At 37.0% G+C, this 144,179-nt stretch overlaps 1 long non-coding RNA gene and 1 pseudogene across 1 annotated transcript; one reads left to right on the top strand and one right to left on the bottom strand.

Moving 5' to 3' along the window:
- Positions 1–53,480: 53,480 nt before the first annotated feature.
- On the bottom strand, positions 53,481–127,190 carry LOC140524154 (uncharacterized). Its single transcript, XR_011973583.1, has 4 exons — positions 127,107–127,190; positions 125,353–125,470; positions 59,218–59,413; positions 53,481–53,903 (listed from the first exon to the last, which is right to left on the bottom strand). It is a non-coding gene; the product is annotated as an uncharacterized lncRNA (long non-coding RNA).
- LOC140521994 (circadian-associated transcriptional repressor-like) lies at positions 96,531–104,956 on the top strand (annotated as a pseudogene).
- Positions 127,191–144,179: the final 16,989 nt, after the last annotated feature.

The following is a 144,179-nucleotide window of genomic DNA, read 5'->3' as shown; positions in this document are numbered from 1 at the left end:
AACCAACAGTGTTAAAGGCTGACAAGAGGTCAAGTGAGTTGCCTGGGGTCACATAGCCAATGTGTCTAACTTGACTTCTCTCTTCCTTGACTCTACTGTCAATTCTCCATCCATAATACCATGGGACCTCGTGAGACATAGGGAGAGGGACTAGACATACAATTTCATTCACTCCTACTGAAACTCCCACGACCAATGCAAAATGGCATTACCTCTTCAACTTGTAGTCTTACAGAATTTCCTAAAGCACTGAGATGTTAACTGAGGGTCATGGCCAGAGTATATCAGCATGTTTCTATAAGCACTCAGTATTTAAATCTATGAATATACAAAAACAAGATGGACTTCTGGCAATAGCACATATACTGCCTTGCAATTTACACAGTGTAGATAAACTAACCAAGTTTGTAATATTAAACACATTACACATTCTGCTTTGGCTGTACTTGTAGTATTCAAATATTTGCCAATGGGGCAATCCCATCAAGACATGTTTTCCCCATTACTAACTTGGGTTTTTACTATGAGTTTAATGATCTCAATAGCCAGTGTTGCCTTAATAAAGATATTCTACAAAAATGGAATGAATAACCTCCATAAATGGGTATAGCACAATGTTTGAAAGGACAAACTAGGCATTGTAACAGCCTGCAGGAAATCTATGAAAACCAAGCTCCACAAAATACTTTTAAAGCTGTTCAATCAAGGTCTCTATCTTATATGATGATTGCCCTTGAGAGTCAATCTTATTTAAGACTCTTAGCGAAGGCTAGAATGTGAGGGCATCTATCGAATAATAACACAGGATGGTATCTTTTCAGTGACATATGAAAAATCAATGACTTTTTACCTCCATATTGATAGGTTTTTTCTTTTAAATTTGTTTGTTTAGATATATCTTTACTAGTACCAATTCATGGTTCTACCAACAAATGCTTATCTTTTGAAAGCTTAGGGTCCCTTTTGTGGGAATGGCTGTAGGCCCAATTTACAAAAGAGATGAAACAGTTTTCACCAGCCCCAATCATATTGAGCCATAGTGTCAAAAATCATTGATAATATTTGCTTTTAGAAGGGAAAAGCCACAACAGGTTAGATTTCTGAAAGAGACAATAACAGACCATCAAGGAAGATGAATAGTAGCCAAAGACTATGCTAGAGTACTGTTGCTTTATCTGCTGGAGTTCAGCTCTCCTTCCTACCTGGCTTGAGGTGGATGAATTCCTTTCAACTCCCAACATACCCCTAGTAACTAGCACCTGGGTCATGCAAATGACTTTGACACTTCCATAGGCAGTTAAGTGGTGCAGTATGGACAGAGTTCTAAACCTGGAGTCAGGCAGACCTGAGTTCAAACACAGCTTCAGATACTTACTAGTCCTCTGACCCTGAGAAAGTCACTTAACTTCCATGCCTTAATTTACTCAACTACGAAACTGGGATAATAATCGTACCTATCTCATAGGGTTGTTTTGAAGATAAGATAATATTCTTAAAGTGCATAGCACGGTGCACATAGTAGGCACTTACTGGGTCTTCTGTCCTTATCATTCTACCAAAACTATTCTGTCCCAAGTCTCCAACAATCTCTTATTACCAAGTCCAAAGGTCTTTTATCAATATTCATCTGCACCCTTTGACATTGTTGATAACACTTTCTTCCTTAATACTGTCTTCTCTTTAGTTTTCAGGGCAAGACTCTTCTGGTTCTCCTATTTATCAGACCTCTCCTCAGATCCTGTGCTGGATCCTCACCCAGATCACGCTTTATAACTGTAGATATCACTCAAGGAACTATCCTGGTCCTTCTTCTCTTCTCCTCCAATATTACTTCACTTGGTGAACTCATCAGTTCTCATAGATTTAATTACCATCTCTATGCTGAAAATTCTCAAATCCGCCCATCTGGCCCCAACCTCTCTGCTGATCTCTAATCTCACATTTCTAACTGCCTTTCAGATATCTCAAATTGGATGTCTGGCAAATATTTTAAATTCAACACATCCAAGACCAAACTTATTATTTCCCCCCAAACCCTCTTCCATTAACTTCCCTATTATTGATGAGGGCAACACCATTTTCCTGGTCTCTCAGATTTGAAATGTAGGGGTCATTCTAAACTCCTCATTAAGTCTCACCTCCCATATCCAATCTGGTGCCAAAGCCTGTCCATTATACCTTTGCAACATCTCTCTATTATACCCTCTTCTCTTTTCTGATACTGCTACCACCCTGGTTCAGGCCCTCATCCCCTCACACCCAGGCTATTTTAATAGCCTGCTGATGGGTCTGCATGTGTGAATTCTCTCTCCACTCCAAACTATCTTCCATTTAGTTGCCAAAATAATTTTCCTAAAGCATAGGTCTGAAAATGTCACTTCCTTACTCAATAAACTCCATTAACTCTCTGTCACCTCCATGATGAAATACAAGATCTTCTGTTTAGCATTCAAAGACTTTTCTAACCTAGCCCCCTCCTTTTCCAGTCTTCTCACATTCTCCTCCTTACCACATTCTATTTCATCTAGTGTCAGGGGCCTTCTTGCTATTTCACAAAGAAAACACTTCTTCTGTGGCTCCAGGGATTTTTCCCTGAATGTCCTCCATGCCTGGAAAGTTCTCTCCCACTCACTATTGCTTCCTGGATTCTCTGGTTTTCTTCATGCCCCAAATAAAATTCTATAGGAAGAATTTCCTAACCATTCTATTTTAGTGCCTTCCTTCTTTTAATTATTTTCTATTTATCCTGTATCAGCTTGCTTTGTATATATTGTTTATATGTTATCTCCCCTAATAGATTGTAAGCTTCTTGAGGATTGAGACTGTCTTTTGCCTCTTTTTGTGTCTTATGCACTTAGTCCATTGCCTCACATGTAGTAGGTACTTAACTGATTTTGAGTAGCTACATGACTTGTTAAAGTATATTAATTTCATTGTAAAAGAACTTTCTCATAACAAAGCAAGACTATCAAATTATTTTTAGAATAGCAGAACTGTTAAGAATCTGTGTTATTTGATTGACTTTATTTTCTCCCCAACCTTCCCTTCTGGTAGGAGGAAAAGAGGGAAGGAGTTGAAAGTTTTGGAACTTCCTGAGATTAACTCATTAAGAAATTTGGCAAAATGTGGCGGGAGGGGTTTGGGGATCATGACTACTTTGGCCTTTTGCTTTGATTTCCCCACTCATGGCTGGTGATTTCAAAATTGCTTTTAATCCACTTTTGCCCCCATGGATCCCAAAATATTTATAGCAGTACTTTTTGTAATAGCTAAGAATTCAAAATAAAGTAGATGCTCAATGTTTGGGAATTGGCTAAAAAAATTGTGGTACAAGAATGCAATGAAATATCATTGTCCTGTAAAAAGTGCTGTTTGTGATAAATAGAGAAGCATGGAAAAAGCTATATGAACTAATGCAGAGTGAAGTAAGCAGAACCCAGGGAAACAATATACATAGTAACTTCAACAATGCAAACAGAAAGAATCACACATCAAAAAATGAAAAGTCAATGTAACAAAATTTTAAAGATCACACAGAACTCAGAAGGAAAAGAAATAAGACATCTCCGCTTTCATAGAGGTGGGAGGTCTACAGGCATATTGCACATGCTTTTGGACTTTTTCCGATGTATCAATCATTTATCCTGACTTTTTTTCCTTCTCTTAAAAAATGTTATTTGAAATATGGTATGGCTATCTGGGAGGTAAGAACAAGAAGTATCAATAAATATTTTTTTAATCCATTTTAGCCTAGCGCTAGGCTAGTGTCCATTAGAATGTCTGACCCCATTCTTCTGGTTTCATACTTTCCCAGGTCTCTGACTTTGTATCCCTGCTGTGGGATCTACCCCAGTTTGAGCTTTGTTGCAGGATCCACAGCTATAAGCATTTAACAGCTGCTGCCTCCTCCTTAGCAGGCACTCCCAATCGCATAATAATCTTCTCTCTTAGATATATGGAAGGAATGTTATGAAGCTGCAGACAGGGATATGTAATAAGGGCATGCAATCCTAGGCTTGGAATCTTTCCAAGGGAAAAGAGAAAAGGAAACTCTAGGTTGTTGACAAATGTATACCCACTTAAATTTCCCACCTTCCCCTCTGTCCTGTGGAACTATTTCTTCCAGTCAACTTCTGTAAGGTATTAGCAACACCTGTTACTTTTCTAGACTCACTACAGCATTAATGCTTTTTCCAATTCTTTATGGTTTTATAATTGAGAATAATCTTCAAGAGGCATATGGGGGAATTTTGAAATAGAAATTTAATACTTGAAAGCTCCTTTGGTAATGAACCAGATACTCTGCAATCTAGCCTTAGAGACCACAAGGGTATAGTCTGTAACACCAGTTTATACAAAGATAGCTTATTCAGTTGGCCACATAAAAATGCCACACACAACCTAAATCACCCCCTTTCACCTCTATGCCAACAGTTCATGGTAGTTCTAAAACTAGAGTCAGGAAACAGTTAACCCTAATTATGTCTTGTTCGATTGCACCATTTAAACCATTAACTAGTTTTTAGAATTTCTATTTTTAGATATTCCATGCTTTTTGAGTGAATGGTAATCCTACCTCTTGTTTGCTTGTTAAATGTGGAAAATAGTTTAGAATATTTGCAATTTATTTTTAATATTCAAGAAAATTAAAGTTTATAAAGCATTATATGATTATCATTTTTGGAAATGAAAACATGAACCTTCTTGCCTCTCTCTGTGTGTATTAAATATGTGTCATATATTTAATATAAGTATACACATTTGTCTAGATAATTTTAAATAATTAAATTCTAGAAAATGACTTTTTTTCCATAACAAAGTTATATACTACCTCAGGAATGAACTGAGGATTACCAATTTTCATTTCAGGTACCCAATAAATGAGCAAAAGAACCCTGAGTCAGTCATCAGTTTCAATTATGAATTCTGGAGAATCTGTGGGAGGCAGGACTTCAAGTTATTCCAGGATTTGAAAAAAATGACAATAGGATCAGCAGCCATCAAATGTAAACTATCCCTGAATTGGATCTCTTCTACAACATATTTGAAAAATGATTATACTTAGAGATATCTACCAGTGAGGAGGGCCATCTCCCAGAGCTACCCATTTCACTTTTGGATTGATCTAATTTTGAAGTTTCTTTGCATCAGGTTAAAAATCACCACTCACTTTCACCCATCAGTTCTAGCTCTTACTTCTGGGACCAAGCAGAGCAAACCTAATCACTTTTCCACTTGAAAGCTCTTCAGATGTTTGAATAGAGTCCATTCTAAGTCTTCTCCAGGTTGAAAATTCCTAGTTATTTCAAATGACTCTCATTTGGCATGAGTTGGAGGCCTTTGTTTCCATTTTGACTGCCTTACTCTGGATACTCTTCAGCTTATCATGGTCCTTCCTAAGCAAGCCATGAGGCATGCAGAATTCATTGAATCTTTTAATATGTTCTTTTGCAACACAGAGTTTAGTGACATTATTGCTTCCTGAGTTCTGGATGTTATGTCTCTCCTAATAAAACTTAGGATTGAATTAGCTTTCTTGGCTACAATAATACACCATCAGCTCATACTAGTTTATAACCCACTAAAACTCCCTGATCTTTTTTTTAGATGAACCACTGCCTAGTCATACTTTCTGCATCTTGTACTACTGAAATTTGTTTTAAAAAAAGAACCCTAAGTAGAGTACTTTCCATTTATCCTCATTAAATTTCATCTTATTTGATTTGGCACAGTCTTCTAGATTGTCAACATCTTCTTGGACACTAATTCTGTCATCCAATGTGTTTACTTTTCCTCCCAGTTTTGTGATTCATTCTTAATGTGATAAGTGTGTCATCTCTGCCTTTATTAAAGTCAATATGGCCTATATCGGGGCACAAATCTTCCTAGTGCAGTCCAAACATTTTTAATTGAGAAATATCTGACCAAAAATATGCAATAGAACATAGATGATGTTAATATGTGGTTTTCTAAGTCAATGTGACTTGCAAGGGTCATTATGTATGCTTTAGTGGATAATTTCTATTTGAATTTGAAACCACCAATCCAAGTCAGTGACAAAAATGTCACAAAACTCGAGATCAAGCATAATTCCCCAGAACTTGCTTCCAGTTACTTTTCCCCAAACTGTCAATGAACCAAATATCATTACTCTTTGTGTCTATCAGTTCAACTAGTTCCCAGGTCACCCATCTGTGTGATTGTCAAGCCAACACATCTCCATCTTTTCCCCAAGAACAGGAATTTCTACAATGTTTTCCAAAAATCTAGGAGTCTTCCACCTAAAGTGTTGATTCTACATGATTATTTGACAAAATAGCCAAATGCCTTTCCCTTCCTTAAACTGAATATACTTGAGGGTACTATCAGAAATGAAAAATGCCATTTGAACTGAGCTTTAGTTTCTTGTAGAACTTCCACATTCTTCTTTCTTGACTTTTTATCTGCTCTCTTCATCCCAAGAAGTGGAAGTCTATAGACAAGCCCCATGGAGGCTTGAGATCATTTAAAAATACCCAAGGGAAGAATTTCTTGATGGTTGAAGAACTAATGAGTGCTGTATGCTCAAACAAGGATTAGACTGATCAAAATGAAGACCTCCAGGACTCTGCTCATCTCCTCATTTCTCCAACTCGGATACTGTATTATGCCAGAAGTCTGATCAGTTCTATGTCTGTTTCTGTTCTGAACAGGTCAGAAATCTGGTCTCAGCACCCACCCCCCCCACCACCACCATTAGTTTCCTGCCCTACATCATTGGGAGTTCCAGGTCAATGTCATTTCTTGGGACATTGACACAATGGCCAATTTCATGGAGGCAATAGGGGATACCACAGTTGGGTTTTCTTGCTCAGGGGCAGATATTGAGACTGTGTTTGGCAGCTTAATCATCAGCTATGCTGAGATCCATCTCTTAGGCATCATCTCTTCTTACATGCCACCTTAGGCTTTGCCCTGTCAAAAGTCATAGAATTCTTTACCATTTGATTAGTCATCTTCATCATAATCACCATGTAAGGATGTGGAGGAATATCTGCCTCTGTTTCACTGCTTTGACTTTATAAGTCCCTTAGTAAAGCATGGAGAGAGAGAGAGAGAGACAGAGAGAGACAGAGAGAGACAGAGAGAGACAGAGAGAGACAGAGAAAGCAAATGCTAAGAGTTAGTGAAGTCCTATGGAGAGTCCTTAGATTAAAAATAAAAGGAATGGGATTGCTATTACATTGCTAGTTGTAACTTTGGATCCTGCCACTTTTCTGGGTATCTCTTAGCTATAGACATATGCACATACACATATGCATTTACACATATATGTATACACATACATATACACACACATACATGTACATAGTGGTAACTTTCAAAAGATTTTTGTGGAAGATTTGATAGATTAATGAACAAGAGATTTCTTATTTAGTCACTTAAGTCCTGTATGGCCTATCTATTCTGTGAGATGTGAAACCTCATTTCTGAATCTTGAGACATTCCCATGAGTTTTGAGGGTCATTTACCTTTTGTCAGTACAGCAGATGGAATGATGCATGCTTGGCTCAAGGCCCCTGGCACAGTACCCTGGACTATGAGGCCAGTTGCTTTATTCAGAGGGCAGCCTCAAATGCAGGCCTATTCCATCTTCCCAGGGCTTTCATCTACTTTAGAAATACAACATGGGGTTACTGTGATCAAAATGCAGAGGACAAGATTTTGAATCCAAATGGAATCCAAGTGATAATCTGAATATAAGAAATAATTGCTTTCACCACAAGTAAATTTAGAAACCTTCCTTTGCAGTGAAATGTGATAGGCCTTGAAAGCCAAGAAGTTCATTTTGTTTAGAAGTTTAGAGTTTCATCTTTTGTATTAACATCACTAGAACACTGGGAGTCAGGTGTGAAGAGTTTATGTTTCTTGGATAAGCCAATAGAGCATAGTGGATGATCTTGTAATCAATTCCCCTTACCAGAAAACAAGATATGTTATAACTTTCACTAGTGTCTTGCTACATCACCTTTAGATAGCACCTCACAGTTTTATAATACAGCTTCATTACATTATGTCATTTTATCCACAACGCTACCATGTAAGCTAAGATAGGTATTATTTTTATTGTTTTTATAAACCGAGCAACAGGCTCAGAGAGAGGGAATGTCACTGATTTATCAAAGCCTACATGGCTAAACTAAAGACTTTAACCTTGTCACTCAGTGCTCTTCACATTATACTACCCTACTTACCTAAATCCAAAGAGACAACTCTAGATTCTTAGGGACAAAGAATCATTCATTTTGCTTTGTATCATCTACTTTTTGTCTATTTTCAAACCTAGCTCCTAGGTTTAACAACTGGATAGTTATAAATTTGATGGTTTGACTTTGATACCTCTCCCAGTTTTTCTTTGCCTTCACCACACCCTCCTCTGTCAATGAACTCTACTCTGAATATTTACCTACTTGCCCATATTATGTTGTGCACTCTCATGGATTCTAAAATCATAGATTTAGAGTTGGAGGGGACCTGGGATTGCCTGCCTCTATCTCATTGCATTGCTTCGACTTCAACTATGAGCCCCTTGGTGGAGCATACCAAGTGTTAATATTAAATAAGATGTTGTGAGAGACAGAGATAGAGAGAAAGAGAGGGAAGGAAGGAGCAAGGGGGGGAGAGGGAGAGAGAAGGGAGGAAGGAGGGAAGGAAGGAAGGAAGGAGAAATGCTTAGAGGTCATCTGGTCTAACCCCCTCCTTTTATAGGTGAGTAAAATGGGACCCATAGAGGTTAAATAACTGACCAAAGTTCTCTCTGATGGTACATAGAAGAGCTGGGGTTTGAACCTGGGTCTTCTGCCTTCAAAAGCACCATCTCTAGAAGGTTCAGAATCCTGCTACACTCATTTCTGTATCTCTACAATATGTAACTTAGTATTCTGACCTCAGTAGGTGCTCTGTGAGTGGTTGTTGAAGGAATAAATGAATAACTAAATCTGGGTTCCTCAGAAAATCAGTGACATCTACATAATGCCAAAATACAGTATTTCTAAAAACCCGTTATATTGCATATTCTCTGAATTCTCTTTTTTATGGACTCCTTCACTACTAGAAAGACCTACAATTTCATTGCTGTTGTTATACTACCTCCCATTGGGTAGTGTAAGAAATGTTATGGCCAGTCTTAGGGCAACCTGGTAATAGGTCTCTCTTGATCTTAACTAGGCAGATCTCGCTTATCAGATTTCCACTCAGCACCAGGCCTCTTTCATGTTCTTCCAGTTTGGTGGTTTTCTCCTAAGGTGATGCTTAATCAGCGTAACCTTCAAGGGTCACCTCCTACACAATGAGCCAAATAAGGCACCTGGGCAGGATTTCAATGCATAATCAGGCAAGTTGACACTCGGTTACACTCAATTCTCAACTTTTATGGGAGTAACTTTCCTAGAAAATGCCACAAAAGTAAAAAACATTAATGTTGATACATTAAACCTCTGGGAAATAGGGGGTTAGGTTCCTGTGACGATCAAAAACTATACATTTTCATTAGAGGTGACAGAAAATACACTTTTCTGCATACACTTATTTATAATAAAACATCAATTTTGATGATATGCATGTTTTCTAACACAGTAACCATGAAACAATATATGAAACAGTGCTCAAAATAAAATTAGTAACACGCAAAACATTTTTTCTCACTAGTAATTCATCAGAATTCTGTGATTATTTGTGCTAACATCTAGATTTAAAAAAGCGATTTCATGAAACTTTCACTTTTCACAATACATGAAATCTATAGTACCTTAGGTGTATAGCAAATAAAATTCTTAAAATTAAAACTTTAAAACTGAAATCTTATATTCCACAGTGTCAGACGATGCTGGTGGGGTGTTCAAGGAGGACTAGAATGTCTGGTGTAAAAGTTTGCTGAGCTTTTTTCAGGGCTGCTCCTCAACTTTTGGTCTTTGCCTCCTAGTCATGACTTCAAGAAGCCATAGCATGCTCAGTGGCCACACTTTGGTAAAACCATATTGGCAAATAGGCTAAACCAAGTTGAGAGTAATTGACAGACCTCAAACTTGTCAGTGACTTAGAAGAATGTCTACACCAAGCAACTGAAGCAGGTGCTGTAGAACCTTTAGAACTTGGTTATTGGAAATGCCAATGTCATCTACAGTGTCCCTGGCCATTGCCAATCATTCCGACCTTCGCATTGCCACTGGACTTTGATGACTAGAAGAGAAAGTGAGGCTGATGACTTTGTGCAACTCTGCCTCACTTACATCCAGTTCATCCAGTTGAAGCACAAGTCAAGACATTATCTTGTGATGTCATTGGTGCCTCTGAGATATGAAGGATGAACAACAATATTGCTATAAATTTGGTTGCCCTCTGGAAACCAAAGGAGAGGTTGTTGGGACTTTAGAAGGTTTCAGCATCACCTTGGAGCCCAAAAATGTTGCACTGTGCTTTAAGGGCATAATTGAAACACAAAACTTTAGTCTTAAAGGTGTGTGTTCCTCCTCCATTGCTGAAGAAGACCATACCATCAGAGAAATAAAGACATGACTTGCACTTGACTTTGTTTTGAGTAAAGGAGGGCTGTGCAGGTCACCAGCTTCACTTCTCCTCCAGAGCCATCTGAATCCAGTGACCAGATATTCATCAGGATGACTGGAGATGACCCAGGATGAGGCAATTGGGGTTAAGTGACTTGACCAAGGTCCCACAGCTAGTGAGTGTCAAGTGTCTGAGGTGAGATTTGAACTCAGGTCCTCTTGACTCCTGCACTGGTGCTCTATCCACTGCACCACCTAGCTGCCCCCAAGTCTTAAAGGTAAACAATGAAAATATACCACAAATACACTGGGAGTTCTTTAACACAGTAGGATGAACAAGACCAGTGAAGCACCTAGTAGGACACCATCCACTCCACCAATCTGTGCACTTCTCAACTTTTTTCTCTACTGTGCATAGCCACAAATGTGTGCAGTTGCCAATGTGAATGTGAGAGTCTATTAATACAATCATGTGAATGCTTAAAGTCAAAAAAGTTAAATGAGTTAATGTTGAGGATTGACTGCATATGTTATATTAATTTTTGACTGCATTGTAGGACCATCAGTGGACTGAGGTAGAGATTGTCTTGTGCTTTTTTTTTGTAGGGGGTCTTTTATAGCATCTAGCACGAGGATAGACTAGGAAACAGGTGCTAAATAACTATTCGCTAAGTATTTAGATGAAAGAATCTCAAGTCACTCATATACTACTGCTGAAGTTAAATAATCATGCGATGTCTCTGGGATGGCTACACATACACACATTATGTGTGTGTATGCATATATATCTACACACACACACACACACACACACACACACACACACACACACACACCCTTCCCTAATTTTGGTGGAATTATGCAAGTGAAAGAATTTTCTCTTTATTAAAAGAGATGAGCTTTTAGACAAAGTCTGCTTTCTAGGATAGCTAAAACCAAATCAATTATCCCTACATATAATTTGGCTTGACCTCACTAACTGTGAGACCTACAGAGTCAGATTATTGGTTCAAACTCCTCATAGTTCAGTTAACTAAAGCTCAGAAAAGCTAACTTGTCCAATGCCACAAAAAGTCACCAGCATCATCCACATAGTGAACCCAGGTTTCCTGACTCCAAATCCAGTCTGATTTTGACTATACCCTACTTCTTATTAATGAGTAAATGTTATATCCCTTTTTAGGGGATTGCCTCCTACATAGGAAAAAAACTAACTCCTGCCAAGTTTAGGTCTCATTTCCATTTATGTTTTCTAAGATTAAAAGAGCAGACAAAGATAAATTCCTCCCACCTACCATCTCTAATACTGGCACACTAAAGTGAAACTAGAGTCTACTGATGTCTTAGATGTTTCTGTGATCTTTTTGGTTGGCCACAAAAGCAAATATGACTTGATTTAGATGAAGGTCAGTAAACCAGATTAACTGTCACCTATCACTTTTATTTTTCTTCCCTGATGCAACTTTGAAATAATTAGAGCACCTGCTTTAAAGCTACTCTGGTGAGTTATTGAAAAATGCACTTGAAGAATACAGCCATGGCTGATGCTCAAAACCTTTGTTTTCCAAAAAAAATACATTGAGTCAAAAGCTTTTAGATCTACTGTTAGAAGCTTTACTTTCCTCTAATCAAACTTTAAATGGGGCTGAGTGTTTCCACATCCAATGTAAATTTTTTCCACTTTTTTATAAGATAGTAGTCATTTTAAAAAAGATAGCATTTTTGGAAAATCCTAGCACCACTTACTTTAAAGTTTGTACAGAATTTGTCTACTTCTGAGCCTTCCAGACAAATGTATATTCATTGCAGTTAAATCAAATCTTTATTCATCTTTTTCTTCAACTTAGTTTATGCAGATATACACACATAGAGGGTGAGGAAGGAGAAGAGGGGGAGAGAGACAGAGAGAGGCAGAGAGGGGGAGAGAGAGGGAGAGAGAGAGAGAGGAAGAGAGAGAGAGAGGGAGAGAGAGACAGAGACAGAGACAGAGAGACAGAGAGACAGAGAGAGACAGAGAGAGAGAGTGAGTGAGTGAGTGAGTGAGTGTCAGGTAGTAAACCAAATATACTGACCAGGATAAAAAATAATTGTAGATGCAGAGATACTCAAAAATTCTGACCTAGAGGATAAAGTGACTAGTGGAGACTTAAAAAAAGGTTTTCCATACAAATAGCTAGAAATAAAATAAAGTAAGAGCTAAAATAAAATGAAATAAAACCTATGGAGGAAAGAAATGGGAGAATAAACAAGAAAAGGCTGTACATATTACTTAAGTAACAGACTCTCTGAAAACTAAAACAGACCAAACAGAAATCAATGACTAAGAACCAACCAAAAAAAAAAAAAAAACTACAAAAAACTACAAAAGTCAAAAGATTGAAAAAATAGAAGAAATTATAAAATATTTTCTATTGAAAACAAATGACCTGAATAACAAGACAAGGAGAGATATTAACTCCCTTTGCCAGTGTAGATGAGCACCTGCATTCAAGTTGAAGAGTTGCCTCCTACATAGGAAAATGGCTAACTTTTGCCTTGTTTAGGTATTTTTCAATTTCTGTGTTCTAACGTTAAATTACACCTAGTACATAATAGCTGCTTTAAAATGCTTATTGAATTCCCTTAAACAGATTTAAATGATCTTCTCCATCTGTAGGTAGTCTGGTCTATAGATTAACAGAAAAAATTCTGCTGCTAGTCCTAATAAAAATGCAGATTACCACTCAAAATGAAAAAGAAAGAAAAGAAAAGAAAAGAATTGTTGCCGGAGGCATTTCTTCTAGCTGATATTTCTAGAAACCAGAAACATTCCATATATCAAGAACAATTCCTGATTGGATAATTACAAAGTAAGCTGTATACAGTTTTATATATTGAAAATAAACAAGGGGTTTTCAATGTTTTGTTTTTTTAGGCAAGAAGTTCCATTAGAATTGAATTTCTAACAACAGTGTGATTGAAAATATGACTTTCTACCTATTTGAAACAACCAAAGTTCATGTTGTTTAAATGAGATTAAGAATTCAGAGATCTGGTAAAGAACAATTTTCATTGACACCTACATTTTGGGCAGAGGGAAAATAAAAATGCAGATTACCACTCAAAAGGAAAAAGAAAGAATTGTTGCCTGAATTGCTATCTTTTCATCCAGTTCATATTCTGAGCTATATTTCATGTGAACACAGGTCAGAATTAAGAGTAGTTATATTTAAATTAGCTGTGTAAGTTTTAATAAACAATGTTTTATAAGATCATGGCAGCACCTATGCTACTATAACAACCATGATTTGGAAACGAGTTGAACAGGCTTTTCCCAGTGACAGATTTATATGTTCAGTCCTGTAGTGGCCTACAAAGGATGGTAGGCATTGAGGTGCAAGGGAAAAATCACTGGAGTCGGAGGACTTGGGTTCAGATCTCACCGGGGATGCTACTCATGTTTCTATGGGCAAGTTACATCAGCTCTCTATGCCTCAGTTTTCTCATTTGTAAGTGTAGGAGTTGGACTACATGACATCTGAGGTTGTAGCTCTAAGATGCTATGAAATGTATGCACACTTTTAAACTTTATGAGTTTATATTCAGCTAAGCATGATGGTGCATGTTGTTAATCCTTGCTACTGGGAAGGCTGGTGGATTGCTTGAACTTGGGAGTTCTGAGTTGCAGTAGGGCTAGAAGCAAATGACTGTCCATACTAAGTTGAGCACCAATATGGCAAGTCAGTGGAGGGTGGAATGGGATACCCTTAAAGAGAGAACTTTCCCTAAGTCAGAAATGAAGCACATTCCAAGCAAGCATTAGTAGAGTGACCACTGTACTTCCAGGTTGGGAGAGATAGTAAGAATTAGTCTCAGAAAAAAAAATTAAGGCCTTATTTCTCTGAAGGGAGCCAGATTACTACTACTACTACTAGTACTACTAGTACTACTGCTACCACTACTACTACTACTACTACCACTACCACTACTGTTACTATCATACATGAAACAAATGATAATATATAACTAAATATTAACTCTTTGTGCTACTGAATGTAATCCAATGAGAAATAGAACTAACAGATATCTATATATTGCTTTAGAGTTTGCAAAATCATGTATATCCTTTATATCTGTTGGTCCTTATAACCAATCTATTTGAGAAATGAGGAAACTGAGTCAAAAGCAAAACTGCTTTCCCAGGGCCATACTGGTAAATATTTGAGGTGGAATTTTAACACATCATATTTGTTGTTCATTGAATACATACACATACATATATAAACACATATATACATATACATATATGCACACACATATGTGTATATATGTACACATATATAATATATTTGATTCTATAGAAGCAAATGCTGCTTTAAAAGCTCTTCTCCAAGAGTATCCCACGAACATATTAAAATCATGTAAGATGTAATGAGATTTTTTTAAAATAACATTAAGCACCAATAAAGCAACCAACCAAGCAGCAAGCATTTCCTAAGTATGAAGTATATTCCAGGAATTTTACTTGGTGCTGGTGCTACAAGGACAGAAAAATGAAACAGAACCTACGCTCTGGCAGTTATGCTCCATTGGGGGTGGAGGAGGAGGAGTCAGATAACTTACATATATGTAAGTGTATGTAAATATAAATAACGTAACTATAGGGTAACTCAAAGTAAGGAAAGGCACGAACAGCTGGTGGTCAGAAAAGGCTTTGTATAGGAAGTGGTCCTTGAACTTAACTTTGAAAGGATCTAGAAAATCTAAGACGTAGAGGTGAGGAAGGAATGCTTTCCAGTTACGGGGGTGGGGACTAGACTGTGAAAAGGCATTGAGGTGGGAGACAGGACAACACAGGATCTGTGATGTGGAGAAGGAAGAGACAGAGGACATCTATTCTATGCCCTTTTTCTTATAGATAAGGAAGTGGAGGCTCAGAAAAGTTGGATGACTGCGTGTCAGAGGTGGCATTTGATCCTTCTTGGCCTTTGATTCTAGAGCCAGTGGTTTTCCTCTGGTGCCATATATTGTACATGAGAGACAAGAAGTAGGCTAGTTTGGCTGGACTATAGAGGATGTATGTAATAGTAGGTAGATTAGAGGCAGATTTTAGAGGGCTTTAAATGTCAAAGAGAGGACTCTGTATTTTATACTAGGAGCAATAGCAACTAACTGGAGTTTCTTGAGCCTGATCAAAAGGAGACTTATGGTCACAGAAATCATTTACTATGGACATAGAGTCGAGCACAAGGTCCAAGTTATAAAACGATTCAACATAGGTGGCAAGGCTTTGTAGAGGCTAATGTTTGTGGAGATGTTGAACTGATTGCACTGAGACTCAGAATATTAATGAAATCCACCATTACTCAAGAATTTAGCCTAATTTCACCCATGAAAAAACATGTATAAAAAATGTCCACTATTCAAGACACTTGAGTAGACAACCCATAGATTTCCATCTCTCAATAATATATTGGGGACAGACATTGTTAATGGTCAATGAGCTGAGCACACACCTGAACAAGACTGAGAGAACAAGCATGAGAGAAATCTGAATTGCTTTAGGGTATTTGTATATAGTTCTCCTAACGATCCAAGATTCTCTGTGAAACAAAGATTCTGCTTTTGAACATTGGTATTCTTCCAGTGATCTTGAATGACTGACAAGACACAAGACTCAAACTACATTGTTTTTGATTACTGAAGAGTCATTGACTGTTTGCATAGTTTTTGATGAGCTGAAGTTGAAGATCCCCCAAGTGTCTTTATCAAATTGTTTTCTTCAGTTAACTTTTGCATCTCCTTTTCCATCTGTCCAATTTTTCCCTTTAAGGAGTTATTTTCTCCAGGTAATTTTTGTACTTCCTTTTCCATTTGTTCAATTTTCCTTTTCAAAGAGATGTTCTTATCAGTGAATTCTTTTTTTATAATTTTAAAATCATTGGCCAGTTTTTCTTCTATTTCCTTCTTCAGCTGTTCCAGGAGAGCTGCTTGTGCTTGCGAGCAGTTCATAGTCCCTTCTGAAGTTTCAGATGGAAGTACAGTCTCAACACTGACCTCTTTGGTATTTGTGTTTTGGTCCTTATCTCCATAGAAAGATTCTATGGTTTTTTCACCCTTATTTTGCTTTTTTTTTTTATTCATGATGTTGATTGTGTGTTGTGGCTTCTGGTTCTTTCAGTTAGAAGCTACAGAACTTTGTGTTGAGCTGACGTGTGAAAAAGCTAAGAGCAGGTTTTTGTTTTGTGTTTCACCCATCAGCCCTGGGGTTAGCTTGTTAAGTGTGGGGGAGGAGTGGTCTGGTCATGGGAGATCTCCTCAGCTGAACTGAGGCAAAGGCAAGCTCAGGGGATGGTGATCCCAGGTGCTCTATTGTCTTCCCATTTCCCCTGGAGTGCTGAGGCAGGCCTAGACGCTAGTCTGAGCTCCTACCCCTCCTGGGGCTCCTCTCCTGGCCCTGAGGCTTGCCTGAGTCCTAGTTCGAGTTTTCTCTGCCCTGGGTCCTCGGTACTTCCAGGTTGCCTCCGCCACAGTAGGAGGAATCCCCCTTAGCTATTTTCCTAGCCTCAGGTGTTATGAGACTATTGGCCTCCTCTGCTGTTTCTGCTGATCCAAGATTTTTCTGGGGAAATATTTTATGGTTCTTTCATGGTCATCAAGGGGGGAGGAGAGAGCATTTACTGATCACTCCACCATCCTGGCTCCTGGAAGTTCAAGTAGGTGACTTACTGATGTTTAATCTTCAGGCTGAAAGTCTCAGGAGCTACTGCGCTGATATCTGGTGCTCAGTGGCTCTCACTGGCTCGGCTGGTCTCCTGCCCTCGGCAGCTGCTCTGCTGGTTCCCCCTGCTGCTCTCAGGTTTCCCAAGACCCTTCTGCTCTGCTGTGCTGGACATGCTGTGCTGTGCACTGTGGGCTCACCCCCGCAGAACAGATCCTTCCCATGGACTTTCCAGTCTGTCCTGGGCTCCGAATCCACCACAGTCTGTCTCCCACTGGATTCCAAACCTTCAAAATTGGGTCAGATTTCCTTTCAGAGGTATCCGAAGGAGTTTGTCCAAGAGCTTAGGTGAGTAGTTGCTCTCACTCCACCATCCTGGCTCCTCCCCCACCAAGTGTCAATGGTAAGGTGTGTAGTGGGTGTGAGCAGGCTGCAATATGAGGAAATTAGGAAAGTTAAAATGTGTCAAGAATTTCAGCATGGCCAGAAAAAGAAAACCATCGTCCTATATCAAGAGTTAGAGATATCAGATGATGTGTCAGTCACATGCTCCACTGGTATCCAATAGACTGAAAGGACCCAATACTTCAAGTGGATACCATGTAATGAATTTAAGAAAGGACACAGATGAGAGTTACACAGCATGGGAAGTCATGGACGGGTTGTAGTCTGTAACAAAAAAAAATAGATATCAATAATTAAGTTAAATAATTTAATAATAATAGCTAAGATGATAATAATAATAAAAATGATAGAAAGGAATATTCACATCAATGAAATTACTTATATATTGGGAATGGGAGTTGGTATGATTCTGGAAAAACTTAGGAATGTTCTATCCCAAACATTGCAAAGACAAGTTTAAGCCACCTGTTTCACTCTCCTTCTACCCTAACAGAGTGACAGAACCCTAACTTGAACTCCAGTAGGAAAGGGGAAAAAAAAGTATTCTTTGGGGAAAGGGGCTTAGTCATATACTATAAGATAGAGAAGGAGGCAAAAGGAAAAGGTTTCTCTCCCAAACCAAGTCAGAAATTAAGAAGAGAAAGGCATTTCTTTTTCTTTCCAATAAGTCTTGAGCTTTTTACTCAATGTCTATCCACACTAATTAAAAAAGATTAGAGTAACCACCGGAAAAGATATGTTTTTCAATCGCATTTAAATGACTCTCAACTCTTCTCTTCTTATCCTTTTTCAACTCCTCCCTTTCATTCCTGCTCTATTTTGTGTTCAAGGCAACGTAAAATAACTGCTCTTATATCTCAGCCCATAGAACAATTTCAAGCTGAGTTCAGTACAGCAAACGTAATCATGGGTTCTGTCCACTGATTCAGTGGCTGTCTGTCCATTCAGTAACAGGCCCACTTATAAATGAGCAGATAGGACTTGTCCAAGTGCAGAGAAAAGCTTGATGTTGGAATTTGAATATAAGATAATTAAAATACTTTTGCTAGGTTAAAAATCAAAATTTTATTATTAAAATACCTTTAATAATTAGATATAAATTTTTAAAAAGTATAAATCAGTAACAATTGTCAATTATCCAAAACAGTGACTTCATATCATTACTTTCCAATTAAGAATGTTTTTTAAAGATAAGCTTTATTTTTTATCTTATTTTTTTAATATTTATTTTTCGTTTTCAACATTCACTTCCATGACCTTTTTGAGTTTTAAATTTTCTCTACCTCCCTTTCCTTCCCCCTCTCCAAGACAGTGTGCAATCTGATATAGGTTCTACATATACATTCATATGAAAGATATTTTTACAATAGACATGTTGTAAAGGAGAATTAGAACCAATGGGAGGAAGCACTAGAAAGAAGAAACACAAAAAGAAAGCAAATAGTCTGCTTCGATCTGTATTCAGACTCCACGGTCCTTTCTCTGGATATGAATGGCATTTTCCATGATGAACCTTTTGGAGTTCTCTTAGATACCTGCATTGCTGAGAAGACCTAAGTCTATCAAAGTTAGTCATCACTGTGTACAAAGTTCTCCTAGTTTGGCTCACTTCACTCAGCATCAGTTCATATAAATCTTCCCAGGTTTTTCTGAAGTGCACCTGCTCATCATTTCTTATAACACAATAGTATTCCATTACATCCATATGCTACAACTTGTTTAGCCATTGCCCAATGGATAGGCATCCCCTCAATTTCCAATTCTTCACCACCACAAAAAAAGTTGTTATAAAGATTTTTGCACATGTGGGTTCTTTTCACTTTTTTATGATCTCTTTGGGATACTAGAAGTGTTGTTGCTGGTTCAAAGGGTATGTACAGTTTTATAGCCTTTTGACATAGTTCTGAATTGCTCTCCAGAATGGTTGTATCACTCCACAATTCTACCAACAATGCATTAGTGTTCCCATTTTCCCACATCTTCTCCAACACTTATCATTTTCTTGTTTTGTCATATTGGCCAATCTGATAGGTGTGATGTGGTACCTCAAAGTTATTTTGATTTGTGTTTCTCTCATCAATAGTGATTTAGAGTATTTTTTCATACGACTATAGATAACTTTAATTTCTTCCCCTGAAAATTGCCTGTTTATATCTTTTGACCATTTATCAATTGAGGAATGACTTGTGTTCCTATCAATTTAACTCAGTTCTCTATATATTTTAAAAATGAGGCTTTTAACAGAGATACTGGTTGTAAAAATTGTTTCCCACCTTGCTTCTTCCCCTTTAATCTTGATTGCATTGGCTTTGTTTGTTAAGCATTGCTTTAAAAAAAAAAAGCTTTGAATCAAAATTTTCTTTGAACTTGGTCATATTCTGAGTATCATTTTGCAAATGAGCTTTTCTTTGTAGATGACCTTCAAGCAGATGCATTGGCAAGTGCACTATGTACATATACACTGGGCTAAGCACTAGGATCATAAAGGGAAAAGTCAAACTATTCCTATTCTCAATGTGCTCACGTTCTAAAAGAGAGCTATAAAGGGCAAGCTCAACTGAATGGCACCTGGAAACACCTAGTGGAGCTCAGGGTGCAGTGGAAAGGGAGATGGTAATGCATCTTCTTCAGCGTCACTTCCATTGCTTTATGTAATACTACTGTTGAAGGGCTTGGCAGTGGCCAGGAGTTTGGTGGTAAGAACTTTCTTTTCTGGGTTTTCAAGAGCTATGGATGCTGAGAAAGCAGGGACTGTAGCACTAGCAGAATGAGTGAATGGACCACATCTCTATATGGGTTGATTTCCTGGAAGATGACTTTGATGGCTGGGTTAGAAGGAAGGCCAGCAACCTGGAGAGAAAGGAACCTGGGCTTTGACCATCCAGAAAGCAGATGCAGGTTGTTTGCTTTCCGAACTCTTCCTTGGAATACTGTCACTTCATCTATAAAATAAGGAGATTTATCCATATGACTTTCTAAAGGTGCTTCCATCTCCCAGGTCATCTACCTTACAATTTTTTCCTCACATTTCCATTTGTTTCCCTCCTTCAGACTCCTTATTTTTTGACACACAAATATTTAATTTTAACCTAGGAACAGATAATTCACCTTCCTTGCTATAGCAATAGCCAATATTCTTAGAAGAAAAACTCCTGAATACACACACACACACACACACACACACACACACACATATTTGCATATGTGTATATATATTTATGCATACCTGTGTATATTCACCTCCCCTTCTGGCCAATATGGCCCTCATTTGAACATGAAGCCCCACTCCTGCAAAGAGAGTTACTTACAGCATTTTGTATTTTTTTAAGAGAGGCCATGGGCTTCTGTCTGAGTCTATTAACTTCCTTGAGTTTAAGTAAATGTAAAAGATTTGCTTTCCTAGGGTTTCGTAACACTTAATTCAAGCTTGAAGAGCGCTTGGGATATTATAAGTGAACTTTCAAATTAAATAGTAAATATGAATCCTTGAAAGTAATCTATTTTTTTCAAAGAGGAAAATCCTAATGTGTCCTATATGCAAAGGCTGACAATTCATGCTGAGAGCAGCATCCGTTCTGCACTTGTGGTTAAATTTCATGTACACCACATGTTAGAGCTGATTTCCCATAGTGTGGGCCAAGAGCCTTCCAGTGAGGTGGAAAAACAAAAGGCCAGGAAAGAACTTTGACTGTTTCCAAATACCTGCTACAACCACTGAGCATCATGTGCTCTCTCAACATGCAGAATAATACAGAATTACGTTACCTTCTTCTTACCAAAAAAAGTGTTTCCTACTTTCCAGTCTTCTGAAATGCCCTGTTTTATAGATTATGTGTATTGTTTTCTGGGATTTTCCTCTTGAGGTTTCAGGGCCCATTTTTTTCCTGCAAGAAACATCTTTCAAATCAAACTGAAGCAGAGTTAAAGCACATAGAAAGGGGAGAGAGGGACACACACACACAGACACAGATATACAGAGAGAGAAAAAGAGGAAGGGAGAGACAGGGAAGGAGGAAGGTTAAGGGTTAAAGAGAGAGAGATAGAGACAAACACAAAGAGATAGACAGAAAGAGAGAGGAAAGGCAGTGAAGAGGAGGAGGAAAAGGGAAAGAGATAGAAAAAAAAGAGAGAACTTGCCAATCATTACTTGTTATTTTTAGATAAAATTTTAGAAAAATCCTCTCACAAAGACTCCAAAGGGATGAAGGGCAAGGATGAAGACTCCACAGCAGGAAAGCTCCTTTTTCTGCCTGAATTTCCTTCTGAACTAATACCAGAGCAATGAGGTTCTTATTTAGGTCAAATTTACCCATAAGTATTTTGAGATTAAGTGTGTATGTGTGTGTGTGTGTGTGTGTGTGTGTGCGTGTGCTGCTACAGCCCTTTGGTTTTGATGACTGAAAGTTATTTAATTATTTCTGTTTGACTACTTTTGTAAGTCCATGTGTATCCTGACCTTGACTTATATGTTGTAATATAAATATTATTATGGGTGGAGGGAACAAGCATTTTAAAAGCACTAACTATGTGCCAGGCACTGTACAAAGCACTTTTTACAATTATTATCTAATTTGATCCTTACAACAACCCTAGAGGTAGGTGCTTAATAATAGCATAGAATAATAATAATAATAATAGAATAATAATTTCCCATTCTACAGTTGAGGAAACTGAAGGAACTAAGTTAAGAAACTTGCCCAGGGTCACATAGCTAGTAAGTGTCTGAGGCTGGATTTGAACTCAGTTCTTTTGAACTCCAGGCCCAGCTTTCTATCCACTGTGCCACCAACTGTCTCCTACAAGCATGTAACATTCCCTTTGACCCAATAATATTGCCACTAAGTCTATACCCCAAGGAGATCAAAGAAAAAGGTAAAGGACTCTTGCATACAAAAATATTTATAGTAGCTCTATTATTTTTGCGTGTGATAGCGAGGAATTAGAAATCCACAGAGGATGGCCATTGGAGAACGACTGAACAAAAGTTGTGCTAGTGATAGGATATTATTGTGCTGCAAGATATGAGGAGAGTGACTTCAGAAAAACCTGGGAAGACTTATATGAATTTATATAGAGTAAAGTGAGCAGAACCAAGAGATCATTGTACATAGTAACAGCAACATTATGGGATGATCACCTATGATTGACTTAGCTACTCCTATCAAGACAATAATCCAAAGGAATTCCAAAGGACTTATGATGAAAAATGCTCTCCTCTTCTTCCAGAGGGAGAACTGATGAACTCTGAGTATCCACTGAAGTATAACCTTTTATCTTTATTTTTCTTGCTTTAAAAAAACAACAACAACAACAACACAAGTAATGTGGAAATATGTTCTGAAAGATTTGGAGCTGAATTTTTTTTTAAAGGATGCTAAAAAGCAAATAAATGAAGTTTGAAAAACATCGCAGTGACTCCCTCCTACTTTTAGAATATAATATAAATATTTCTTTTATGGTATTTAATGCCCATCAGAATTCTGAAGGGCATTAAATGCCATAAAATCACCGCCCCTAACCAACCATAAAATCACCACCCCTAACACAATCCAACCAACCTGACCTATTTACTACTCCTGGTATATGGCATTTAATCTTCTACCTCTCTCCATTATGCCTGAATTTTCAACTTTACAACCATATCTTTAGGCTCAGCTCAAGTAACACCACCTTTATTAGACATTTCCTAATCCTCTCCACCTGTTATCTCATTTTGAAATTACATTTCATTTACTGTGTGTGTGTGTGTGTATGTGTGTATGTTAGTGTTTGTGCATATTTAACATGTTATTTCCTCTTTTAGTACAATATAAATTTCTGGATGGTGGGACTCATTCTCATTTTTGTCCGTGTGTCTCCACCACTCTTGCACGTTGCCAAACACATAGTAGGTATTTAAACAATGTTTACTGAAATGTTAAATTGAACAGATGAGAAATGTAAGGTAGGATGGTAGGAAGACATGGGAGGTGTGGTCCCAAAGTTACCAAAAATAGCAGAGGAGACCCTCAGAATTTTATTTCTACAAAGGATGGATATTCTTAGTTCTCTGCTCTAAATCAGTAAAATCAGCTAAGCCCAACAACGTTTAATGTAAGATGAATGAATGTCAGTTTCTTCATTTGTAAAGTAAGGAAAAAAATAGTATCTGCTCTGACTACCTCCTAAGGCAATTGCGAGAATAAAAAACTCAAAGTTACTTTGAAAACTAGTAAGTGAGATGTTAGTTGATAGAATCAGGGACTGGTATTGGGATTTCATTTGCTGTAGGGAGCTCTCAGGTGCAGAAAACTCATCTACCAATGTAGGTTGGAATGTTCCAGTCTTGGAGAGGTGCCTAAAGCACTGGGAGGTTACGGGCTGTGGGCAGGGACACAAAGCTGCTATGTGCCAAGACTTGAAATCTTATTTTCCTGGCTCTAAGGCCACTATCCTATACTACATCTTCATTCACAGCACTATTCTAAAGTGGCAACATGATGTGATGTAAATACCACTCAACTAGTGTCAGAAGAACTCCATCCAAGTTCTATTTCTAGCTGTAAGACTAATTACTAGTCCCCCCCCACCCCAGTCCCCAGACACTTACTATATATGTTGAACATTTTATATTGACCAATATACATGACATTAACAATGGAATGCTGGTGTTGGAGTCAAAAAGATCTGAGTTTGAATTCAGTCTCAGATACTTAGCAGCAACATGACCCTACTCAAGTCATTTAAACTCTATTAGCCTCAGTATCTGGAACACAGGGATAGTAATGGCACCTAATTCAAAGGATTTTTTATGAGGAGTCAATGATATTGCATTTGCAAAATATTTTACAAACCTTAAAGTTCTGCATAAATGTTATTATTGTTGCATTCCCCTCACCTTTACCCCTTTTAAACCTCCTAAAAATTGAATATAAGATCTTTAAGGGCATGAGCTATTTATTTCTTATCCTTAGGGCCTTGCACAATGCCTGGAACATAATAAGCACTTTTTCAATGAGTAGATGTGCTTAATTATACTTATTTATAAAATAAGAGTGAATACAGTTATAATATGAAGGAAAAGCTTTTATAGTATACAGTTGAATGTGGATATGAGCTATTATTATGATTTACCAAACCCTTGCTAATAGGTACATTTTTTAGGCTACTTAAATTGGACTTGCTAGAGTTCTCCCTCCAAGCCCAGCCAAATACTTGTAAAAATGACTCTAAACAGATTGTGGAGCTGCAGAATCCACAGAATGATGGAGTGAAGCAAATCTCCAGCCCAAGACAACTGGAAGGTTGACAGGAAGCATCTGTCGCACCACACTGCAAGCAGAGCTCAATCCAGCATGGCCTGCACCAACACAGACAGGACCTAAGCAGGCCTGGGTGGGGTAGGGACTGAATCTCTGGCACCTGTGGCAGTTTCCAGACTTCACAACCCCAAAACACTGAGGAAAAATTTGTAAAGTCAGTGGAAAAAAAATGTCTGACCTGTGTGAGAGAGGAGAGTGGTCAGGGCCCAACCTTGGGGTGGAGGAGTCACCTGCAGCTGCAACAGAGGCAGTGACTGTGACCGTTTCTGGAGCTCTAGGTCCACAGATTAGAGGAATTGAGGGGGGAATTGAGTTACTGACAATACACCGCCCCTCCCACTGGAAGCAGAAAACTATCTTGACCAAGAACTCAAAAGTCAAGTAAATTGCTGGGGAAATGAGCAAAAATCAGAAAAAAGAATCATACTATAGAATCTTACTTTGGTGACAAGGAAGACCAAAATACATAAACAGAAGAAGATGACAAAGTCAAAGCTTCTACTTCCAAAGTCTCCAAGAAAAATATGAATTGGTCTCAGGCCATGGAAGAGCTCAAAAAGGATTTTGAAAATCAAGTAAGAGAAGTAGATCAGAAATTGGGAAAAGAAATGAGAGTACTATAAGAAAATCATGAAAAATGAGTCAGTTATTTGCAAAAGGAGACCCCAAAAATGCTGAAGAAAAGAACTCCTTAACAAATAGACTAACCCAAATGACAAAATAGATCCAAAAAGCCAATGAGGAGAAGAATGCCTTAAAAAGCAGAATTGGACAGATGGAAAAGTGACCAAAAGCTCACTGAAGAAAATAATTCCTTAAAGATTAGAATAGAGTAGATAGAAGATAATGGCTTTATAAAAAATCAAGAAATTATAAAACAAAACCAAGGGAATGAAAAATAGCAGACAATGTGAATTATCTCATTGGAAACAACTGACCTGGAAAATAGACCCAGGAGAGATAATTTAAAAATTATTGGACTATCTGAAAGCCATAATCAAAAAAAGAACCTAGACATCATTTTTCAAGAAATTATCAAGGAAAACTGCCCTCATATTCTAGAACCAGAGGTTAAAACAGATATTGAAAGAAGCCACCAATCACCTCCTGAAAGAGATCCCCAAAGGAAAACTCTTAGGAATATTGTAGCCAAATTTCAGAGCTCCCAGGTCAAGGAGAAAAGAGTGCAAGTAGCCAGAAAGAAACAATTTGAGTATTGTGATAACACAATAATACTAGCAGCTTGTATATTAAGGGATCAGAGGGTTTGGATTATGATATTCCAGAGGTCAAAGGAACTAAAATTAAAACTAAGAATCACCTACCCAGCTGAGTATAATACTTCAGGGGAAAAAATAGAGAATTTTTAAGCATTATTGATTAAAAGACCAGAGCTGAATAGAAAATTTGACTTTCAAAGACAAAAATCAAGAGAATCATGAAAAGATAAACAGGAAAGAGAAATCATAAATGACTTACTAAAGTTGAACTGTTTATATTCCCACAAGGAAAGATAATATTCTTAACTTTTGATACTTTTCTCAGTATTAAAGCAGTCGGAGGGATATACATAGTATATATATATATATATATATATATATAGAGAGAGAGAGAGAGAGAGAGAGAGAGAGAGAGAGAGAGACAGAGACAGAGAGAGACAGAGAGAGACAGAGAGAGACAGAGGGCACTGGGTGAGTTGAATGTGAAGGGATGATATCTAAAAAGAATTAAGGGATGAGAGAGGAATATATTGGGAGAAGGAGAAAGGGAGAAATAGAATGGGGTAAATTATCTCTCACATAAAAGAGGTAAGAAAAAGCTTTTTCAATGGAGTGGAAGAGGGGGGATGTCAGAGGGAAGAGTCAACCTTACTCTCATTGGATAAGGAAATAACATGCACACTCAACTGGATATGAAAACCTATCTTAAACTACAGGAAAGTAGGGGAGAAAGGGATAAGCAGGGGGGTGGGGGATGATAGAAGGGAGGGCAAATAGAAGGAGGGGGTAATTGGAAGTAAATACTTTTTAGGAGGGACAGGGTCAAAAGAGAGAAAAGAATAAATGGAAGGCAGGATAGGATGGAGGGAAACTTAATTAGTCTTTCACATCATAATTATTATAGAAGTGTTTTCCATGACCACACATATCTACCCTATATTGAATTGTATGCCTTCTCAGTGGGGATGGGTGGGGAGGAAAGGAGAGAAATGGAACTCAAAGTTTTAAAAACAAATATTAAAAATTGTTTTTACATGCAACTGGGAAATAAGACATACAGACAATGGGGTATAGAAAGCTATCTTGCCCTACAAGAAAATAAAGGAAAAGGAGGTGAGAAAAGGGAGAGGTGTGATAGAAAGGAGGGCATATTGGAATATGGGGTAATCAGAACACAAGATCTCTTGGATCTTGGAGGGGAGAGATGGGAAGAAAATTTGGAACTCAAAATCTCATGGAAGAGAATGTTGAAAATTAAAAATAAATCAATTAATTTTAAAAAGAAAAAGAAACATGAAAATGAGGAATGTAACTTAAAAACATCATCTACTATCTTTTGCTGGAAAGCTTTTCTTTTTGGTGCTGTGGTTGTTTTCCAAACTTGACCAAGGATTTTAATAATTAAATAGCCTGGTCTATAGAAGATAAAACTAGCAGAATCTTTGGCATTATAAAGAAGTGTCCAAGACAGAAGGGAAACAGGAAAGTTTATTATAACAAGATTGTCTTCAAGTGAGAAATAGATAACACTTTTCATTGTATCACAATAGAAGTCAAATCTTCCTGGACACATAAACTTGTTAGTCAGGAGTTTCTCTTATGTTATGCTTTGAAGGTTTGACACCAAATCCTGTATTTCAAAGTACACAAAATTTTATTATTCAGGATTTACTATAAAAGGGTTTACAATGGCAACAAGAAAGGAAAAAACTCAAGGGTAGACAACACCATTTCTGAACCTGGGCCCTAACTATCTATTCAATAATAGGTGATCAGTTTGGTTTTTTTTAAAGTACATTATGATTCCAAAGGGATTGATAGTGTAAAATGATGAAAATTCTAAGTTAAAACAATGCCAAGTCAATTTTTCAATATTTTATTTCTTCAACTCTATTTACAAATGTGCTTGTTTGAGTAGTGATTTTAAAGTATGCTATCTAAAAGAAGAAGGATTCAAAAGGTAAGGATTTAGATGAAAAAAAGTGCAGAATTGAGTTAAAGTGACCATCCTTTCCAATTCTTAAATTGTCAGTCTCAGCATATATACCTTAGAAAGTGACATGCTGCAAATCAGGACTTCTTTTATCCTTTTGTTGACTGTGGACTCAAGAAAGGCAGAGAGACCATATTAATAATGATGATCAAACTTAAAAGTGTTGTACATTTTGGGAGAGTAGATTGTTAAACATTTATTAGCACATTCCTACCCAAATCGCTGTCCTTTGTGCCGAAGTCCTCTTTCTTACACACAGCAATGCACAGCAGCAAGGTCTTCATAAAATTCACTCCAAAATTCATTCTGAAGTTCAAGTTTTTCCACACTCTTCCATCATTAGGAAAATGTAAACTTAGGTTACAAGCAGTATATGACAGGAAACAATGCTTTTTGAACTCAATGGTCTGTATCTGAAGAGAAAAAAAATGTCCTTACAAGTAGAAAAATTCCCAACATTCTGTCTTTCCATGTGCCTTCTGTCTTAAAGGACTGTGTAAAGAAGTTTCCCATCTGGGGTAGTGTTCTGAGATTAGTTGCTCCCATTTAAAAAAAAAAAAACACAAACACAAAATTAATCCCCCAAACATGTGATGATCCATTTTGAGAAATCACTTATGCTTTTAAAAGAAGCTTATTTCTAGCTAATATTTCTTTTCATGTTCAGGAAATTTCAGAAATCCTGTTAATATCTACAGATCACATTCCAATAAGGTTTTTTTTTCTTTTTTCTCCCTCAGTGCACAGGAAGCACTTTGAAAACATGAAAGACCATGAAAAGACCTTGAGCATTTTTTTGCCACATAAACTCAAATTGAAAGGGAGGTAGAGTGTTCAGCAATTTTTTCCCTCTGATCCCTCTGGGCAATTTCCCTGTGGTCAGAGACTAGAATTGTCGTTATAGTCTTTCCTTCACCTTGTTAGGAACATTTCAGATATTCAATAGATATGAAAGAGGGACTGATGGCAGAGGATCCAAAGAATTGTTTTTAGTGTGAACTTCATAGATATTTTTATTTCAGAGCTAGGGAAGGAAGAATGGATTTCACAATGGAAAACACTTGCTTGGTGTTGACACGTCACCACAGACATTCATTCAGTGTTGGAAAAACAAGGATCTGTGGCAGAATTCAACTGATGTAGGTTTCCTGGAATGGGAAGTGTGATGAGGTTTTTCAGAGGTGAAAAGGAAGTGAGAAATCGTAGAGTGTGAAACTGTCCTAGAATATACAGTGTGTCATGAACAAACTTCTTGGGGATCAAATCATGCTGTAGAGTGGAGGTGGGGAATGGAGAAAGGGAGAAATGGGAGAGAGATGAGTGGAGGAAAAGAGAAAGAGTGGAGTGGAGGGAGAGAGACACAGAGAGAGCAACACAGAAAAAGGGATACAGAACCAGAGAGAGATAAAAAGAGAGTCAGAGAGACAGGGACACAGAGAGAGGAATACAAGATGATAAGGTAATTTGGGGATAGGCAAGGCACTAGTATTTGGAAGAAAGAGGAAGGTTTCTATCTCTCTCCTTTGTCTCTATGTTTGAAATTGTGATTTAAGTGTTTTAGGAATTTCCCAATAATGACACTCCTTCCACCAAAGGAGATCGATTGCTCTGCATCTTATGGCCATAGAGAGGAGTTGCCTATAGCCCTAAGAGGTTGATTCTCTTGCTCCACCTAACATATAGCTAGTATATTTCAGAGGCTAGTCTTAAACCCAAGTCTTCCTGACTACAAGGCTGGCTCTCTAATCATTAGGAAATTCTGCCTCTGAACATACCCACTCACCTGTAATCATAACCACTGAAGAAGTATAGTATCCACTGATAGGATTATGTAAGTATTCACTCCAATTTGTGACCTTCAAGCTGGGACTCAGATGACAGTTTGAGTTTAGTTGAGGTGATATGAAAAGATTATTTTTAAATCTTTGTGGTTTGTGAAGAAAATTCAGCTCCTCCCTCCCCATCCCCCAGAGAGAGAAAAAATACACTATAGGAAAAAAGGATGATGAAATTCTAACCATGGTATACTGAATTAGACTAGAAATGAGGATATAGAATTAGTGATTAATATTTTAGGTTAGGGTGTTAAAACCTTTCCTCGATTTTAAAATTACTCTGACTTATCACTACTACAGCTGTTCTACCAAGACCTTGTAATGGGATTAGAATCTGACTTAAAAAGTGATTTTCTTTTCAAATGGCAAGATTCCAGCTGTGAGTAAAATCAGAGTGACTCTGTATTGCTAAGACATATTTTAAATACTGCTAGGGAGAAGAAGGTTAACAAAGAATGAGCCTGAATCTGATGTGAGGGGGGTAACCCAAGACCAAAGAAATCCTAGCACCAACAGACTGCCTTTAGCTACGTCCAAACACAGATAACACCATCACCAACAGGTCTCCATCTAAACAGATAGGTCAATGCGTATGTGATTCTTTTTAATTAAAAAAATTAATCACATGTTTCCAGAGAATAATAAGAACAGACTTCTGGGAAAAAATAATAATTTACCTTTGCCAAATAAGAACCAAGTAAAATGAAATGGAAAGCTCAGAGTCCAAATAAAACTTTTTAAAATAAAATATTTTTTAATTTGGGTTTATAATTTTAAACATCTATATTTTTGAACTTTGAAGACCTACTTTTGACATCCGTTGACATTCCCTAAGTTCTTATACTCCAGAATAGAAAATACAGTCTGAATAGGACTACTATAGTGTGTGGATTGTGGGGATGACAAGGTTATATGGATTTCCTCAAAGGGCAGTTGGATTAGAGACAGCCTTGAATTTTATTTATAATAGCATCTTCTACTACATAGAGGAAAGAAGAGTATTTAGACTCCAATTTAGAATATCCTTCCTTGAATTTGGAATTCAGAGGAGCTAAGACATAGGAATACTGAAGCCAAATACAATTTTGGCAAATAACTCGGTGTCTTCATCACTCACACTTCCAGCTGTGGAGCCAATGCTCTGGACGCTATAGCAATCTCAGATTCACAGAATGTTGGAGCTGGGTACCTTGCATTCATTCACAGAATGAAGGAGGAATAGCATAATTCCTTGGAATCAGGATGAGTTGGAGTAAAGTTCTAACTCTCCAGATGTATTAGTTACATGATCCTGGAGAAGTCTTACAATACCTAGCCAGCCCTTTAAGATTATTAATGACAGATAAATATGCATCAGTAGAGGCAGTTTCCACCCCAGGAATTTCCTACATCCAGAGAATTAAAGAGGAGGCAGCCTGGTGACTCAGTGGATGGAGAGCTGGACCTGAAGTCAAGGAAGACCTAAATTCAAATCCAGCCTCAGACACTTAGTAGCTGTGTGATCCTGGGCAAGTCACTGAACCTCTGTTTGCCTTAATCCATTGGAGAAGGAAATGAGAAACTACTCCAGTATCTTTGCCAAGAAAACTCCATGGACAGTGTGATCCCCTGGGTCACAATGAGTTGAACATGATTGAGCAACTGAACAACACCAGAAAGGAAAACCACAAATCCAGATCTCCCTTCCCCGCACCCTTTTCTTGAAGGCTATACCTTGGTGTACACCAACAAACACCTTGTCTCTACTGATAATTACACTGAAAATGCATCCTTTTTTAAGGAGAAAAATTGTGATCACCTGAAACTCCTATAAATGAACAGAGAGAAGTATCATAAAAATGAGGTGCCATAAAAAGTTCTAAAGCAGAAGTCAAAAGATCTGAGTTTGGATCCCAGTTATGTTACTTAACAGCTATGCAACTACAAAGTAGTCACTTAGCCCATCTCAGTCTATTTCTTAATCTGTGAAGTGGATATAATAATATGTATATTACATCCCACCCAGGATGAATGTCAAGATCAAGAGATTTTGTCCTTAATTATTTTTGTTATTATTTAGTTTTGATTGTTGTTGTGTTTGTCCTTCATTCTCGAAGAGGACCATGACATCAAGATGATGACATGACTTGCAGTTGACCTTGATTTGAGTGAGGGAGGGCTGTGCAAGGTCACCAACCTCACTTTCTTCTCCTGAGCCATCTGGATCCAATGGCCTGATATTTATCAGGAGTTTTGATACAAATGTTAGTTATGATAATGAATAATGGTGGTGGAGATGGTGACATGCCAGGATGTTTTACTGATTCACAATTTTTTTTCCTTTAAATATAATGTTGAAGTAATAGTAATGATGGTGATGGTTATCATTATTATTGACATTTCTATGGTGCTATAAAGTATGTGATATGTATTACCTGTTAAGCCTCAAAATTGCCCTATAAAGTAGAAAATGTAGCTATTATTATCATCCCCACTTTCCAGAAGTAGGTAAGACTTGAAAATATTAAGAGACTTGTCTTTGTTCACCCCACAAATAAATGTCAGAGGCAGGATTAAAATTGGTCTTCCTAATTCCAGGTCCACCATTATCCACTATTTCAATTGATTTATTAGTCTTTTGTGTATATATACATGTGTGTCTATATATACATATACAATTTTACTCTGTTCATTTAAAGTCTTGAAAAACTAGAAAACACATAGTTTATATGGAGTAAATAGGTGCTTGTGTTCTTTCTTCAAATCACCAGAAGTAAATGCATTTTCCATGGCTTTGGATAATAGGGTGCCATTAACAACATGCTGTTAGGCCAGCTAATTATCCTATTTTCTTCACAGCACTGCTCACAAGTAGAAAACTAGCCTGAAATTTGAGTTTCACCTCCTTAATTTTCTCTGTAGTTGGATACGATAATAAGCAATTGCAGCAATCTAATGTGATCAACCAAAGGGAAGACACGGAATTGGGGAGAGTCTGAGTAATTCCCATGTTGAAAAATTTAGCATGAAATAATTCAGGATTTACTATACCTTCTTGTACTTTTCAATATTTTCCTCTTTGTTTTTCATTCGTCTCTGTTTTTTTAAACAGAAGTGTCATAGTGGGACAACACCAGCTTTGGATTCAGGAGAGGTAGGCTTTCAATTCTCCCTCTGACATTTCAGAACATAGGATTTAAAGTTGAATGGGACCTTGGAAGTTATTATGTTCAACCCCTTTATTTTACGGATGAAGAAACTTAGACCTAGTGAGACTAAATATCTTGACTGAGGTCACAGAAATAGTAAAGAGTAAAGCCAAGATTCTAACCTAGAGATATTTCATTCTAAATATAACACTTCTACTCCATTACACTGTATAACCATAAACAAGTTACAATTTTTCAAAACTTCAGTTTTCTGATCTATAAGGTGGGTATAATAATATTTATCATATTTATATCAGAAGATTGGGAAAGTTCTTTATAAATTCTTAAGCACCATATAAATCAAGGGCATACTGTTTATATTAAAATGTATAACAATCTGATTGAAATTCCCTAGATTCTTCATTATAAAGAACAAACAATAACACACTTTGCTGAAAGAATAATCTTGCTTTTTGAAGGATATCAAAGGAAGACACAGGTAACTGGAGTTCTCATCAGCATGGTCCCTATCACTGATGGGCTTATAGCATTATATGGTCATAGACTTCAGTGTGCCTTGAGAGAGAGAAAGGAGACAGTATGTTCTACATGGATCAAACCACTGCCACTGCCTTGATTGCCATCTCCCTTTGGATCCCAGTAGTAGTAGCTTGGGGTCTTATGCCTGAGAACACCAGGGGTAGTAGGACCCTCCCTTCTCCAGATTCCCAACTCTCTTCCTGCTCAGCCCTCCCCACTCTCTCACTACACATTATCCAGTGAAGTAAACCCTCTGTTATTCTGATCAGCATGTGCAGCACCAAGAACTTTGTAGCCAAAGCTACTCAAGACCCAGAAAGATAGTCCTTAGCACAGTAGTCTTTGGCACTGTCAAATAGTTCAACATCAGAAACACATATGGTTTTATGAAGGCAAATGATGCTCAAGAGGTAATTAGTCAATACATAGAGTGCTGGACTTAAAGTCAGAAAAACCTAAGTTCAAATGCAACCTCAGATACATATTAGCTGTGTGATTCTGGGCAAGTCACTTAACTTCTATCTGTTTCAGTTTCCTCATTTGTAAAGTGGGAATAATAAAAGTACCTACCATGCCAAGTTGCTGTGAAGATTAAAAGAAACAGAACACATTAAGTGTTTTGTACATCTTAAAGAGCTATATAAATACTAAAGATACATTGCCACTTGCCTTATTGCTGCACCCTAAGAACAGTGGGACTTTCCTTTCACATTGCAGCTGGACACTTTTATATATGTTGTCTCCCTTTATTAGAATGTGAGTTCCTTGAGGGCTCCTACTGGTTTTGCTTTTCTATCTGATTTCCCCAGCACAGACTTCTTGGAAGGGATAAAGGTTTAAGGAGCATTTTAGAGGAGATGAAGGACATGGATTAGGGATAAGAAGAGGGGATGAATTATGAGTAGAACTAATGACCACAGGCCATGTAGGTAGAAAATTAGCAAGTAGTTCATGGGGGTACATCAAGCAGGCACCCCTGACACTTGTGGAGTTTGTGATCAAGGACTAAGGAAATGAAATCATTGAAAGGGTAATAAAGGATAGTTGATTGGTAGTTATAGGATTCAGGGGTGGGGAACCTAGGTCCTCAAGGCCACATGTGCTTCTCTAGGTGCTCAAGTGAGGCCCTCTGACTGAATCCAAACTTCAGGGAACAATCCTCTTAATAAAAGGATTTGTTCTGTAAAACTTGGATGCAGTCCAAAAGCCATACCCAAGGACCTAGGAGGTCACGTGTAGCCTTGGAGCTGCAGGTTCCTCACTCCTGGATCAATTGGTAACTTGTCTTGGGGAATGGCATGTAAACTTGTAATTTTCATGTAATAGATTTAGAACCCTTAAAATATTGATCAAGGGGATGGCAACATGAAAGCAATACATAAAGAAGTTAATTCTAACCATTTTATGTAGAATTCACTTGATTGGGGCCTGGAGAAATAGAAGAGAGGGAAGCCAACTGGGAGGCAGTAACTCGGGCTAAAGTGATATTGACTTGGAATAGGACGCTAGTCTTAGAAATGAAGAAAGCATGTATCCAAAGCAATATACAGAAAGACTAGGGAAGTTTGGAAGCAGTTTCAGCTGAACCAAAAAAAAATAATTTAATTTGGTTACCTGAAGTAACCTCCTTAGACACCCCTTAACTATTTTAAAAGTATGTTGGCCAAGCCAAAAGTTGAAATATTGAAGATACCTCTGGATATTTCTTATGGACCAAAAAAAAAAAAAAATCATACACAATATCGTCATGTCCCCATTGAAATAAGTTCATGACCCACTTTTAGGGAACTCTTCCTACAAAGAGGCAGGCTCTATAGTGTAGGTGGCAATGTCTGAGAATTGGATTTTATTCCCACACAACCTAGTCTTTGTGGTTTCCTTTAGAAATGTAGAGGGGGTCAAAAGCCATAATCTGGAAGAGCTTGAAACTTAAAACACTCACATACAAACATACAAGTCTCATGGTTTAAGGAAAAGGAACGACTTTGCCTTTTGTGATTATATTTGCTAAAAGCCTTCCAAAGTTTACCATGAAATTGAACTTCTAAGAGTGGTTTCCTTCTGCATTTCTTGATTTTACACAGTGATTTATGTTCTTGAAATGTTAAGGATAAAAAAGTGATTTTCAACCCACTTCCAGCTAAACTGCAAGCAGGGAAGATCAGGAAAAAAACATGTAAGAAATGTTCTTTGGAGATCTTTGCTAAGTCATAGCCACTTTAATCATTTTAATAGATCACATAAGTGAAGGACCTTTGAGCGCGCACCTGATTTGCTGAGGGAATCCTTAATTAAACAGAACACAATATGGTTGTAGCGTCTGACTTCCAAATGTCAGAAGTAAGTATGAGTTACTTCTTTGTGTCATCTTGTGCTTCAAAATATAAATTTGCTTTGGAAGATCTGCTGAGTTCCATAATAACATCTATGATTTTAGTCATGTCTGTAAACACAATATGAATGCCATATGAGTAGATTTGCTTCTCAGTACATTACAGTTAATCTCAAGAAAAATGAGTGATAGTATTACTGGGTTGCCTTATTTGTGTTTGCCATATAAATTAGGTAGAGACATTGGGTAATTTCTTGTCTTAGAAACTCATGAAACTGAGAGTCAGTAATGTGTTATGTGCACATGATTTTTAGTTTGATTTATTGAAGTTGAAAATGCCCGTAATAAAAGCACCTAAATATTCCTTCTAGGAATACTATTTCCCTTCATTCACTCATTCGATATTCAGCAAATACTTATTAAGCACCTACTAGGTGCAAGTGACTGATATTTGTCACTGATGGTACAAAGGTAAAATACGATGTAACAATTCTACGTCCCTCTGTCCCATTTTCATAGCAATCCCTACGCCAATAAATTTCCACTCCTCTTCATAGTATTTGGGAAATTAGTTCAAACAAAGGTTATGTTCTTGCTTTGTTTTGTTTTTTTAAGACTATCTTGCGCCATAGGATAATTTAAGTAATAATATTTATTAGTTAAGTAATTAATAATTCAATAATTGCTGACTTCACCATGAGCATAGCAAAGGAAAGTTTGAGGATTGTAGATCAATTTTTTTTAATAGAAGGCCCTTAAACCACTCAAAAACCTCACATTTGTACATAATACATTATAAATAGCTTTTTAAAGAAAGCTGTATTCTTCTCTGCCTGTAGCCAGGGGTGAACAACATCAAGGAGATAAAATGAAACTGACTGTATCTTAATGGACAGGAAATGACTGGTTACTAAGGTGGGAGCCATTTCAGAATTAGCTCTCTGCAGTTAGATCAACAACTGTGAGACCAAAGGTCAAAATGATACCTAATTAGAAGAAAGATAAAATGGCACAACATAGTTGTGTGCAGCTACAATGAAACTTGTTTAAGCCATTGACTAAAAAAAATGATTGTGATTATGACCATGTCTTAGAGAAGTTGGACTGCCATAAAATAACTACCATAATGAAGAGGCCAGAAGAGCCCAGAAAGTGCCCTGACCCCTCCCATAGCAAGCACTTAATGTGCTTTCCATTCATCCAAGAGTAAGAGTTGTTTAGAATATGAAATCATTTACAAATGATTTTGTTAGAGGGTAATCCAACTCAAGTGGTATTGCCTCCAAAAGCAGCAGAACGTGTTTAAGATGAAATGAAAAGCATGATCACAGTGCCTGGCACACAGTAGGTGTTTAATAAATGTTTGTTGACTTAAAAAAAGCTTGGCAGGAGTCTCAAAAGTGCTAGATCATACCAAGAGCACTTATCAATACATCAATAAACATTTATCAAGCAACTGCTATGGGCCAGGCACTTGGTTAAGCACGAAGGATACAAAAAGAGGGAAAACTCAATTTCTGCCCTCAAGGAGCTCACAATCCAAAGCAGGGCAATAAACAAATAGGTTTATACAAGTGATCATATACTGGACAAATGGCAAGTAAATAAGAGAAGGAAGTTACTAAAATTAAGAGGGGTTTAGGAAAGGCTTTAGGTAGAAGGTGGGACTCTAGTTGGGACTTGAAGCTTGGAAAGTCAGTAGTGGAGTTGAGGAAGAAGAATATTCCAGGCGTATGGGAACAGCTAGAGAAAATGCAGGGAGCTGAAAAATGGAGTGTCTTATTCCTGGGACAGCCACAAAGAATATATAGCTGGAAATAAGACACAACAAAACTGAAAATGTAGGAGTGAGCTAGGTTATGAAAGGTTTTGATTGTCAACAGAGCATTGCTTTTTGGACCTGGAGGAGATAGAGAATCACTCGAGTTCATCGAGTAGGGGAGGGGAGAGGAAGAATGATTTGGTCAGACCTGTGCTTTAGGACAGACACTTTTATGTCTGAATGGAGGACTTAAGTAGGACATTTAAAAAATTGGAAATGAAATAGATCTACCAGCATTTGTATAGTGATCTATTCTAACTAGTGACTACAGTGAAGCCACCTTACTAGGACTCTGCAACCCTAGTATTCAATTAACCATATAAGAAAGTGTCAATGACATCCAAAGAAATTAATATGGGAGATAATAGCTGTAACTAAAACATGGAGGAAATTTATACTAGAGGAGACACAAGGTTAAAGGTACAGAAGCACCAAAAAAAAACCCAAACCATATATAAAGGGGGGAAGTCCAAAAGAATATGAAATATTTAAATGGAACTTTTTAAAAGTAAAAAACAAAGTAGTGACATTTAGGACTATTTCTTCATCTCCATGAAAATTTTTATGAGAATCTTCTATACGTGTATTCTTGATGAAAAAAATGAAGGCATAGGCAGTTTTTTTTTTTTAAGAAAACATTTTTTGAGACCATGTCTTCATATTCTCAATGAAGACAGAAAACTTCATTAAATAGTCAGAATAGCAAACGCAAAATCCTATGCTGATTATTGTTTATTTATCTTTAAAAGCATATGACTAGGTAGAAAAAAAAAGCAACATTAAAGCTTTCCATCTATGGAAGGAAAGGAGATCATAGATTTATCAGGTTCTTTTAAGAGGTTAGACTACAAAGACTCACTATCACCTCTCATTCTTGCTACCTTTACTTACTCTAAAACCAAAAGAAAGTTTGGGAGTATCTGGAATCTCTCATAAACTCTTCCTTCTGGGGTGAAAATTCAGGCTACCTTGAATTTGTAATGATCTTATTCCAGTATTTGCCTCTCTCAGATAATCAATTTCTGAAGGGGATGGCCATCATCGGTACTCATTCCAGGGTAAACATCAGATTTACGGAGACATGAGATGCATATATGAAAAGATTACTTGATTTCTAGCCCTTTCCAGTCCTATGAGGCTTTGTTGGTCAGGAAAGCACAGGCTCACACCGATAAATATAGATCTTCAGACAGTGGATTCCTGGTGGGTCATAATATACAGGATTTGAGGACTGAAGGAGACCCCGCCCCCAAATTACTTCATATATGTGCAGAAATCATAAAGTTGGGTATTGTCTAGGGTTCTTAATGAGTCAAATTTAGTAACTCCCCAGGCACTTCTAGATTTCAATTAAATCCCTAAAGTAGAAACAAATGGCAAAGAATCCTTTAGATTTAATTTACATCAGCAATGGCATACTACTTTTTGCCAAATATATACAACCCACTGAAAATATGGTGGTTTTGAATTTTCAGCATAATTAGCTTCTTTGGGAACTTATCTGGAATGGCCGACATAAGCAATGACTCCTTGAAAAACTAGTGTGGGTTAGTAATTAGAGGTAGCTGGCAAAAGAAGTAGTGGGGTGGGTAAAGGAAACCTTTGTGGCTTTGTATTTTCTATACTCTCAACCAAGCCAGGAAAGAAAAAACCTCTGATTTAACCTCAAATGGAAGTTTTGATTTTTAATTATGGTAATGAGATTATTGAAATTGGCGTCAGACACATTAATGGTCTCTTACTCTGTGAGGTCCCCTCAGGTCCCTATACAAATACTAGTGATCTTCTAGCTTGAGATTCATGGCTGTACTTAACACAATGAAGGGAAGTGACCCATGGGAATAATAACTCAAACAGAAAGAACTGAGTAGAATGCCTATTTCTATGAAATATTCAAATATGGACATGCGTTTCTAGAGTGGAAATGATGTGTTCACAAGAGTTTCAAAAATACCATGTACCAGGCAGCAAAAGACATCTAGTTTGTATTCAGAGAAGGATAAGACATTCATAATAAAACAGATTTGGCAACCAGTGTAATGCCAAAGTTTCAACATGTGCTGACTTTTCGAAATGCTGGTTCTCTACTTTATGGTGTGTCTAATTAAAGAGCGCCCAACGTGAAAGTTAAAGTTGGAAAAGTTTGCACAAGCTCCCTCAAAGTTCTAATATTTATTCAACACCTATCTGAACTCCTTGTTCAAGAATCTTGCCACAATGACTTTTAAATAAAAATAAGCATAAATTTTAAACTAATAACCTCTAAAGATGACTTAGATTTGATCTCTCTCTCTCTCTCTCTCTCTCTGCCCCCCCTCCCTCCCTCTCCTTCTCCCTTTGTCTCTCTCTCTTTTTCTCTCTCTGCCTCTGTCTCTGCCTATCTCTCTCTTTCTCTGCATCTCTGTCTCTCCTCTGTCTCTCTGTGTCTTTCTCCATCTCTCTTCTCTCTCTGTCAATCTCCCTCCCTTCCTCTTTTTCTCTCTACCTCTCCTTCTCCACTCCCAGGAATTTGATCAAACACATCTGGACAAAGCTAAATAAAGTGCTTTCCCAGGAGGTCTTAATATCCATTCAGTGCTTAGATGACCTCACAAAATCACACACTAGATATTCCTGCTTTGACTGAGTCAAAGCTCTATTTTGTTGTTTCCAGGTGCTTCCCTTGCACAGACATTGGCAAAATGAGAGGAAACCGGAGAGGATTTGCTACAGAAACCAGGCCAGCCCACAGGGTTAGGTAGCACAAGTCTGGACTGTAATCAGTGTCCTGATAGGAGCTCTGTTCTTACTCATAGGAGCTTGTCCATGATTGGTTTGGTGGTTGGTGACCTTGTCAACCAGATTGAGGTTCCCAAGGAATATAGTGGGAGGGAGCACACTTCACCGGGCCTTGGACTTCGTTTGCTGTCTCTGCTGTTTTCAACCTCAAAAGCACTTGATACCCTCCAAAGCTGTAGACAAATGGGAGCTATGGTCATTAATAGTACTCTTCATAATAGTGTTGTGCTTGTCCTTCATTGCCAAAACACTTGATGTAAGAATTCAGGATTTGGTTTCAAATTCTAACTCTACTTTTTCCCCCCAGCTACCCAAGGCATTTTACTTTTCAAACTGAGTTGCCTCATGTAATAGTAATATCTTATTATTATTAGCATTTCCATGGGGCTTACTTTAAAAGGTTTGCAAAGCACTTTACAAAGGTTATCTATTCGATCCTTGCAACAACATTGGGAGGAAAGTGCTATTATGATCTCTGTTTTACATTTGAGGAAAGTGAGGCAGAAAGTGGTTAAGTGACTTGCCCAGGGTCCCACAGCTAGTGTCTGAGGCTGGATCTGAATTCAGGCCTTCCTGGCTCCAGACCCAGGGTTCTATCCACTGCACTACCTAACTGCCTCTACAAAATGGAGGTAGGGGAGTGATCTAGATGGCTTTCCAACTTTAAATCCTATTATTTGCTATAACTCCTCTGTCCCTCTCTGTAAAAAAGAATTAATACACCTTTCAAGACTGTTTAGGAATACCTTTGAGATACTATAAATTGACAACAAATAGCAATCAACTTGTGCTTATTCCCTGAATCTATTATGAAACATAAGAATGGTTAGCTTTTTGCCTTTCCTAGGGAGGGAAGACAAGGGCTGAGTCATTTTGTCTGAGATGTAATTAGCATGCCTAGCTTTAATGAATGTGATTTTCATGTTGGCCCTCTGGCAATGCTCATACTGAGTACCAGGGCACTTCCTTAAAAAGCTAAAGACTCCTTATCCTAAAATGTCTTCCATACCCAGTTCTTGATATATGATTGAGGAAAAAAAAAGCCTCATTTTCAGACTTATTGCTAGCAGAACTCCCTAACTTTTCTGGAAATAGTTCATTAAAACCTTCCTACATAATGGTCTCATTGTCTGATGAGCTCTTTTATAAAAGACATTCAGGAAACCTCTGGATCCAGGCTATTTTAACGAGCCATCACCTTTCTCCAAGAGAGATAGGTCTTGGTAAGGAGTAGCCCCCACAAGCAAAGGGCCATCTGGGGGGGTCACTCATAACTACTCATTATTATTTCCTAAGTTATTTTTTATATCCCAGCACATTTCACAATGAATTTCTTCTTTATTATGTGAAAGTCATCATTAGCCATATAGTTAGAATTCCTTTTGTACTCAAGAAAAACCCGCCTTTCTCCTGTCTGCTCCTTGAGGCAAATTAAAGATATATTTCTTTAAAAAAAAATGACTAGACCAAATAGCCCAACTTTACAGCTTATTTCCTTGAATACTTCTTTTGCAATATAACAGGAAAAAATAGTATCAGAAGATGATTGTGCTTACAAAGAAAGCTTGTTGCCAAGGAGATAGGATTCTATATACTGCAATACCCCACCTAGTGGCCATGATTCCAAACTGCCTGTTAGCCTTTCTAACATTTATTCTCACTTTGCATCCATTAGAAAATGGTCTTTATTATAGAGAGTGGTAATGACAAAGGTTCACCTGTGTCTGTAGCTTTGTAATTTACAAAGTGTCTTTCTCACAGTGCTCTAGAAGGTTTATGGGTGGTATAGCAGACCACCACTAGGTTTGGAATCAAGAACACTTGGGTTGAAATCCAAAATTTATTATCTATGTGATCCCTAAGCCTCAGTTTCCTCATTTGTAAAATAGAGATACTGACACTTGTAGCACTGACCTCAATAGGTTGTGAGGATCAGATGAGATAAAATATATATTTTATGATCTTTAAAAATACTCAAATGAATCTGTGATTTTTATAAATCCTTCTGGTAATACAGATTATAACCCATGCCAGCCCATCTTAACAGATGCCAGCCCATCTTAAGACCAATCAAAATAATGATTGCCAGCATTTATATAGTGTTTTACGGCTCACAAAGCATTTTGTAGGTGGTCTCATTTGATCCTCACAACAACCCTGGGAGGTAAGGGCTATCATCATCCTTATTTTACAGTTGAAAAAACTGAGGTAGACAGAGGTTAAGTGACTTACTTGCCCAGGGTCACATAGCAAGTAAGTTTCTAAAGCAAGAATGGAGCTCAGATATACAGGACCCCAAGTCCTAGATTCTTTTCAATGTGTCACTTGGTTGATTTTCATGTGGAACTTCTCCATTTCCTCCCATGTTTGCCATTGGAGATTCCCAACCCCCAAATGTGACTGAAGTCTTTAAAGTGTTATTCCAATGGTAGATTTTATGATCTTTGTTTGGTAGAATAGACAACTGAACTAGAGGCAAAGCTCAAGGTCATATAACTAATATGCATCATAGGAGAATATGGACAAAAGACTTTAAGTCCATTGCTATTTCAGCTGGACTGCACCAGGCTTTTATTTAAAAGGACACATGTTTCACTGTATATTGTAATAGAAGAGCACTGGATTTGAAGCCAGAGGGTTTGGATTCAATTCTAGCTGCACTACCATTAATATTATTTCTGATTCTATCAGAGGTGTCAAATATATGGCCAAAAACACTCATATGTGTGACTCTAACCAGATTAAAATGTAGTTTCTACCTGATTTTATTGTGTTGATATATTAATTAAAAAAGAAACATGTAAGCATGTGATTTTCCAAGTTAATATGTGACAGGCAAGGATTCTTATATAGTTTTGTGGATTTCATTTCTATGAGAACCTATGTCATCCTGAACAAATCACCTAACCTCCAAGGTTTTCAATTTTTTACTCTGTAAAATGACAGGGTTGGACTAAATCAGTCAATCAGTCAGTCAACAAACATCTATTGAGGACTTACTGTGTACCAGACCTGAGCCAGGGACTAGGGATATAAAGAAAGGCAAAATATTCTCTGCCCTGAAGGAGTTTACATTTCAAGTGATCTTTAAATTCCCTCTTAGCTCTAAAGAATGTGGGTTATGACCTAGGGTCATTGGTATTACTGGTATCCTGGTACATTGGTATCCTGGCCTGGCTCCCGAGTGATGCCCCAATCAGAGTCATATGAAAACTCCAATTGACTGAGTCCTCTGATGTCAGTTGGTACCTCCCCTTTTGCTAGTAAGAGATAGGGCAAGAAATTTCTGTGCTAGTTGAGGTCAACAATATCACGCAAGGAGAATACAATTCAACGATCAGGAGGACAAATTGAAGACTATAAGGACCAAAAACTGGAGACAGTATCTGATCAGGGCCAATACCAGGAAGCATAGAAAAGGTGATTGGGAGATAGCGAAAAGCAAGGTCCAGGTCTGGATTAGAAAGGCTCCATAGAAGACAAGAAGCATGGGATCAAGCTGAAGAGACAAATGTTCTCCTATTGGTTTTTTTGCTGACCTCATGGAAGCACATGAATTTTAGACCACATTTGGAGTGTCCAGATCCTTCTCCCCAGATTCATCTGAATTCCCTTTAGCTGAAAAGGATATTTCACGTGATATAGAAAATCTATTCTTTTTCCTTTCCTTTCCTTTCCTTTCCTTTCCTTTCCTTTCCTTTCCTTTCCTTTCCTTTCCTTTCCTTTCCTTTCCTTTCCTTTCCTTTCCTTTCCTTTCCTTTCCTTTCCTTTCCTTTCCTTTCCTTTCCTTTCCTTTCCTTTCCTTTCCTTTCCTTTCCTTCCTCTCCTCTCCTCTCCTCTCCTCTCCTCTCCTCTCCTCTCCTCTCCTCTCCTTTCCTTTCCTCTCCTTTCCTTTCCTCTCCTTTCCTTTTCTTTTCCCTGAGGGAGATGGGAGTAAAAAATTCATGCTTAAGATTTGAAAAAAAAAGTTAAAAGAGTAATTTTCCACATCCCTTTAAATTCCAAGTAACGTACAAGGCAGTGAAGCATAGTGTGTGGAGGAGAGACGAATAGTCTCTAAACTCAGGAAAGCATAGATTCAAGTCCTATCTCTGAATACATATTGCCTGTGTTAGCCTGACTGAACAAATCACTCTCTCAGGACCAAACGAAATTCTCTTAAGTTTCAGAAAAGGTGAGCATCTGCATTACAGAAGAATATATTTCTTAGGAGTTTCTTATACTAATGAAATCACATGTCTAATATAAAACAAATAGAAGGTTCTCTCATATCAGCATATTTTTTCTGAGGAGAGAACATGAAGAGGTTGGGAGGAAAAAAGGAATATATCAATAATATTATCCATATCAACTAAGCAAAAAATAATTATAGAATTTTAGTAATAAAAAATTCAAATTTACTTCCTCTTTCTTCCCTAGCCCTAAGTAGTTCTTTGCCAATCCTGTTATTTCTATTTTACTTTTGTCACGATTATATCAATAAATTCATAAAAAAACCCACACAAAATACAACATTCATTTATGTGGAAAACCTTTCAAAGTATAGACAGAGAAAGATCTTTATTTTTTAACATGATAAAAAGATGTATATCTAAAACTCAAAGCTAGCATCGTATGCAATAGGGAAACACTAGAAGTTTCCCCAGTAAATATGGGAGGAAAACAAAAATGCTCCCTTCAATTTTTCTTTGACATCATTCTAGAAATTCTAACAAAAGTAATAAAAAAGGAGAAAGATATTTAAGATATGAATATAGGTAAAGAAGAGACAAAATCATTCCTATATGTTTAAGATATGATTATTTAATTAACAAAACAACCCAGAGAATTGGAAAAGAAATTAAATTTCAGTAAATTAGCACTACAGAAAATAAGTGCACAAAAATCAATACCTTTCAAATTCTAGGAGAAGATATAAAAATAAATCCTATTCAAAAATAACTATATATTATGCAAAATATGTGTTATGTTATTTTTCCTAGAATTATTCCTGGGATGAAATAAATAGGCATGTTTAATTTTACTCTCCACACTCACAACTGAACATCAGGAAACTGGTCAGGGCTCAAGGAAACAGCTGGTACAGGAGAAAGGAGTAGTGTTCTGTTCCCCCTAACCTCTCTGAGTGGTAATCAGGTGAGAATTTTCTTTGGTTTTGACTGATCTCTCACAGGAAATGTTACCAATAGGATTGGAAACATTAAGGAAGGAAGGTTTTTGGAAACACAAGTCTCAGAAAAGTCATCCTTCCCTGAGTGAATTTGCCCAGGTTGGCAGAATTTCTAATTAAAGCTTGAAGTTATTGTCATTGTACCAGTAGTCTTACATTATAGACATCTGTGGAGTAGATGTCCACTTGGACATTCTACAGGACCTGTGTTTACCTAGCCCTCTTTACCCTTCACCATTGTTTATCTATTTAGAAATCATGGAAAACTTCATCTAAAAGAGACTTTTTCAGTGAAATGCTAAAACCAGCTTAAATTGGCTCCTGAGAGTTAATAGTTAAATTTTCAGTGTAAGCATTTACACCTTCAAAATTATCAAATGCTACAATCAAGTCTTGAAGTCATTGCTGTATTCATTGTCAACTTAAAATAGTGGTGAAAATATTAATAATGCAGGTTCAACTTAAAACTGGGTTTTTCTTTTTTTAGGGAGAATTTTTTTGCAAAATTTTCCAGTACACTACTTGACCTTATAGAATATTCAACACAGTGCTTTGTTTTGTAAGTGAAGAAACTGAGGCTCAGGGATGTTAAATGACTTGTGCAAGGTCATACTGCTATTTACAAATAGAGCTGGAACAAGAATACTAAGCACTCACATCTAATGACTCTATGGTCATTTAAAAAAATTCCAAATATAATCACTACTTACTGCAGTAATACTTCCAAGAAAATGAAGAATGAAACACTTGAGGTGAAACTTCAAATCTTGTTACATTCTTGTATATATGTATCTCAGAAAAAAAGATTAGGTGAAGAAAAATGTAATTAAAGAATACATTAATAAACTGGCAAAATAAGGAAAATGAACATTTTATTGCCATAGTCACTTTTCCACATAAAGTGATTATTAAACTCTTTTGAAAAAATAAAAATCTTGCTACCATGTGACCAAGACCCTATGGAGCCAAGGATTCATCTGGATATCATCAACAGACAATTTTATAAAATTTCTATAGACAGAATCAATTTGAATAGATGGCATTTTTTAAAGGCTAGATTCAGCAAAACAACAATCCTCTTTAGAAATCCTTAACATACATGGACAGTAAACAGGCAAAGAGGATTTTTTACACATCTCAACCACTTATTTTGGTATTACTTAGGCACAGACTTAAATCCATTCATAATTCAAAAGAAATATATTTTGTAATTTGAATATCCCTTTATACTTTTCCGAAAGTGTTTGATTTTTTTCAAGAATCACACTTTGTTTTATCCATATTCTTCTTCTGGGCAACCCCAGTAGAGAGGGAAAAGAGTTAGAGAAGGAATCAGGGGAATGTTCTTGTCAGAGAAGCAGTGTAGTTATCAAAGTTCAGAGTCCCTAAAGGATAAATTACTTTCTTTCTTGAACTCTGTTGGCCATTCTACTTTCTAGGAAAGGAAATCAGCTAGCCATTTCATCCCTGGATTCCAAGATCTAGGTTTAGTTAAACCTGTCCAGATGGCTTATGCTAAGTCTAGACATTCAAATTCATCTGCTTTGTACACACGCACACACACACACACACACACACACGCACACACACACATGCACACACACACACGCACGCACACACACACACATACACACACACGCACACACACACACGCACATACACACACACACACGCACACACACATATACACACACACGCACACACACACACGCACACACACACACCATGATATCCCGTACTTCATTATGGTCTCTAAATCTCAGTTCCTTCATCAGTAGAATGAGGATAAAGTACTTATAATGATCCACTTGTTCTGAGGATCAAATGAGATAAATGTATATGAAGTGCTCTTATAAACCTTAAGGACTATGTAAAAGTCAGCTATATTTACTGGTTATATGATCATGGACAAATCCCTTCTCATCTCTGAGCTGCACATTTCCCCATCCATAAGAGACTATTAATTAGACCACACCATTTAGTGGATAGAATGTTGCTGTGGGTTCCATTATACTGGTTCTAATCTCACCTATGATTCGTACTAGTCATGTGATCAAGTCACTTAACTTCTTGTCTCAAGATACTTCCTAGGACCACCTTGGTGGAGGAGTTCCCCAATCTTTTGAAGTCACAAATCCTTCTGGTATAAATGTCAGTTATTAGGGTCTCTTCTTTCATGACCATTCATCTTATCTTTTTGACTAGAGAGAAGATCTCCAAAAGCAAGTACTAGGTCTTCTATTTCACTTGCCTGGCTATGAGCACCTGACATAATTCCAAGTGGACATTCAGTCCTAAAAACACCTATTAAATGAACCAAGCAAGTGATTGACCCTTTTAATTTCATTACACCTTCAAAAAAAGGCAGTGTAATTTATGGAAAGGGCACCAGATTTGGTCAGAAAATTTGATCCAAGTTCCCATTCAATCACTCAATATATGTTGAGCAACTCATTTATCTATTAGTGTCTTCCCTAACTCGAATTTATCATAGACAGAAAGACAGATTAGATAGATAGATAGATAGATAGATAGATAGATAGATAGATAGATAGATAGACAGACAGACAGAGATAGCTAGACAGACATGGATATAGACAGATAAATATGTGTGTATAATTTTTATTACATATACAATAATTGGGTAGCTCTACTTTCTCCTGGATAGACATAGATATCCACATCCATAGATATGTGTATATAATTTTATTATGTATATCATAATTGGTTACCTCCTATATGTCATCCATGCTAATATGTATGTGTGTATATAATTTTTATTCTTTGCTTATCGTCTTTATACATTAGATTGTGAGCTTCTTGAAATCAGGGGCCGATTTTATTTTTCTTTGTAGTCTCAGTGTTTAGCACCATGCTTGGCATATTGTAGACACTTAATAAAATGTTGTTTGAACTTGAGTGTTCTGATATATAAAGTAGAGATGATAATTCTTGCTACATTCATAATATTATAGAGTTGTTGTGAACATTTAATGAAGTAATGAAGATGAAAATGGCAAATAAATATGGGTTAAGATCATTATCACACATATCAAAGCATTTTGTCTGGATTATGATACAATCTCCAGACACCTGGAAGTATTGGACTCTAATTACATTGTTGTGTTGACAGATCAAACTGATGGGTTTTACTTGAAGTTGTGGTTGTAAAATTTCCTGGAATAATTTTTTTCTCAGCACATAAAGACTTTTTAAAAAAATACCAAATTATATATGGTTCCTTTTTAACATTTTTAAAAAAATTTAATTTAATTTATTTCTGTTGCATTTTAAGTTCCACACTGTCTTCCTCCCTCCCTCCCCACCTCAAACTAGAGAAGGCTGCCATTTGACAGAGAGAGAGAAAGAGATACATATAGATTTAAATACCTAGATATATGTAAAACCATACTACGTATACTTCTATTTTATCAGTTGTTTCTCTAGAGGTACATAGCATCTTCCTTCATGGATCCTTTGTAGCTGATTGGAGTATTCATATACTCAGAATAACTTAGTCATTCACAGTTGTTCTTCAAGCAATATTACTGTTACTGTGTACAAAGTTCTCTTGATTCTACTCAGTTTACTCCTTAATATTTCATTCAAGAATTTTTTTTTTACTTTTCTAAAATCTACCTGCTCATCATTTCTTACAGAACTGTAGTATTCCATTCCATATTTGCTTATTTTTAAGGTGAAATGATAAATTAAATTTAAAACTAACTTCAGTTCTGTCTCAAGGACTTTCTCAATGTACGTAGGATATGAAATCTAAACTATAAGTTGTTTGAATGAATAACTATTGTACTTTAATAAATATAAATAAATATATACTTGAATAAATATAATATAAATATATACTTATAAAGAAATAAATGAAGCTCAATAAAGTGGAAAAAGTATTGGGCTCAGTGTCACACAACCCAAATTCAAATTCTGCCTCTGATAATTTACTATTTATGTGACTTTGTACCATAGCAGCAAGGTAGAAGATACGATCTATAGGACCCTAGGCTGTAAGAGAAAAGCAAACAGTCAGGTCTTGTGGGTCTCTATTTCACTGGATGTGTTAGAGTAGTATGAGCAATGCTTTTCTTCTCAACTAGCAGCCCTGACCCAAATTCAAATTCCATCTGTCACACTTATTGTCTGAGTGATCTGATCTTGGACACATTTTTTTTCTCTTGGGCTTCATGTTTGTATGTTGATGGTTTTGGTAACATGGTTTTACATTGGTGAGGCTGTGAGATTAGCTATAAAAGTCCATATTTATTCAGCACAAAAAGTCCAGGGAGTTACATAAGAACAGCCTTCATTAATTCCAACCCATTTCCTTCATTGCGCAATTATAAGATCAACATATTCATCAAAATTGATCTTACATATTCGTCTGATTCTTACCCTTGCCCTGATCGTTATCAACTCATTTCATTCACTTATTAAACATCTATAGAGTGCAAGCTACCATGGTAGTTTCTTAAGATAGAAGCATAAAATAGAAGACCAGCACCCTAGGAGCTCACCCACCGGAAGAATACAACAAGGACACAGATCATGGGACTGAGTATTTGCCTCAGCCTGATTATTTCCATTGTGCTAAGTTCTCGTGATACAAAAACAAAATGAACAGTAACCCCAACCAATAAGTATATAACTCTAATGACCAAAGCTGAAGTGATTGATGGAGAGCCTACCTATTCAATAATATGACTGAAAAACCTGTATGAACTACACATAGCATGTCTATTTCTGCACTTGAAGATTGTATTACTTCTCTCTGAAGCTGATCTCTGAGGGACCACAAAGGCAACAAGAATCGAGCCAAGGAAGAAAGACATGAGGTACCACATTATTATGGATTATGGGTGAACATAAATATCCATATTTGATAGATGTTACATATCAACTGATAGAGAGCTAGCTAGCATTTAGTTAAACATCTATTGTGTGCTGGGCACTGGGCTAAGTTAAAAGTCTTTCTCTTCTCCAAATCCTATTGGCATTCTTTTCTCCTATTTCAGCATAAGATGGAAGTTCTCCCATAGCAACTCTGAAAAAAAAGTAATAGTTGAAACATCAAAACTATGACAACCAGGAAAAAATGTTAAGGGAAGCCTTGCTTTCATACTCTAAATGATGAGAAGAAAGAAAAAAAAGAGAGAAGAAAGGGGATGAAAGAAAAGGAGAGGAGAGAGAAGGGGGAGGAAATAAGAGAACAAAGGAAGAAAGGAAGAGGAGAGATGGGATGGGAAATTATATAATAACTAGTATTTATATAGGGATTTAAGATTTGCAAAACACTTTACAAATATTTTCTCATTTTACCCTCAGAACAATGGTAGTTAAGTAAGTGCTGGGAGGTAAGTGCTATTATTATTTCCATTTGATCGATGTGCTATATAAGGCAGGTTAAATGACTTACCTAAGGTCACCACAAAGCTACTCAGGGTCTGAGGCTGGATTTGAAGTCAGACCTAGCTAACTTCAGGTCCTGCATTCTAGCCACTGTGACAACTTGCTGTCATCTTCAACCTTCAAAGCTACAACCATCAAAGGAACAGTCAGGTTTTAGCTGAACGGCTGCTTTCCTACTTCAAGCTGTGAGAAAGAGGAGGGGAGGACAAGAGAGAAGCAGGAAAGGCTAGAATGAAGGGGAGAGAAGGGAAAAGACGAAAGAGGAAGGGATGCAAAGAGAAAGGGTAAGAAAGGGTGAAAAGAGGAAGGGGAGGAAGAGGAAGGAAGGGATGCAATGGGAAGGGGTCAGAAGGGAAGGGATAGGAAAGGGAGAAGAGGGAATGGAAAGGAAGAGAAGGGAAGAGATTTAATAGAAAATAGGGGAAAAGAAAATAAGGCAAAAGACAAGAAATAAAAACAACCAAAGAAAGAAAAAAGGAAAAAATGCTTCTGAGATTAAAGAATAAATAGACTGATCTCAGAGGGGAATCCCCTGCCTCAGGCTCTCATCACCTCTGGTTCATTAGGTCACTCTAATCATTGGTTTCCTTTCTACTCCCACAGTTCCCTAGCTCCACAGCCCCCCTGCCTCAGAATACCTAACTGAAAAGTACATTCTCCATGTTACAGGCAGTCACTGCTTAATGACTTGTGACTTCTCCTCATTGCCCTATTAATGTGGGGCCTCTTTCCCTGAGCACTCATGGAAAATCTGTAATGTAATCATCCATGTGGGGGCATCAGGAGATAAATATGGCCAACAGTTACCTTTGTTCCTCCACATCCCAAGACCCTTCTGTCATCTGAAGTGTTGCTCCTTTCCAAACTTCCCTTCATTCATTTATTCCTTCAGCAAAGGTTTACTGAGTATTTACTATGGACAAAGTCCTGCGTTTGGTACTATAAAATCAGAGAAAAATATATATGATATATTTGCTGCCTTCAAAGGACTCATAATTCACTACAATCCCCTTTATTGTTCCTACTGACCTTGGTCTGCATGAGCAGGAGAAATTTGTTCCCTGTAGACTGACCTCAGATATCTAACTAAACTTAAGTACAAATTTCTTCATCAACTAGTTAGCAATAATCAGCACTCAACAGACATTTATCAAGGGCTTACTAGATGCCAGGCCATGCCCAACTCAGTGGATGGAGCACTGGACCTGGAGTAAGAAAGACCTGAGTTCATATGTGACCTCAAACATTTATTAGCTATGTGATCCTGATCAAGTCACTTAACCTCTGTTTGCCTTAATCTACTGGAGAAGGAAGTAGCAAACCACTTCATTATCTGCCAAGAAAACCCCATGAATTGTACTGGCATGTCTACAGTTCAAGGAACCTAGGTGAGTCAGATACTACTGAATGGCTAAACATATGTGCCAAACATTGGTAATACAAATAGAAGCTGAAAGAAAAACAGCTCCTGCCCTAACAGAGCTTAAATTTTAATGAGCTAAGAAAACCAAAACCAAAAACACATTTGAAAGGGATCTATAAAGAGGGAGGAAAAAGAAAGGTTGCAGCTTGATACAGAAAGTCCAAAGAGTATGGAGAGAAGCCTGCAAAGGAATGAAGATAAGACTAGCTTTTGCAGATACTGTGTTTTTTACAAATTGAAGGCTGTGCAACCCTGTGATGAGCAAGTCTACAGGCACACCATTTTTCCAATAGTATGTGCTCACATGGTGTCTCTGTGTCACATATTGATAATTTTCACAATACTTCAAGCTTTTTTCCTTATTATCATATATATAATATATTATTCTGCTGTGGTGATCTCTGATCACCAATCTTTGATGTTATTATAGTAACTGTTTTGGGATGCCACAGATTGCTCCTATATAAGGTGACAAATTTAATCAATGAATTGTTGTGTGGATTCTGACTGCTCTGTTGACCAGCTATTCACCATCTCTCTTCCTCTCTTCAGGCTTCTCTGTTCCCTGAGACACAACAATACTGAAATTAGGCCAACTAATAACCCTACAACGGACTGTAAGAATTCAAGTGAAAGAAAGAGTTAATCCATGTGGCACACTTCATTGTTGTCTTATTTTAAAAAAACTGCCACAGCCGCCCCTGCCTTCAGCAACCACCACCCTTTTCTAGCAAGAGATTACAACTTACTAAAGGCTCAGATGATGGTTAACATTTTTTAGCAATAAAGTATTTTTTTAAATTAAGGCATGTACATTTTTAGGCACAATACAATTGCACACTTAATAGACTGCAGTATAATGTAATCATGACTTTTTTTTATATGATATATGAAACCAAAAAGATTCATGTGATTTGCTTTATTTCAATAACACTTCAGTGTCTTGGTCTGGAACAGAATCCACATTATCTCCAAGATATACCTACAGGAGTTCTAGGAGAAACTAGCCAATTAGAGAAAGGAGATTCAAGGACATAATAAACTTTCAGTGTTGAAATCCAGGAGTGAAATGAACTTCCAGAATGAGGACACTTTTGTGTTTTGATAGAGAAAAGTGGCTGTTGTTGTTTGCCCTTTGTTTTTAAAGAGGACCATGGCCTCAGGAAAGTGATGCCCTGATTTGCAAGTGAACTGGATTTAAGTGAGGCAGGGCTGTCCAAAGTCACCAGCCTCACTTTCTTCTCCAGAGCCATCTGGGTCCAGTAGAGAAAGTCCAGAGAGTCAAGAATGGGGCCTGGAAAGGAATACATTACATAGTATCTCTTAATTAATGGCCTACAATCTAGAGCTCCACTCCCCACTCTAAGCTTATTCTTTCCTCTTCTGGCTTCATAAACCATCTTTTACTTTCCAATTCACACTAGAGACTGGCTGTCACCTCTGATTCTTGGTCAGTCTTTGCAAGTAGGGTGGCTGTGATTTTTTAGTCATAGCCTTACTATTTCTAGCAATTCTACTAAAAAAAATTTTTTGAATGCCTTTTGGAGTTCATTATAATGGAATGTGAACTCTAATAAGTTCAAGCTTAACATTTGTCATTCAATGAGACATTTCCAACTGAATTTCATGCCAACAGTGTCCAAATGCAAACAAATCCACATCTCTCTGCTAGTGAGGGTTATGGTTTTCAAGGAGTAGATTTGTTCACATCCCTCTCAACCTAACACAGGACTTCATTGAACCGTGTTTTAAAAAGTCAAAGAATATTCTCAATCTTTAAAAGTGATACAAATAGGCACAAGATATTTGGATGGACTATTTTATATTTTGACTTTGTATCCACAGTCCACTTGCACGTAGCAAGTGTTTAATAAACATTCTGATGGTTGGATCACATTGCTACCCAGTAGCCCCTCTTTGTCTCTGGCCCCAGGCAAATGAAGTTAATGGTGTTTAAAGTTCACATAGAAGCATACGGCAGAGGCAGGCACATGCTTGCCTCTGTGAATTTATGCATAACAGGAGCCTGTTGGCAAATATTTAATAAGCGGCTCTCCAAAAAGTATATATGCACAATACGCCTTAAAATTTATTAATATTTTCTATCACATTCTTAAATCTAGATAATCACCAAAATGGTAAGTCAAATCCTGACGAGTAGCATTTTCTGATTTCTGAAGTATAAATGCTCATGTTGAAATTTTTTTCACGTTTATTTTTATTTTATGGAATAAAACATTTCCCTAACGTGGCATAATTTTTAAAAAAAAGGATGATTGCACATGCAACTATAAATCTATCATATACAACTTGTTATTCCTTTTAAATATATAATAAAGAGATCATGCAAATTTCTCTTTTTCCTTTTTTTTCCCCTCTCCCCTCCCCTCTTTCCCCCCATGGCTACTACTTGAGACATCATGCTGAGAATTTCATAATTGGCTCTCGTGAGTCAGTTTGAGGTGGTTCCAGCACAAAACTCATGTTTCTGTATTACAGTCTCCTGGGTAGCTGGTGAGAAGATAGTAATTTTTCAGGCAGCATAATATCAGAGCCTAGCCTTTTTAGCAGAGAAGGGAGAGTTCACAAACCAAGTCAGCCTTGAAGGTTACTAGAAGGATGACCTATGTCTAAGAGTTTGGGGATCAGAATTCTAGAAAGGGGGAGTTCCTAAGCAATCTGACCCTTGAAGGGAGAAGTGGAAAGCTCATTCAGTCTTTACAGTTGGAGGAGTAAATAAAGGGATAATGTGACTGCACAGAGAAGTACAAGATCTGTACTTGTTTCCTACTATATTGAGTGACTCAGAAAGTGCAAGTCTAATGCAAAGGGGTTGCCCATCCAATAGACCTAAAGTTTGTTTACTTTCAAATGAGATCGAATAAGATAGCATATGTAACATGTTTTTCATATACTAATTAAATTACCAAAACTTATTTTTATGAATTAGAAAACATAATGACAAAATTCATTTGGAAGAGTAAAAAGCAACACATTAAAAAATGTAAAGTAAAGAGATTTATCAGTACCTGATCTTAAACTAAATTAGAAGGTAGTAATTATCAAAACTATCTGGCACTGGCTAAGAAACAGAAAAGTAGATCAATGGAACAGAATAGACATGCAATTTAAAGCAGCAAATAAATATAATAACTTTGTATTTGGCAGGTACGAAGACTTAAGTTTGGGGAATAAGAATTCATTATTTGGTAAAAATTGTTAGGAAAATTAGAAAGCAGTATAGCAGAAATTGGGCATAGACCAATATCTTATACCAAATGGATACATGGTCTAGATATAAAGAGATATTACAAAAAAATTTGAAGAACATGAACTATACAACTTATCAGACTTATAGATAGGTGAACAATTTATGAATAATCAAGAGGTAGAGAGCAGTGAGGTGTAAAATGGATAATTTCAATTATATTAAATTTATACATATATATGCAAATAAAACAAATATAGCCCAGATCAAAAGCAAAGCAGAAAACTGGGGAAAATTTTTTCATAGTTTCTCAGATAAAGGCCTCATATCTCAAATATATAAAGAACCTTCTAAAACCCATAAGAATATAAGTTATTCCCCAGTTGATAAATGATCAAAGAATATAAACAGACAGTTTTCAGATGAAAAAATCAAAATAATTTATAGGCGTATTAAATAATTATTGATTAGATAAATGCAAATTAAAACAACTTTAAGATATCATTTTATACCTATCAGATTGGCTAAAATGATTGAAGGGAAAAGAGACAAATGTTACAGGGGATATGAAAAAATTGGGGTCCACTAATAAACTGTTGGGGAAACCGTGAACTTGATTCAACCATTTTGGAGAGCAATCTGGAATTATGTCCATAGAGTTATTAAATTGCCTATACCCTCTGACCCAAGCAATACCACTACAGGTTTATTTCCAAAGATGATTAGGGAAAAAGGAAACTACCTGCATGTTCTAAAATCTTTATACCAGCTCTCTTTGTGGTGACAAAAAACCTGGAAATTGCAGGGATGCATGTCAGTTGGAGAATGACTGAACAAGCTGTTTGATGAACATTGTGTACTATAAGAAATCATGAGTTCATTGATTTTAGAAAAACATGGAAAACATAGAAAAAACATAGAAAGAAAGCATTTATTTAATTCAAGTGAGTAAGCATTTATTGAGTATACTATATTTCAACTGTTGTGCTAAAAGGTGGGGATTAAATAAGCAGAGTTCCTGCCTTCAAGGATCTCACAGTCTAAAGGATTAATAGCGATTTGTAGTATAGGGTGGGACTAGGGGAAGGAAAGAAATAAGCATTCACATGGTGCCTACTATGTGCCTGGACTGCACCAAAGCATTTTTTTTTTTTGCTGTTTGTTTGTTATAAATATCTCATCCTATCCTCACAACAACCCTGTGAAGCAGGTGCTATTTCCTCCAACTGGGGCAAACAGAGGTTAAGTGACTTGCCCAGGGTCACATAGTAAGTGTCTGAAGCTAGATTTGAATTCATGTCTTCCTGACTCTAGGCCCAGAACTGTATCCATTACATCCTCAAATGCCTTTATTTGAACAGTGATGCAAAAATTTTAAATAAAATGTTAGTTAATAAAACATTTGTACATTAGCTATGTCTGAAAATATATGTCTCTTTCTGTATTTTAAGTTCATCACTCACATTTCCAGAGGCAAGTAACATGTTTCAGCATTTTTTTTTTGCCCTCATGGTTTTTTATTTCTTTGATCAGTTTTAAAAGTCTTTCAAAGTTGTTTTTCTCTGTAAAGTTGTTTTTATTCTAAAGAGTTATTCTCCTGGTACTTTTCATCAATTCTTGTAGACGTTCCTAATTTTCTTAGAAATTGTCCATTTAGTCATTTCTTATGGTACGTTAATATTCCATTACATTGATAGACCACAATTAGTTCAGCTGTTGCTTAATAGTAAGATAACCCTTTAGTTTTCAATATTTGGCTACCAGGAAAAGATACGTTATGAATATCTTTTGAACATACAAGTGCTTTTCCTCTGTTTGATTTATAAACATAAGCATAGCAGCAGCAGTAGTAGCAGCAGCAGCAGTAGTAGTAGCAGCAGTAGCAGTAGTAGTAGTAGTAGTAGTAGTAGTAGTAGTAGTAGTAGTAGTAGTGGTAGCAGCAGCAGCAACAGTGGTAGGAGTAGTAGCAGGAGCAGCAGCAGCGTATACTAAAATTATGGCGAGGTCATTTCCTAGTTTCATTAACATTGTACTAGTGTATCTGTTTCCTGAAACCTTTCCAAAATTTGTCATTTTCCTCTTTGGTCACCCTTGCCAGTTCAATGAGTATGAAGTGGAACCTCAAAGTTATTTTAATGTGAATTTCTCTATTTGTTACTGAATTGAAGCATTTTTGGAATAGTTATTCAGAGCTTGTGCCCCTTCCTTTGAAGACTGCCTGTTGACATCCTTTTACCACTTGTCTACTGGAGAATGGCTCTTAATGTTATAACTTTGAATTAGTTCTTCATATTCCTTATGTATCTTGGATATAGGACCATTATCTGAGAACTTTGCTTCTTTCTTTCTTTTTTTTTTTTTATCACTTCCCTGTTTTCTTTCTATTTTTGCTAAATTAGATTTGCTATTACAAAAATGATTCAATTTTATATAATCAAAGTAATCCATTTTATCTTCTGTAATCTCTGTTATTTGTTTACTCATACATTTTTCTCTATTACTAAATCTCTAAAGTAATATATTTCTTGCTCTTCTGATTTGTCTATGGTGTGACCCAGATCATGTATTCATTTGGAGCTTATCTTGGCGTATGATATGAGGTTTTGGTATAAACCTAACTTCTGCCTGACTTCTGTTGAGTTTTGTGAAATGTTTTTGTTTTTCAAAAAGTGATTCCATTCCCCAGTAACTGGGATCACTTTATTGAACACAATGCTAGTGTCTATGTTATTTATCTGCTCTGTTCCACTGAGACTTCTTTTTAAAAACCAGTATCAAGTTGTTTTAATGATTACTACTTTTTTGTATAGTTTAAGATCTGGTTCTGATAGATCATTTTCCTTCTTGTTTTTCCCCATTATTAACCTTTTAATTCTCCATCTCCACAGGAATGTATTTATTATTTTTTCTAACTCCGTTAAATATTCCTTTGGGATTTTTATTACCCAGCTGCCTGAATGGGGATCCAGCTAACTGGGTAAGTCAACTCCTCCTCTCCTATATGTCTCCCCCTCCCCTTCCTTCCCCTATCCAAAGGAAGGCAATTTGGATGGCCAGAGGATGCCCAATTGACGAGGTTTACTGGCTAGATTTCTCCCTTCCCTTCCTTTCCCTTCCCTTCTCTCTTTCTCCTCCCCTTTCTTCCCTCCCCTTCCCTTCTCCTTAAACCTAGTACTCTCTGAAGCCCATAGATAGGACAATACTAGGCCCCTGCCCAAGCTCCACTTACAGGTTGTTTTCTGCGCCCTCCTAGCTTAAGAGTGATTATCAATAGTAACTGTTGCTATTTCTCTCCCAGCTTGATTTAGTTATTTTTCTTTGGCTCATTAAAGGGGCCATCGCCTGACTACTTAAACAGACCTATTCACTGAATGGGCATTATCTCACCCTAAGTGAGTACCTGATAGGCCTTGGCCTAAAGGAACCAAGGTCTCCCAGTGCATCTTGGGTCATCTCCAGTCATCCTGATGAATATCTGGTCAATGGATCCAAATGGCTCAGGAGGAGAAAGTGAGGCTGCTGACCTTGCACAGCCCTCCCTCACTCAAAACAAAGTCAAGCGAAGTCATCCATCATTTCTCTAAAGACATGGTCTTCTTCAACAAAAGATGAACACAACAGTGAGACACTGATTAAGTACAATGTAAATTAAATTAGGTAATATTGTCATTTTTATTATATTGGCACCACTTACCCAAGAGGAAGCAATATTTATCCACTTATTTAGATATGTCACTTTTGCAAAGAGTGTTTTATAGGTGGATTTATATAGTCCCTGAGTGAATCTTGGTAGTTATATTTCCAAATATTTTATAGCTTATGCAAAATTTAGCCCTTTGCCACTTGATAGTTTAATTACTGCAGTATACAATAATATCAGTCTCCTAATAGTCTTCTTCCCTTCCCCTGTTCTCCTCCCCTGCCTATCACCATCACTTCCCTCCAGTTGAACCTATGAACTACTATCACACTAATTTTTCTTCTTTAATTATCCTTGTCCTCTGCTCAAAAACCTCCAAAGGTTGCCCATTATCTGCAGCAAAAATTCAGTTCAATTCAATTTAAACAATAGTTAAGTGTCTATAATATATAAGGCTCTATTTTAGCTATTATGAAGAGGAAAAAACAGAAAGTTTCTACTTTCAAAATGTTTGACCTCTCAGCTTCCTAAAAAGATCACAAATATTTGTTAAACCTCCCCCTTTTTCTTGGTAATTCATGATGAGGCCTTTCTCCATGAATTAGACCTATGGTCTAACACCTTTCTGGTTTGATCCCCCACTCTTCCTGTTCAAGAACCATATACTCAATACATTTTCCTAATTTGATGTTCTTTCAGGAAACACACCTTGCCTTTCCTTATCCTGATCTCTTTCTACCCCTACCCTCCAGTACTTAACAAAATCAGTCTATTCTTTTCTGATCAACAAAGTCTTATCTATCTTTCAAAGGTAATTTCAGGCAGAAGAGTCTTTTCCTTCTAAATTCCTTCTGTGCTTGTTTGTGTAACCCATTCTTATGGAACTTACCTTATACTGATTTATACTCTAGTTATTTGTATACACAGCTTATTTCTTCTCCTAACGATAGCTCCCTTGAGGGTAGAGATCAAGTTTTGTGCTATTTTTTTTTATCTCTGTTTCAAACTTCATAAAATTATTCATTTCTATATTTGACTTAACAGTGGTTTCGAGGAAAGTGTTTTGTAAATATTACAGTTTGAGATAATAACATCAAATGTGAATTACTGCTATCATTAAATCCTCCAAAGTGCCTAGCATGATTTCTTAGTTATATCAGACATTCAATGCATATTTACAGGCTCCTGCGACCACCAATTTTAAGGGTCATACAGTGCATGAGAAAGTTGTACTCTTAGAGAATAGGAAAGGATCCAGCAGGTATGGCTAAGAAAATAAAGATCACTGGCTTCATAATACTATCAGACAACAGAACCTAGATGGGGAACTAAAAGAGCCTTGAGGATTGTGGGTCAGAGGTTCCTAAACTTATTTGGCCTACTACAGTCTTTTCAAAAAATAAAAAAACAAAACAAAACAAAAAAACAGAATAAGATAATTATATTAATTTTACTTATTTTTAGTGTTCTACAATCACTACTATCAAACTTAGGTTTTTTCCCCCCTACCTATCCCCCACCATCCCCGTCCCTCCCTGAGATAGCATACAGTTCTATATAGGATATACATATACATTCCTATTGAATACATTTTCACTATAGTGATGCTGTGTAGAAGAACTAAAATAAATGGGAGAAATCATATAACAAACCAAAACATTGAACACACACACACACACACACACACACACAAATGATCTGCTACATTCTGAGATTGAATTCCATGGTTCTTTCTCTGGATATGGAAGGCATTTTGCCTTAGAAGATCATTGGGAATTTTTTTTTTTTTTAAGTTCTTACATTGCTATGAAGATCCAGGTCTACCAGAAAAAACTCTCGCACAGTGTGGTCGTTGCTGTGCACAAAGTTCACCTGGTTCTTCTCCTTTCACTCAGCATCAGATCATATAAGTTTTTCCAGGCCTCTCTGAAGTCTTCTTGTTCATCATTTCTTATAGTGCAATAGTATTTCATTACATTCATATACCATAATTTATTCAGCCATTCCCCAGTTGATGGGCATCCTCTGGATTTCCAGTTCTTGGCCACTACAAAGAGTGCTGCTATAAATATTTTCGTACATGTGGGACCCTTTCCCATTTTTTATCATCTCTTGGGGATACCATCCTAGAAGCGATATTGCTGGGTCAAAGGGTATGCACATTTTTGTAGCCCTTTGGGCATAGTTCCAAATTGCTCTCCAGAATGGTTGGATGAGCTCACGGCTTGACTAACAATGAATTAGTGTTCCAACTCTCCCACATCCTCTCCAACGTTTATCATTTTCCTAGAACAAGATAATTATAGACCAATTTCACTAATGAATATAGATGCAAAAATTTTAGATAAGATATTCACAAAAAGATTACAGCAAGTTATCATGAGAATAATACTTTTATGAGGTAGGATTTATACCAGGAATGCAGGGCTGGTTCAATATTAGGAAAACTATCAGCATAATTGATCATATCAATAACAAAGCTAACAGAAACCATATGATTGTGTCAGTAGAAGCTGAAAAAGCTTTTGACAAAATACAACACCCATTCCTGTTGAAAACACTGAAGAGCATAGGAATAAATGGAGTCTTCCTTAAAAGGATGTGTAACATCAACCTAAAACCTTCAGCAAGCATTATATATAATAGGGATTAGCTAGATGCATTTCCAATAAGATCGGGGTGAAACAAGGATGTCCATTATCACCACTGTTATTCAATATGGTACTAGAAATGTTAGCGTTAGCAAGAAGAGAAGAAAAAGAAATTGAAGGAATTAGAATAGGCAAAGAGAAGCTAAGTTATCACTCTTGCTGCAGACAATATGATGATATACTTAGAGAATCCTAGAGAATCAAGTAAAAAACTGCTTGAAAAATAAGCAACTTTACAAAGTTGCAGGTTATAAAATAAACCCACCTAAATCATTTGCATTTCTATATATTACTAACAAAGTTCAACAGAAAAAGAAAGAAAGAGAAATCCTATTTAAAGTTACCTTAGACACTATAAAATAATTGAGAGCCTACCTGCTAAAACAAACCCAGGGATTATATGAACAAAACTACAAAATACTTTTCACATACATAAAGGTAGATCTAAATAATTGGAAAAAATGTCAATTGCTTGTGGGTAGGCTGAGCTAATATTATAAAAATGATAATTCTACCTAAATTCATTTACTTATTCAGTACCATACCAAACTACCAAAAATTATTTTATAGAACTAGAAAAAAATAATATAAAAATTCACCTGGAAGAACCAAATTTCCAGAATATCAAGGAAATTAATGAAAAGAAATGCTAGAGAAGGTGGCCTAGCCATACCAGATCTCAAATTATATTATAAAGCAGCAATCATCAAAACTACTTTGTACTGACTAAGAAATAGAGGGATAGTGGAATAGGTTAGGTACACAAGATACAGCAGTCAATGATTATAGCAGTCTAGTGTTTCATAAACCCAAGGACCCTAGCTTCTTGGATAGGAACTCACTGTTTGACAAGAACTGTTGGGAAAACTGGGAAATAGTGAGGCAGAAACTGGGCATAGATCAACGTCTAACACTGTATACCAGAATAAAGTCCAAATGAGTACACAATCTAGGTATAAAGGCTGATAGTATAAACAAATTAGGGGTGCAAGGAATAGTTTGTCAAACTTATGTGAGAATGGAGGAATTTATGAGCAGACAAAAGACAGAGAACATTATGAAATGCAAACCAGACTATTTTGATTACATTAAATTGAAAAGTTTGTGCACAAACAAAGCTAATGCAACCAAGATTAGGAGGGAAGCAGAAAACTGAGAAAGAATTTTTACAACTAGTGTCTGTGATAAAGGCCTCATTTCTAAAACATATATAGAACTGAGTGAAATTTAGAAGAATACAATTCCCCAGTTGAAAAATGGTCAAAGGATAGGAACAGGGAGTTTTCAGAGGAGGAAATTAAAACTATCTATAGACATATGAAAAAATGCTCTAAAGCATTATTGATTAGAGAGATGCAAATCAAAACAACTCTGAGGTACCACATCACACCTATCAGATTGGCTAACATGACAAAACAGGAAAATAATAAATGTTTGAGAAGATGTGGGAGAGTTGGAATCCTAATTCATTGGTGGTGGAACTGTGAATTGATCCAGTCATTCTGGAGAGCAGTTTGGAACTATGCCCAAAGGTCTATAAAAATGTGCATCCCCTTTTATCCAGCAATATTGCTTCTAGGGCTGTATCCCAAAGAGATCATAAATATGGGGAAAGGACCTACATGTACAAAAATATTTATTCTAACTCTGTTTGTGGTGGCCAAGAACTGGAAATCGATGGGATGCCCATCAATTGGGGAATGACTGAACAAGTTGAGGCATATGAATGTAATGGAATACTACTGTGCTATAAGAAATGATGCACAGGTGGATTTCAGAAAAAACCTGGAAAGACTTATATGAACTGATGCTGAGTGAAGTGAGCAGAACCAGGAGAACATTATACACAGTAACAGCCACAGTGCGTGAAGACTGATTTATGCCCTTCTCAGCAATGCAAGGACCTAAAATGTTTCCAAAGTACTCATGATGCAAAATGCCATCCCCATCCAGAGAAAGAAGTATGGAGTCGGAACACAGAGTGAAGCAGACTGTTTTTTGTTACATTTTATTTTGTTTTTCTCATGGTTTCTCCCATTTGTTATAGTTCTTCTGTGCAACATGACTAATGTGAAAATGTGTTTAATAGATATATATATATATGAATAGAGCCTATATAAGATTCCATGCTCTCTTGGGGAGGAAAGAGGAAGGGAGGCCAATGTTGAAAACTGAAAAAAATAAATTAATAAATTTATGGACAAAAAGAATACATGCCTTTCCCCAGGGGTACATACAGCACAGAGAAACACAAATACAGGTGTACCAGGAAAGATACCAAAGTTACCAGACTCCTCAACGTTCTCCATCTTTCCTGTATCTTACCTGATTCTTTTTCTTTCTCTTTACACCCACCAGGCTCTGCACATATAATGATCAGGTTAGGAACACCAGTCTATAAGCCTGATTTCTCCTTAATTGTAAAGGTTCCCTAAAGTCAGATTCAGAGAGGGGGAAAGACTAATGCTTTCCTCTGGGCTTTTGATTGCTGTTTCTTTGCTTTCATAGCTCAACTACTTTGCCTTCTTGAGGCAAGTGAAGAAAGTAAATGAATGATGAATGAATGAATACATGAATAACAAAGATGGCAATTTGTCAGTGAAGTCCACCATGTTCTAATTTCTTTTTAAAAAATATTTATTTGTTTTTAGTTTTCAGCATTCATTTTTATGGCATTTCAAGTTTTAAATTTCCTCCCTTCCTTTCTTCCCCCCTCCCCAAGACGGCATGCAATCTGATATAGGCCATACTAGTACGATCATATTAAACATATTTCCACATTAATCATATTGTAAAGAAGAATTAGAGCCAAAGGGTAAAACAACATGAAAGAAGAAACAGAAAAAAGAGGGAGAGAAAATATTGTTCTTCCACCTGCATTCAGATTCCATAGTTCTTTTTCTGAATGTGGATATCATTTTCCATCATGAGTCTTTTGGAATCATGTTCTGATTTCTGAGCTTTTTTCCTCTAATCCTGGAAAACCTATAATTTCTCTCACTCAGAAAGCAGTTGATGCTCATATAGTTGCTTTCCCTTACCCTAAACAAAATATTTCCTTTAGTAGAGTCAAAGTCTCTACTCCAAAAAAGGCATCTCCTATGAATATATTAGCACCAGAAAAGATCCTTTGAAAGATGTAGCAGATGTCATTCTGTTCAGCAATCAAGCAAGGCGTGGAGCCGGGATGTATATGCTCACCAAAAGTGTTTGTGCTGTTATGGAGTATGTCCAGCATAGAAACCAAACTGAATTTTTATGGGTGATGCAGTTCTCCAGTTGCTTCTGTAATGTGAATAATGATACACTAACGCTATAAATCTGAAACATTGTTGTCTTCTCAATTAGTTCTGAAGAACTATTCACATGGGGAATAACAAGTGGATGAAGAATGCTTCTTTTCTAGACTATGGTATACACCCACTGGGTTAATCTGTTTCTGGTTCATTTATACAATTTATCTTAGACTGAAGATGAATAACCAGGTGTTCCCAGAATTGAGGAGAGACTAAACACAGATTGAATTTCATTTGGAAAATTGTGTAATATTCAATGATTGCAATTCTCTTCCTGAAACAAAAGGGGCTAGTTATGCAATCGGTGTAAGTGGTAGATAGCCCAGATATTCCATGCGTATCCTTTTGATGGCCAAAGAATTCTAGGTCTTTCAAACATATTTGGTGGTGAATATATATAGGAGGATTATGTCCTGAGAGCTCGAAGGAACTTGTGAAGTGATTTAGTCCAACCCTCTCATTTTTTACACAGAAGGAAACTGAGACCTGGAGAGGTTAAGGTCCTCAATGTGATATTTAGCAAAGCCGAGATTTAGTCTGTTAACACCCAATCCTGTCAGCATAGTTGGAGGAAATAAAAGATCACAAATTCATTGAAAAAAGTAAAGTATCTTAATGTGTTATGAGACATCAGGGAAGAAAGTCATCTAAAACTCATGTAACAGGGTGATGTAACATGCATGAAAAGGATGGAACATATGGAATTAGTTTTCAAGGGTACAGTTTGCAATCACAGATGAATACACTCAGATAGTTCTGGTGAATTCTCCTTATAAATCCCTTTTCCCCCACAGAGACCTCTGTCAGTGGCTTTTGGGTAAGGAAAATTCCATGTCTGAGGAAACATCCAGCCTCCATGCTGGGTATTTTATTTGTCTATGTGGCTACTGGGTGCTATGTCATCTGTCTTTTATAATGCTTAAATAACCATTTCTGAAAAGCCTTTGTGCTTTAGCTGTCTATATGACAGGAGACTGTCCTGTAGTTCCCCCAGTTTGCAGAAGGTTTTAACTTGTGTGCAACAGCCTAAAGAACTTCCTTTTGGAAAGTATCCCTTTGCATGAGCCTTGTTCAGAGACTCGGGTAATGTGTCAAACTTGGGCACAGACTCTCACTCAGAGAAGTTGTGATCTGCCCAAGGTCACATGGCTAGTAATATGTTTAACTGTCAAATAAATAATGCCAGCAACAGGTGTAGATGTTTATAAGAACAGGAAATAATTTTGGCTGGAACCATTAGGGATGGATTCATGTGGAATGGGTCTTGAAGAATAAATATAATTCAGATTGGGGGGTGGGGTAGTGAAGAGAGGAGAGGAAAGCAGAAGGGTATTCCCAGCAGGGAGAACAATTTGAATGAAGGCACAAAAATAGGAATGTGCATAGCGTGTTAAGAAGACAATGGGGAGACCAGCTGGATGGCGCACAGGGTTTGTGTAGGACAGAAATGAGGAAATGAGAAATGAGTCTGGGCAGGTACAATAAGACCAGATAGGAGAGGTCCTTGAATCCCTGACTAAAGAGTATAGAGTTTTTCCTGGAGGTGATACCCTTAGCAGATTTCAGACACTTCTTTTTCATTTCGTGACTTTTTTTAGATATAAATGGACATTGTGAGCCTTTGTCACCATGTTTCACGCTACAGATTTGGTTGGCTCTTTCATCACCCCTTTTAGAATGTGAGGATGTTGAGTACACTAGACTACTCTTTGACTCACTTATAAATTGAAGCACTCAAACAATTTTACATCAATTTACTCCTCAATGTCTGCACATGCCCAGATGGCTGATCACTTCAAACGTGAAGGGCTCTTTAAAAATCGAGCATTCCAGCAGCCTTAACCGTCTACACATTATCCATTCCCAGAACCCTGATCACTTCCAAATAGAAGGCCTCTAGAAAATGTGAACGGCTTGAATAATTTTAAATTGCTCTGTGCTTTACGCGGTTATGTGCTTATGCACTTCACAGATTGAAGGACCCTCTCAATTTCAAGGCATTTCAATAATTCTAAATCAGTCTTCAGAACATGTGCATCTAAGCTTAATTCTGTAGTCGAATTCTGACACAGAGTCAATCGTGTAACCTGATGATGAAGAATAAAGTTGGTCTTCATTCTGAGTCTTAGAAAACATAGTAATAATTTAGACAACATTTCGAGAGTGGGTTTCTCTGATGGTTTTAGAGATCATTATGTGTTTCTTCCATAAGTACCCTAACCTGAAAGACATTTTTGCACACCTGAATGTGGAAATATCAGTGTGAAATTTTAGAATATTTTTCCATGGTAGGTAGGATTACATATTAGAATATAATCTAGGCTAATTAACTTCCAAATTAGAATAAAAACAATTTTGAAACAACTTAAAACTTATTTTACGAAATTAGAAAGTGTATTGTAGTAAATAACCTAACTGGTGATTTTTAACTAAAAAAACCCCAAAGTCTATATTCTAAACATTTGGGACTGACTATAATCGTCAGTGAAGAATGGTGGGAAAGCCTGAGGTTTTTAGCATTTAAATTCTTATGTATTCAGAGCTATAAATTATTAAATATTAGGGCCCCTGGAGGTTACACATGATGCTCATGCATGACTAAATAACTGAATACGATATCTATACTTTTGAAATTTGGAATGCTTTGAAATAGCTGCAAGAAAGCAAAGATGTAGAAAGAAAAAAACTAAAAGTGCCCGCATCCAGATTTCACAGAGAAACGCCATGGGAACTCTACACATGAAAGATTACAGGGTATGACCTATACGATAGATCACCCTACACAGTCATAAATTAAATTTACTGTAACAACCATCCAAAAAAGGGGGAGGGGGAATTACAAAGCCCAAACAATAAAGGGCAGACTAAAAATTAAAGGATATTGATCATTTATCTCAACAGAGAGAATGTAAAACCCTGACGTGATTAATGGTAGCATTACCAGAGGACCTCATGCAGCCTCCTATGTGCCCCATCAAGAAATGGACACTGTTCAAAATGTGTGTCCAGCTTGGGTTGTTTTTTTTTTTCAACATTGCAGCCAAAAGTTTTGTCCCCTGCAGCCACTGAAGCAGAATTGTGCCTCATTTTGAATTCAACATGAGGCTTTATTTGAAAATAAATAGGTGTGTAAATTCCAGGGTGGCAGGAGGGGATGGAGAGCAGTAGTGAAAAAAGAAACCCAACTCCATCTAATTCTGAAGTTCTTTCTTGGGCAAAATTCCCAGAGAATACAGTGGGAGTTTTTCCCAAGTAAACATGGCTCAATTGGGCTGAGACTATTTTCCCCAAACTGGGAAGGCTGAGCTATGTACATTCCCACCCTCAGCTCTCAAATAAATAACCAAGGGTGCTCCCTAGCAGCTGGGAAGGGGGACTAAAGATACATGGTAAGTATACCTCTGTTTTTAAATAAAAGTAAAGGCTGGATTTTAAGTAGAGGTTAGGGTCAGGCCAGGTCAGACATTTAATTCCTTGGGTCAAATCTCTTTAGTCTGTGACCTAGTAAGAGAGGAATCATGTTCTAAGTCTTGTCTAAAAGAGCACCCAAAACTAAACATTTTAATACAATCTGGACTAATTAGCCTTCCAAATTAGAATAAAGAGACACTACAAAAAGAGTAAAGTCCTTTTATTTTGTAGCAGTTAGAGAGTGCATTGCAATTCAATAATGAGGCATGTGAAAGGTTACGAGAAACAAATTACCCTGTTTTCCAAATTTCACAAACATATTTTTTTCAACACAATAGGATTAGCCATCACAAAGACTGTTTAAAATTTTGTTTCTTCATAAGGTAGAAAATCCAACCATGGAAAAGGACAACAGGGTGAACAGACTGAACAAAGAAATAAAATAGAAAAGACCAAGGTGGTATTGGGCTTGGTGTGAGGGAACTAGGGGGTGGAGTGTCCATTTGGCCCATTTTTCACAAATGAAAAATTCCTTTGTTGGCTAAGTTTCTTTACTCTTCTCTGGCCCAACAAAATTCCCCTTGCATTTTCAAGAACTCTGTTTTGTATCTATTCAGTAGAATATTCTCTGGGCTGCTCTATTTGTAGGGAAGCAGTGAATGTATACATGTGATGAACAAAGTAAATGTTATGCAAAAAATGCTGCAAAGAAAATTCTGAAATCTGAAATCTTTATCTTCTAGTCTCTTCGAGATTTTCTTGTGTGTTTATATTGGACAAAATTTCGGGTATGTGAGTTAGGGAAATATTTCATCATTCTGTGATGAAACTCCTCTGTTTCAGACTCTTAAGAGTGAAAGTAAATGAAGTTAGGTATAGTTCTGGTAAAATGTCAAAAGATTTGCACATAATAGATGGATCCTTTAAAATGTTGTAAAACTTGAATATTGAAAATGTAGTAATGGTAATAACTACTCTATAACCAGCGACCAAGGTCACTGGTGTTGTCAAATGGCTCAACCATCAGAAACGAATATGATGTTATCAGTGAAATGGATATTAAAGAAGAGGCATTACCATCTGCTTTGCTACTGTCCTCTAAGGACCATGGGACCTTTCTATCTAACTTGCAGCTAAAACCTCTCATATGTGTTGTATCTTTCATTTGAATGTGAGAAGTTTGATGAAGACTATAATTTGTTTTCTATTTGGATCCTCAGTGTTTTGTGCTTTGCACATATAAATCCTTACCAAATGCTTTTTTCATTCATGTATTCACTATGTAGGTACTTTTAAGAGTTATAAAACCCTTTCTTCACATCAATTTTGAGTTGAGTGTCGCAAGTATTATTAGGAAGTTAACTTAGAAATTTACAAAAATAAATTGCTGCGAAGACAGGACAGATGGTACCAATAATCACTCAGTGTTCTCCAATTACTGGTCTCCAGTAGAACATAAGATGTTTGAGGGCAAGCACTGTCCTTTGCACCGGGCCTGCCCGGGCCGTCACCTAGAAGCTTACCTCTCCTGTAAGCCACCCGCTATACTGGTCTTCCAGTGGTTCCGGCCCCCTCCTGTGGGGGAGGGGAATGACCAAACAGTACACCCGAGGAGGCTGCTCACTGCACTTTATTGCTTACCCCAGTCCTCCCGATCTTCCCGTGTTCCCCCTTATATACCCTGCCGTAGCTCCTCCCACGTTCCTCCCTGGAGGCAGAGCTCAGCTCCGTAAGGGGCGTTCCCAGCACCCGAAGGCGGGTTCTCACCCCCGGGCGTCTCTGGGCTCACCAGGGGGCCACGGTCCAGAGCTCAGCCTTCTACAGTCCTTCATTTTGCATTTTTATTTGCAGGATTTAGCACAGTTCTTTCTACATACTAGGAGCTTAATAAATATACTTGTTGGATTGAATTGTCTGATTAAGTGCCATGAGAGATTGGAAAATGTTAATGTAATGGTTTGTTCTGCTTCTCTAATGGTTTATGCTTGCCACAGAGTCCGGTGCTCACCACCACTGATCTTTCAAATCTGGGTTTATCATTTAAAAAAAAAAAAAGAATAAAATCAGTCATTTTTATTTCACCAATAAGAGATAATCTATATATAGTTCTAGCAAAATCTAGCAAAAATGAGAAGTAGCAAAATATTACCACATATAGTGTTACTGAGGGCCATACTCTTCAATTTTCTCATCATATGATAGGTTTTATCTTCAAATAAAGATTTTATTGTCTATATTTTATCTTCCAGTAAAATGCCCATTTCAGTATGTCTTCATAGTTTGATGCTTTTTATGGCTAAGATAAGATAGGAATGGTTTACAGAGGTAGCTTGGAGTAGCAGCCTTAAAGCTAAAGTTGCACCTCTGATACGCACTGTGTGACCTTGGGCAGATCACAAGATCTCAGTGTGCTTGGCAGCTGTCTAAGACTATGAAACACGGGTCTGCTCCAGGAGAACTCAGGATAGCAACATTTTTAGTATGTTCTGTCTGATACAGTATCCCTTGAGCTCTTTATGGAAGATTTTATTTTTAATTCCTCATTTTTCCAGCCTTGTTTTTAGAATTTGGACATTGTGTTAGGGTCAGGTTCTGCATACTTTTAGTAGAAATGTTTGGCTTTTTATTTTAACCTATTTTGTATTCTTTTGTGTCTTGCTACTACTGTCTCCATGTTTCTTCAAGGGTCTCAGGGGTGGTTCCAGCTTGGAGACCTGCAAGCTTTCATTGTGCCCAAAGAGGTTTGTTTCAGGGCAAAGTGTAACTGCTGCACTCTCTAATTTCCTGACCTGAGTTTGGATCTGGGAAACATCACTGTGGACTTGCTCTTGGTTGAGTCTGCAGCAGAGTGCTGCAGGTTCCAGGCTCAGAGCAACAGAATTGCAGGTAACTACTTGGTTTGAATTCCTTGCCCTGGTTATAGCTGAAAGTTTGCAAGGTTTGGAACTAGAACTGAGTCCTGATGCTAGAGTTAGAACTGTTCCTGCTCTTTGTCCAATAAACAGCCTCAGTCCTAGGTCTTCTCATTCCCCTGTGCCCTTAGGCACAAATTCCACTTTTAGTCTGCACTAAATCTGTGATTTGGAAGGGGCAGAGCTACCAACTCCTCCATGTGTAGGATCAGACTCCTCAATGAGGGATTCAGGATCTCTTACTATCCCAGAGAACTGCCACACTCCCTGTTTAAGGTCTAAACACTGGAAGACTCTATGCATGTCTATTCTGGTTAGACCATGTCCCCAGGGCTTCTTACAAGACCTCCATCTATCTCTCTATGCCAACCGAGGCTGAGAAGATGACTCTTTTTTTTCCCTTGGATTTCCTAATCATGACTCAAGTATGGTGCTATTGTAAGTTTTTGTGGAATAGTTGTGGGGGAAAGGAGCGAGGATGTACTGCTTCATCCCACTCAACCATGCTGGCTGACTTCTACCAGAAATATTGTTTCAAAAATATATTCTTCATCCAGGTATGGTGACTCTGGCCCACAGCTACTGCTCCTAGAAAGGATAAGGCTACTGGATTGCATAAGCTGGAGAGTTTTGAACTCAGCAGGATTGCAACCATACTTAGCTCAGGGTGCCTGTACTTAGCTGACACCAATGTGGAGAGGCCCTTAGAGTGGGGCACCACCAGGAGGCATGACCATCATGGCCCTGATCAGAAACAGAGAATGTCAAAACTCTCGTAAAAATCAATAATGGGGTTAGACCTGTATTAGCCACTTTATTTCCAGGCTGAGCAAGGTAGAAAGACCCAATGTTTAAAAAAATAGTTATAATGATACCTTTTGTTTCTACATCACAGACATTTCTATATATTATACTACCTCATCTCTCTCACTCCTCTTTATCATCCTGGAAATTGAAACTTCCCTTGTAATAGAGAAAAGCAGTTAAGCAAAACCCAGCAAAAATGATTTTGTCTGACAGCGTCAACAAGCCAATAAATCAAATCAATAAACATTTATTAAGCACATACTATGTACTAGACACTGTACTAAATTCTGGGGATACAAAGTTTCATTAAAAAAGTCATTCACATTCTAATGGGGGAGACAACATGAAAGCAATTCTATACATACAAGATGTAGACAGAATAAATTAGAGGTAATCTCAGAGGAAAGACGTTGATGTTGAGGGTGAGTGGCAAAGGCTTCTTGCAGAAGGAAGAAGTTCAGTTGAGACTTGAAGGAAGCCGGGAAGCAGAGACAAGGAGGGAGAACATGCCAAGTGGGAGGTGGGGAAGGGAGCAGTCAGTGAAAATGCCTAGAGTCAGAAGATAGAGTGGTTTGTATGAGGAACAGCAAGGAGACCAGTATCACTGAATTGAAGAGTTTGTGGAGGAGACTAAGGGGTAAGAAGACTAGAAATGTTGAAAAGGAACAGGTTGCAAAGACTTTTCAGAACCCAAAATCATATTTTATATTTGATGCTGAAAGTTATAGGAAACCATTGGAATTTATTGATAGGGAAGTAACATAGTCAGACCTATGACTTAGGAAGATGATTTTGGCAGATTAATGGCAAATGGAGTTTTCAGCCTGCATCTCTTCTCACTTTTGGGGCTAAACTACTTTTGAAAGTCATCTATGCAGTATCTCTACTTCCTTTCCTCTAATTCTCTTAATTCTTTGTAATCTAGTTTCCAGCAGTATCACTGAATGGAAACTGCTCTCTCCAAAGTTACTAATAATAGTTGAATTACCTTAACTTTTAAAAAAATTGATTTGTTTTCAGTGTTCAACAATCACTTCCATAAGTTTTAAATTTTCTCCCCATCCTCCTGCCTTCCTCAAGATGGCATGCAATCTTTTGTGGATTCTACACCTACATTCTTATTAAACATATTTTCACATTAGTCATGTTGCATAGAAGAATTAAAATGAAATGGGAGAAACCATGAGAAAATCCAAAACAAAACAAAACATAGCATAAGAGAAAATAGTCTGCTTCATTGTGCATTCTGATTCCATAGTTCTTTCTCTGGATGTGGATGGCATTTTGCATCATGAGTCCTTTGGGAATGTTTTAGCTCCTTGCGTTGCTGTGAAGGGCTGTCTATTAGAAACAGTCCTCGCACACTTTGGCTGTTATTGTGTAAAATATTCTCCTAGTTCTGCTCATTTCACTCAGCATCAGATCATATAAGTCTTTCCAGGTTTTTCTGAAGTCATTTCTTGTAGCATAATATTCCATTGCATTCTTATATCACAACTTGTTCAGCCATTCCCCAAATGATGGGTATTCCCTTGATTACCAGTTCTTGGCCACTATAAAAAGAAATACTATAAATATTTTTGTACATATGGGACCTTTTTCTATTTTTATGTTCTCTTTGGGATACAGCCCTAGAAGCAATATTGCTGGGTAAAAGGATATGCACATTTTTGTAGCCCTTTGAGCATTGTTACAAATTGCTCTTCAGAATGACTGGATCAGCTCACAGCTCCACCAACAATGAATTAGTGTTCCAATTTTCCCACATCTTCTCCAATATTTATCATCTTCCTGTTTTGCCATATTATCCAATATAATAGGTATGATATGGTACCTCGGAGTTGTTTTGATTTGCATCTCTTTAATCAATAATGATTTAGAGGTTTTTTTTTTCATATGACTAGAGATAGCTTTAATTTCTTCCTCTGAAAACTGCTTGTTCATATCCTTTGACCTAATTACCTTAACTAATGGGTTTCCCAATCCTTGACCTTTCTACAACTCTTGACACTGTGGATCATTCTTTTCTCTTTCTAGGATTCTGGGGTTGGTTTGTTTGGGTTTTCTGACACTATTCTCTCTTACTTTTTCTCTTACCTATCTGACCTCTCCTTTAGTTTCCTTTACTGTATCTTCACCCAGTTTTCTCCCATTCACTGTAGCTACATGGCTCTGTCTTGGAAACTCTTCTCCCTCTATTGCTACTTTTGCTTGGTAATCTCATCTACTCTCATGGATTCAATTATCTTTAAGGAGATGACTCTCAGATCTATTTATCCAGTCCTGACCTCTTTTTTGACTTCCAGTATCAACTGCTTATTATACATTTTGAGCTGGATGTCTTGATATACCTACTGTCTCTTCTGACACTAATACCACCCTGGTATAAGTCCTCATTATCTTATGCCTAGACTACTGCAGTAGTCTCTTTGCCCCATGTCTCTTTTCACTCCAGTTTATCCATTACTGATCTGTCAAAGTGATCTTCCAAAAGTGAATGTCTGACCCATCCCTGTCTGTTCAATAAACTTCAATAGTGTACTATTACCTCCACAGCCAAATATAAAACCCTCTATTTGGCTTTCAAAGTCCTTTATAGCTTTTATAACCCTATCTTTCTAGGGTTCTTATACTTTACTCTCTTCCAATTACTCTAGGATACAGTGGCACAGGCCTTTTTGTTGTTTCATAAGTACTTGATGATTTGATGATTGATTTTGCTGCCAGTTATATTACTAAAAATGTGAAGATATAAGAAGAGAGTCATAGGTCTATGAAGACAATATTTCTTGTATCTTTCTTTTAGTTTTGTGCTCTTTGGGGAATATACTCAGGAGTGCCATCACTGGGTGATATTAGTATAAGCAGCTCAATTTCTTTTCTCTCAAGATTCCAATTTCCCTCCAGACTTCTTGGATCAATTCACAGTTCCACAACAGTATATTAATGTGTGTATCTTCTTACAGCCTTCCCACTTCTTAAATCTCTCGCCATTCCAGCCCATCCTACATACCATCTACTTGACTGCCAAAGTAATTTTCCATAAGTGCTGATCTTCTGTCATTGACTATTTCTGATATTTTTTTTCAAATATCTGCCAATTTCCTGAGTGAAAAAGAAACCTCAGGCATATTAGTTTGTATTTCTACTAGTATACAAAAGAAGGTATTAGAAAAACAGGATAAATGAGGGGAAAAGGTTGTTCAGAAGCCAATGGTCAAGCCAAATGTAGAATGTGGGAGCTGAAGGGAAATACACTGATTCCCTGATAGGTACGTATTTCTTAACCAATCAATCAATTAACAAGCATGTATTAAGTGCCTATTATAAGCCAGGCACTATGTTAGTTACTAGAGATACAAAGTTTTTAAATATTTATGTATGTTTGTACATATGATATATACAAATACACACATAGCTATATACCCATATAAATATATATATTTAATATGCACATACATACATACACACATGGGTATGTGTATGAATATATATATATACATACACGTAATACAAACATACAAAAAACTTGACCTCAAAGAGTCTAATTCTATGAACATAAACAACATGCACACATAGAAGTAGGCACAAAATATATACAAAGGAAACATCAGACAATTAGAGAAGGTGACATTAGTAACTGATGGGCGTTAGGGAAGGCCCCATAGAGAAGTTATTCAAGCTAATCTTGGAAGGAACCTGGGCATTATATTCTGTGTTGTAAAAAGGGATATCATGACTAGAGGTGCGAAGCCAAGACGGAGGTGCAGAAGCAGGGACCTGCTTGATCTCCCCCTCCAAATCCTTCAAAATACCTGTAAAAATGACTCTAAACAAATTCTAAAGCAGTAAAAGCCACAAAGTGACAGGATGAAACAGAGTTCTAGTCCAATACAATTTAGAAGGATGATAAAAGGGTCTCATGTTCTATGCTCAGAGTGGAGTGGAGTGTAGCTTACCACAGATTGGACTGGAGCACACCTCAGGGTGCTGAATCATTAGCAGCTATAGTAGTTTCCAGACTTCTCAACTCACAAACACCAAAGACAGCTTCAAAGGTCAGTGGGAAAGTTCTCTCACCTGGGTGATAGAGGAGCATAGTTTGGCCCTAGCCCCAGGGCAGGAGCAGCCAGTGCAACAGTGAAGGCTACACCTGGAGCACTTAGCCTACATCAGGCAGGGGAATCCAGCAGCTGTTCAGGGTCTCAGTCCTGGACTGAGGTCTTGGAGCAAGGAGGAGTGCTGGAATGGCAGAGCTGATGGTGTCTGTGGAGAGGAAATCTTACTTGAAGATTCCAAGATAGAAAAGAGTGCTTATGGTTGCTCACATATCAGAGAACAGGCCGGGAGAGGAATAAACATCTCTCCTTTGACCATACTACATTGGATGAATTAAGAATTTACAGGTTCCTAGAGATATCTCTGAAAATAACTGCACAAAACCCCTGAAACTTGGGGCAGTATACCCTCAACTTAACAAAGAGTTCAAAAGTCAAGTAATTGGCTGGAAAAATGACCAAACAGAGGGAAAAATAAGACAATAGAAGGTTACTTGTTTGGTGAAAAGGTATTTTCTTATGTCCTTGGGGACAAGGATATAGAGCATACAACTAGAAGAAAACAACAAGATCAAGGCTCTTACATCCAAAAGAGCTCAAAAAAGATTTTGAAAATCAAGTAAGAGAGGTAGATAAAAGTAGAGGAAAAAATGGGAAGAGAAATGAGAGCAATGCAAGAAAATCATAAAAAAAATGAGTCAACAGTTTACTAAAGGAGACCCAAAAAATGCTAAAGAAAATAACACTTTTAAAAATAGAATAACCCAATGGCAAGAGGTCCAAAAGCCAAGGAGGAGAAGAATGCTTTAAAAAAGCAGAATTGGGCAAATGGAAAAGGAGGTCCAAAAGTTCACTGAAGAAAATAATTCTATAAAAATTAGAATGGAGCAAATGAATGTTAATGACAAATTATAAAACAAAACCAAAAGAATGAAAAAAAATAGAAGACAATGTATGGTATCTTATTGGAAAAACAATTGAACAGGAAAATAGATCCAAGAGCGGTGATTTAAAAATTATTTGTCTCCCTGAAAACCATGACCTGTAAGGGCCCCTCAGCGCTAAGAGTGCCTTCAGGCTTCCCTGACCCTAATTAAGCTCTCCGGCCGCGTAGTTTGCACCTGAATACCGTGCCTGTTAGATAACAATAGGTGTGCCCAGATCCGGGTCAGTCTCGAGGGTGGGGATGCTCCTCCCATCACGTTTCTCACAGGAAGAGGCAGAAATACACGAGATAGCTCGGTCTCACTCTTCGATTCCCTGCTGTTTTCTGGGGGGCCTCATGAGAACTCTAAGATTTAGAAGTTCCCACCTTTACCCGCCCAAGACTGTCCACATGGAATTGAGCTTCCACCCCCAACAGGAGAGGAAGAGTGGGGAGATGAGAGGGAATAAGTGAGTCTTACACTCGTTGGATTTGGCTTCAAGAAGGAATAATGTACACACTCAATTGGATGTAAAATCTATTTTACCTTTCAGGAAAGCAGGGGGAAGGGGGGAGAGAGAGGATAATAGAAGGGTTGGTGTATTGGGGGAAGGAGTAATCAAAAGCACACACTATTGTGGGGGACAGGTCAAGGGAGAGAATGAAATAAATGGAGGGCAAGACCAGATAGAGGGAAATGTGGTTAGTCTTTCACAACATGACTGTTATGGAAGTGTTTTGCATGGCTACACTTGTATGACCTAGATCAAATTGCTTGCTTTCTCAGTGAGGATGGGTGGGGAGGGAAGAAGGGAGAGAATGCAGACTCAAAGCTTTAAAAATGAATGTTAAAAATTGTTTTTGCATGCAGCTGGGAAATAAGATGTACAGGCAATGGGGTATAGAAATCTATCTTGACTTACAGGAAAAATAGAAGGAAGGGGGATGGGAGAAAGGAGGGTGATAGAAGGGAGAGCAGATTGGGTGAAAGGGTGGTTGGGGTGCACACTGTCCTGTGGTGGGGAGAGATGTGGAGAAAATTTGGAATTCAAAATCTTGTGGAAGTGAATGTTGAAAACTGAAAATAAATAAAATTATATAATAAAAAGGGATATCATTCTAGAAGTGGAGGATATATACCTATGAAAAGGTACAGATATGGAATATTGTGAGTAGGCAGTAGGGAGCTACTTGAGTCTTTTGAACAAGGCAGTGAGTGGTCAGATATCTGCTTTAGAAATATCACTTTGTTATTTATATGAAGGGCAAGATGGAGAAGGGACTAGAGAATGGAGAAGACTAGAGTGAGGAAGATTAGGCGACTAATATAATATTCAGGATAAGAAGTGAGTAGCTAGAAGAGTAGATGCGAGCTACAGTGGTGGAAATGAAAGATGATGCAGAGGTAAAATTGACAAGTCTTGGTGGTTAGGGTGAGGAGGGAGAAGTAAAAGAGTAAAGAATCAAGGATAGTAAACATGTATAACTTAAAGTATGGTGGTACCCACAACAGAATTAGAGAAGTCAAAAAGAAGAGTGTATTTTTAGGGAAAAAGTTGTATTATGTATGTATGTATTTATGTATGTCTGTATAATTTGTATATATATAATAATATATTGTCATATGTGTAATATTTGACATAGCTATCCTAACAACTTCACCAGGACAGTACTGAGATCCCACTGGCTTTAGGATCCGTTCACCAGAGATTAGACTGGCTTCTGAGCCCTCTGGAGTTTCCCAGTGAAGAGGGATTGAAGGCTTCTGTATGGCTTCTTGTGTAGTTCTAGAGTAGTCAGAAGCAATTCCTAGTGATTCTTTCTGTTTGGTCTTATTAGTCACTATTTCATCTGGTACCTTTTATAAAGTATGTGTCTGGCAACTGGACATTGTTAGAGTCTTTCATGTGACTACTTTAACTAAAAACGATGCACACTATTTTTAAGAAAACTGTACATATCAGAAGTTCTCAGTTACTTATATAATCATTTTTGTTCTTTATAGAACTTTTGTTTATGAAAATTAAGTTCATAATAATATATTTTAAAAAGCAGTTCTTTTCAAAATTGCTTAATAATATGATGAGGGAACATGACACAATTGTTCATTATTTCAAACATGCTGGCTTTCTAGTCCCAAAGTACTTTGAAGGGTATTTGAGTTAACATATTAAATTAGCATTTTTCTTAGCAATAATAGTGAAGATGAATCAAATTCATTTTATGACTAAAATTTCCTTCTGAAACTTGTGCTGTATATGGCAGACATTTAAAAAAAAACTAAGCACTGTAACTAGGTCAATGGAAGATTCTCAAAATACTCTGATCATGAAAGATAAAGTGATTATATTTATGGGGAAAAATTTAGGCTATGAGTAACTTATTCATAATATAATATTTGGATAGTTTTCCCAATTTAAAAAAATACTTTCTGTTGAAATGAAACAGAAGAAAACAAAGACTTGCTTATTAGTCACATGAACAATACAGAAACAATTCTTACTATTTTAAAGACCTAAATATGTTAAATACGAATACATATGGAAGCTATTTCCCAAAGACAATTATTTTGTCTTAGTACATCTAAACAAAAATAATTAATACTTATTTTGCGTATGTTGAAAAAAATGTTTGAAGCTTAAATGTTATTGTCTTGGTTTTTGCTCAGTTGCTTTAGTCATGTCTGACTTTTCTGATCCCAATTGGGGTTTTCTTGACAAAGACACTAGAGTGGTTTGCCCTTTCTCCAGCTCATTTTACAGATGAGGAAACTACTTCTCTTGAATTTTAAGGCTTTTATTTTAGTTTTTTGTGTTTCTTTTTTGCCTTCTTCACCTTGTCTTGGTGTTGTGTGTACTTTGGATTTATCAGAAACTATTCCCTCTCTAGATTCTCTCATTCCAAATCAGATTCTACAGCCTGTATCTTTCAGGCCAGTTTAGCATTTAATGAAGAATTGACCTCTTCCTTGCCCAGGCCTTGGGCTCTTCCTCAGAATCATAAATAAGCAGGGGTAATTGAGGTCTGGGCAAAAAGAAAAAGTCAGAAGGTCCTCACAATACCAGAAATCCTACAGAAGGATAGAAACAACTGGATTTAGTATCTAGCTAGTACAACTAATTAATCAAATTAGGAATCTATCAATTTCTGCAACCTACGCACCTATTTCATTTTAAATGAGTCCTATCCTGGTCCAGGCCCATAGTCCTGGACTTTACATCTCCTCCCACCTATGGAACACATACATACATAGCCATAACCACTTCCCACCACACCCACCACCAAACTAAATTTATTTTAAGTAATTGGATGCTATTTTCTAAGAGCATGAAGATTGCTGTGCTCCTCCTGTCTTCTTAGTCCTTATCCATCTCGCTGGATAAATTTTCTACTTCCTCTTGGATCACTTCCACATATTGGATCCTAGTCCATCCCTATTATTATTGGAATTATATTGATGTATCCAAGGGCCAATGAAGATTTGAAACTTTTTTCTAATCCTCTGAGAGGGTTCTAATCATTTCCCTCTTGGGGTAGAAACTGAAAAATATGTAAAAATAATAGCAATTTTTAAAATTATAAAGACATAATCTCATCTTGCCTCATTCCTCCCTCCCATAAGTGGGCATAAACATTCTGTAACATTCTTGTAATAAACAATGCTTCAGATTGCCTGTTACTGATGTTAAGAAAAGCAGATGTGTAGAGTTGAGAAGAGAGAATGGCAAAGGGCATCTAAATTGTCAGAAATCTTAGATGGTACAGGTTCGATCTCATTTTCTAAATTGAGAAATTCAGTTTTTACAATTACAAGGGAAGCTAAGAAGGAAGAAGGTCCATGTTATAATGCCTTCCACTGCTGTCTGGGACAAGCTCTCCCTGAGATCCTCTCATGGACTTGCTGACAGATAAGCCCAGGCAGGAAAATGAACAAAAGATGGCAATTTCACAGACATCAATTTTCCTTGATTTGTGTTGGAAATAACAATTGAAACATTCTCTTTTGCAGATGCTTGAAAAATTTATCCCTCCTTTACTCAGCAAAACTATCCATTTCTTCTTACGGAATTGTGTAGTCCGACAGGCAAAGTATTCCATGCTGCATTTTCATGTTATAGCTATTTTAAAAAGCAACACGAAATCTTCTCCAAATGTTTTTACAGCAACTGTCTCATTTTTATGCTCCTCCCATCAAACTATAAGATACACTTGTATGATTATGCATGTACGTTATCATCAGTTATGAAAGATGCCATGATGTGGGGCGGAGGTGTCAAATACAAGGGCACACTCCAAGTGCTGCCTCAACCACATTAAACTACCATTGAGAAATATTTTTTAATAAATAAAAATATAATAAAACATAGATAATGTTAATATGTGCTTTTCCAAGTCACCATATAGCCTGTGCATTTTAGTGGTTCCAGCTTCTATTTGATTTTGACATCTTTGAGGTAGTAGATAAAGAAAGAGCTGTGTTAGAATCAGGAAGATCTGAGGTTTCAAATCCAGCCTGACACATATTGGTTATGTGACCAATAAATGACCAAATCCTAGTGCCCCAGGAAATTCTCTTAATACTATAAGTTACAGATAAGTTGCTAACCTACATTGGCAAAAGAAATTCCCATACTGGAAGTGCTTTATACCAAAGAAATCACATTTCTGGACCATAACACCCCCATCTGAAAAAGAAAAAAAAAAGTAGGTGCATCTTACTGATTGGGCATTATGTATATATATATATATGTATGTATATGTGTATACACATGTATATACATATGTAAATGCATGCTTGTACTTATATATGTACATGTAAGTATATATGTATATATGTGCATACGTAAATGTGTGTTTATACCTATATGTATGTGCATGTGTGTATGTATTTAATTACAAGAGAGGAAGGCATGATCAGGCAGTGCTTGTTTTTTTTTTTTTTCATGAAAAACAATCTGGAGTTTTAGGAGATTATAAACTCAATATGAATCAGTCATTTGATGTGGGAACCAAAATACTTAATGAGTTCCTAAGTTGCAGTAAGAGACATAGTTTCTAGGAATAGGTAGGTAATAAACCTGGAGGACTCTGATTTTATTATACCTCATTGGAAGTATTGTGTTCGATCCTGGGAACTGCAATTTGAAAAGTGCATTGATGAACCTGAGTGTCCAAAAGAGGCAAACAGAATGGTGAAGAGTCTTGAGTCAATGCTGTGTAGATTGGTTGAAAGAACGGGGAATATTTAATGTGGAGAAGGGAAAGACTTAGAGTAGCAGATTTAGCAAAGAAAACTTAAGGCTTTCCCATTGCTTCTTGGAGAATCCCCTGTCTCTGAGATGTATGTGCGTTGCAAGCTCATTTATCACCTTCTGGCAGAGGCTCTTCACGACCCTGTCCCCAGTTAGTCAGCATTTCTGGTGCTGAAGTAGTAAACTGAGAATATAGATTCACAGAGGGAGAAACCAGGCTTCTGTCCCAATCTACCAGCCAATGTGTCATCCACCTGCTTAGAGATAGACTCTCCCTACTTCTCCTCCCTACTTCATCTATGCCTGTGTGTACCCCTTCTCAAACACCTCCATTGCGCAGGCTTGGCTTCTTGTCATTCCCTTTTTCTGATGCTCCTCCTCTATCATACATTTGACTCATTCCCTCACTTTGGACTTCCATCTTAATCAGAGACCAACAATAACCATTTTACAAAGTCTAAAACCCTAGAACTTCATTTGACACGTATGCTAGGGGGACTGAAATTTGGTTTAGTGTCATGCTCAACACCTAGCTGTCTATGCATGGAAAGAAAATTGGAAAGTGATACCGGACCTTTACACATACCACCCCATCCATGTGCATTAGCCGTGAAGTAGAGGGCATTCTAAAGACCTATGCAATTCGAAGATAGCACTCATTCCTTAGTTAGGCATAATTTAATAAACACTCTATACTAGGCAAGAGCAAATTTCAAAGAAATCAGAGAAAAGATAGCATACCATAGCCAAGATGAAGTGTGTGAAATAAAACCTAAAAATAGTTCTAATTTGCCCTTCTCTTTTTATTAATTATTTGATACATGTTTTCAAGCTCCAAAATATATAGCTCATTTGCTTAAGTATTCTTTCCTTAGTCATATTTATGAAAGACACCTTCTGGTCTATTTTTTTAAAAAAAATATTATTCATCACATACTTTTTTGATCACATGTTTATTAGAAACTTTAAAAGATATACAGTTTAAAATGCTATTTTAACACTTATTTGTGCCACACTCAATTCCAGCTTTCCCAGCTTGTTCTTGTCAAATATAGTCATTTACCCAGTGATTTTTTTAATCTTGGGTTTAAAAAATATTTGTCCACTTTGACATTTTTATTGTTTCTAGTTGTACTACTTTTCTCATTTTAACCTAATTTCATCATTTTTACCACAATTAATACCAAGAATCAGCATTATAAGAATGAGGATAAACTAGAGCTTTTCCCAGTAAGATCAGGGATAAATCAAGGATATCCACCATTAGTGCTTCTAATTGACACTGTTCCAGAAATGCTAGATTGAATTAAGATTTTCATTTGCTGTTATTAGCCTAAGTATTTTATGTTTTTGAAAAAAGATTATCTACTTTGTGTTCTTAGTTTTGTAGTAATAAGAAAAAGAATGTCAAGAGGTTAAGCATTGGTAAATTAGAAAGGCTATCACTTTTTGCAAATGATTTAGAAAACCATCAAGAGTCAATTACTCAATAAATAAGTATTTATTAAATGCCTATATGTTGCTATGTGCTACGTGATGCATTTCAGTACTCTCCAAGAAGAATGACAAGAAACAACCTACTATATACTAGATACCGTGCTAAGTGCATGATTAGTTAAAATTATTTCAGACAATAACTAGTAAATTATAGGATACGAAATAAGTGTTCAGAAATCATCAATATTTCTGAATAATAATAAAACTCGGCAGGAGGAGATAATTACTTCAATTTGTAGCAGTTCTTGTAAATCGTGCCATGATTCTCTATATCATCAAGTTCATCATTTTGTGGATTACAGTAATATTTTTGTACACTCATGTTCTTCAGTTTGGTTAGTTATTCCCTAATTAATGAACATTAATTGTTTCTAATTCTTGGGTAACATAGGAAGTACTTCTGTAAATCTTACGGAGTATGTGGAATCTTTTTTTTTGGTCAATGGCCCCTTGTGGTATATGCTGAGCAATGAAACATCTGGGTAAAATGATATAAATATTTTAGTTACTTTATATACATAATTCCAAATTCCTTTTCAGAACGATTATTTAAATTCTGAGCTTCATCACTGCATTAGTGTTCCTATCTTTCCTTAATACCTCCTATATTAACAGAATGAAAACTGATTATTTTTTATTGTATTTCTCTTACTATTAATGATTTAAGGTATTGTTTCACAGAGTAGAAGTTTGCAATTTTTTTGAGAAATGTTTGTTTATATCTGATCACCTATTATTTGGTATATGGTTTATGGGTTTACATATTTCAGTAAGCCTTTATGAAAGATATTTGACGCAAAGATTCTTTTCCAACTCAATTACTTCCCTTTATATCCAAGATGCATTGATTTTATTTATAAAAAGATATTTGATTTTTTTGTTATAAAATCATCTATTTTATCATTTGCTATTGCCTCTATCCCTTGTTGGTTTTTAAATTTTTCTTCTATTAATAGATGAGGAAAAGCATATGATCCACCTTATGCCTAATGCTTTTAAAATGGTATTATCATTAGTATTCAAGTCATGTGTCCATTTTGAACGTATTATAAAATAAAGTGTGAGATGTTGGTCTAACCTCTATTTATGCTAGATTGCCTTCCACGTTCCCAGCAGTTATCAAATGGAAAATTATTTCCTAGGTAAATCTATGCTTTTAGGTTTATTGAGCATTGGGTTATTGTGTTCAATAATTTCTGAATCTGTGCAGTCTTGTAAGTTGAATTTATTTAAAAAAAAAAACAAACTAGTATCAAATGGTTGTAAAGACTGCTTATTTATAACATAGCTTGAAGTTTGCCAGTGGTGTTCCACTTTCATTCCTAATTTTTATCATTATTTCCTTGACTAATTTAGATCTTTTGTTCCCCTAAATGAATTTATTATTATTTTGTAGATCTTTAAAAATATCCATTTGCATGGTATAGCAGTAAATTTGTTAATACATTTTGTCACTATTGTCATTTTTAATATTTTGCCACAGCTCAGTCATGAGTATTGAATATTATTCCGGTTATTTAAGTTGTAATTAATGTCTTTGAAAAACGTTATTTAAGAAATTGAATCAATCCAATAATTAAATGAGTTCTGGTAGATTGACTCCCAAATACTTTATTCATTTTAATTTTACTTTGAATGGGAATTTTTTTCTCTATTATTGCCTCCCAATTGTGTTATTATTTAGAAAAAAACTATTTTCCTGAGTAAACTATGTTATCAGTAAATAAGGATATATATTAGTAATAGCAAGGAGAGTGGACACCGTTGTTTTACTCCTGCATTAATTGAGAAAGCTTCTAAAGTGTACCCTTTGCACATAATACCTGCTTTGGGGTTTAGTTAGATATAATTAATATTTTTCTAAAGTCCCTATACTTTGTATTTTCAAAAATATAAATGAGTCATATTTTGTTAAATGGTGTTTCTATGTCTTTTGAGGTAATCATGTCATTCTGGATATTTTGATTTTTAATTCTTAACTATGTTGATTGTTTTCCTAAAGTCGTATCATTCTAGAATCCCTGGTATAAATCAAACTTGGTCATAATGAGTTATTTTTTGCTGAATTGGTGCAGTTTTGGCAGATTTACATATTCATCAATATGATGGATTTATAATTTTTTTCTTTGCTTCATCTTTCTCCTCCTTATGTATTAGTAACATTTGTTCCATGAAATGGATTTGGCAAATGTCTTTTTTTAATTATTGAAAATAGTTTGTACCGTATGGGTGCTAATTGTTCTTTAAGAATTTGATAGAATTCTTCAGTAAACTCATGGCATAGCTTCTTTTTTTTGTTTGTTTGTAAGCTTGTTCCAGCCAATTCTGTTGCTGTTTCTGATGTTGAATTATTTAAAATAACTATTTGGTATTTTGTTATGTAAATAATTTATATTTTTGAAGGTAATTATATGTTTTATGTTCTTGATTTGATGGCATTTAATTTGCATAAAACTGCAGTAATTATTTTTTAAAAATTCTTTTGATTGTGATTTTTTATTTGCTATTTTAAAATTTGATTTTCTATCTTTTTCCTTTTAATCAGGTTGACTAAAATTAATCAGTTTTGTTAACCTTCTCAAAGAAATAACATTTAGTTTTTTTGTCATTTCTATAATCTTTTCAGTTTACAGTTTATCTGATTTCATATTTTTGCTTATTTTTATTTTTCTTAGTTTGCTTTTAAAAAATATATTCATTCACTCATTAATCCTCTATTTTTCTATTTTGTTCACATACATTTTAGGGAAATATGTTTTTTATTTCAATACTGAATTAGCTGTATCTAATAAATTTTGGTATGGTATCACATCGTTGTCATTGTCTTATATGATGACTTTTTCTATAATTTGTTCTTTTATCAACTTATTAGAACTTAATTATTAAGTCTAATTTATTATTAAGTTTATGTTGTTTATGCTATCTAAACTATAATTTTATTGTATTTTGATCTTTAAAGACTATGCTTAGTATTTTTGCTCATTTATATTTATTTGCCATTTTTCTTTTCCCAATAAATGGCCACTTTTTGGAAAGTGCTGATGTGTATTCTTTAATCATTACATTTAGAATAAAATATAAATATTTTATCTACAGTTTTTCTAGCAATTTGGTCAGTTTCATATTTTCTATTTTATTTGTCTTTCCATATTTACCCTGCTCTAAGAGAATAATGTTAAAACTTCCTTTCATTACTGTGATAACTTTCCCTCAATTTTTGCAATTTAAATACTTTTTCATTTATGAATTTAGATATTGTTTCACTGGGAGTATATAACTTTAAAACTGATCTCAATTAGTCTTTTAAATAATTCCTTTAAACTTAATGGTTTTTAAGTTTTTGTCTGTTTATACTGTGACTTTTACACCAAGTTTTCAAACCCTGCCTTGGAGAATTTATCTCATTCATTGTAGATTTTATCAAAAACTCCTGTTTTGATCATATACATGCCTTTGAATTTTAGATAAGTTTCTCGTGAACTGCATGCAGCATGTGGAGTTTTCTTATCTGATATGTAATTGTTCTCTTTTCTGGATCTTTTCATATATTTACACTTTATTTTATGAGCTACATTTATATTTTCTTCCATTTATATTTAATTTGGAGGTGTTTTTAATTAAGATTTTCCTGCTCCCCTTCTCTTTTTAAGGGAATACTTCATCCTTATGATTAGTTTGACTTCATACACTTTGGTGTAAAACTACTCCTGTAGGCTCTCCCATATTCAGCCAATCCCTCCTATTTGTCAACCCCCATTTTAGATTTGTCATTTTATTTAATTATTGAATTTTTCTCCATTCTTTTGCTTCTTATCTACTTCTTCTGTTCTTTTCCTTTCAATGAAGTAGTTATTTCAGTCTTCTGCCTCCTTTGCCTACCCCAACATTTTTTATTTCTTAGGATTTTTTTTTTCTTCTTTTGTTTTCTCTCTTTTTTTAAAAGAAGTATCTCTTTACCCTGTTCTTTTCATTAATTATATCCCCCAAGGTCATTAATGATCTACTCAACAAATCCAGTGTGTTTTTTTTCCCTTCAGTCTTTAACCTTCTTGATTCTTGAACCAAGTGTTCCATGAAATGATTTTTCTTGTATTTGGTGCATGATAAATTCAACACCATCACTGTTCACATCTCTGTCAATAACCTGTAAGCTATCTTTCCATTTACCCACAACTACTTAATGTTTTGTCTTTTTGTGTAACAAGAATGTCAATAATGTTTTGCCTCTGATATAGAAGGCTTAGACACTCCTCAGAAACCTGAGACCCATACCAAAGATATTTTCTTCAAGGAGAAAGTTATAAGGCTATCAAAATTTCAATCACCAAACATTTCTAAAAAATGAAATTTGCTATATCTGAACAAGGAGAAAATTTCTGGTTACTTCCATGAAAGTCATTTCTGATTCAGTTGTTTTTATGCAGTGAGACTACTGACCAATTAGAAAATAAAGGCAGAAGTCAGCATTATATTAGAAAAACATGAAAAAACAAACATGAAAACAATGAAATAGATATAACTATACTGTATTTGACCCAACCTGCTTAAACAGATTGATGGTTCTGAAAATGTCAAGTAGTTAAAAGTAAGGAATTTGTTTCTAATTTTCACTATTTTCTAGAAAAGTTTAAATGTTATAAAAACAGTCATCACAACAAGGAGAAAGGTCCAGACAATCAGTTCAGTGGACAACACTCAGTATCACTTTGAAGCAGAGTGACATGGTAGTTTAGGACCATAGTACTTACAGTATATGTTCATTTGTGACATACTGTGGAGAAAGATATTGGAAGGTCATACAATGTGTAATCCCATATAACGGAAAAAAGTGCAGGGTAAAACAAGCTTACAAAATGCTTGGAGTGGTACCCAACTAAGTTAGACCATGCCAAGAGTATTTATAGAAGAAACTGGAAGGGTGACAACAAATAAACAAAAAAAATTTTTAAATGGAACTGATATGCCAGCAGTTCTATAACTTTCTATTCCCATCAGTCACAAGAGTAAACCACTCTACACTTGGATTCTGATGCCTAGGGTGTTGAGCTCTATGAGAAAATAGAAAGGGTAAGTTCCTTTTACATTATCAGTTAGGAAGAACAGCTAGACATGATCAAGTATACACAGAAGAAATTCACGGTAGAGGTGACATTTTCAAGACCTTCTAGTACTGTGTTTTCATCATAATTCAGGAAGAGGAAGCATTTAAAAAATGACAGCCAATCACTAAGCAATAGGCCGACTTCCTTATCTTTATAAAATTCTTATGAGAATCACATACATGTACACACACATACATATATTATATATAATATATAGTGGTTATTGTTTGTAGAAATATGAGGAGCAAGCATTTTCAGACAATTTTTCTGTAGCAAGTAAGGCAATACAAAGTCCCACTAGTACCTCATTTATTGATTTCAACCAAAACAAACTAAATACATTTTGCTCAGGAAATGAAAACACTGCTTCTCCATTAAGGTATTTCCTGTGTGCTGGTTAATGTCATGCAAGAATCTTAGATAGATGTAAATGTGAAGATAAGTCTGCTCAATAATCTTATTACGATGGGTAATGGATATACAGGTAGACAATAATAATTTTTATTATTATATTTATATAGCACTACATGCCAGGCACTGTGCTAAATGCTTTTGATCCTTGCAACACCCCCTGGAGACAGTATGTGCCAGGCAAGTCCAAGTGTCACCAAATTTCCCTTCTGACCACACTGGAGACATCCCAGACCCTTGAACGCAAAAATTTTTGAAAAATAAAACCTCCAGGAGAGTACCTGCTGCCCTCATTCTGGGAAGCAACTGCTGTGCAGAGGCAGCTTTGTAACATCTCCTGCAGTTACAATGGAAGACTTAGAAGTAAAAGTTCTGGCCTTCAGAGTCATTGGCATTGGCAACTGGTTCAATATCATAAATTCATGTGATTTTTTTCAGTGAGGATTACATTTAAAAAGAGGTATTTTCATTTGCTGCTGCACCCTAAGAACTTTGAGACCTTTCCATCTGACTTACAAATGAAAGAGTTCATGTCCTACGCTGTCTTCTAGAATGTGAGCTTCTTGAGGACAGGGACCATCTTACTTTTCTATTTTTATCTTCAATACTTAGTTTCATTGCACTCATTCATTCATTCATTTCTTCATTTATTCATCACTGTCAAAAAAGACAGATTGGGTAGAGTACAAATGGAAAAGGAAGGACCATATGGATAGTGAGTTCCTCCAGATGTTGCTATTTGAGGATGTTATTTTATCTATGACATCAATTCCCAGAATACTAGAGGATCTCCTGAATAACTATTTGTATTAGTCATAGAAAGAGATTATCCTAATAATTCATATAAGAAAAATAAAGTAGTTGAAGTTGCCAAGTTGTGATATGAAGTCAGATAGTCAGCCCATTGAGTTAGTCTGTCAGTACACATGACTTGGATACTTCAGATTGACAGTTATCTGTACCTAGAATTGAGCAGTAGGAAGAGAATACTCTAGATTGCTTCGAGAAATTAAAAAAGAAAAAAAGCAAACCATCAATATTCTCACATCGCTATTGCATGTCTACAATCATAGAATATCACAATATATGAAGAATGAAAATTCGGAAGAGGCAAGGGAAATGGGTGTGTATAGGCTATGGTATATTATTAAAGATGAACAGATAACAAATAATGATACAATGTTATATAATGATATAACAATAATAACATAATAATGAACAAATAACAAATAATAATAGCCTATAACAAATTGCATGAAATATACTGGAAAAATAAGATGGGAGAACTATTTTCTGAGAGTGAGGAATTACAGGAATATAGTTTGTATGCCAGGGCATAATAAGGCCCTCAGTAAGCTGGAATCATCCTCCATGGAAGATTTATGGAAATATTTGTGCAAGAGTCATAAAGGAAAAGAAGGCATTCCTAGCTAATGATCTGCACCAGTGGAAAGAGTTTACACATTGGTAAGATCAAAGAAACATCAAAGTAATTTTTTAGGCATTGTTCCACATTACTTTCCGAAATGAGTGGACATCCACAGCTCCATCAATTGTGCGTAAATGTTCTTGTTTTGCCATAGCCCCTTCAATTTTGACAATCTGATTGGTATTAGGTGGAAGCTTAGAGTTATTTTAATTTTAATTTCTCCAATTATTAATGATCTGTAGAATTTTTCATAGGTTTCTGATAGACTGGATTTATTCCTCAGAAAAATTGTCTGTTCATATCCTTTGACCACTTATTAGTTTTTTGATAAGTGGTTTTTATTCTTATATATTTGAATCAATTCCTTATATATAATTGTAAAGTGCTTAGCACAGAGCCTGGTACATAGTAAGTGCTATATAAGTGTTACTATTGTTATTATTGTATAGGAAGTGAGGTCCTATCTGAGAAATTTGCTACGGAACTTTTTATCCCAACAATACCACTACTAGATATATACTGCAGAGAGATCAAAGAAAGAAGAAAAGGATTTATATGTTCACAATTTTTATAGCAGGTCTTTTTGTGTTGGTGAAGAACTGAAAATATAGAGGCTTCCCCTCAAATAAAGAGTGATTGAATAAAGTGTGCCATATTATTATAATGAAAAACCATTGCACTGCAAGAAATTACAAAGGTGTCAGTTTCAGAGATACCTGGGAAAATTTGTATTAACTATTAGAGAGTGAAGTGAACTGAATAGGAGAACATTTTTTACAACAATGATAACATTGTAAGGACAAACAACTTTTGAAGATTAAGCAACCCTGATAAATATAATGGCCAACCATAATTCCAGAGGATTAATGATGAAAAATGCTATGCACCTTTTTCTCCTCCTCCTCTTCCTTTTTCTTTCTTTGTTTCTTTCTCCTCCTCCTCCTTCTTCTTCTTTCCCAATAAGATAGGGCACAGAAGAGACAGAAAATATTTTTATGAATTAAAAAATGTTAAATAAAGCCTAAAAATTAAAATGTAAAAACACATCCACATGCTGATGTTTTTCATCCATATGTCTTTTACTATAGTTTCGCATTCAGTTTGTATGTGTGTATATACAGACACACACATATATGCCTATAAAAAGTAAATAATTTATAATAATTTGGGGATTGATGGACATTCTGGGACAATCTGTTGAACCTCTATCTAACAGAGTTTGAAATACCCCAGCATGACTCACTGGGACTGCTTTTGTCAGATGCCTAAAAACCACACCAATTTTCTTTCACTATGTGATGTAAATATCCGTTTTTCCATATTCACTAGAACTAGAAGGGACTTTTAGAGATTACCCAATACAGTGTCTTCTTTTTACAGGTGAGGAAACTGAGGGCCAGAGGAATTAAATGGTTTCCCCAAGGTTCATATATTAGAGTCAGAGTCTGTATTTAATCCCAGGACCACTGATTCCAAAGGCTTTTTCACTTCACCTTGTAACAAGGAAAAATGTTGGTTCTCTAAGTTTAGCTCCTTTAAAAAAATACATAGGAATATGTTAGTTCCACTTATTTGTAGATTCTTCCTTGATCAACATCTGCTAGCAGAGAGGAACTATCTTTGCATTTTTCTTTCAGTAGTTACTGACTTGAGAAACTGAAGACCACTTCTAAAAGGAATTACTGCATAAAAATCTCAAGTTCTCTTTTTAGTAGAGAGTTCCTTTTTGTTAGTATTTGGCCTGAAGAATTCACTGATAACTCTGGAGATCTGTGTTCTGCTGTGGCTTTTACTCCTATCATTTTATTAGTTGTCATCTAGGACAGATGCTGACTTACAGATATCCAACTTACAAATGAATAATGAAGGCTGAGCCCATCTACTGTAACACTCTGGAATTTGTGGCTGAAATGGCGAAAGCTGAGCTGCTGATGCCTCCCCTGGTCCTTGTTTCTTTCCTCCCCCTTAGCCCAAGGTTCATGGCTCAGAAGTGCTTGGTGCTCTGGGACAGTTTGGTACTACAATTCAGCTTAATGAGGTGTTAACTAGACTTCAGGGACCTAGTCTGGGAACTTAGACATTAAGTAAAATATCATTTCCAAGTTCCAAAAAAAGGAACTTAGAAACACACTTTTGGAACACCACTCATTTATAGCTTAAGAACTGGCTGCATTGACTTGGGAAATGTGTAGGTTTCTTTGTATTCTGATAGTGGTGGAACGCAGATTAGGAAATTCATAATGACTGAACCTCCAACCCCCCAACACCATTCATTTTAGTGTGGCTCGATTCACAGAACTCACATTCTAGCTAATTACAGGTTGGTGATACCACTTTTTGAAAATTCAACAAATCAAGTTGCCATATGGAAGAGGCATTGGATATGGTCCTTTGGGTCATAGTGAGCAGAAGTAGGTGTTCAAAACCAGTCTCAGGGACTTATTAGCTGTCTGTCACTTAAACTTCTGTTTATTTCACTTTCCTCATTTGCAAAATATGGATAATTATAACACCTAACTCCCAAGTTTCTGTGAGCATCAGATGAAGTAATGCTTGAAAAGTTCTTTGCAAATTGTAAAGTGCTAAATAAATTTTCCTTTTGTCATCATTATATAGGTGCAATGAGTGGAAGTTGAAGAGATGCAGAAAGTGACTAGTAGAAGGGAAAAAACAGAAGCTAACAGAACTATTCCAAAGAAAAATGAACTGTTTTAGAAGACGGAGATTTCCTCTGGCCTCTCCTTCACACAGGCAGTCTTTGAGTGAAACTGGATTACAAGTGATCTTTGCTTAATTATGGGTCATGTCCTCTGAGGTCACTTTTAGTTCTCAGATTCTATCAACAGTCTCATACTCGGACTCAGGGGTGGGGCAACTGGGGCCTTGAGGCCACATAGGGCCCTCTAGGTCCTCAAGGGTGGCCCTTTGACTGAATCCATGCTTAAGGATCTAGAAGGTCACATGTGACCTCAGAGCCCAGGCTCCTCAGCCTTGTACCAGGTATTCTTCTGCTTCCACTAGAAAAGAATTTTTCTTAAGCCATACAACAAAGTTTTTTAAAAAAAAAAGAATTAGCATATTTGTGAGAAGAAAACATTTTTAGAAGTTACTAAAAAATTATCCGGAAAGAAGATTTAAAAGGGAGGAAGGAGGTGGATAGAGACAACCTTTTTCCTTCTTTTTATTCTTCTGTTTCAATTCATCTTCATTTTCCTAAATCCCACCCCCATTCCCAACTCCCAATCCCAGGATTCTTATTCTCCACACTTTCTTTACATTTTGATCCTAAGAAGGACAGTTATTACTGATCCTTTTCAACAGAAATGAAGGTTATGACCACACTTAAACAAGCAAAAATGCTCAATCCTATCAATCAGTTGACTAAATGCAACTGATTGTTTAGAAAATCATTGCCAAAAGAATTAAATACATGAATATACAGCAATCATTTGAACATCTAAGCACTTCCTTAAAGAATATATATGTATATATGTGTGTGTGTATAGACATACATAGATATATGTATATACATATACACATATACATATATACACACATACATATATGTATATAATATACACACATATACAGTCCTTCCTTATAAGATTCAGTCACAGGAGTACATAACATATTAACTTCAACTAACTAGATTATATAGCCAACTATTCAGTACAGAAAATTTCTCCTCCATTCTTGGCTTGAAATTATTTAATGACTTTCCTAGACTGCAAAAGCTATCAATTTTTAAAGCTTTCCTCCTTCTTATGTCTTATTCAGCATGCATTTTGAGGACAGCTGGGGAAGTTATAATGAATAAGATTAAGAACTAAAGATGGAAAATGATTGACATTCTTGTGGGGGATGGGGAATGCATACTTTTCATCTAGAATATGCAGGTGTTGATATATAGCCGAGAGTGAATTAGTGATGAATGTAGTGTACAGTCAACACAAGATCAGAGTCGGAGACAAAGAGAACAGGACTTGTATGTGACATTTCAGTGCCATAGCAACACCTGAAAGCACAGAATGTTGCTGATTGGAATCACAGAATCCATATCAATTACTTTGTTGACCTAAAGAAAATTAAGGAACTATATTGTCCAAATGTGCTTGTTTTTACTTATCCATTTGTCTTTTTTATTTGTCCTAGCACCATTTTTGTTAATGGAAATATTGTGTGTATTACTGAATATCTGGGTAGACTAGCAGAGGCTGTTGTTTTATTAAGCAGTGGGGTGGACATGTAAAGGATGAAACCAGGAGAGGGAAGGAGTAGCCCATTTTTTTCAGTGACATGAGGGGAAAAGTCATAATAGGATATCTCCTGAATTTACCACCATTTCAAAAAAATAAGTAATTTCACTTAATGCAACCCATCACCATGACTAAGTTCCTCATATTCACTGGACTATCACCCAACTGACCAATCACGTTCAGTCACTCTTTCTAATTCATCTTATGCTCTTGCCATGATAATAGGCAAAAGAATTCAGGAAACATAATTCCTTACAGTTCTAATCATGTCTAATCTGTTTCAAAAAAACTCTAGTGCCTCTCTAGATTACGTAAAGAAATCCAATAGACATTACTGCTGAATATATTCAGTGCTTTTTGAATAAAGTTCTTCTGTCTCAAGACAAGACAGTAAGTATTTAGTAAATGGTTTTAACTGCACTATGCTAAGTGCTGGGTGTAGAGGAATTGTTCAGTGTAATGATACCAGTAACTTGTGTCTTCAAAAAGTAGAGAAAATAAAGAGGGAAACAGCTATTTTGGGACCTGAAAAGAAGAGGAAATGTTTGTCAAGTAGAAATGATGCAAACCCCAGGAAAAAATGATCACTATGCCTTATAGTTCTTTAAAAAATTAGGAGTGATTAGTGACATGAAGACCTTTTTCCCATATTTTTGTTGGTATTTAATGTTCTTTCCAAGTAAGATATTCTATGGCCTCATCTGTCCGTACTCAAATGAATAAAACCTGGGAAATAAATAGGGTAACAGAGAGACTGATGTAAAAAAGGGGATATAAGAGATGTCAAGAAGATAAAAGAGAGGATTTGGCAACAGATTGGATACAGGAAGTGAGTGTGTGAGGAGTTAAAGAAGACACAGGTTGCAACCTTGGGTGATTGGAAGAATGGTGGTGCCTTCAAAAGTAATGGGGATATTTGAGATACTGGAGGGTCTGAGAGAGGGAAGATAATGGACACAGTAAGTGTCAGATGTCCATGTGATAGTCAGCTGAAGATCAGAGAATGGAAGTCAGGAAAAAAGGTTAAGCAATGAAATTAGATCCCACAATCATCTACATAGAGATAATGACTGAATTTGTGAAAGCTGATGAGATCGCAAAGCAAGATGATGTAGAGGGAGAAGAAGGCCTTGGATGGACTCTCCTGGATGACAGTCACACTTGTTAGTGATGGCCTGGAAGAAAGCCCAGCAAAAAAACTGAACAGTAAGCCAAATAGATGAAGAAACTGGGGCACAGGAGAATCCTGAAAACCTGTAGAGAAATGAGTATCTGGAAGAAAAGAGTGATTGACAGTCAAAGACTGGGAAAAAGTCAAAGAGGGTGAGGATTGAGTAAAGGCCGTTACATTCGGAAGTTGAGAGATCACTGGCAACTTTGTAGAGAGCAGTTTTCGTCCACTGAATGATGAAGAAGCCTCTCTGCCAAGGGTTTAGAAGAGTTTGAGAGGAGAGGAAATGGAGGCTTCTGACTGTCTTTGAGAAAGGCAACTCTCTCAAAGAGTTTAGGCATGACAAGGAGAAAACAAAGAAAACTACATTTGACAGTGAGTATTTTAAAGTATTTCATTAAGTTATCTATATATCTATTGATCCATTTATTCATTTTAGAATATAGGGAATTAACACATTTGTAGGCAGCAGGAGAGTAGGCATTAGACAAGGAGATATTGAATATTAGTAATAGTGAAGTAAGGATAGAAGGGATAATATTCTGGAGAATATGGGGTATAATAAGATCAGTTAGAGGAGAATGTTTGACTTAGGAAGAATGGCCACCTCTTGGAGGAGACAGAAAAGAAGGAGGAAGTTGTGAAAGAAGATATATACATTTTGTAAGACGGGGAAGAGGGAAAAAAAGGAGAGCTCAGCAATTTTTTTTCAATAAAATGTAAGACAAGTACCTACACTGAGAGAGTGATAGTGGAGATGTGCCAAGCCTGGAAATTTCAGAAAACAGACATCTAGGTCCCTTCTGTCTATGGATTTTTGCCTTCTATGCTTCTTTCTTAAATTTTTTTTTGTTGTTGAATTTTATTTTATTTTATTTTGTTTTTCATTTTTAACATAGTTTATAACAGATAAAACAATTCAAACTTTTAGTCAGGCGATACTTCTTTTTAAAGCATTTACAATATGGACCACAAAAGTTTTTTTTAAACCTTTAAACCTTTAATACCTTTTATGTTTCTTTGAGTAAAGAGGGTAGAAGGATCATTCTAGAAACATTATAGGTGGAATATATGAAGGGACTGGAGATGTATTATCCTAGGGAACAGAAAATTAAAAGGAACTGTAAGTATTAAATATCTCAAATTATTTGAAGGGGTAGCATGCAGAAGAGGATGTAGACATATTGTTTACTGCTCCAGAAAGCAGAATTGTGATGATTGGGTCCTAGAATCTCCATTAATATGCAGATTTTGACTAAAGTAGAAACACTTTCCATCTCTTAAAGTGGCATAATAATGTGGACTGTGGTATCTAAGTGAAACTGACATTTGTTATTATTTGGGGGGGAGGGGCAACTAAAGAAATCAATCGATACATCAATGTTTATTCAGTGCTTGCTAAGTTCCAGTTACCATGTTAAATGCTGAAGATACAAAAAGAGGCAAAAGATAGTGTCTGCCCTCAGGGTGCTTACAATCTGATTGGGGAAAAACATAAAAGTAAATATATACTAAGTAGCTAGATAAAGGAATTAGTAGAGGGAAGGTATCAGAATTAGAGGAAAGATTTCCTGTTAAAAGATGGGATTTTAGTTGGAAGTTAAAAAAAAAGCCAGGGAATTCAGTAGGCAGAGGTGAAATATTATTTTGTTTAAATAGCATTTGAACAATGATATATATTGAATTTCTCTGCAGTAGAGGTTTGGACTAGACTCTGAATCTAGACTATATTCTAGTCTGGACTAGACCCTTAGGTTCCTTTACTGCTAAATTCCTAAGCTCCTCTATATTGTAGGCATTTGTCCTTGTATCCTATCTCCTTTTCCAGACTGTACCCTTTTTACAAAGTGGAATCAACTCTTATCTAAATGTTTTATTTCCTCAGAACTTATCACAGTGTTCTGCAACACATTTTATGCTTTATATATTGTATTCTTCCCTTGAGTAGTGAGAAAAATTAAAACAGCTTCGTAACTATATGCCATAGTTGCCTCTATAACTAAGTATGAAAACTTTCTTTAGTATACTTTGATTAAAAGAATAACAAAATAAATCCTTGTAGCTTGTAGAAATAGCAATTGACTGGACAACTGAAGACTTAGGATATAGTCAGGGCTCTGCCATCTAAAATGTAGCCTCAGTCAGGTATCTGAGGATCTCTGAATCTCAGTTTCTTCATTTGCAAAATGAATTTTATAATATCGTTCTAGGAATATCCCACAAAGTTATTATGAGGTTCATCTACAGACGTGCTTTGAAAATAGCAAAGTGCCATACAAATATGATGTCCTTATTGTTAGGTCAAGAAAAAGAAGCCAAAAAGAAGATATATTTGAACACTAAAAGGAACATGTAATATCAAAATTAATATAAAAATAAAATTGTTATTTCCTAAACTCTATTGAATCAATAAACATTTATTGACCACCTACTATGTGCTGTGCATGATCTCTTAAAAGAGATCACAATAGCGCTGTAAACTCAGTGTTTCAGACATCATTATCATCACCATTTTGTAGAACTGAAGATCTGACAGGTTACTCTGGCAGGTTACCAGCAGGCCTTTCCTCAGTCCTTTCTTTCAGGACATAGCTTCTAACTTAAGGGCTGTGGTATTTTTAAAAAGTAATTCCCATTATGTAAGGTTTAATCCAAATATTTATATAGCTCCTTGTTTGAATACCTAATTTATTTATACCCAAAAAGGAATCCTAAAGAGATTGAATTGAGAATGACATAAAACAAAATGAAGGGTTTCAAAATTATGGTCTGAAACTCAAGACATTTTAGGTAGTACTAATGGAGCTGAAGAAAAGGGTACAAAGGTAATATTCTTTCCAAGAAGATAGAAATTCCTGGTAACACTAAGCCAGATTTCCAAATGAATGGTTTCTTAGAATATCACTATAGTGGATGCCTACCACTTGTAGAGGAAAAGTGGTAGATAGCTACCCAGAAGTCCTGCTGTTCCAAAAGACTTTAGCAGTAAATTCAAGTTTATACCTTGAGTTGTACAGGCAAGCAAACTGGGAGGTAATGCAGATAACAGACCTGGCCTGGGGTGGTCTGTTTCCATAAGATTATTTAGCAAATCTGGTCCAATATTTTGTACTAATTAGAGAAACAAAGAGCCTGAAAGTACATGTGAGAAAAGAAAGAGAAAATGTCAAAGCTATGATGAGTGGCCAAAGACCAGTGTCCCTTTAGGAAAAAACATACAACAAAGCATAACAGAAAACCATACAGTCACAATAGATTATCTAAGAAGGAGCCATTAATGGGGGGATGACATTTGCATGCACAGAACTTCACTACTAATAAGGAGTTTACTAAAGTTTAAATTTTAAGAGCCAAATTCACTCATTTAACATGAGGGAAGACTTGGGAAATGGAAGTTATAACTCACTCTTATTCTGCCAGTCAAAATTTATATTTTACTGCCAACCTTATGTATAGGTGAATCAAGCATCCTCATTCATTCAGCTTATTTTCAATTCTCCTTTATGTGTTCTCTTCTCCAATTGAAGGTAGGAGCTCTTTTGCTCGCTTATATTCCTATTTTCAGTACTGCCCAAAGGTAAGTGTCAAGAGTCTGAGGCTGGATTTGAACTCAGGTTCTCCTGACTCCAGGGCCACTGCTCTATTTGCTGCACCACCTAGCTGCCCCTAGAAGCCTTCTAAATGATGACTATTTTCAGTCATGTTCCTGAGATTTTTAGGTTTAGTGTTTGTCTCACTACTGTACTGTTTCTATTTTTTTGTGTTTCTACTCCATGAAATATGAATTGTCCATATAGGTCTAATTCCAAATTATATGAAATAATTTTAATAAACCATTACAGTTAACCATTGTTTCTATTCAAAAGAAGGTCATTTATTGGTCATATCTCCACAATTATGCAGACCCGTTCTCCAAAACTCTTTAATTTAGAGGGAGAGGAAGCCCTTCGATATTCATTCCAGTTAGGATTTCTCAATAATCTGAGTTATTTAACTGAAATATTTTGCCACCCAGAGACCTTTGGTTGATACTATTATCCAGTTTTTTTTTTTTGTTTGTGTGTTTAAACAGTAGGGTGGATACTAAAGTTACCATATTTGGAAGCTGTCTCCCCACCCATCAATGATTCTCTTTGGGCGAGAAATCCCATGTGATTGTATAAATAATTTTCCTGAGGACAGAAATGGCTACATGATAGAAATGGCTTGCCAAATGGTTTAGCTGTAGATGCAACCAGGTGGCTCAATTTCCTGGAAACTGATGAAATGACTATTCTGGGAGTGAGCTGAAAGCTAGCCTTCAAATTACCCCAAAGTACTGCAGATTTACAGTTATTTAGTGACCATTTGAGAATGAACCTTGTACATATTTTCATCTTGAATAGTAACCTGGATAGCAAAATCTCAAAACATCTTGGATGCCTACCAGTTGGGGAAGATCTAAAAAAAATCGTGTAATATGAACGATGTGATGAAAAATAACAAATATTAAGAAACAAGAAAAATTTGGGAAAATCTGTGCCAATCAATAACGAACAAGCATTCATTAATTCTTTACTATGTGCCAAGGCCTGTGCTGGGCCCAGGCTAGTTGGCGGAAGGGAAGTCAGCTCTGGGCTCTCTTCGATGTTGCCAATGTCCCCTGACTTCCAGTGATCATCAGGCTCCATCTTGCCAAGAAGAACCTTGCTTGGCTTCTCCCAGAACTGGTTCAGGAATGAAAAGGTCAAAAGAACATAAGTAGGAGACCTATCTGAACATCTAAAACCTTAGTACAGAGAGAGATCATCTTTTTGCTCAGAAGCGTAGAGCCCCCAGGATTCATTTACCCTCTCACATACTTGTTGAATGAGCTGAAGATGAGCCACTATGGAAAAGAATTAAGCAGTTTTTAACAGAATGTGGCAATGGACAGAATTCAGTGTATTGTAAGTGTCTTAGAGACATCTGAGATGGAAAGAGTTATCTAGTAGCCTTACTGTAAGTAAAAAGTATGTTGAAGACCAGGTTCCCTCACATATCCTCCCAGAGGTTGCTCCCAGTGAATGGGAAACACAGATCAAATTCAAGCATTTGACCAGCAGCCAGACCTACCCAAATGAACCCTCAGCTGATTTACTCAGAAAGAATAATCAGACTCAACTAAGACATATGGAACAAGATTTATGCCAACTCCTCCCAGAATAGCCAGCCATGAACTTGACATGAATCCACACAACTCTATTTACAACCTACCTCTCAGTTCCCTTGGCTTAGTTGACTTCAGCCATGATCTTTTGGGGTCCTGGAGCCAGCTTTGGGGTTATCCTCTTCCTTCAGATTCCTTTTGCATGGTTAGCATCACATCTGTCCCCTACGCTACAGTGTCTCTTGTTCTCTACAATGATCTTAAAACAGTTCTGAAAAAGGGCCTCATTCCTACAGTTTGTCCATTTTTCTAGCATATGTGTATGCATGTATATATGTATACGTGTATGTATATTTATGTGTATATATGTATGTGTGTATATATGGTGTGTGCATGTGTGTTTGTGTTTAATTTTTCAAAATGCGTGTATTTGAGGGGACTGAAATCTTTTCTGATGAAAGTAATTTTATACCTAACTGCATCCTCTCCCACAACCAAAAATGGAATAGTCCCTTAACTCAAAGGGCTTATATTCCAAAGGGAAAACAACATTGAAATGTATATATATATGTATGTATGTATGTATGTATGTATGTATGTATGTATGTATATGTATATACAAAACATGTAAAGAAAATATTAAGTAACTTTGCTCTGAAGGTATTGGGAAGAGTGAGACTCTAACAGCAGGAGAGACAAGGAAAGGCTTCTTACAAAAAGGTAACATTTGAGTTGAGTCTTGAAGAGAAACAAGGTTTCAAAGAAGCAGAAATGAATAGGGAGATGCCAGGCCTAGAGGCCTGTGGGCTACCCGAGTCTTCCCTTACCTCTACCGGAGGTCTTTGGTTGGCCAAACCGGATGCTCGTATGAGAGAAAGGACGTTCCAGAGTCGAACAAGGGTTGAGCTTTATTTCAGGGTCTAGTTACAAGTGCAGGGGAATTCTTCCTTAGGAGGGAGCGAAGAATCTCCCAAGGAGGCAAAGATCTTACAATAAGAGATTGGAAGTAGAAGTATAAGCGGGGAGAGAGGGGGAGGGGAGAGAGGAGAGAGGAAAAGCAGAGCCTTGTTGTCCTGTCTGCTCCGCGCCCCTCCGCGCCCCTCCTCCCAAGAGAACTTTCAGGCTTTCCTGATCCTACTTAAACTCTTCAGCAGCATAGTTTGCATCTGAATACTGTGCTGTTAGATAACAATAGTGTGCCCATATCCGGGAAAATCTCGAGGGCGGGGAGAGCTCTCTCCCATCACGTTTCTCACGGGAAGAGGCGGAAATACACGAGATAGCTCGGTTCACCTCGATTCCCAGTCGTTTCCTGGGGGGTCTCGTGAGAACTCTAAGATTTAGAAGTTCCCACCTTTACCCGCCCGAGACTGTCCACCTGGAATTGAGCTTCCAACCCTAGCAGGGAGAGCATGTCAGGCATGGAGGACAGCTATGGCAAAGGCATAGAGATGGGAAATGGAATGTCATATGTCAAGAAGGCCAGTATGCTGGGATCCTATAGTGAAGACTGGATGAAATGATGCCAAGGAAAGTAAATTGAACTAAGGAAGCAATTGACACAACAACAGTGATGTAAAGGAAAATTACATTAAAAGACCTTGGGACTCATATCTACTTAAGGGCTAATTTGGATTTCAGAGAACTCAGAGAACCCTTTCCTCTTAGTTGAGAAGTTCAAGGACTATAGCTAGAGTTCAGAGTCCCTCTAATCCAACCACTTTGGTTTAGCGGAGAAGATTCTAAAGTCCAGAGATTTTATGCAATTTGTTGCAAATCACATAGTGAGTAAACATCAGGGTTGGGATTTAATCCAGGTTCTGTTCAGCTTTCTTTCTGCTGTGCCACCATTGCCTTCCTGTGGAATGCCAGGTGCAGAATGAAACATACTTGGTCAGACATGACCAGTGGAGTGTTCTGTTTGGCTTTACTATACTTCTTTGTAGGGAAGAGGAAATGTCATTGGGAAGTGACAATGACGTTAAGATTGAGAAAGATTTATTTTAACAAGAATTTGCTAGTGGTAATGATGTCTGAGGGGGCACTCAGTCATTGAAGTGCTCTCTTTTGTAATATATTAAAGGATGCGCTCTTCACCTAGTAAAGTTCTAAGTACTCAGGTGATCATTGAGAATGTGACTAAAAAGTAATGTCATTGATGTGATTTTTTTGAAGTACCACACGTTGAACCCTAAAGAACAAAGATGGCAAATTTAGGCCCAATGAGAGGATTTAATTATTGTAAATGTCCTAAATCAGTGCGAACCAATTCTAATCAATAAAGCCAACTAAGACACACATGTACTTTCTCTCTCTCTCTCTCTCTCTCTCTCTCTCTCTCTCTCTCTCTCTCTCTCTCTCTCTCTCTTTTTCTCTGTCTCATATTCATGCATTTTAAATGCAGCCACAAAATATCTCATTATTTGATTTTTCTTGAGGGGTTTGTTAGCTGACTGAAGGTATTTCACCATGTATTCAGAAATCCCAGGAGGATTATTGTTTAAAAAATGTTTCATCATACAACATATGTGTCTTAGCAATACAACAATTTAAAAATACAAATGGTATCCATTTTAAATCCTATGCATCTAACATGATTTATTTCAACAAATTCTCCTCATCCATTCCCTGAGAGTATTGGATTTTGGCTGTGATGTTCCTGGAAGTTTTCCTTTAGGACTTTCTTTTAGGAAGTGACTACTGGATGCTTTTTTATTTCAGTTTTTTCATCTGGTTCTTAAGAGATTTGGGCTGTTCTATTTGTTGATTTCTTGAAATATGATTTCTAGACTCTTTTTTTCTGATCGTAGCTTTGGGGTAATGTGTTTATTCTTAAATTATCTTCAATCTTTCCAAGTCACTTACATGTTCTATGAGATACCTTACATTTCACTTTTTTCCCAATATTTTTAAAAATACTTCTTGAAGTCTCAGAGAGCCAAGCCTCTATTTAGTCCATACTTATTTCAGGGAGTCATTTTCTTGGGTAAGGTTTTATACCTCTTGTTCCAAGCTATTAATTCTCTTTCTCCATATTTCATTCATGACTCTCATTTCCCATTTTTCCTGTGATACTCTCATTTGATTTTTAAAAATAATTTTTATGCCTTCTTTAATTTTTGCTTATTCTTTTCCAGGAATTCTGATTGGACTTGGGCACAAACTGTGTTTTTCTCAGAAGCTTTTCTTATAGAGATTTTGGGGTCATTCTTTTCTTCTTGGTTTGTGTCTTGAGATTCCTTGTTGCCACACTGGTCCCTTATGGTGTAATTTTTTTATTCATTCATTTTCCAGGCTACTTTCTGATTTTGGATTTTTTTCTCATGCATGGATTCTGCACGTTTCTCGAAGAAAGGTCTGGGCTGAGCATTTGTCCTCTTGAGTCCTTCTGCTGATTTTCTGGGTTATTGCGTATTTTGTAATTCCCCAGATCTCAGAGACAGATGAGGCTAGGGACTTTCAAAGTTTCAGTGCTTTCGAATCTTAGTCTGATTTCTACAAGTTCATGGTGAAGGCTAACTTAGGTCTAAGCAAGAGGGCTTACTTCTGGATTTAGCTATTATCAACCCATTGGGAAGCTTTTTAGCTTCAGAATAACCCATCCGCAGTCTCCCCTTTGTTGTGAAATTATTACCACTGTAATTCAGTTGCAGGCTTCAGACTAAGCTGGAGCCTAGAATTTGAGTCTCTTCTCTGCTCCTGGCATCAGAGATGTACTCATTCTTTCCTCAGTAATTATTTGGAGAGGGCCCATGACCACAGCCGCTCTTAGGGGCAGGCCCCCTCCTCAGTCTGCCCTGGATTTATAATCTGGAACTGAGTAATCAGTCACCTAGCTGCCAGATGGCTCCTTCATCCTCCACTAATTCAGGGACTTCTTTTTGTCCCACTGCTTCCTGCCCTGGTACCCAGATTGGTCCTGATAAGACCCTGCCCTCAATGTCTGTAGACCCTTCTGTTTATCTCCCTATCTTGATCTGGGCTGGAAAAATGATTTTTTTTCTTGGAATTTCTTGACGAAGATTCAGTTTTCTTGAATTTTGTGGAGGAAGTTTGTGTAGGGATTGGGGAGAGTGGGCACAGAGCTGAACTACACATCTTCCTACTACTCTACCATCTTGACTCCACTTTGATCCATATATTTCTAATAGCAGTAGTAGCAATAGCAATTCTACTGCATTAAGGCAGTGAATGTATATATGTATGTGCATGTGTGTGTATATAACACATTATTCTATATGTATATTATATATAATATACACACATATAAGTATATGTTAGTGTTATATATATCCACACATATATGTGTGTATATATACACACACATACATATATATATATACACACACACACACATATATATCTATTGACATAGTCCTACTTGTTTTTTTCAACATACCTCTCTTTGGCATTGTGGTTCAGTGCCTGAGTTTTCTTTCAAAGCAATGCTACTACGAAACAATAAATTATATTGAAATAAATATATTGTATCAGTTTAATTATCTTTTGTTTTTCTCTTATTTATTTATCCCTCTGATCACACTCCCACACTGAGCAAATTAAAAAAAATTAAAATGATAAAACCCTCAATACATAGTGGGCAAAATAAATCCCCACATTAGGAGATGAATGGCATGTTTAATCTCCATTCTTCTTGGAAATATAGTTTATTGTTGAGTTGATGAAAGTTTTAAATTCTTTCAAAGTTATTTTTCTCTATAATGTTATTGTTATATAAATTGTTCTCCTCATTCTGCTCTCTTGAAAGCCATTAGTTCACAGCAATCTTCCAAGCTTTTTTCTGAAACTGTCCATTTCATCATTTCTTGTGTAATAATAATATTCTATCATATCTGTATTCCATAATTTGTTTAGCCATTCTCCAATAGGAGGATACTACTATGGTTTCCAATTTTTGGCTACTAGGAAAAGAACTGATATAACTATCTTTATACATATAGGTCCTTTTCCTCTTTCCTTAATTTCATTGTGGTAGAGGCTTAGTAGTAGGAGTAGGAGTGGGAGTAATAGTATAGTAGTAGTGGCATTCACAATTTAGTGAGTTTGAGTGCATAGTTCCAATTTTTTCCAGAACTGCTGGACCAACTCATAATTCTGCTGGTAATACACCAATGTACCTGTTTTCCCGCAGCTCCTCCAGCATTTGACATTTTCATTTTTTGTCAGTTTTGCTAATCTGGTAGGCATAAATTGCTTTCATTTTTATTTTTCTACTTATTAGAGATTTAGTCCATTTTTTTCATGTGTTTAAGAGCTTGGATTTCTTGCTTTGAAAATTATATATTCATATCTTTTAATTATTTATCACTTGGGGAATGGCTCTTAATCACATAAATGTGAATCAATTTCTTAAATATAGATATTGGATATTAGACCTTTATCAGAGACAACTATTGAAGAGGATTTTCCTGATTTCCCTTTAGTCTTTATTATGGAAGATTTGTTAAGGCAAAAGCATTTTAAATTTTAAATAATCAAAATTATCCATTTTGTTATATGTTATCCCTTCTATTATTTGTTTATTCATGCACTCTTCTTTGTATTAGATCCAAAAGATAATTTTTCTTTATTCTTCCAATTTCAGTTATCACCTTTTATCTAGTTTAGGTATCCATTTAGAATTTGTCTTGGTATGTAGTATGAGATATTGTTCTGAATATAACTTCTGCCAAAATGCTATTTAATTTTCCCAGTAGTTTGGGAACACAATATTGCCATTTATTTATTTTTGAATGTTGTGTACCTAATCTGTTCTCTCTCTCTGTCTCTCTGTCTCTGTCTCTGTCTCTGTCTCTGTCTCTCTCTCTCTCTCCCTTCCTCCCTCCCTCCCTCCCTTCCTCTCCAAATTGTGTTAATGATTGCTGCTTTGTAGTAGAATTTGAGATCTGGTATTTATAGACACCTTCCTTCCCACATTTTTTTATTATTACCCTTGATAGTTTTGAACTTTTGTTCCTCTACATCAATTTACTTTTTTTCGAGCTCTATAAAATATTCCTTTGGGAATTTAATTGGTACAGCACTGGATAAGTAAATCAATTAGGGCAGTTTTGTCTCTTTTATTATATTGACTCAATCTACTAATAAACAAGTTCCTGAGTAAATCACATAAAATACAATCTCGAATATTTTATTTATCTTCAAACACTTACTATCTGTAACCCTGAACAAGTCACTTAACCTCTGTTTGCATCAGTTTCCTCATCTACAAAACAGGATTAATAATAACACCTTTCTCCCAGGGCTGTTGTGAGGATTAAATGAGATAATAATTATAAAATATTTTGTACATTGCTTGACACAGAATAGATTCTATATAAATGTTAGATATTTCTTGTTTTTGCTTCACAAGTATTTCTTATAAACAATATATTGCCAGATTTTACTTTCTAAAAATCTGTTGTTACCCTCTTTAATTTTATAGGTGATTTCAATCCAGTCACAAGTATGACTGCTAATTTTCTATTTCTCTGCATCTTGACCTCTTGTCCTTTTTCCTCTATTTGTCCTTTACAAATAAGAAGAAAGTGTTAGAAAAGATGGAATTTGCTTGATACTTGTAATCTTATAAATGAAATCTTTTCTGTTGCAACTCTCCTGTTTCCCTTACCCCCATTGATATTTATTCTTTCTTTTTTCCCTCTTAGCTCGTTTTACATGTTCTTTCCTCCAACTTTCTCATTTATTTTTCCTGTGACTATTTCTTTAGTATTCTGATCTCCCTTTTAAAACCCTCCCTTCACCTCCTCTCTTGTTTCTCCCCATCTTATTTTACATTTGAGTTTAATGTATTTCTATATTGAAATGTGCATAAGAAACAGAGACAGAGAAAAAGAGAGAGAGAGAGAGAGAGAGAGAGAGAGAGAGAGAGAGAGAGAGAGAGAGAGAGAGAGAGAGAGAGAGAGGAGTGTTAAAGAGAAATACATAAGAAAAAAAGAGAATGATAGAAAGACAGTTTAATTCTCAACTTTTCTCTATCTGGTTCAGACTAAAGTGAGACTCACTCTCACTGTTCTCCTTTCCATGACTATTTGCTCTTCATTTTATGAACTTTTATTTTACAATAAAATCCATCCACTACTTCCTCTTTTCTTCCCCAGTAAAGTACCCTGCTTATCTCATTTTCAACTTCTCTGAAGAGCATTAAAATAGAACAAATTCATTCTCAGATTATAAACCATTTTAGCCTGTTCTCTACCTCTTAAAGCTATTTGAATTCTGATAAGACATTGTAAGGGCAATCAAATTAGGATCGGTTTTGCTGTTTTTGTTTTACTAAAAGTGAATAATGAGATTAAGAAGGATCTTTCCCACCCATTAATGGGCCTGATCATTGTGGGAAGCTTGATTAGGGTAGTTGTTTTGTAGAAGGGTCCCAAGTACCTTTTGGATTTTTTCCCATGATTGAGTCACTAGGTCAGAGGGTTATGTCCTCTGACTCTAAAAAAGGTATAAATACTCTGAGGGTAAGGTTTTACTTTGGGACTTTTTGTAAGAAGGTTTGAGTGCCTGATGAGGACTCTGGGAAGCTGCTTTAAGGAGGCCAGTAGGCTTTGAAAACCCATATGTCAATGCTTTCCTCTCTGGTAACTATGGTCAGACACTTGGACTTGTCTGTTGAGTTCAGGCAGAGGAGGCCATGTCTGTTGTCTTTTTGATTTTTTTGTATTTTCTTTGAAGTTCAGGGTGCTGACTCCCTGAACAAGGTGAATGATACATGTGTTTGGTTAAAGGAATGATACATGTGAATGATTAAAGTGATTGTTAACCCTTCAAAAGTTGCCTTTCCTTTCATTAATGCAGATCTAAGAACCTGTCATAACAGCACCCCCCCTCCCATGTATGTTGGGGTGCTCAAACACTTGTTTCTTAACCCCTGTGTAAAGATTTCATCTCCACATATTCCCTTTAAATTAAACAAATACACACACATGCATGCATACATACATACACACACATATATGTATATATACATATATATGTATATACATGTCTCTTTCTAAGTTTCTCTTACTACCTATTTCAAATTTTCTACACATTTCTGGCTTTTTCATCATGAATGTTTGAAATAATTTTTAAAGACAACAATATAGAATGATGAAATAACTAACTCTGTAGTCAAAAAACCTACATTCACATCCAGCTACTGATGCTTATTAAATAAAACTTTGATTAAGTCACTTAACCTCAGCGGACCTGCCATTCTGTTATCTATAACATAAAGGAACTGAATTAGATGGCTCATAGATTAAGAAGAGGATGACAACTAAGAGCTTATTTCATCTAATACCTCTCAGTTTATAGATGCTTCTGATTCATTATCTGTGGTGTCTGAATGCCCTTGTCTAAATTCTCATACGTTTAAGAAAAGGATATAACATTGGAGTTTAGGCTCTGCCCACCCAAGGATGCCAAAAACTGTTGCAGTTTCACGATGGGTTGTGGTGAAACCTTCTCAAGTAATTCAGAGTCAGACCACCTTTCATCTCAGTACAGGCATTTATTGAAATGGATGCCTCTCATGAAGTGGGCTAAGTTTCAAAAGGAACCAGCAACTTCAGAGAAAGCAAGATGGATTTTTACAGGGTAAAGATGTAATTATATAACAGAAATTATGAATATTAAAAGGACAGGAGGGCTTTTTTAAGGGATTAGGTAAAAGAAGAGGGGTCCCAGCCTCAGTGAAACTGTGCATGTGATTACCCATAATGCATACAGAAAAACCCATTTGAGGGGGTATGTATGTATGATAATGATATTATAATAAGCCTCTCTATGTTATAAGTTGAGTCTAGGACAGTTCTTTACTATTACTATCCAGGTGCCTACTTAGGGAAAGTCCCTTCTATTGTTTTGGGGTCCACATCCTGCTTGGGCATCCTGGTGGTGCTGCTTTCTGATTGGCTGGCTATTGTAGTCCTGTCTGAGACTAGATAGATTTGGTTGTGATTGAGTGCATAGACAAACCTGCTGTTTCTGTGGGAAATATGAGGAATGGGTCTGGGGGCAGAGGCTAGCTAGAGGCAGTGACTAGGATCCCATCACATGGTTATGCCTGCTGGTCTGTAAGAAATATGAGTTCATGGATAGACCTGTTGTTCTAGTGAGCAGTGAGGCATATAGGAAGAAATTAGGATAGTTCTGGGAGGTGGCTAGGTAGGGGCAGTGGGCCTGCTATTCAATGGCGCCTATGAGGAAGTTAGAATATTGGGGCTAGGGACAATTTTATTAGGATTCCATCAATAGTATCCATCAAAAATAGAGATTTACAGAGATGGGAATCTCAGAGACCACCTTATCCAACTGCTACATCTTACAGATCAGGCATCCAAAGGCCAAAGTGATAAAAAAATGGCTTGTCCAAGGATTTGTAACCAGTTAATAACAGAGCAGACAATTGAACCCACATCCATGTCCATCACAGGCAATACTTTGACTATTCAGTCAGTGAACAAACATTTATTAATTATTTATTATATGTCAATAAGTGTAATATCTATCTTGTAAGCCACATTGTTGGGAAGCTGAAATAAGATGAATCAATCAAAGAAGAAACATTTATTAAGTGTTTACTGTATGCCAGATACCATGCTACGCTCTGGACATTCAAAAAAACAAAGTAAAAATAATCTCCGACCTCAAGAAACTTACATTCTAACAGAGGAGACAACTGATGTGTCAGAGAATACATGACTCATACAGAGCAGATGTAAGAAAACCTTCATAGAAATGCTGCTAGTGTCTGAGGTGGTGGTGGTGGGAACTGGGAAAGGCCTCCTGGAGGAGGTGACGGCAATGCACTATTTTTGCCTTTAAAAAAAAAAATTCTTTTTTTTTTTTTTTAACATCATCACAATTTCTTCCAGTTTCCCTTTCCCTGTGACCTCTCAGATAGTCATCCTATAGAATAACAACAAAAAATACTGTTTAAAGGAAAACTAATGAAAGGAAAAAGAAGAGGAGAAAAAGAAAACAGCTATACTGATCAAAACATCAAAATTTCTGAAAACATAGGCAATATAGGCCACCTTTGGGCACAGGCGCACGTGTGTGTGTGTGTGTGTGTGTGTGTGTGTGTGTGTTTGTGTGTGTCTGTGTGTGTAGGAGATACCTTCTCATATTTCTTTTCTGCAGCCACACTTATCCTTTCCTATTTTGCCACAATCACTTTGATTGTTTTATGGTTGATGTCTCCATTTTGTTTCCCTTTCTGTACCCGTAGCCATCATGCATATTGTCTTCTAGCCTGCTGACTTCATTCATTATTTTTCTTGCGTTTTTCATGCTTTGCTGTATTCATCATATCATCATCTCTCAACGCTTAGTAATATTCATGTACCACAAATTGTTTAGTCATTCCTTTATCAATGAACATCTACATTGTTTTCAGTTCTTGGCTACCATAAGAAAGGGCTCCTATAGGTATTTTGGTATATATAGGGATTTTCTATTCAACAATGAACTTCCTTTGGGCAAATATCTAGTAGTAGACTCTCTGGGTCAAAGGTAGAGACATTCTTGTCACTTTATTTGCAATTTGTACTCAGACTTAGAGGAAATCAGAGATCCTAAGGGTTCCAGTTTGGGAGGGAGTTCTAGGCCTGAAGAACAAACAATTCAAAGGCATGGAAATGGGAGATGTACTTCTGTGTGCCAGAAACCACAAGTAAGCCATAGTATGATTGAATTGTACTGTGCCCAGAGGTAAACAGAAAGCAAGAAGATTGGAAAAGTAGGAAGAAGTCAAATTGTAAAGAGCTTTAAATGCCAAACAAAGGACTTTATATTTCCTTCAGAGGACCACCAGAGTTTATTGAGTAGTGGTGACATGGACAGATCTACAATTTTGGAAAACCATTTTGGCATCTGAATGGAGTATGGATTAATACAAAAAAGAAGTTGGCTTCCACCTTGTACATCATTCTCCAAAAAAGGAAAAGACAGAATAGAGAAAATAAATACATAAAAGTGCTGAAGTTCAACATGTCTTCCATAAATAAGTAGTTAGCAATTTTCTTAGATCAGTACACAGCTAGGTGGCACAGTTGATAGAGTGCCCAGCTTGAAGTCAAGAAGACTCATCTTCATGAATTCAAACCTGGCTTTGATGGAGTATAGGCTCTGGAAATCCCCTTGAACTCTCATTGAGACTTCTACTTGATCTGGCATTCCCTTGAGGCTATAAGCCTTCCATTACTGCTAGGCCCAAATCTCTGTTAACCTTAACCTAGCCTAGCCCTGCCTTGTCTGTTACCTCCAGACTGCCTCCAGCTGCTTCCCACCCTTGATCTCATCAAAATCCCACTCGCTTTGTTCTGATTTCTAGTCACCCCAGTCCCATCAAGACCCTCCTTAGCCTTAAGGCCATCCCTATATTTCCCCTCCCAGACTCCTAGACCACCCCCAGATGTGTTTTATAATCTTTCTGTATACAAGACCCATGCTGTTTCCAGGAAGATGCTCAGATTCCTTAATAGAGAGATTTCTTAAGAATGTGGCCAATATGGTGGATCTTTAATAAACTTTGTTTTTTTTCTTTGGCTGAAAGAAGGCTTGGATTGAATTCATTTGGACAGGACCCGGTGTGTCAGTATTTTGGGGTCCCTAGCATTTATAACTGCAACTGCCACAGATACTTACTAGCTGTGTGACTATGGGCAAGTCACTTGATACTGTTTGCCTCAGTTTCCTCATCTATCAAATGAGCTGGAGAAGAAAATGCAAACCAGTCCAGTGTGTCTTTACCAAAAAAACCCAAAATGGGTTCATGAAGAGCCAGACACAACTAAACACCTCTAAATAGATCAGTATGCTCTGAAGCCCTAAACGATGTTCTTGCCACTGGTAGACATGAGTAGAGGACTGGTTCAGACAAGAAGCTCCTCTAAGGGATCTCCTGCTTCTGTCACCTTCCTACTGTCCTCTCCTTTTGGTTAATGTTCTTTCCTCTCTACCAGTAAGTACCTCCACAGGCTCTTGCACTCAGTGGCAAAATTCAACCTTTGTTGCATTGCATGGAAAGACTGAGGAATAGAAGGAAGGAGAGTAGTAGAGAAGGAAAGCTAGGTAGAGGGATGGAGAAAGAAAAGAAATCCACACAGTAGAAAACTGTAATTTTGCAACAGCTGCCTCAAGCTCTGCTCACTGTCATCTGTGCCATTTGTGACCCAGTCTTAACATAAACCAGTCGTGAGTTTTCAAATGTGATTTCACCTCTGCCTTTTCTGGATTGATTACAGATTATGTTCAGACATCCTAAGTTTCCCTTGCTTATGTTTCATTGATTTCTCATTTTCTACTTTTTTTTTTAAATGGTGGGTTTTTTTTTAGGCTTACAAATGTTGAGTGAGATCAGAGCCTCCACCCCATCCCCCCAGTTAAAAGGCTTGTTTGCCAGACACATTTTCTGCAGGTCTCACATTGCTAGTTAAATGGTCTAAGAGGTAATTGATTTCAGGCCTTTTATGAAAAGACTTCAGCTCAGAGCTGTGGTGAAGCATTCAATCTTGTTCTGCCTTCTAGTAATTCATTACAATGCTGTCATAGGTGGAGCTACCACCCTGGGGCCTCTGCAGCTGAAGGGCCCCGAGGGTGCAGATAGAGTACTTTGGGGGGATGGGGTGGGCAGGAATGGGCTTTGGAAGAGAAGTTCTCTATTCTAAGACTGCAGCTTAGAGAAAACGTGCAATATTAACTTACGTTGCCATCACTAGTCTAGCCCACTCCTCCTGCAACATGTACCCATACACTCACGAATACATACATACACATGTCTGCTCTTCTTTTATCTGAATTTGCCAGCTTGTTTGAGCAAAGATTTATTAAGTAACATTTCTTTGGTACTGAATTAAAAAGTGGAATAGTCAAAACTAGTAAGGTCTTTCAATGAACATTTAATGAATAAGAAATCTATACTATCATTTCTGTTTTTTCTCTCCTTTAGAATTTTGTTCTGATTTTTATCCACCCATCTATCTATCTATCTATCTATCTATCTATCTATCTATCTATCTATCTATCTATCTATCTATCTATCTGGTGTGACCCTATAATTTTACTAGGTAGTCAATTCCTAGTGTGGCAAAATCTTTGGAAAAAAATAGGTCCACATCTCTTCTACAACGGATGCTGCTGCTATTCAGTTGTGTCAGTTGGGTCTGACTCTGTGTGACCCATTTGGGGTTTTCTTACTGTAGTGGTTCGCCATCTCTTTCTTCAGATCATCTTACAGATGAAGAAACTGAGGCAAACAGGATTAAGTAACTTGCCCAAGGTCACACAGCTAGTAAGTGTCTGGGGCAACATTTGAACCTAGGAAGATGAGTTTTCCTGACTCCAGGCTTGGCAGTTTATCCACTATACTACCTAGTTGCTATACTGCCTTTGTTCTAGATTTTTATATTACCATTAAATATTAATATGGAGCATCTAGGTGACAGTGCATAGACTGTCAGGTCTGGGGTCAAGAAGCTTCATCTTTCTATGTTCAGATCTGGCCTCAGACACTTACAAACTGTGTGATTCTGGGAAGTCACTTAACCCTGTCCACCTCAGTTTCCCCATCTGTAAAATGAGCTGGAGGAGGAGATGGCAAATATCTACTCAAATATCTTTGCCAAGAAAACCCCAAATGAACTGACAGACAGAACTGAAACTACTTAGCAACAAATTCCTTCTGAATAAGCCAGGAGAGTCAATTCAATCATATCACTGGTTTTATCAATTTAAATCTGCCCTGAGGATGTTATACTTAAACGTAGAGAGGAGAGGGAAGTGGGAATGAGAATCTACATATTTTTTAAGCTGATATGCTATAATGGATTAGGAACTATAGCCATCTGTAAGGAATGACACAGTGAAAATTATAATGATTGTGAACTCTGCTAGGGAAGGCTTGCTGAGCTATACTCTTTTCCTAATAAAACAGTTCAAGTGAAAATTATAAACATGCCATGTGTTGCCTGTAGTTAATACCCCTGTGAAACCCAAGCATTACCATGACATTCCAGCTTCTTTTATTTGGAAAAGAAAGTCATCACTCATTTTTGCTGTTTCCCTATGCATGTTCATGTACATTCTCAAAGTACTCCAATCTTACAGGAAGTATAGGTTATCTTTGGAAATGGGGAATCATAAGCATGTGCAGATGATAACTGCAACTTAATGGGATATGCTCTAACTTTTCAAAGCTTAAAACACTCCTTTAAATGTCCCTTCATCTTACCAAGAAATCTGTAAGCATGGGAGTTCAGGAGAGAAAAAAGTTAAAAGGGAAGGGGGGAGAGATGGAGAAACTAGGCCCAAGCAGCTGGGGATCATTAGTCTTAATGAATGGTCAGAATATAAGGCAGCAGGAAGGGCTGGTTGAGGCTTCGCTGGTCAAGCTTTGATAGCCATGGGGTTGAAAGAAAGTTGGCAGCAGCCTCAGTCAAGAAAATAAGTTTGTTTGTTTTTTTTTTTTTGAGGGGGTGTTATTTGTAATAGCATCAGGGTCCCCAAGTGGTTACTATTTTGAGGGGGATTCTGCTTAATTCCCAATGCGGCAGCGTTAGCTCATTGAAATGAATGTTCCAAGAATGTTTTCTGTCATGTGCAAAACACAAATTTTATTATCTAACAAGATTAGTGTTTCATGAGAAGTTTACAGATAAGAGTGTGAATTGACCTTTTAAACATGGAAAGAAAAAGGAAGAGAAGCCAAGGATGAAGGAATTTTTGTCTTAGTGCTGACAGCAAGTTCTAATGCGAGGTTCATCATCTCATTTGTATCCTTGTTTCTGCTTTCTCCACCCCCTCCCCCAATCCACCTAAGGGGGACTAAGTTTCTAGGATTCTGGAACTTTATTAATATTTCGATATTTTTTTTTTTTTTTTGCAGAATGCTTGGTGTTATAGAAACCACAGAACAAAAATAAGTAGGGGAAATGTCGTTACACAAGACCTTGGAGAAAGGGATCTTGTCTGAGTATTCAGATTAACCTAATTATTCAAGTATAGTTTGAAAAAGACAGAATTTTTTTTAAGGGTATAAGTGGAAGAATTGAGCAAAAAATCAAGTTTCTGTTTGTGATCAGCTTTTTTAAAAAAAAATTTATAACTGTTCTCCCAATAACAAGGATTTTTATTTGTTTAGGTAGCTTGCTAGTGGAAATAGGCACAGGATTAGTGTCCAAAGAGCCTAGTTAGATCTCACTTCTGTCTCTGTCACTTACTAGCTGTGTAACCTTGGACAAATCATAAAATCCAAGAGTTAGAAGGTCACTTAGTGCCTTTTCTGAGGCCTATCTGAGGATCACTGAAAACTGGTCTCCAGGATCTACTTCAAGGCTTCTAGTGATGGGGAATCCACTCTCTCCTGAGGCAATTTTATTTTTGAATGACTCAGTTTGCTGGGACTAGAAGTCAGAAGATGGAGATCAAATCTACCTGTGTTGCTTAATGTCTGCATGACCTTAGGTAAGTCACTTAAATTTCTAGGACCTCAGTTTCCTCATCTGTAAAATGAGAGGGTTGGATAAGTTCTGTATTTCCTTCTAGCCTGACATCTATGATTCTTGAACTCAGAACTGAACAGGAGAAGATTGGTCTAGGTCATAATTGGAAAATACATGTAGCACTTAAATTCATTCTAAGCGTCTTCTCCATGCTCCTAAATCCCTCTTTCTCAGTGCTAAGTAATTCTACTCTATGACTGGGTCACGTCACTTGAGAGTGGGAAGGCTGACATCAGACCTAAATTTTCCTCTCTGTACATCTTCCGTCCATTGCTCTTGGTTCTTTATGCTCTCTGTGGCCAGACAGAACAAACTGAATCCCTCTTTGGCCAGTCAATGAACATTTATTAAGCACCTACTATGTGTCAGAGCCTGTGTCAATATTTCAGAATACAAATGTAAGCAAAAAAAAAAAAAAAAAAAAGAGTCCCTGCCTTCAAGGAGCTTATATTTTAATTAGGGATTAATTATTCTCTCCTAATTGTGGAGTAGAGAATATAGGAGAAATCTGGCTGGCAACCTGGTGAGAAATGAAGAGATGTTTCGCCTGGTCCACCTTTAAAAGAAGCTTCTAGGAAAAGTAATCCAATTGGACAGAGGGGTCACAGGGCCTTAGGGCTCTTCCAAGGTCCAGTGCTGAATAGATTCTCCAAGATGAAGAACTTCCACCCTTCAAATATTTGAAGACAGCTATTGGCCCAAAGGTCAATGAAGACATGTTTGTTGGGCCTAAGTAAGATCAATGACGTTGCACAAGTACAACCTATATCAAGTTGTTTACTATCTTAGAGAAGGAGCATATTAGGGAAGAAGAGAGAAAATTTGAAACTTAAAATTTTTAAATGAATTTTAAAATTTGTCTTTTCATGTACCTAAGATTATAAAAATAATTTTTAAAAAATCAATGATGATGACTTGCAAATTAGAAATGATGCTAAAAGACATCAAAGACACATTTGACTATAAAAGATGGGAACCAGTTACATATGGAGAATTTGAGGGATAATGGAATCTGTAAAATATTAAAAGAATCAGGCAGAAAACTCCAGAACATTGACAAAATATTCTTTGAAGGATATGAATGAGACTGAGTCAGGATAAAAAAAAAAAATAAAGGGGATCCTCATACCAGTGAGATCTTTAGGGATACAGTTGATAGATCTTTGGTCTTGACGGCAGGAAGATTTCAGTTCAAGTCTTGTCTCCAGCTTTGTGACAAATTACTTAACTGCATCTGAGCCTCAGTTTCTTCTTATAAAATCTGGGGATTGACTCAATGCTGCTCAGATCCTATCTAACCTTAAATCTATCACTCGTTCACCCATAACAATAATAAGAACCTATATTAGGATGGTGGCATAGGAATTTAGACTCTCTTCTCTGATTTTATGTTCTTTCTTCTAGAAGTAGAAAAGAAAAAAATCCCCATTGTTACAGATATGATATCTCCTTTAAAAGTGACTTTTAAGTCACTTTTAGCTTTAAATGAAGCCAACTTGATCTAGTTTGCCCTTTTGAATAGGCACAAAAGATTTCAAATCCCACAGATCTGGGTCCAAAATAAGTTAACTTATGGCTATTTCTAGACCATACTTGTGGTCAATTTTCCAGTCAAAGTAGAAACTTAAAGTCTCAATGATTTGGAACTGATGGTGCTACTTGTAGATTATCCAAAGCCAATAGTTAATCCTTGGTGCTCCTGCTGTTGTACTTATGAAGTCTCTTAAATAGGATACCTTTCAGATAGTGGTCAATGTAAGGAAGCATGAAATTCAGTGGAGCCCTAGTTTGCTTTCTAAGCATCTATGACAAAAGGTGAGGGAGGAAGTTTAAACTATATACCACATTAAGGCTGAAGGATTGTCTTTAGAGCTCAACTACTCAGGCTGCTTCTGTCTCCCATTACTACAGATAATTGAGTGTTGGCTGCATTACTGTTTTAAGAAGTTTATTAAAAGCAATCACACTAGTCAAGGCATGCTGTGAAGTACTTCCCCTTGAGGTATTATTAGGACACTGTAGCCTGAATCAAGAGGAGAAAACACCCTTAATTGGCTGCAGAAATTCACTTTTAAAAGTTCATCATCAAATGATCTGGAGAGAAACAGAGAAAGTTTGTTATAACAGCTCATTATTAGATATTTAGATGTTTCGTGTCTAATCAAGAGCCTGCAGAATTCCAAATGAAATAAAAACTTATATGACAGGTTGTAGGCCCATCCACTAATATCAATACTGTAAAAGAATGCTACTTAGTTGATTTTTAAACTTGAACTAAGAAAACAAAATCCAATTTCATGCCTCTTATGAATCTCATCCATTCCTTTTATTTATACAAGTGTAAAGCATGGTAATGACTAACATTCAGGTGATAGATATGAACATTTTTTGAGAGGGCATTTGGCTTTTGCTAAAACTCAGATCTGCTTATTTTATCACCTTCTAATGTGTTTCTTTCACTAGCCCAACAATAAACTATAATCCCCCTCATACACTTTACATTCAAACCAAATTGACCTTGGTGATGTTTTCTGTAAACAACATTTTATCTCTTCTGTGTGTCTTTGAATAGGCTGTTCCCTCTATACCTGGAGTGCTATCCCTCTTTACCTACAATTCTTAAATCTCATAGCTCTATTCAAGTCAACTGAGCTGTCACCTCCTACCTAAGACCCTTCTTAATCCTACTAATTCTTAACACTTTCCCTGCCATCCCCAAATTGCTTTGTAGACATATATTTACTTCTCTGTATATGTGTCCCCCTCAGTAGAACATAAGAACCCTACAAGCCAGATTGTTTTTTTAGTTTGTTTTATTTTCCTTTGTATCCTTAGGACCCAGTACTCCTAAAGTACTCAGATCACCTGACATATAGTAGATGAGTAATTCTTATCAAATTGAATTGAGACTGAAGAAAGGTTTAATGTCATTTTAGCTATTAAGTAAAATAGTTTAACACGAGCCAGTGTGGTGCATGCAGACATTTACAGCCAGATCACAATTATTCAAGAATTGATTCTATTTAGACTTCTTGCTTCTCTTTCCTGACCTTTCTGTAGACTCCTGCCATTGAAGCAGTTGATACTCAGAATTTCAGAGTTGGAAGGAACCTCTGTAACCATCTAGTCCAAGTCTTATCCTTCAACATATCTGACAAGTGGTCATCCATCTTATCCTTAAGGATCTTCATTGAGCGGTACCCCATAACCAATTAGAGTTCTAGATCTTCAGAAACTGTTTATTTTAATAGCCTGCCCTCCCCAATTTCTCCTCTGCAGATTCTACCTACTGTTCTCAACTCTAGCCTCCAGGGACAAAAAGTACAATTCTGCTCCTCCTTTTACATGTCATCTCTTCAAATACTAGAAGACTATTATCATTCATACCTCCCTTGTTTCCAGTCTTCTCTTACTAAACATTCCCTGTTTCAGTTGGTCCTCATATTTCTTGGACTCAAAGCCTTTCACTATTCTGATTGATTTCATCTAGATGTTCTCCAACTTATTCCATTCAAATTAAACTACTGACTACTCTTAAACAATGTGGCAAGTTATTGAAGATATAAACTAAACTGAAATTTTGGATTATTTCTATTCAGTTTTCTGTGCCATTTTGGCTATAACCTGACTTACATCAATCCACAGGGGCTTAGGTTTAATGTTAGAACAGTCCATGAGGCACATTTAGTTGTTTCAATAGTTAGAAAAAAGGAAAGGTACTTAAATTTAACAGAAGGATAATTAACAAGGGTAGGCACTGAGAATCCCTTGAGTTGACTGAACTATGCCAAGCTTCATTGCCTGAATGCTATCACTTCTTGATACACCAGTCAAACTTCAAGGGCTTCTTTTGGTTGTTTTGTGCTCATGCCTCTTTTGTCCCTTGTGCCAACCTAAGTCTCAAGAATGTCTCAATGTCCTTGAAATGTGTTAAGGGGGAAAATTAGTCTAAATTGTATGGAGAAAAGGGTATAACATCACAAATGCCATCTATCCCTGTTTCTCACTGTTGTACACATTCAGAAATTAAGTTAGCTTTACGTAAGCAAACTAAAATGACTTTAATGAGGTCAGGTCTTCTATGTGAAAAAAACAAGTATTTTAGAATTATGAGTTGCTTCGAAATGTAGCAAAAGAATTCTATGAATACATGTAAAAAGTAGTCTAACATTTAAGTACTTGGTTTTGTTTGTTTGATTAGCCATATGATTTCATCAGAGTAGAAAGCTCCCTGGGAAGAGCTTCTTCAACCCATTCAGCATGGAGCCTTCTCTGTCATTTAAAGACCTCCCAAGCAGACGGAGTCATTTACAGATAAAACTAAATAGCCCCAAATCACGCAGCCCACATGTTTCAAAGATGGGCCTTGTACCCAGGTCTTCCCGATTCTAAGGCTAGCTGTTATCCAGCATACTGGAAGACATTAGGCTTTAAATCAAAGTACTACTTTAAAAATTATATGCGGTTCTCCAAAGTTGGCAATAAAGAGAAATTTTGTAATGCGCTTTTTTGTTTAAATTACCTGGAGAACTGCCTGAAGGCTGAAGTGGTGAGACATGTCTAAAATTCCTGCAGCTTGAATTGCTGAGGTGAGTGGATCACTTATGTTTGAGAGTTCTGAGCTGCAGTGGGCTAAGTCCTTCATGTTCCTGAACTAAAGTAGGCACCATTATAACGAATCCCCACAAATGTAGAGCCCATCAAGCTACCTAACAAGGGTGAACTGACCCAGGTTAGTAATGGAGCAATCCAAAGCGCTGCTGGCTGCCATACTTCCAGCCTGCATGAGATAAGAAGACCCATCTTCACACACACACACAAGAAAAAGGAAAGATGACAAAATTTTTGTCATAAGGCTATCTTTAGAAGAAATCTTGATATTGCCTACAACTAAAACAACTCATGTAGAGCTTTAAGACTGGCAAAGTACTTTCTGGACACTGGGTCGATGAACTAATTAGCTAGGTAACACAAGGATCGTTATCTCTGTTTTGCACATGAGCAAACTAGAGCTTTGAAAGGTTAAGCAATTTGTCTAAGGTTATAAAACTGGTAAGGATCTGAGACAGAATTTAAGTCTAGCCCACTACCCACTCCATCATACTTATGATGATTAATAGGTGGACAGTGCATAGAATGTTGAAAGACCCGAGTTCAAATCTGTCACCAGACGCTGTGTGACCCTAGAGAAGTCATTTAATCAATTTTTGCCTCAGTTTCCTCAACTTTAAAATAGGGATAATAATAGCATCTACCCTACATGGTTGTTGTGAGAATAAAATTGGAATACATTTATAAAGCACTTAGCATAGTTCCTTGCATCTAGGTGCTTAATAAATGCTTATTAACTTGCCTTGTCTCAAATACTATACCCTTCCAGATAATTCCCAGGTACTAGAGCCTTCTATGCCCCCAAATTAGATTATACTTATTTGTGGTTATATGCATATCTACATATCGATGCATATTTGATACAGATTGATACCCTTTAAAGATGTGAGGTCCTGGAGGGCAGGAAATATTTCCGTTTTGTTTCAATGTCCCCAGCACCATGCCTAGCCCAGTACTTGGCACATAGTAGGTGCTCAATAAATATTGTTGAGTCATTTCAGTCATGTTTGACTCTTCTTGACCCAATCTGGGGTTTTCTTGGCAAAGATACTGGAGTAGTTTGCCATTTCCTTCTCCATATCGTTTTAAGATGAGGAAACCAAGGCAGACAGGGCTAAATGGCTTGCACAGGGTTACACAACTAATAAATGTCTGATTGTCAGATTTGAACTTAAAGAAGACCTAAGTCTTCTTGAGCGTAAGCCCATTCCTCTATCTACTGGGCCACCTAGCTGCCCACTCAATAAATGTGTATTGACTAATTGATCAATAAATGGATCCTTGATATGCTTGTGTATTTTTGTTTGTTTGCTTTTTGTCTTTCCAACTAGCCAGTTTCTAGGAGAATGCGCTACTTCTGCCCTATACAGCAGACATCACGGTTTTGTGCCGCTCTAGGCTCTCTTGGCTGACAAGCTCCACTTTGTTAATAGCAGTTATTGTTGGGCAGAGGTGGTTCCATGTGGAGATGATTGCAACCTTTATCGTCAAGTGCTCCATGGAGAGTCAAGAGTCTCTATTCTAGACATGGCCTTTCTATATAACATAATTACTGATATTCATGCAGCACTCTAAAGTTAACCACATCCTTTATGGAAATATCTTGGTTGTGCCTCACAGGAAACCTGGGAGGTAGATGAGGAGGAGGATAGTAATGATGTTGACGATGAATATGGCACTTCAAGATTTGCAAGCCACTTTACAAATATAAATGTATCATATCCTCACAACAGCCCTGAGAGGTGGGTAGTATTATTATTCCCATTTTACAGTTGAAGAACAGGTAAATAGAGGGTAATTGACCTGCCCAGGGTCACATAGCTAGTAAGTCTCTGAGACTGGACTTGAACTCAGATCTTCTTGATTCTAGGTCTAGCACTTTATCTGCCAATTAGATGCAAAAAAGACTTTAGGTATTTTTAAGCCCATTTTATAGAGGAAGACTAAAAAGCAAAGGAATTAAATGACTTGCCTTTTAATAACATAGTCATTTAGTGCTGGAGATGGGATTTGAATTGAGGTCTTAAATCTAGAGCTCTTTCCACTATATTGTGATTCACACACACACACACACACACACACACACACACACGTTCATCCAAATTCAGATCCCTCTTCTGGCACATACTATCTGTGTGACACTGGACAAGTAACAACCTTTCACTGATCCAGCCAACTCTCTAGGAATAAACTGAAGAATAGTTGCTGATTTGTGAGAATTTCCTCAGTAGGGTTCTCCCAAAACAGTGAAATCAGATCTGGACTCCATACATGCACACAAATGCACATTCATTCATATGCATTCAAATATATCCTGCCACTCCTGAGGCCCAAGGACAAAAATACCAACAGAAACTGTGATGTGAGTAAATGCATTATTATTGACTATATTTTATTAAGCACTTGATAAGAAAGTGCTATTAACGAAAGAATACTGAATTTATAGTCAAAAGATCTGGATTAAACTTCTGGCTTTGCCTCTTTCAACTTCTGTGATTAATTTAACCCTTTGGGTCTCATTTTCTCCATTGTAAAGTAAGGAGGCTACAGTAGGTCAGAAATATTAAACGTAGCCCACAACACTCTTGAATGTCCCTGAACTAGAATAAAATATAATTGAGAAATATGAAACAAAAGAAATAAAAATGCAATAGACATAGAATATGTTAACATATGGTTTTCTAAGTTAATAGTAGAAAACTTTATGTAAGGTTTAGTGACTTGCTGTTTTAGTCTGGCACCACTGGAGAAAATGTCCTTGAAGATTCCTTCTCTCTCTACATCTATGATCCTATTATTTTATCATATTAATATCTATATACATAATACTATCTAGTTATTGTTTCTTTACTTTTCCAAATAGAGAATAAGCTCTGGACCAAATCTTCTGTATCTTTCATACTCCAAAGCACCTAGTACGATAATAAGCACAGGGGTGAGAAAGGGGCTCAATAAATGTGCTGATCCTTAGTGAAAATCTTGGAATCTGTTCAAATGTTAGCGTATACTTGACTCATTTCCTCAAACTCTTGGTCATGTAACCGGATACTGTACAAATATTGAAAAGTTTTTGAAATGTGCTATAGCAAATAAAGCTTTCCTTTTTCCAGCCCCTACTTTGATGAGAATGTTGCTTTACAGTCTATTTCAAGCTAGGATAGCAAAGCCATCCAGTGATCTCTTAATCCAGCATTAGAGTTATAGCATTTCGTACAGTATTAACACTCTATCATTAGGAAACCCGCTAGCAATAATGACTAATAAGGAAGGCATTTCCTGGCAGCTAATGACTGGCTTGGGGAGCCAGATTTTGAAGCCAAGCCAACAGCCTTCCACCCAGCTGGTCATTAACTCTCAGGCTATGCCTGACCTCAGGGGTAACTGTTGTATGTATTTATAAGCTGTTAGAATGGTAACAAAAATGAAAAATGGATTTTTTTAGATGTTGTAAAGTTGAAAGTACCTGTTGCTACTTTCTGATCCTTTCTTAGCTGTTCCAACTTCAGAGGCCAGAGTCTCATTCCTTACTTTGTTCCAGAGGTAGTGAGTAGAGAACTTTGAATAACCTTATAGAAGCTGGCCTGTGGAAGACATAACAGAGGTATTCACATCTGGATTCAGTATCCAGCTTTAGCCAAGCAACTTTCATTTTGTCTGTAATTAAACAATATAAGGGACCATAGTTGCTAACTAGAATTCTGGGTAGTTTACACCCCCCCTACCCCCACAAAAAGGCCTTGAATTTAAGATAACTTTTCCAAAGAAGAGAAATTTTCAGAAGAATATATTCTCTCATTTGGGGGCTTAGATAGGAGAAGGCACATCTGGGTCCATGATTTTATTAGTATAAGGAACAAGTATGGAAACTCCCTTCACCAATGCAAATAAATAATTTCTGTTATTTAGCACCATGGATTTAGGGCAGCAGTGTCTCAGTGGACAGAGGACCCAACCTGAGGTCAGAAAGACTCATCTTTCCAAGTTCAGGTTTGTCCTCAGATACTCATTAACTATGTGACTCTCGGCAAGTCATTTAACCCTATTTGCCTCAGGTCCTCATCTGTAAAATAAGCTGGAGAAAAAAATGGCAAGTCACTTCAGTATCTCTGCCAGACACAACATGAACAACAAAAAACATTGATTTGAAGCAAGAACGGACCTTAAAAGTCACCAGGTATAGAGTTGTCAAACCCGCAGCTGCATGTGACCCTCTAAACTCCTGAGTGTGACCAGAACAAAACAAACAAAAATATAATTCAACATTGATCATGAGAACTGGTGGTTTTCTAGTCAATATGTGGTCAGCAGTGATACATTTCTATCTGAGTTTGATACCTTTATTTAACTGACAAGAAAACTGAGGGGCAGAGAAGTGAAACAATTTCCCCAAGGTTGCACAACACGAGCTATGATTTGAATCCAGTACCTATGACTTCCAATCTAGCCCTCTTTCTACTACGCATCCCTGCCTCTAAGAGAAAGCTATCACCCAGAGGAGTCAAATGACTGTTCAACATCATGTAAGTGTCAAATTGTGATTTTAACCAAGGTCCTCTGACTCTCAAACCAACAATATGCCCCATAATATTTTTAGTATTGCCTTATCATTGAGAATTTAAGTTACCTGTCCATGGCCACACAGCTGGAACATGTCAGAAGCAGGACTCCAACTCATTCTTTTCCTGACTTTTACACCTACATTTATCCGTTACAATATGGTTCCTCATGTACTCTCTTATATCACACAGGGCAATCTTACCAATAAATGGAGAAAAATAAACCTGACTTTACTTACCTTAAAAAGAGACTAGTGGTTCCCCCAAAGCATGCTTTTATTCCAACGTGATATCCCTTGCTAATCCCCTTCCACGATATGCATATGGTAGAACTTTTAAGAGATATGAGCAATATCCCCTAACTCAAAATATCTTTTCTACCATCTGAGGACATAGAAAAGATAGAAGTAGGGAAGGAAGGAATTCAGCTTCACCTACACTCAATTGAATGTATCCTGATGGTGTGAACATAGTCTTCACAATATTATAAAAACAAGGGTTATTATTCATGCCTAGTGGGAAGAAAGTAAATTGTTTTGGTCATTCTTTTTAATTTTTTTTAAATTTTTTCCTTGATCACTCTTGAGGGAGAATATTATCTCTATTTTGGCACAGGGACATGGGTCAAATCTCTCATTCACATTTCTCAACACTTACCTACCTTAGTCCTAAGAAAGTTTTCATCTAGGTTGCCACCAGGATGAGGCAGGAATGGAAGAGATCAGTGGAGTGCTGTGCCTGGTTCTCATTTGAATGAATACATACTGGCTTAACAGCAATTTTGAATCAACTCAGGGCAAAGTCAACAGTCAGTCAATCAATAAGCATTTATTGAACACTTACTGTGTTCCAGGCACTGTGCTAAGCACTAGGTATACAAAGAATGGCAAAAGATAATCTGTCCTCTCAAGAAGCTCATTCTGATGGGGTGTTGAAACAAGATATATACAGGATAAACTGGAAATAATAAACAGAGAGAATGCACTATCAATCAATTATTAAACATGCATGAAGTGTCTATTATGTGACAGGAACTGTGCTAAGCACTGGGTATAAAAAACAAGGCAAAAGACAGACCCTGTCCCCATGGGGCTTAAAATGTAATGGAAGGAGACAACATCTATACAAAGCAAGTTATATACAAGATAAACAGGAAATAATTAACTGAATGAAAACACTAGAATTAATAAGGGTCAGAGAAGTAAAAGATAGGATTTTAGGCAGGATTTAAAGGAAGCCAGGGAGATCAGTTGGTGAGAGGAGGAGGAAGAGCATTCCAGGCATGAGGGGGCAGTCAGAGAAATTGCCTGGAGCTGAGAGATGAAGTGTTTTGTTCCATGCAACAGCCAGGAGGCCAGTGCCATTGGATCAAAGAGTATGTGTCAAGTAGTAAAGTGTAGGAAAACAGGAAAGGTAGGAGGGAGCTAGTTTATGAAAAGCTTTGAGTGCCAAACAGAGCACTTTGTATTTGATCCTACGGGCAATAGGAAGTCACTGGAGTTTATTAAGCAGGAGTGTTACATGATCAGATCTGCACTTTAAGAAAATCACTATAGTGACAGAGTGGAGGATGGTTTGGAGTAGCAAGAGACTTGAGGTAGGCAGTTGCTATTATAATAGTCACAGGCATGATGTCTGGTACTTGATGAAAGCCATGGAATCTGGGAGGCTAATATGAGAAGGGAGATTATTCTAACCAGGTATGGACTCATCCAAAGAAAATGCCCAGAATTGGGAGATAGAGTATCTTTAAAAAAAACAAAACAAAAAACAACGTATATAATTTAATTTTAGCTTTCTTTTTTCAAAATTTGAGTTCTTAATTCCTTCCCCCCCTTTTAACCCTTCCCCACCCATTAAGAAGACAAGTAATATCATAGTGATTATACATGAAAAATCTTGGAAAACATCCATTTTGGATAAATAACTATTATCTGTTTTGCAGAAATAAAAGCAAAAAAAAATAAAAGTGAAAAAATATGCTTTAATCTGCACTTAGCCTTCATCAGTTCTCTCTCTGAAATGAGATGGTGTTTTTAAATCATGAGTCCTTCAGAATTGTCTGGTATCATTGTATTTATCAGAATAACTGGATCTTTCACAGTTTATTATTGTCAGAATATTGTTGTTACTGGATACAATGTTCTGGTTCTGATCACTTCACTATGCATCAATACATAAAAATCTTCCCAAGTTTTTTGAAAACATCCTGCTTGTCATTTCTTATAACACAATAGTATTACATCACAATCACATACCACAACTTGTTCAGCCATTCCCCAAAAGATGAACCTCCCCCTTAATTTCCAATTCTTTGCCACCACAAAAAGAGCTGCTATAAATGGTGTTGTACATGTAGGCCCTTTTCCTTTTTTATCTGTTGGGGACACAGACCTTGTAGTGGTATTGCTGGGTCAAAGGGTATGTATAGTTCTATAGTCCTTCGGGAATACTTTGAAATTGTTCTCCAGAACGGTTGTACCAGTTCACAACTCCACCAACAGTTCATTAGTATCCCTGCTTTTCCACATCTTCTCCAGCATTTGTCATTTTCCTTTTCTGTCATTTTAGCCAATTTAATGTGTGTGAGGTGGTACCTCAGAGTTGTTGTTTTAATTTACATTTCTCTAATCAATAGTTACTTGGAACACTTTTTAATATGACTATAGATAGCTTTGATTTCTTCTTCTGAAAACTGCCTGTTCATCTCTTTTGACAAGGTGGAGTATCTTGTTCAGCGAACAGCAAACATGTTGGTGTCACTGGCCTCCACAGTTATACATGGTTATAAGGTGTAAGAAGTCTGGAAATGTAGGCATAGGGCAGGTTGTGAAAGCCTTTGGATGCCAAATAGAGGATTGAATGTTTAATTAAGGGGACAAACCCACAGGAATTGATTGAATACAGGGAGTACGGGAACATGTTCAGACTTGAGCTTTAGGAAAATCAATTTGGCACCTAAGTAGAAGATGTACTGGAGTGAGGAGAGACTTGTGGCAGGTGAGGAAATTGAGGTCAAGAAAGTTTAAATGATTTGACCAATGATATGCATTGTTACTGACAGAGCCAGAGGTAGAAACCAGTTATTCTAAATTTTTCTGTCTCTCTGTGTGTGTATGTGTGTATGTGTGTGTGTATGTGTGTTGAGATGCAATATGGATTTAGAGCCAGATGACTTGAATTCAAATTCTGACTCTGTGCACTTATTATCTGTGTAATCTTGAGCAGGTCACAGCCTCTCTGGACCTCTATTTCCTCCTGTAAAATGGAGGATACTATATAATGCATTTTTAAGTACCTATATACTTCCTATATGAAGACAGTAATTAATTCCAGTGTAATCTCCTAAATAGAGAATCATAAGATTTAGAAGTAGAATTTTTTTATAGATGAAATAGCTGAGCCTCAGAGGAGTGTTTTATCTTTCTTTTTGGTTAAACAATATGACTTTTTATATTCATTCAGGTTATGTATCTACTTTGAGCTGATTGTAATATCAGGTATAAGAGGCTTGTCTAAACAATACTTTTGCCAAGCTGCTTTCCAGTTTTACTGTTAGTTCTTAGTGCATAGAGTTGTTTTCCAAGTAATTTATATCCATTAGTTTAGCCAATATAAGTTAAGCAAGATAGTTTCAGATTCTATTGAAACTAATCTTTTTCATTAATTTACTTTCATTAATATAAGTGGTTTAGATGCTTCCTATTTTATGGTACAATTTGATATCTAGAGTACTCCCCCATTTCTGCCATATCATGTAAAGAATACTGGACTGAGTGCCAGTAGATCCAAGTTGCATTTCTGCTACAATCAATCTCTATGAACTCCTTAATTTGCTATTCAAGATCTTCCACTGTTACCTTTTAGTCTTATTTATCCCAAATTTCTCTGTCTGAACCTTCTAAGAATGACTCAAACCTTATCCTGCCATAAAATTTTTCCTGACCACCCCAGACCAAAACGTTCTCTTCCTTCTCCTGAACCTGGCTTAAGTCAAATTGTTACTCAGCATTTATTTAACCACCTTGTAGCATCTTTTACTGACATCTTTTTTTTTAAATAAATGAAGAGGAAACATGGTATCAGAGGACTTTGGTTTAAATCATGATTAGGCCATTTATTAACCGTAACCTTGGTTAAGCCTCAGTTTCCTTATTTGCAAAATGAGGAGGTTGGACCTTTAAGGTTTCTTCCACCTGTAAATCTCTGATCCCATGAAAAACTCACTTTGCTTCATCTCCTTTAAATCTCACAACTCTTTTCTTAAGATAAGTCTCTTAAGGGCAGAGACTGTCACTGTTTATATTTTTGCATCTCCAGCACACAGTGAATTTGCTTCTTAATTGTCTTTGGAACTGCAGACTTACATTTTCCCCTTTAACCCCCTTTGGGTCATTTTTCCTCATCTACCATTTTTCATTTTTCATTTTTCTCTCTTTATCCTGCCTATTGCTCAAAATCCAGTGGACAGCAGACGCAAGGGAAGGTGCATAAGTATCAGCCCAACCACACTGTTTCCTACTGTGTCAGCATCTGCTCCTTTTGTCTTTTTATTAGAATTTAAGTTTCTGAATAGTAGGAACCTTGTCCTCTATGGCACTTAGCACGCTGGCATGTAATAAATGCTTGCTGATGATATGATAATAATTAAGGTCATCCTCATGATAATTGGGGAAAGCTAAAAGTTTCTCCTAAGCTGGTATTATTCTCTGATTATGGGAGGATTTGTTTGCCAGGAGATATTAAGCGCTTTATTTTCTAGGTCAGCACTCTGTTGTGAAAATAGCTGGCAAGGCACACTCCTGGCTCGGCCCAGATAACACCGATGTCTTTAAATGTTTAAATGAGTTCAGCAAGCCTCTTCTTTCTTGTCGTCCTTCATATGTGCTGTTGCCAAACCTTCTCCCAACTTCTGCGATTTCCCACATGGGAACTAGCAACAGTATGAATGGACGAGGATTCATTCTTTTCTGTTCAATGGGGTTTCACGTTTCTTCGAACACAGACTATGAATCTCTGTGTGTGCTTTTTCATTGTTTAGTCTAGAGCTGGTCCTAATCCTTGCTGGTTGGCAGATCTATTAGGAAAAAAAATTGTTCATCACATTATGTCTCAGCCAGACTGTATGGAGAGGTGGAGGTGATGGCTGTCACTCTGTTGTTTTTAGCTCATGTCTTGATCACATTCTTTAATAATTTTAGGCTCTTTTCTGATGGGTGGGGGTGGGGGGAACTCTGATGTCTCTTAATTTGTAGGATGATTTCAGGCGTTTGCAGAGATGTATAGAAAGGAGACTCTGTTTTAAATGCTATGTAATGTAATAGCCATGGGATCATTGGTTCCTGGATTTAGCATGAGAAGGGACCTCAGAAGTCATCAAGCCCAACTCCCTCATTTTACAGATGAGGAGGAAATGCTAGCCACAGAGGTTAATTGATTAGCTGTGATGGGTCTAATCTAGTCAAGGTCAATTGCCTGCTTGCACATCTCACAGGGGCAAAATATTCTAATTCATGAACTGGTGAACGAAAAAGGAAAAAAAGAAAAACCTGAGTGAATGGACACCTATTCACAGTACTTACGTTTGGAAGGGGAAAGAGAGACCGAATCAGGAGAGTTAAGAGTTAAATCAGAAATTCTGACCAAGAGCAAACTTCTGCACCTTTGGTCTTTGTATAAGGTAGTGACCATCTGCACAGAGCTTTTCCCAGACTAATCAAGGTTGTCAGACACAAGGTCTCCAGCCCTATGAGAAGCAGGCCAAAGTCAGCCCTGGGTTCAGTCAGACGCTGTCTTCACTGCTCAGTCTCTCTCCTTTGTCCCCTCAACTAATCATAATTCTCAGATATCCTAGAGCATAGAACTAGGAGTGGAGATAGCAGATGATATTTTTTCCCACTATTTACTGCTCTGGGACTCCTAGGAAGTGAGGGAATATTCTTAACATTCCTCAAAGATGGGAGCATTCTTATAAAATAGTCATCTTTGGAGCTGCTGTTACCACTAAGTCCCTCCACCTGCTCTGACCCCGTCAACCCACCACAGGTGGGAAATCTGTGGCCTTGAGGCGACATGGGGTCCTCTAAGTCCTCAAGTGAGGCCCTTTGACTAAATCCAGACTTCACAGAACAACAAGTTAGGATTCAAAGGGTTGCACTTGAGGACCTAGAAGGCCACATGTGCCCTTGAGGCCACAGGTTTCCCACCCTTGCCCTAGACGTTTACTGCATCCTTCATTGCCAGCTCTCTTGAAACCTGAGTTGGATATACAGAATGTCCTTCAGAAAAATCTCACTTGGATTTATGTTTTATGTGTATGTGCTTCTCTTTTCCTTTCCTAGAAATATATTGATTCACCACAAAATCACTCATTGAGAGTGATAATTACTGCCAAAATCAGAGGGATAGATGAGTAGAACAACATGATTAATTCTCCTTTTCTTTAAAAAAAAAATTAGCTCAAAGAAATAGCATCAATTCAAACCAGTATTTTTTGAGTGGGGCTAATCGCTTTTCTCCATACATGTAGTAAAATGGAGAGCCAGGATATAAACCCATGTCTTTGGATTCTAGATCCATGTACCATGATTTTTTCAAACATTTTAAACTCATTTTTAAGCTCAAATTCACAGAATCAGTTGTTTTGGTAATCCTAGAAATAACAATCCATTCTGTGTGATGAATGTGTTTTAATATTCTGTAGTGGGAGGCAGCGGGAGGGAATGGAGTGACTAAATCAACCAGAGCACTAAGAAATTAAATGACTTGCCCATGGTCACATGTACTGATTTTTGGTTGAAGATAGGCCTTGAGTACAGATAGCCTTCACTCTAAGGCTGGCATTACAGCTACCATATAATGCTCCTTCTGTTTTTGTACTCTGCATCTTTTAAAGGGCTAATGGATGGCATATTGATTATACAATGTCAGTTAATCTGGTCAAGTCATCGATATGTTAGTTCTCTCAAATTTACCCATTCAATTTAATTCAATTACGTGTTTAATAAGACTTTGTATTCACCAATTAATTCAGAAGTTGGGAGCAATAAGAAACTGCACCTGTGATTTTTGGTTAGTAAAAAATTCAACATAAGCTCTTCCCTTGTCAAGGTCAAAACATACATCAGAAGACTACGGGCTAAAAGAAATTTTTCGAGTGAAATGCCCAAGACAGGGAATCCCTTTAATTTTTTTGGTTCTTTTAATTCTTGTTTATTCAAGAATTTTAAATTATTATAATGTACTACTATGTGATGTAAGTTTTATGTAAACTGGACCTTTTCTTACTTCATTTTACTTCTGAGACATTTTCATGGCCTGCTTTTGGGATATGTATGATACTTGAAAGCAAAAAAAAAGTTACATTTCTTTTAAAACACCTTGTAATTCAGACTCATAAGTCAAACAAGCCTACCCCTTAAACTCATGTTATTTAAAATTACTAAGCCTTTACTATACAATTGCTTAACTTGGAGCTTTGAAGTTACTGTTTATAAAAGTATTTGGAGATCATTATTCATCAGAGGCAAGCATCAGGCTTTCTACTCACTCTTTAAAACAACTGTGCATAAATGTGATCTCATCATTATAGGTATCCCTAACAAATGGCAGATTGAAACCTATCCATGCCTTCCCCTCCTGGTTACTTTTGTGCATGTTTCCTCACAAATATTCCATGAGGTAATTAATAATTGGTCTACTTCCTTTTCAGTTAATTCATCACACCAATGATCTTTCATTGTTTGTGTAATTTTTGGTGACTTTTCAGTTGCACATTCTACCAAAGGAGTATCCCATTCCATTTGTGGGTGATGGCAAGATAAAGGATATGATCACCATTCTGTTTGACAGGCAACATAGAGAAGTAGGTAAAAGGAAATGAGTAGGTTGAGGAACTAGTCATGAGATGACGTTTCTTGTTGCTCTTGGATGTACAACAAAGTCAACTCTGTCAACCATATTTCTGAACTCTCCAAAGAGAATCAATGAGTCATTATACCATCTATCTGTAATTTTCTTTTTTGGCTTAATGTATTACAAGATGGATAAGAATGATATAATTCAGTTCTTCTAGTGGTATGTCCATTCATTGCTCATTGGACAAAGGACTCACATGTAGAGTACTGATAGTTGAACTAAGATTTATAAGGAACTTAAAAACTCTGGTATCACTTAGCACCTTTTCCCCCCTTTTCTGCTGTTGGGTGACTATCACTAGAGAAGAAAAGGAGGTTATACTGGAAGTAAGTTATTGTGTATTATTCTTTATTTCATGGCTTGCAATGACCAAAGATAGTAAGTGCCAAGTTCTTAGCTATGTCTATCTATACTAGCAGTTATGGGACTTGAGAGGGTATCTCAAAATAGATCAGTAATGTGTAAAACAGAAGCCCTTAATTACAATGAACTTTAATTCACAAATGGGAAGTCACCAAAAGCCTAAAATTAGATACCCAGAGGCAGGGGAATTGGGCAAGGACAGATCCAACCAGGGTAGACTGCAATTTCAACTGTAATGATATTTAGACCATACAAGGAGTACTTAGGAAGTGACAAGTGAGGGAAACTCATCAATAGTTCTTCAGAGAGGCAATCCTTGGACTTGGAATACTACTTTGTCCAAGCTTTGCATTCCTCCTAATAGATTGTGTGTACCAGCATGGGGAATAAGCAGTGCTGAAGATGTAATCTCATATTAGCCTGGCACTGCCTCTCTGAATTTTATTAGTTTGAGCTTATTCTCAGTTGCCCTCCCAAGGGAGGGTGTTGCCAATATGAATGACAGAGTATGGATCACTTCAGCAACCTAATAGCACTTTCTGTTTAAGAAAAGTTGGAGAACATGAACATTCAGAAATGGCTGATAGTATTTCCTGGATACATAAATCCATTAAAGCTTAAAATAAAAATCATAAAAGTTTTGTTTCATTTGTTTCATTTTCATATGTCTAGTGCCTAACGTTTCTTGGCATATAACAGGCACATACTAAATCTAGTTGTTTGACATATACTTATATTATATATCGTATTATATTGTATTATATATGTAAATGTTAAATAGAGCCAATTTCAATAATCATTAATGTCTTTTTTGTCTTAATCTTTTAAGCTGCAGGCAAGCTTTGACTGACAGAATGGTCTAGTACTTCCTTTGTTGTTGTTATTCAGTTGTTTCTGACTCTTCTTGGCAAAGATAATAGAATGCTTTGCCATTTCCTTTCATAGCTCATTTTATAGATAAGGAACTGAGGTAAATGGGGATAAGAAACTTGCATGGCATTACCCAACTAGTAAGTATCTGAGGCAAGGTTTGAACTGAGGAAGATGAGTCTCCCTAACTCCAGCATCCTGTCCTTTGTGCCATGTACCTGTGCAGTACTTTCAGAAATCATTTAAAACAGAGTCAGTGGGAGGAGCCAAGATGGTGGAGTAGAAAGATACACATATGCTAGCTCCTAACCCACAGCCCATAAAATACCTGTAAAAAAGAACTCCCAACAAATTTGGGAGGAGCAGAAGCCACAGAACAATGGAGTGGAGGAGATTCTGTTCCAGAGGGACCTGAAAAACTGACACAAAAGGTCCGTCACACACTGGACCCAGAGCAGAGCCCAGCCCTGCGTTGGCACAGAGAGGAGCAGATCCGAGCAGACTTCAGGGACAGAATCTCCAGCAGCCACGCAGGTCCCTCCACCCACAGGCACCAAAGGTCAGTGAGAAGGTCTTTTCAGGTTGCCGAGAGGGGAGTTGGGTGTCTCCATAACTCAGGCCCCCTCAAGAGGCAGCAGCGGAGGCAGCAGCAGACAAGAGCTCCCAAAGCAGGTAGGAGCTTGGATCCACTGTTGAGGTCTCTGTGTAAACCCCCTGACGGAACTGAGCCCCGTGTGACAGCCCTGCCCCAAACTGAGTAGCTGAACTTAATCTCACACTGAATAGCAGCCCTGCCCCCACCAAAAGCCCTGAGGCTGGGAAGCAGCATTTGAATCTCAGCCCCCAAGCACTAGCTGGGCAGAACTGGAGGCGAAGTGGGTGTGGGGAGGAATCTCAGAAGTTAAGAAACTGGCTGGAAAAATGCCCAGAAAAGGGGAAAAAAAAATAAGGCCATAGAAGGTTACTTTGTTGGTGAACAGATATCTCCTCCCATCCTTTTGGATGAGGAAGAACAATGCTTACCATCAGGGAAAGACATAGAAGTCAAGGCTTCTGTAACCCAAACTTCCAAAATAAATATTCAATGGGCTCAGGCCATGGAAGAGTTCAAAAAAGGATTTTGAAAATCAAGTTAGAGAGGTGGAGGAAAAACTGGGAAGAGAAATGAGAGAGATGCAAAAAAAGCATGAAAAGCAGGTCAACACCTTGCTAAAGGAGACCCCCAAAAATGCTGAAGAAAATAACATCTTGAAAAATAGACTAACTCAATTGGCAAAAGAGGTTCAAAAAGCCAGTGAGGAGAAGAATGCTTTAAAAAGCAGAATTAGCCAAATGGAAAAGGAGGTTCACAAGCTCACTGAAGAAAATAGTTCTTTCAAAATTAGAATGGAACAGATGGAGGCTAATGACTTTATGAGAAACCAAGAAATCACAAAACAAAACCAAAAGAATGAAAAAATGGAAGATAAGGTGAAATATCTCATTGGAAAAACAACTGACCTGGAAAATAGATCCAGGAGAGACAATTTAAAAATTATGGGACTATCTGAAAGCCTTGATCAAAAAAAGAGCCTAGACATCATCTTTCATGAAATTATCAAGGAAAACTGCCCTGAGATTTTAGAACCAGAGGGCAAAATAAGCATTCAAGGACTCCACCAATCACCGCCTGAAAGAGATTCAAAAAGAGAAACTCCTAGGAACTTTGTGGCCAAATTCCAGAGTTCCCTGGTCAAGGAGAAAATATTGCAAGCAGCTAGAAAGAAGCAATTCAAGTATTGTGGAAATAAAATCAGGATAACACAAGATCTAGCAACTTCTACATTAAGGGATCAAAGGGCACAGAATATGATATTCCAGATGTCAAAGAAACTAGGACTAAAACCAAGAATCACCTACCTAGCAAAACTGAGTATAATACTTCAGGGGAAAAATTGGTCTTTCAATGAAATAGAGGACTTTCAAGCATTCTTGATGAAAAGACCAGAGCTGAAAAGAAAATTTGACTTTCAAACACAAGAATGAAGAGAAACATGAAAAGGTAAACAGCAAAGAGAAGTCATAAGGGACTTACTAAAGTTGAACTGCTTACATTCCTACTTGGACAGACAATATTTGTAACTCTTGAAACTTTTCAGTATCTGGGTAGTTGGTGGGATTACACACACACACACACACACACACACACACACACACACAGCACAGAGTGAATTGAATAGGATGGGAATATATCTTAAAAAAATGAAATTAAGGGGTGAGAGAAAAAATATATTGGGAGGAGAAAGGGAGAAATGGAATGGGGCAAATTATCTCTCATAAAAGAGGCAAGCAAAAGACTTTTTAGTGGAGGGAAAAAGAGGGGAGGTGAGAGAAAAACATGAAGTTTACTCTCATCACATTCAACTAAAGGAAGGAATAAAATGCACACTCATTTTGGTATGAAAACCTACCTTACAATACAGGAAAATGGGGGAGAAGCAGATAAGCAGGGTGGGGGGGATGATGGAAGGGAGGGCAATGGGAGGAGGGAGCAATTTGAAGTCAGCACTCTTGGGGAGGGACAGGATCAAAAGAGAGAATAGAAGCAATGGGGGACAGGATAGGATGGAGGGAAATATAGTTAGTCTTACACAACACAACTATCATGGAAGTCATTTGCAAAACTACACAGATATGGCCTATGTTGAATTGCCTACCTTCCCAAAGGGAATGGGTGGGGAGGGAGGGATGAAGAGAAGTTGGAACTCAAAGTTTAAGGAACAACTGTCGAGTACTGTTCTTGCTACTAGGAAATAAGAATTGCAGGTAATGGGGTATAGAAAGTTATCTGGCCCTACAGGACAAAAGAGAAGATGGGGACAAGGGAAGTGAGGGATGATAGAAGAGAGGGCAGATTGGTGATAAGGGCAATTAGAATGCTCAGTATTTTGGGATGGGGGAGGGGACAAATGGGGAGAAAATTTGGAACCCAAAATTTTGTGAAAATGAATGTTAAAAGTTAAATAAATAAATTTAAAAAAATAAAATAAAATAGAATCAGTGATATAGCAGGGGACCAGATGTGAAACTGAGAAACTTGGGTGCATTGATCAGCTGTGCAACCATGGGCAAGTCACTTTGTCTTTCTATGCTTTAGAGGATATTTAGGAATTAGCAAAGGTGGGGATTCAAACCAGGTACTCTGATTCCAAATCCACACTATACTACTTTTCAATTTTGAGCAACCGTTATCATGGATGGATAGGTTATGAACTGGATTAGAATTACATAGTACACAAGTAATCTACATTATATTTGGGAAATTGTAGTGTTTTCAGTTATCCCAAGCTGCTTGCTGCTACAGATTCTTTAATTCCAATAGGTTCCCAGGGATGAATTAAAACTCCAAAGGGGCAGTAGATTCATGGTGGACATCAGCAGGCTGAAGAAGGTCCCAAGGAGGACCTACAGAAGCAGTGATATAAAATCTATTCAAAAAGGACATGGTTGACCAGAACAAGGTCGTAAATGAATTATACTACATTGATGAAACAACAGGAAGATAGCCTGAGTGATATTCTGTTATGACTAAGGTACTAAAAGAACAAGAGAAATGCTTGCATTATATTAGATCTTCTATGGAGGATCTATGAGAAAGAATGGATTCGAATTTCACAGAATGAGAAGGCATGTAGAAGCCATGATCTGTGCCACTGGAAAGAATACTAACAAAGGACAAATCATGAATCCATCAAAATGCCAGTCTGAAAAATAATAGCATTTATCATTTATAACAAGAGCTAAGGTCAATCAGGTTAAGTCAAACCAAATCAACTCAAGTCAACAAGGGTTTATTAAGTACCTACTACCTTTCAGGACATCTAGGAGGCTAAATGAATAGAGTGCTGGGCTTGGAGTCATGAAGACTCAACTTCCTGAGTCCAAATCTGGCCTCAGACACTTACTAGATGTGTGACCCTGGGCAAGTCACTTAACCTTGTTTGCCTCAGTTCCTCATCTGTAAAATGAGCTGGAGGAAGAAACAGCAGACTACTCTAGTATCTTTGCCAAGAAAACCCCAGGTGGGGTCATAGAGAGTCAGACACGACTGAAAACAACCAAACGACAGTAATAACAGCAAATGCCTCAGAAATTGTGCTAAGCACTGAGCATACATTTGTTTAGTAAATTACATTTTGCCATGTGTTTCACATATGTTATTTCTTTTGATTACTTCCAATTTATACTATACATATCTTGTTTGTACATAGCATTTAAATGCTATCTGCTCATTTCCCTGTGCACTCCTTAAGACCGGGGACTCTTTTGCCTTTCTTTGTATCCCCAGTGATTAGTACAGTGCCTTGCACAGAACAGATGCATAATAAACGCTTACTGACTGTCTGTTGACTGAGTGATCCTCATAACAACCCTACAAGATAAGTGCTATTATTATCTTAATGTTACAGATAAGGAAACTGAGGCACAATCTCTCCACAGAGAGATTTTTTTAAGTGACTTGTCCAGAAACAATTAGTAAATATTCAAAGTAAAATTTGAACTCATTTTTTTTTTATTCTCAGCTTTTTCACTGTAATGCCACATGGCTGCACTTATACATTTTAGAAAGAACAGATTGGTGAGTTGATTGGTGTAGGGAACTCCCCAAAAGGAACTCCTTCTATCCATGCAGATCTGCAACTACTCAGCAATCTTTAGTCTTAATTTCTTTGGGCACTGAAAGGTCAAATGACTTACTGGATATCACAGACAACATATGTCTGAGATGGTATGGGAACCCTGGTGTTGTGACTCTGAGGTCAGGTTTCTGTTCATTAGACTGATTTTCATGTATACTTTCCTCAATTATTTCAAGCAACCTCCAACAGTGGCAACTTATTATTATATTTTATGAACTAAGAGTTATAATTTTCAAACAACTGGCTGGACATGTATTCCCAGAGAGGAACTATCAGTTCTCATATCTATTATTTTTCCCCAGCAGAGCTTTGGTGATAGAGGTAAAGAAGCAAGTCTGTTTCATTCTTGACACTTCCATAAAAAAGGAACAATATTTTTAGGGATTTCGAATTCTGTTTCGATTTCCTAATAGTCACTGGATTTTATTTGTAAAGGAATCTTGGTTTAGGTGAGGATATTTTTGTGTTTACATCTTGCTTCTGTTGTTGCCTGCTATTTTTACCTTCTCTTGGCTATACTTTAAATGTTTTCTAATTTTTACGAATGAGCATAAAACATCAATGCTTCAGCCACCTTCTGTTTTAAAGTTTCTAGAAAGGCACGATGAGGACTGTTTTTTGTTTTGTTTTGTTTTTTAAAGGGCATTTTACATGATAGGCCAAAATACCAACTAACCTCTCACTACTGGTGGTCCAGAGGTAATCAAAGAAATAAAGTGAGCATACTTTTTGCCTTGTCTGCCCTGAGTTGTGACTTGCCCCAGGCTAATGGGTGAGTGGCTATTTGCATGTCTTCTTTATAAATACCATATTTCCCTTCCCCTTGGGATATTTTGTTGGGGTTTGTGCCAGAAGCCTGGAATAGTGCTTAACTTTCTATGGTTGAATGTTTCCAAAGTGTGGCCACTGTCCAGATCTCCCAAAACACTAGGTGAAATACCAGACTGCCAGATATACACAGCTGGATATGGTTCACTTCTCCCATGTCTGCCAAGCTTGCCACATGTCAGTTTGGCTATTTAGGGTGGTTTGGGAGATGATCCAGGAGAAAGAAAGGGAAAGCTGTGTTGGACCCACAGCCTGCAAAAGTTTCCCTTCTCCCTGTGTTCTTAATCCCTCTCCTTTACAGATGTTTGTGGTTTGTTTATCTTTTTCACTTATGGCAGTGGTTCTGAAGGCTGATGGGAAAATAATTGGTCCAACCTGGGTAGAACTTTTCCAGTTGTAAGTTTGCTGAATGATAATTTGCAGGTGCCCAAATATTAGCTATTTGAATAGCTATATCACCATGGAACAAAAATTGAAATCCCCATCTATTGGTGAACTTAGCCAATTTTTTCTATTCAAACAAAGTAGCAAATTTGAGCTCAGCACCATTTCTTCCACTGTCTCTTCTATTCACCCAGATCACAGCAGTGTAAAGTTTATCTGAGTAATAAAAATTGAGCATCTGATATGCCACTTGTGGATACCCAACTGTCTCGAGAGTCCTCAGATTCAGTATAGCATACCACGACTCACAGCCCTAACACATCACCAAAAGGTAATTGCTTTTGAGAAATATGGGCCTTTTAGGAAGAAGTGTGGAGGTCATTGAAAACATGAACAGGTTCTTGACAGGTTCTCTCCTCTTCAATCCTGGGCCCAGCACACTGTCATGTGTAAATATAGCTATAAATATGAGTATAGATTCCTTTCATACACATACTCATTGATAGATGAGTTCTCAGAGTTATCCATTTAATTGCATATTGTAATCTGAACAATAAGTATTATTTATCTATTTAATTTTCCTGTCTGAATAATTAAGCCAAATTATTTTAGGTGATTATGAATCTTATTTAAGAAACTCTAGAAATGTACCAAGGCTGGATGCAATCAACACAATTTTGTCTACAAGTAGGGCTCCATCCTACAGTGAGTCCTTCATCATGGAGTCTGTGTTAGATCTCTTAATGATGGCAGTGAACACTTTTGGACCACTGAATTTGAGGATCATCCAAAGAGCAGTGGAGAAAGATGTAGTGGTTGTAAGCATAATAATTGCTTAACATAGTGTTTGCCACATAGAAAGTGCTTAATAAATTCTTAAGGCTTGTGTTTTTGTCTTTCATTCTCGAAGAGGACCATGACATCAAGATGATGACAGGACTTGCAGTTGACTTTGATTTGAGTGAGGGAGGGCTGTGCAAGGTCACCAACCTTGCCTTCTTCTTCTGGACTAACTGAAAGAATCATATTACAAATAAAGCATTATATCATAGAAGTTGTGCAAATGTGTTATTAAAGAAATGTTTGATTAAAAAAAACAAAAAAGGATGGGCCAGTCACATAGCAAGACAACCCACGTGCTTCATTGCATATCACTTCAATATGATGAGAGCAACTGACACAGGCAATTCCCTGCACACTGTGTGGACTCCACAGGGTGAACTGAAAGGAGGGCATGCTGCACAGGCATCCATAGATCAGTTGTGATACATATCATTTAAGGGAATACTTACGTTGATTATACCACACATCAACTGAAATATGGGAGTTGTAAAGGTGTGTAATGATGTCTAAATGTTCTTAGGTTCCTGTGTTCAAGACAGAGCCTATACCAATAATGGACCCTGAGAACATGGGTATCATGTCCCCATGCCTAAAAAGGCCCCAGAGGCCCATAATGGAGTCTGTGGCTGGTGTAACAAAAAGAATACTGGGGGTATAGCTGTTTTTCTCCCATGTCACTACAACGACCATCTGCCAAGGGAAAAGATATTCTTTAATCAAAATAACACATCTTTACTTGTCTTCCAGCAGCTTCATAGCTAGTTCAGCAATTTGTACCTGTTTATATATAAAAATGACTAGTAACTATATTGTACACCCGAGGGACACAGCAAATTAACCACTTCTAGACACATAGAGGCATAAACACAAATGGTCTCATCCAGTTAATAAATAGATGTCCATGGATCTAAAGCCGAAATGAATCAGTCAGTCAGTAGTTTACAATTAAGGGACTACTATGTGTCAGACACTGTGTGCAAAGTAAAGGGATCCAATGAAAGGCAAAAAACAATCCCCAAGGTGCTCACAGTCTAATGAGGGAAGAAAAGAAGTTTGTAGGCAAGATCAGTATGGTATTAATTGGAGCTCATCAGCATGAGCCTTTAAAATAATCAAACTTGGGGCAGAGTACCTATGTTAGAAGGGATCTCAGGAGCTATCCAGTTTGAGTCATGTCCTAAAGTCAAGCCCATTCCTCAAGAACAAAGGATGTGTTCTGTGAAGTTTGGATTCTGTCAAAGGGCGGCAGTTGAAGACCTAAAGGGCCACATGTGGGCTCAAGGCCACCAGTTCCCCACCCCTGCTCCAAATCATCAGGCAGCACCAAATTTATCTCTACCCGTTGCTCCAATTGGCAAGCTAAATTTGAATCAAAACTGAAAGAATTGTCCTCGTCAATGTTACTTCAGGATACTGATGCTTATTCGTATTTCTTTATCAGATATTTATGTACAGCAGTCAATGAAACTTTTTGTGGGCTGATAGATTTTTCAGAGCCTATCTTCACAGCTTTCCCTTACTACAATTCCTGGCAGAGTGCTATCTGTGCCATATTAGAATGGATTCCAATATCCATTGGTGCATATCCAATGGTGAAATTGGCACAAGGCTATCAAATGGATTCATCCTAACGGTTTTTGTTAACCAGAACGACAACAAAATCAAAAGTAAATGTTATTTTTCAACACTGGGGTCAGGGAAAAAAGAGAGAGCTCCATAGCACATAGTCCCTATCCTTTCTTTAGGTAGGAGTGTGCTGGTAAATATTTGACAGATGGTTTTCTAGAAGGAAAAAAATGTACATGTGACACACTTTTAAATTTAATCTGCAGTGTTAACATTTTCTCCAT

Source organism: Notamacropus eugenii, chromosome 2, assembly GCF_028372415.1.
Source record: "Notamacropus eugenii isolate mMacEug1 chromosome 2, mMacEug1.pri_v2, whole genome shotgun sequence".
In the NCBI taxonomy this organism is placed as follows: Eukaryota; Metazoa; Chordata; class Mammalia; order Diprotodontia; family Macropodidae; genus Notamacropus; species Notamacropus eugenii.
Note: the sequence above shows the minus strand (reverse complement) of the source record. Positions and strands in the feature narration are given on the sequence as shown.